The sequence below is a fragment of the Camelina sativa genome, chromosome 9 (genome assembly GCF_030686135.1).
Source record: "Camelina sativa cultivar CO46 ecotype springtype chromosome 9, ASM3068613v1".
Classification (NCBI taxonomy): Eukaryota; Viridiplantae; Streptophyta; class Magnoliopsida; order Brassicales; family Brassicaceae; genus Camelina; species Camelina sativa.
The window spans coordinates 860184-1002169 of record NC_141888.1 but is presented as its reverse complement, the minus strand read 5'-3'; the positions used below and the strand labels follow the sequence as shown (position 1 = coordinate 1002169).

The following is a 141986-nucleotide window of genomic DNA, read 5'->3' as shown; positions in this document are numbered from 1 at the left end:
ATCACCATCGACTTCCGTTATAGTTCATAAGTAAATCATAAAATAAATCAGTCATAACATAAAACAAACTCATACACAAAGCATAACATAACTCAGCCACAAACACATAACTCAGATCTAAAGCACAAAATATCTCAGTCACAACTCATCCGTCCGCAAAATAATACAAACAGTAAATCAGCCATCGAATCGAATAAATCTAACAAATCAGCCATAAACCCTAAAATAACTGAGCCACAACATAAAACAAAAAGTAAATCAGCCATCGAATCGAATAGATCTAACAAATCAGCCGTCATTAACAACGGCGACTCCAGCGGTAAATCATCGAAAAAACCTACATTCAGCCGGAAAACTCGAAACTAAACAGTCGACACATACCGGATAGACGAAGACGAAGAAGACGAAGAGAAAGAGAGAGCGATGACGAAGAAAGAGAGTGCGACGACAAAGATAGAGAGAACGAGTAAAGACGGTGAGAGATGACGGCGAGAGATGACGGCGGGAGATTGACAGCAAGAGAGTAGACAACAACAGAGTATCGCCGGCGACAAGAGACGACGAGAGTTTCGATATTTTTTTTTTTTCGCGGTTTGTGAACAGTTAAAACCTATTCACTTTCCCTCTCTTTGATATAAACAAGAAAACAAAACTGTGGATCTAAAAAAAAACTGCGATCTAAAAAAAATTGCTTAATGACTGTGTTAAATCATATCTGATGTGTATTTTAATTTGCTGATGTGTATTTTTTTTTAATTTTTTACTCAAATTCGAGAAATAAAATCCAAGGGGTAAATTGTAATTACACCCAGGGCACTAAACATTCTAGTAATTTTCAAAAGATTTATAGATATGAGTAATAAACCAACTTTTGGATAACATTTGAGTAATTCTTTCATATCTTTATCTATTTGATGTGATTGAAGTATGTTACTATATCTAAAAAACATAGTATTTTTAAAGCAAATTATCTTAAACTAAAAATAGCTGTAAGAGAGAAAGCATTCCAATATTTATTTTGTCTTTTTATCACATATGCCATATATTCCTAAAATGTATTTCTGTATTTTAATAAACATAATTCAAATGAAATTATTATTAGATATTATCTTATGATATCATTTTAATCAAAGCAGATTCTTCTATTACCTTGTTTTTTGACATAGTTTTTACCTTTACATATTTATTTAACCTGATTTATTTCTCTTTTTTTTATCTTTTCATTTATACAAAATCAACATCAAATATGATGTACACATAAACGTTTAGATTAGAAATTTTGAGCTAGGGATTGCTTGTAGCCCATCATTGGAGGCCATGTGTAACATCCTGACCGTCACCTTGTTTAGTGGGCCCCATGTCCATTGCCGGTCCATGGGCCACCTCGCTTAAATGGACTCCATGTCTTCTCACTAGGCCCGTTAGCCGACTCATATCTTACGGTCGGTTTGCTACGTTTAGGAGATTTTAAATACTTGTTTACCGTCCCTACAAATCACCACATGATATTTCCCTGTGTTTTGCCCACTCGCACAGTTCCGACAATCACTTCCCGGAAGGTCATCCATTCTGAAACTACTCTATTTCAAGCACACTTAACTCTGGAGTTCTCTCAGGACTATTGACCGATTTAGTGATATAGGAGGTCAAATCATTATTTTAAACCTCTCTGCATGTCCCTCAACCCTGGGTGTCACAATAAACCTCCACTAACAGATCGCAACGCCCTTGCTTGATTTCTTGGGTTGGAATCTCTTTTGAGGCACAAATTTACGTGAGGTTGGTGAACTCTGAGCCAGTTCACTTGACACGAAAGTGGTTAGCCTAATTATGTTCCTAATTTTGATTAATGCAGATGCGTTACACTTATATATGTTTTTGGCTATGTAATATGTTTATAACCAAAAAATGAAATATATATTATGCGGAATCAGTATATGATTATTAGAATATGATGTGTCATTGAATTAGATTTTAACGAATTGCAAAAGATGTTGTAAAATGTGGTATCATAAAATTTTCTATAAGTTTATCGTGGAAGGTAGATCGATCCTCAGTTTTTACTTTGTAATAATTTAAACACAACGAGTTAGTCTAAGAAAGCATCTATATAAGTTTTTGTTTTGAATATAACATTGATTAAAATTAAAAGAAAAGTTTATTTCAAAGTTTAAATGACTATATTATTTAATTTATAATAAATTAATATTCTATTGAGTTATTTTTAAGAACAAAGAAATCCAAAAATAGAAGATAAAAACATAAATGTCTATAATTAAATATATATATAGATATATTCTACAACAGCCGCATAGAAAACATTAAAAATACAACTTGTTCTTGATAATATTATGATAGTCTTTAACATGCTTTGGTGCATAAACAACGAAGGAAGGCTCCGCCGCAGTGACCGCTTTCAAATTTCTCGAATTGTCTACAGATGATGGCACAACTGTTATCGCTCAAACACAAACCTGTGAAACGGTCGCTCCGTGTCTTGCATATTTTATCGGCCAAACCCATCTCTATATATATAAAAACACATTTGAGCATATTCGTGTTACTTAGAAATTAATGTCTATAACAAAAAAGTATACTAATTGTGATATAAAAACTTAATTCACATATTGGAATGTATGATAATTTAGATACTATATAATGACATGAGTATTGAACCTGTAGTGGCAGCAAGAAAGATAAAAGAGATCACAAGAAGAGATGAAAGAACACGGTTTGAGAGTTTCATTTTTTTTTTTTGAGAGAGAGAGGGAATGAATATTCACGAGAGATAGTTGGAATTAATTAATTGTTGTGTAGGAACAAGAACTGTTGTTGGTGGCACTATATATATAGGCAACAATGACTTAATATCTTGCATTATATTTTAATTTTTTTGATAACCAACTCATAAAAATGAACCTAAAATATATATATATATATATATATATATATATATATATATATATATATATACCTCTTTTTGACATGTCTTTTCTAAAAATAACTTTTACTATATCTTTATCTATTTGATTTGATTGAAGTATATTACTATATTTAAGAAACATATTATTCTAAAAACAAATTATCTTAAACTAAAAATAGCTGTAAGATAGAAAGCATTCCAATATTTATTTTGTATTTTTATCACATATGCCATATATTCCTAAAATATATATCTGTATTTTAATAAACATAATTCATATAAAATTATTATTTGATATTATCTTATGATATTATTTTAATCAAAGCAGATTCTTTTATTACCTTGTACTTTGAAATAGTTTTTACCTTTACATATTTATTTAACCTGATATATTTCTCTTTTTTTTTTTTTGGTTCTTTTCATTTAAATACAAAATCAATGAACACATAAAAGTTTAGATTAGAAATTTTGAGCTAGGGATTGCTTTCAGCCCATCATTGGAGGCCATATGTAACATTCCGATTGTCACCTTGCTTAGTGGGCCCCACGTCCACTGCCGGTCCATGGGCCACCTCGCTTAAATGGACTCCATGTCTTTTCACTAGGCCCGCTAGCCGATCCATATCTACGGTCAGTTTGCTACGTTTATGAGATTTTAAATACTTGTTTACCGTCCCTACAAATCAGCACATGATCTTTCCATCTGTTTTGCCCTCACTCGCACAGTACCGACAATCACTTCCCGAAAGGTCATCTATTCTAAAACTACTCTATTTCAAGCATGCTTAACTCTGGTTCTCTCAGGACTCTTGACCGATTTGGTGATATAGGTGGTCAAATCATTATTTTAAACCTCTTTGCATGTCCCTCAACCATGGTTGTCACAATTCACCCCCACTAACAGATCGCAACGTCCTTGCTTGATTTCTTGGGTTGGAATCTCTTTTGAGGCACAAATTTAGGCGAGGTTGGTGAAGTCTGAGCCAGTTCACTTGACACGAAAGTGGTTAGCCTAATTATGTTCCTAATTTTGATTAATGCAGATGCGTTACACTTATATATGTTTTTGGCTATGTAATATGTTTATAACCAAAAAATGAAATATATATTATGCGGAATCAGTATATGATTATTAGAATATGATGTGTCATTGAATTAGATTTTAACGAATTGCAAAAGATGTTGTAAAATGTGGTATCATAAAATTTTCTATAAGTTTATCGTGGAAGGTAGATCGATCCTCAGTCTTTACTTTGTAATAATTTAAACACAACGAGTTAGTCTAAGAAAGCATCTATATAAGCTTTTTTGAATATAACATTGATTAAAATTAAAAGAAATGTTTATTTCAAAGTTTAAATGACTATATTATTTAATTTATAGTAAATTAATATTATTTTAAGTTATTTTTAAGAACAAAGAAATCCAAAAATAGAAGATAAAAACATAAATGTCTATAATTAAATATATATATATATATATATATATATAGATATATTCTAAAACAGCCACATAGAAAACATTAAAAATACAACTGGTTCTTGATAATATTATGATAGTCTTTAACATGCTTTGGTGCATAAACAACGAAGGAAGGCTCCGCCGCAGTGACCGCTTTCAAATTTCTCGAATTGTCTACAAATGATGGCACAACTGTTATCGCTCAAACACAAACCTGTGAAACGGTCGCTCCGTGTCTTGCATATTTTATCCGCCAAACCCATCTCTATATATATAAAAACACATTTGAGCATATTCGTGTTACTTAGAAATTAATGTCTATAACAAAAAAGTATACTAATTGTGATATAAAAACTAAATTCACATATTGGAATGTATGATAATTTAGATACTATATAATGACATGAGTATTGAACCTGTAGTGGCAGCAAGAAAGATAAAAGAGATCACGAGAAGAGATGAAAGAACACGGTTTGAGAATTTCATTTTTTTTTTTGAGAGAGAGAGAGGGAATGAATATTCTCGAGAGATAGTTGGAATTAATTAATTGTTGTGTAGGAACAAAAACTGTTGTTGGTGGCACTATATATATAGGCAACAATGACTTAATATCTTGCATAATATTTTAAATTTGTTGATAACCAACTCATAAAAATTAACCTATAATATATATCTATATACCTCTTTTTGACATGTCTTTTCTAAAAATAACTTTTAATATATCTTTATCTATTTGATTTGATTGAAGTATATTACTATATTTAAGAAACATATTATTCTAAAAACAAATTATCTTAAACTAAAAATAGCTGTAAGATAGAAAGCATTCCAATATTTATTTTGTATTTTTATCACATATGCCATATATTCCTAAAATATATTTCTGTATTTTAATAAACATAATTCATATAAAATTATTATTTGATATTATCTTATGATATTATTTTAATCAAAGGAGATTCTTTTATTACCTTGTACTTTTAAATAGTTTTTAGCTTTATTCATTTAACCTGATTTATTTCTCTTCTTTTTTTTTGGTTCTTTTCATTTAAATACTAAATCAATGTATACATAAAAGTTTAGATTAGAAATTTTGAGCTAGGGATTGCTTTCAGCCAATCATTGGAGTCCATGTGTAACATTCCGACTGTCACCTTGCTTAGTGGACCCCATGTCCACTGCCGGTCCATGGGCCACCTCGCTTAAATGGACTCTATGTCTTTTCACTAGGCCCGTTAGCCGATCCATATCTAACGGTCGGTTTGCTACGTTTATGAGATTTTAAAGACTTGTTTACCGTCCCTACAAATCAGCACATGATCTTTCCATCTGTTTTGCCCTCACTCGCACAATACCGACAATCACTTCCCGAAAGGTCATCCATTCTAAAACTACTCTATTTCAAGCACGCTTAACTCTGGTTCTCTCAGGACTCTTGACCGATTTGGTGATATAGGTGGTCAAATTATTATTTTAAACCTCTCTGCATGTCCCTCAACCATGGATGTCACAATTCACCCCCACTAACAGATCGCAACGTCCTTGCTTGATTTCTTGGGTTGGAATCTCTTTTGAGGCACAAATTTAGGCGAGGTTGGTGAAGTCTGAGCTAGTTCACTTGACACAAAAGTGGTTAGCCTAATTATGTTCCTAATTTTGATTAATGCAGATGCGTTACACTTATATGCTCTTGGCTATGTAATATGTTTATAACCAAAAAATGAAATATATATTATGCCGAATCAATATATGATTATTAGAATATGATGTGTCATTGAATTAGATTTTTACGAATTGCAAAAGATGTTGTAAAATGTGGTATTATCAACTTTTCTATATCTTTATCATGGAAAGTAGATCGATCCTCAGTTTTTACTTTGTAATAAATTAACCACAACGAGTTAGTCTAAGAAAGCATTTATATAAGCTTTTGTTTTGAATATAACATTGATTAAAATTAAAGGAAAAGTTTTTTTATTGTTTAAATAACTGTTTAAATTATTTTATGTAATTTTATATTATTTTTAGTTATTTTCAAGAACAACGAAATATGTAAATAGAATATAAAGAACACAAATTTAACTAAGAGTGTTTGTAATCCAAGATATATATGTATATTCTTCAACAACCTCATAGCAATTATTAAAGAGAGAAGTCCAAAATACAACTGGTTTTTGATAATATTATAATGGTATTGAACAGGGTTTAGAGCATAAATTCCGTCGAATTTGCAGTGGCCATTTTCAAATTCCTCAAATAGTTGGCAGTTGATGGCACAATTGAAATTGCTCAAGCACACACCTGTAAAACGTTGGCTCTGTGTCTTGCATATTTTATCCGCAAAACCCATCTCTATATATATAAAAAAAAACACATTTGAGCATATGTGTGTTAGTAATTAGTAATTAATGTCTATAATAAAAATGTATAGTCATTATGATATAACAACTAAATTCACATATTTGTATTTATGATAATTTAGATACTATAACATGATATGAGTATTGAACCTGTAGTGGCAGCAAGTAGGATAGAAGAGATCAGGAGAAGGGATGAAAGAACACGGTTAGAGAGCTTCATTTTTTGGATAGAGAGAAAGAGAGAGTATGAATACAGAGATCGCTGGAAATAATTAAGTGTTGTGTAGGAAGAATAAGTGTTGTTGGTAGCTGTAACATCCGTGTTCCGGGAATAGAGTTTGGGTTATGTTGAGTAAACCAAAAGAGTGGATTTTAATTAATTTTGGTTTAATTAAATCCTAGTTTAATCTAATTAAACCAAAAAGCCCTAATCTCTTTCTCAACTCACGCATGCTCTCATGCTTTTGTGTTTTGGTCGACATTTTCATCTGAGAGAGGGAGAGAAAGACAGTTAAGTGTTGGTTATTTGGTGCAAAGGAGAAAGAGAAGGAGATCAAGCTTTTTCCTTAGTGTTAAGAGCGAAACAGAACTGTCAGGGTTTGGGAGAAGGAGGATTCGACTGGTCAAATCGTTTTGAAAGGTACTGATTTTTGGTAGGACTGTAGCTAAGAGATTTGCGTACACTCTCCTTTTTACAGAAGTGAATTTGAGTTAATATTCTAGGAGATATTGACAGTTTCGTGGGGGCATTTCTTCCAATTCGCGGATTGAAACCAGCGGGTGTTACGGGATCGATTGCGGTTTCATCTGTTATCTGATCGTGCTGAAATTTTTTGAAAATCGTCTGGACGTATTGACCTTGCTTTTAACCGGAGAGATTAGAAAGTTAACGGTTCTTTTTGATTTCGTGGTTTCACTTGTGAGGTTGTTCTTTTCTGATTTTTCTATCAGTTTGTTTTCAATATTTGTTTGTTGTTGTGATTGGTTGTAGGAGCGAGTTTGGTTGTTTTTGGATATTGGAGAGCCTCTCATTTGGTTGTAGTTATTTCATGAATAACTTGTTAAGTTGAGTGTGTGACCATGAGCTTATCTAAGCGATTGGGTTGTATGACTTGTTTTGTGTTATGATGTGTAGGTGTGGTGAAAGTGTTATTGGTTGTTCTGTTTAAATGGTTGGTTTGTTATATTTTATTTGTAGTTGTACTCTTTATTTGCTTGTGCGTATAGCTCGTAGATGGGAGGATCGCCTCACTGAGTATTTCTGGTAATACTCACACGTCTCATTGTGTTTGTGGTGCAGGTAGAGGCAAAGTATGACTGTGGGATCATGGCAATGAAAAGGAGGATGTTCTAGTGGCTCCTTTGGTTTTTTTAGGTTGGTAGAGTTGAGTCCTAGAATGTTGTTTAGGATTGTTGGTTCTATGGTTTATATTGATTGGGTCTCTAGCTTATGATTTTGGAATTATTACGGTTTAATTGATATTGGTTATTGGTTTATTGGTTTTATTATTTCCGCTGTTTGGTGTGATTGTGGTTAGGTGGCTAGTGGGTATGGGACCACTAGCTTAGTTGTTTATTATCATATTATATTAATATATTTATTATTTATTATTTTAGAAAAAAAAACGGGTCGAGTCGTTTCAGTTTGGTATCAGAGCCCTTACGGTTCTAGGTTTAGGTTCACTAGGCTTTGTGTTGTAGATTTTTGGGATTTGCATGTCTTGATTGATTATGTGAGTTAGTCAAATGTGTGTGTGCATGGAGTCCTAGAACATCCTCTTCGAGCCTTCAATGAGATTCCACGGTCTGTTATGTTTCTTTGTGTGGTTTTGATTTGTTTCTAAGCTTGTTAGCCTCTGTTCTTGGAAGAGCAGTTGTTAAAGGTAGTTGGTTGTTGGTCGTGGGCGGGGACGTGGTCGTAGTCATGCTCGGGCGGGTCCCGAGGCCAGAGTTCCACGAGGAGGTATGTCAGAGGGTCGCAAGCGTATCAGAACAAACCAGAGGGGGGTTAGCCGGTGAGCATGCCGGGGGTGCTGGGAACCCAGATGTGGGGTTGCAGCAGGTGTAGCCCAGGGTCGAGATGATCGCTTGGCGGATCTATTGGCGTGCTGTTGGAGCGTTACCGAGTGGGGTACCAGTGCAGGCTCTAGTTGTACCGCATGTGGCAGGGTGCAGCCGAGGGCTGCGGATGTTGAGGACTTTCCTTCTTATATTAGGAGGATGGAGCAGTTGTAGATGCTGGTGCGAGATTCTTCTCGAGAGGTATCGAGCCTTGAGAGGCGGATAGGTAGACATTTGTAGTTGGAGCAGATATTTTCTCTATTTGGTGGGTAATCCAGTTGGATATTAGTAGTTGAGTGGGCAGGTGTAACATTGCAATGTTATACTCGGACCACAAGAAGTACTTTTGGTCGAAAGATGTTTATATTCTTTAAGGATTGTTGCTCCTGAGAGGATTGTGGTTTCCTTGAGGGGATGAGTAGTTCTCCTGATACCGAGATCTTGAGGATTGTGGTCCATGAGTGAGATGGTATAACTCGAAGACGCTGGTCTGAGAGTGAGATCGGTATGGCCCGAAGGTTACGACCCAAGGGTGGAGGAGTTTAGAGAAGGCAATGCCTAGGACGCGAGTATAAATATGATGACGGAATGTGGACCTCGAGAGTTGATGGTTGTTTAATCTTGGATTTTAGTTGTGTGGACGATGTGCTTACTGGTGTTTCTAGAGGTCCAGCGGGTGTTGTGACTGTGGTGACATGTTTTGCTCAGACCGAGATGACCGTATTGCGGATTTACTGACAATGTTGTTGGAGAAGCTTTAATAAGATGATTAGTTCTTATGAAATCTTGATGTGGAATAGGTTAAGGGATTATGTGATCTAAATATGGAAAGTGTTTAGGGAGTTAGAGTTTTGCAATTTAGGGGAAGTGTCGTTGCAAAGGAAGAATATAAAGTTCCAGAAAATGAAAGTTTCCATAAATAGAAAGTTCTATGAATAGTTAGGATTTGTCTATTTTTGGAAGGGGGATGTGAATTGCCGGAGAGGCGAAAAGTTTAATGGATGACCTGAAGAGTTGTCACAGATGAGATGATCAGTTCTCAAGGATCTTTGATTGGTGATTTTCATGTGGCGGCGAGTGATGTTGGCATATTTGATTATTAGTTTAGTAGAGCTGAGGAAGTAACCAGAGGATTTGTTGAGCATGGGATTCTTTCGTCCTATAACTTCACCGTGGGGTGCGTCGGTGTTGTAAGAGTAGAATAAGGACGAGGTATGGGTTTCATGAGTTCCTTGGTTTGGCAGGTTACTACAGGAGATTTGTGCAGGTAGAGCACGCCCGATAACTAAGTTGACAGGGAAAGATATTCCTTTTGTTTGGTCACAGGATTGTGAGGAGGGCTTTGCAAGCTTTAAGGAGATGTCGACTACTATGCCAGTGTTGGCTTTTGCCGGAGCAGGAAGAACCCTATGTGGTTTATACTGATGCATCTAGAGTTGGTTTGGGGGTGTGTGTTGATGCAGCATGGGAAGGTGATTGCCTACACTTCGCGGCAGTTACGGAAGCATGAGGGCAACTATCCAACTCATGATTTGGAGATGGCTGTTGTAGTTTTTGCCCTGAAGATTTGGAGATCTTATCTTTATGGTGCAAAGGTGCAGGTGTTTACAGATCATAAGAGTCTGAAGTATATAATCACTCAGCCCGAGCTGAACTTGAGGCAGAGGCGGTGGATGGAGCTGGTGGCAGACTATGATTTGGAGATAGCCTATCACCCTGGTAAGGCTAACATGGTTGCAGACGCTCTGAGTCGGAAGAGGGTAGCTTCGGCTCAGGAGCAGGAGATGGAGTCTCTGGTTGAAGAGATCAGTGCTTTGAGGTTGTGTGCTGTTTCACAGGAACTGTTGGGTTTGAAGGCGGTTGATAGAGCAGATCTTCTGAGTAGGGTGCGGTTGGATCAGGAGAAGGATTTGGAGCTGGTGAATGCCTCAAAGGAGGTTGATTCAGAGTATCATGTCTCAGATAATAGAACTATCTTGGTGCACGGTCGGGTTTGTGTGCCCAAGGATAAAGAGTTGAGGCAGGAGATCCTGAGAGAGGCTCATGCGAGCAAGTTTTCTATTCATCCAGGAGCGACTAAGCTGTACCGTGATCTCAAGAGGTACTATCACTGGGTCGGGATGAAGAGGGATGTAGCTAGTTGTGTCGTGAGGTGTGATGTCTGTCAGCTAGTGAAGGCTGAGCATCAGGTTCCTGGCGGGTTACTGAAGAGTCTTCCCATTCCTGAGTGGAAGTGGGATATGATCACGATGGATTTCATGGTAGGATTGCCAGTGTCACGGACTTTTGATGCTATTTGGGTCATTGTGGACCGGTTAACTAAGTCAGCACATTTTCTTGCCATTAAGAAGACTCATGGAGCAGCGGTCTTGGCTAAGAAGTATGTGAGAGAGATAGTCAGATTGCATGGGGTGCCAGCGAGTATCGTATCTGATAGGGATTCTAAGTTCACTTCGGTGTTCTGGTAGGCATTTCAGGCAGAGATGGGCACTAAAGTGCATATGAGTACATCTTATCATCCCCAGACAGATAGACAGTCAGAGAGGACGATCCAGACGCTGGAGTATTTGCTGAGGATGTGTGTGTTGGATTGGGGTGGCCATTGGGCAGATCACTTGAACCTGGTAAAGTTTGCTTACAACAACAGCTATCAGGCGAGTATTAAGATGGCTCCTTATGAGGCTTTGTACGGGAGACCATGCCGTACACCGTTATGCTAGACTCAGGTGGGGGAGAGGAGCATGTTTGGGGCAGATTTTATTCAGGAGACCTCAGAGAAGATTCGGGTTCTCAAGCTGAACATGAAGGAGGCTCAGGATAGGTAGAGGAGTTATGCTTATAGGAGGAGGAGAGATCTTGAGTTTCATGTAGGAGACAGAGTGTACCACAAGATGGCCATGTTGCAGGGTCCAAACCGGTCATTGACAGAGACTAAGTTGAGTTCGAGGTTTATGGGTCCATTCAGAGTGATTGAGCGGGTGGGACCGGTGGCATATAGGCTGGAGTTGCCTGTGGTTATGCATGCATTCCATAAGGTTTTCCATGTGTCTATGTTGCGGAAGTGTCTCTGTGAGGGTGAGCAGGTGTTGGCTAAGATTCCTGAGGACCTTCAGCCTAACATGACATTGGAGGCGAGACCAGTGAGGGTTCTCGAGAAGAGGATCAAGGAACTTCGGAAGAAGAAGATTCCTTTGATGAGAGTCATGTGGGATTGTGATGGTGTTGAGGAGCAGACTTGGGAGCTTGAGGCGAAGATGAAGGCAAGATTCAAGAAGTGGTATGAGAAACAAGCGCGACTTGAACTTGTTTAGCCTGGTCCTATCTGTAATCCGTGGTTGGAGCGGGAATGGAGTATTCCAGCCCATCTCTCTTGTTACTCGGTCGCTTGGGGTGGTTGGTTGTGCGACTCAGTAACAAGATGAGGTGGTGCTCGGGGTACAAAGTTTCCAGGCGGGGTTTTTGGAGGAAAGTTTTTCTGAAATAGAAGTTTCCAAAAATGGAAAGTTTCCAAAAATGGAAAGTGCTAAAATATGGAAAGTTTTACAAGAGTTGGAATTTGTCCATTCTAGCGGTGGAGAGCCTTGGAGGGGCTTGTGTGTGGCCTTAGTGGTGGACTTTCGAGTCAGTGTGCCGTGTGTGGCGGTCTTTTTAGACATTGTGTGGCCTTTGTGGCGGGTTGTTTAGCCGTGTGTGGCCTTTGTGGCGGGCTGTTTAGCCGTGTGTGGCCTTTGTGGCGGGCTGTTTAGCCAATTATGTGGCCTTTGTGGCGGGCTGTTTAGCCCGAGTGTCTTTGTGACAGTCCTACGGGACAGATGGTCTTTGTGACGGTCCTTCGGGACGAGTGGCCTTGGTGGCGGTCCTCTTTAGGACATTTGTTTGGCCTTGGTGGTGGTCCTCTTTAGGACATTTGTTTGGCCTTGGTGGCGGTCCTCTTTAGGACATTTGTTTGGCCTTGGTGGCGGTCCTCTTTAGGACATTTTGTTTGGCCTTGGTGGCGGTCCTCTTTAGGACATTTTGTTTGGCCTTGGTGGCGGCCCTTGTGGCATGTATATGATCCTTGTGTGGTCATGAGGTATTCCAGTGAGGGGATATGTGGTTGGTAGGACATTGAGATGTTTTACGCGAGCCACGGGAAGGAAACCTGGATAGGGATAGGACTCAGACGTGTGCAGAATCGTTTGCTCGCGACTCTTGGGGGACTTTGGTTCTCCTAGTACTTCCATATTCAAAGACTTTGTGGCTTGGGAGTATGGTTGGTATATCGACTTTGGATGACGGTCCGGAGGCGCGCTGTAGGGTGACGACCCGAGAGACGAGTTGGATTTTTCCTTATATATTATGGCATGCGGGTTTAGGCCCAATGAGGAGCCAACATTTGGCATGCAGACTTAGGTCTGATGAGGAGCCAATAAAACTCAAGGTTTAGGCCTACGAGTAAAGGAAAGTCCAAAAAGTCGAGAGCAAATGACGCCTGGAGCGTGAGTCTATCGCCTAGACGTGACCTTCTGTAGATTGGTCGCAGAAGTGCGGGCCATGGAGACGGTTGCACGGGAGTCCTTGATTGATGGTTGTTCGAGATTCGAGGACGAATCTATGTTGGTGGGGGAGAATTGTAACATTCGTGTTCTGGGAATAGAGTTTGGGTTATGTTGAGTAAACCAAAAGAGTGGATTTTAATTAATTTTGGTTTAATTAAATCCTGGTTTAATCTAATTAAACCAAAAAGCCCTAATCTCTTTCTCAACTCACGCCTCCTCTCATGCTTTTGTGTTTTGGTTGACATTTTCATCTGAGAGAGGGAGAGAAAGACAGCTAAGTGTTGGTTATTAGGTGCAAAGGAGAAAGAGAAGGAGATCAAGCTTTTTCCTTAGTGTTAAGAGAGAAATAGAACTGTCAGGGTTTGGGAGAAGGAGGATTCGACTGGTCAAATCGTTTTGAAAGGTACTGATTTTTGGTAGGATTGTAGCTAAGCAATTTTCGTACACTCTCCTTTTTACAGAAGTGAATTTGAGTTAATATTTTAGGAGATATTGACAGTTTCGTGGGGGCGTTTCTTCCAATTCGCGGATTGAAACCAGCGGGTGTTACGGGATCGATTGAGGTTTCATTTGTTATCTGATTGTGCTGAAAGTTTTTTGGAAGCTTCTGGACGTATTGACCTTGCTTTTAACTGGAGGGATTAGAAAGTTAACGGTTCGTTTTGATTTCGTGGTTTCACTTGTGAGGTTGTTCTTTTCTGATTTTTCTATCAGTTTGTTTTCAATGTTTGTTTGTTGTTGTGATTGGTTGTAGGAGCGAGTTTGGTTGTTCTTGGATATTGGATAGCCTCTCATTTGGTTGTAGTTATTTTCATGAATAACTTGTTAAGGTGAGTGCGTGACCATGAGCTTATCTAAGCGATTGGGTTGTATGACTTGTTTTGTGTGATGATGTGTAGGTATGGTGAAAGTGTTATTGGTTGTTCTGTTTAAATGGTTGGTTTGTTATATTTTATTTGTAGTTGTACTCTTTATTTGCTTGTGCGTATAGCTCGTAGATGGGAGGATCGACTCACTGAGTATTTCTGGTAATACTCACACGTCTCATTGTGTTTGTGGTGCAGGTAGAGGCAAAGTGTGACTGTGGGGTCATGGCAATGAAGAGGAGGATGTTCTAGTGGCTCGTTTGATTGTTGTTTGGCTTTTGTTAGGTTGCTAGAGTTGAGTCCTAGAATGTTGTTTAGGATTGTTGGTTCCATGGTTTATATTGATTGGACCTTTAGCTTATGATTTTGGAATTATTACGGTTTAATTGATATTGGTTATTGGTTTATTGGTTTTATTATTTCCGCTGTTTGGTGTGATTGTGGTTAGGTGGCTAGTGGGTATGGGACCACTAGCTTAGTTGTTTATTATCATATTATATTAATATATTTATTATTTATTATTTTAGAAAAAAAATGGGTTGGGTCATTTCAGTAGCATACCTCTTTAATTTTTTAATTAAAGGCAACAAAGATTCATTATCTTCCATAATATTTTAATTTTTTGATAACCAACTCTTAAAAATATACTTATGATATGCATACCTCTTTTTGACATGTGTTTTCTAAAACTAACTTTTAATACATCATTATCTATTTCATTTGACTAAAGTATGTTATTATATCTAAGAAACATTTTTTTTTTTAAAGCAAATGATCTTAAACCAAAAATAGTTGGAAGATAGAAAACATTCCATTATTTATATGTTTTTTTTATCACATATGTCATATATTCCTAAAATGTATTTTTATATTCTAATAAACATAATTCACATTAAATTATTATTAGATAATATCTTATGATATTATTCTAGTTAAATTAGATACTTCTTTTACCTTTTGCTTTAAAATAGTGTTCCCTTTACATATTTATTTAACCAGATTTATTTCTCTTTTTTAAAAATTTTTTTCTTTCTTTTCATTTAAATACAAAATTAACATCAAATATGATGTGCAAAATTTTAGATTATAAATTCTAAGCTATGGTTTGCTTGCAACCCCTGACTGGAGATCATGTAATGGCACAAATCTTCCTTAATGTTTCTCTGTATCATTTCGATCTCCATTGAGGTCCTCATTTACTTATCTATCTTTTTCCAGCCAACTTGTACGGCAAAAAATTTCGACCAGTGTGGAGCTTAGTATTTAAGAGAGACATCCAACTTCTGTTCAGAATATGGTTCCAAGAGATTTGGGATATAGTGGAGATAGACAAATTTTTGCTTAGTTTTTTGGGTTGGAATCTCTTTTGCGGTACAGCGGAACTCGCACCATCTGTGAAACGACCACACCTGGATTCCAAATTCTCACACAAAGTGCACGTGAAACGATCTCACTGGAACCCATAGTTCCGACGAGACAACCGGCGTATAAATTGCTCATTACAAAACTCTCACAAATACACCAAACCCCACCTCATCTAATTACTGAGTTGCACAACCAACCATCCCTAGCGACCGAGTAACAAGAGAAGTGAGCTAAAATATTTGATTTCGTCGAACCACGGACAACACTTTCCCACAAATACTTTAATTCACTAATAACTCCTCTAGTATTGAACGACACCTCCACCTAGTGTCAAACGTCACCCATCGCACCACTTGCAAACCAACACACATAGTGTCAAACGTCACCCATCTCATAATACAAGCAAACTTGGCTCACCCTAGAGGCGACCCCCAGAGCCGTCCCCTTATAAAATTAGGGTTCTAGTTTAATTCCACCAAACCAGCAAACTATTCGCAAAATAATCCAAACCCGCAGTCAGAACCAACTTGTGGTGTCGAGCGATACTACACCATGGTGTCGGTCCACAATCCAACTCCGAAGTTGGTTTGCGGGCGTCACAATCTGTGTGCTCCTCTTCCTCTTCCACCATTCTCTCAGCCACTTCTTGGGCGTTTTCAGAAGTCGGCCTCTTCCCATTTGCGATCAAAGTTTTGTTCCACGAATAAGAGGATTGGTCCTCCTCAGTTTTGCCTGATCATGCATCTGAGTCGACCTCCATGGGGCTGGTGATGGTTCTCTCCGACGTAAACAGGTCCCTACGCCTTGGATATTGATGAACAATACCCATAAATGGGCTTGGGGAGCGTATCCGATCATCTACCCGATGTGGTGCTGGAGCAGTGTCTCGGGTGGCGGATCGGATAGCACTTCGGGTAGGGGACTGGAAAGTGGAAACGTTCACTTGATGGCGGGGGATGCGAGGGAACTCTGTGCTACTTGTATTCTCGAGCAGGGATTCTTCCTTCTCTGGTTTGTGCCGCGGTGGAGGTAGAAGTGGAGCCCTTCTTCGTGTAGGTCTTGATTTTGGGAGACATAGATAAACCTTCAGAAGAGATAAAAACACTAAAACTCGAGATTAGGGTTAGTACCCAGAAAATTCAAAAGAACTCGAGTTTGCAAGAAAAGCTTCGGGAAATCGAAAAGTTTAAAAGAGAAGAGTAGAAACTTGTATGATTTTGGTGGTGAGGAAGGGGAACTCTGGTTACTCTTTAAATAGGGAAGGTAAAGCCTAGGGTTTCTAGTGAGAGTGGGAAAAGGGTTTGAATAACCTGGATTTCACTCGCCACCCAAAGATAAACCCAATCAGGCGCGTCGAGTACATCACCAGGTCCCACCTCGGGTTGCACCGAATTTTCCTTTTTTCTTTTAATTTTTTTGAATAGTCTCCTGATGCTACCCATAAGCTCCCTCCTGATTCGTTGTTAAGTATTTGATTCCCATTGGTTGAGAAATTCCTAAAAATCAAAAATACAAAAGGAATACAAAAATCAAATAATAAAAATGTTTTAAACTTGAACAAAAGTTAAAGGATACCTTTGGGACTTCCTCCCAAGTGAGCTTGTTTAAAGTCACTAAGCTTGACTGTTCATGCTTCTCAAGCATTGTATTTGGGATAGAGAGGTTTGGAGACCCTCTCTAGTGCATTAGACTTGTTCAGTGATTTTTTCAGGATTTTCTACTGGTTCTTCAGCAAAGGCAGTGTGCATCTCTTGGCATTGTTTGGTGATCCTTGGAAACACTTGAATGGAGAATACCTGGCCATCGATAATTGGCCTCTTAATTCCATTATTGATGTCGAATCTCATCTTGAAGTGCTTTCAATGCTCAATGTTGATTTGTCCTTTTCACATCGATCACAACACCAACAGTTGCTAAGAATGGCCTTCCCATGATCAATAGATCTTTAGGTTCCTTATCCATTTATAGGACTACAAAATCAGTAGGAATCTCCACCTTTCTAACCCTTAAGAGGCAAATTCTCAAAAACACCGCGGGTTGCCTAATAGTCCTATCAGCTAGTATCAAGTAGAGGCTACTAGGTTTAAAATCACTCAAACCCAGCTTTTTGGCAACAGAAAGAGGCATGACACTAACTGAAGCCCCTAAATCACACAAGCTGTTGGTGAAAATTTGAAGACCCAATGAGCATGGAAGTGTGAAGGAGCCAGGGTAATCCTCAGCTCTGCATCTAAGCATACACCACTCATCAGAATCGCATTCCCGATTTCCTTAACGGCTTCATTTGCTGCTTCCTCCCACTGAACGGTCTGTCGGATTATTTCTTCTTTGAGGGCGTGTGGGGGTAAAAGCTTAGGAGCAGGGGCCTTCCGAGTTGAAATATGCTCTGCAAGTGCTTGTAATTGAAGATCAAGGGCAGCCTTGAATCTTTCTTCCAATTCCCCTTCCTCAGTTGCAAGAGGTTAAGGTTGCCCTGCCATCCTAACATCTACTCGATGGTCCACTTGATCCAGGTGATCGGGTGAGTCTTCGGGTTTAACATCGGGTGGTGTATCAATCTTGAAGACATCTTGTTCTTGTCTTGTTACCCAAGATTGTACTTGATCGTCAACTCGATCCAGGTGATTGGGTGCTTGATCATTGTGTTGATGCTTGAGTAAGATGTCGTGTTGCTCTCGGACCTGCTTCTGATCCACATCCTCTCCATCCTGAACATCACTACCCTCACTGTTACTAACATTTTGGACCCATATGGTATGAGCGGAAGCATAATCCTTTGGGTTCCGAACAGCTTTTCCTGAGAGCTGGTCTGGCTTATGAGCAGGTGGTGCTACAGTTTTCCTTCCAGATACTGCAGCTTGGTGTTCAATGATTCGTACTTAGCATTGAGATCTCTGTACCCAAAGTCGATTTTTTTTGCTCATCTTGGCAAACCGTTTGGCGGTATCCATATACTGAGCGACCTGACCCATTTTTTTGTTTCTTTTTAATATATTATTAATAATAATAATCTAGTGATCCCATACTCACTAACCACGTAACCACAAACCAACCAAACAGCAGAAAAAAAAAATCATTAACCAATAACCAATAAATAATAAAACAATAACCAATAGCAACAATAAATCAACCAACAGAGTCATAACTTCAAACTAGCAACCAAGCAATATCCTACTAACTCATCTCTAACAACCTAACCGAAGCCAGACAACACATGAACGAGCCACTAGAACATCCTCCTCTTCATCACCTTGATTCCACGATCATACTTTACCTTTACCTGCACCACAACACATATGAGATGCGTGAGTATTTTATAAATACTCAGTGAGGCAATCCTCCCATCCACTGGGCTATACACACAACCAATTGAGATATCTCTAACCAACAAACAACAATAACCTAACAAACTAGGACAACTGCATCGACCGACACCAACCAATATATCGACTGACGCAAGCCTACATCTACCGATAAAAGTCTCATTTGCATCTACCGACACTAACACTGCATTGACCAATGCATGCTCGACAGTTCACGAAATTCCTCATTGCATTGACCTACACCTCAGCATGGCATCGACCAATTCTCCTAGGTCGAATCATGCCAACCTCCCATTACATCGACCAATGCACCACTTGTCGAGCATCATCTTGCCCAAAGCTCCTCGCCAGATCTCTGAACCTAAACCACCAAAACATGATCCATTGCCACAAAAAAAAGCCTCACAAAGCCCCAAGTGACACATAAACACTCTAACAAGCCAAGGAATCAACCACATAACACAAAAATGAGAGAAATCTCAAGCTTAGATAAGCCATGGTCACGCACTCACCTTTGCCAGAGAAGATTTTGACTCAAAACCGACAGATCTACACTCCTAGCAAGCTCCTACAACGATCCCAGCTAAAACCTCTAAAAACTCTTAAGAAAATCTTCTCTTTTTATTTCTCTCTTTTCTCTCTAGAAAATGACCAAACTTGGCCAAAGATGACAAAATAACCTTTTATACTCGACCCAAGGGTATTCCTAACCCAAAACGCAGCCAAACACGCATTTAACTTAAGTCGTCTCGTGACAAACCGGCCTTGCATCGACAGATGTACCCTGTGTATCGATCGATGCACCTCCCAGACCGGAATTTCGGTTTGCAGATGTTACCCTCCTGCAGACAAAATGTGACCCAGAAAACCCATCTCCCGCTGCCAGAACTGTTCTCAGATGCATTGCATGCACCTTTGGACTCTTAGAAAAAAATAGGATGTCATCGATGAAAATGATGATAGACACGTCCAGAAACTCCTCAAACACGCTGTTCATCAATCTCATAAACGCTGCTGGTGCGTTAGTCAACCCGAAAGGCATCACCACGAACTCATAATTCCCATACCTCGTCATGAATGCAGTCTTCCTTACATCTTCCTCATCTATCGGAATCTAATGATAAGCCGAAGCTAGATCAATATTGGAGAACCAAGTAGCACCTCTCAACTGAACCAACAACTCATCGATCCTCAGAAAAGGGTATTTGTTCTTCACAATGACCCAGTTCAGACCCCGATAATTAATGCACAAGCGAAAACTCCCGTACTTTTTTTAACGAACAAAGCCGGTGCTCCCCATGGTGACACACTAGGACAGATGAATCCCTTGCCCAAACGATCCTCCAGCTGCTTCTTCAGCTCTGCCATACTGCTGGAGCCATCCTGGAACGCGCCAGGGATAACAGCGTCATCTCCGGTTCCAGCTCAATTGTTAAAGGATCATACCGAGAAGATGGTAACCCCTGCAATGACTAGAACACATCCTCAAATTCTTCAACAACCTGAATACCGCTAACCGTAGACTGCCCCGCTGACTCTGGCATCGATATATTAACCAGATAAGCCTCACGTCCCATCTCGACCATCTTCCCAGCCTGGATGGCCGAGATCACGATAGTTCCAGAAGTCGGTCCCACTCCCTTAAATACAAACTTCTCTTCTGGACACTCAAACTCCACTCTACCCCGATGACAATCAAGGTGAACCATATGACGATGTAACCAATCCATCCCCAGGATAACATCACACTACTCCACCGTGCATATACGCAAATCTGCTGGCCACGACTCCCCTGTGATCTGAACATAAACCCATCTTATCCGTCCAAGGACTCTCAGAAACTTGCCTCATGCAACTCTGACAACTCTCTCTCGCTCCCTGGGATCTCCTCTGATATTAACGCCCTCTGCGCATTCCGGAGTAATGAAGCTATGGGTTGCTCCAGAATCAAACATAACGTGGGACCTAAACCTGCCCACCAATAAGGTCTTTACACAAACGTCATGTGCTGAGAACCTAATACTTTATCACAGGCCAAACATAATAGCTGAACCTACTGAAAATCACAAGTCTGGGTACAAGGAATTATACTTTTGACCGCCCCGGCACTGATTCCACCATTCTCCACAGTTGTGTACACCCGTGGCGCCTACTCAATCTGTTCCACCTGCTGCATTCCCCGCTGCACTCCAAGGTGCACCGCTGCTACCGCCATCTGCTGTAACTTGGGATATTTGTGCTTGATATGCCCAGGCTCCCTACAGTGATAGCAAAAACGAACCACTATGTAAGATGCCGGCGTGGCACTCTTCTGGGGACAGCTAGCTACCTTGTGTTCCATGCTCCCACACCCGTAGCACCCTGCACCACTCGGCCTTTGCATAGCCTCCCACTTCCTCTTGGTTCCTGCGCAGGCTTGCTGCCCTTTCCAGAACCTCCAAGATGTTGAGCCTTCCTAGGCTGAACCGCTGGACTTACCGTCAGTACTTGTGCCCGGATGTCCTCCTTAATGACAGCTGCGATCTCAACCAGATCTACTCTCGAAGCATAACTCCGCTCTCTGTTGTGGACCCTCAAATATCCCGAAGGGCCCTCATGTACCTCCTAACCTGTGCCTCCTCGCTCGGCCCCCATACATCAGAAGCCGACTCAATTCCACGTCCAACTCCCGCACAGTCCGAGTCCCCTGAGATAACTGTTGGAACTGCACCTTTAGTCGGTCTAGTGCCTCAAGGGGAAAGTACTTGCGGTTGAACTCCACCATGAAATCAACCCAATTCAACTCCCTCTGCACTCTCCTGGCATTCATTGACCTCCACCACAAGTGAGCATCATCCGCCAGACAATGGACACCAATATCCACCCAAAACACCTGAGGACATCAGAGAGACTGGATGTTACGTTCCACTCTCGCCCTCCACGCATCTGCAGCAATAGGGTCAGTACCTCCCAAAAACCACTCTGTACCAATGTTTCTCGTCTCCCTCAGCATACTGGCATACCGAGAATGAGCTCCTGCATCCGTAGCCACTGGCTTCTGCACTTCTGCCGCCACTGGCGGTATTTGAGCCTGAGCCGGTACAACTCCAAGCAGACAGTTGTGTCAACAAGCCCGCCAGGTCAACACCTCCTTCAGGGTTCCACCTGCTGGGACTTCCACACCCGGAACGCTTGCATCACCGGACAACCCAGCACCAACACCACCCACACCGACTCTCTCAGCACCTACGTTCCTATCGGTAACTCCACTGGCCACACTCATGGACCTCTCCTGGAAGCTCTACGACTCACCAACACCCTCAGCTGTCACAGTCTGATACATGATATCACTAACCGCTGGGCCTTTGCCCCAACTACGACCACGTCCGCGTCCACGATCACGTCCGCGTCCACAGCCACCAACAGCACCAGTTCTAGCCATCTTCACTACCATAAACAAAATGCTAAGCAAACAATCTAAACTGTACACAAAACATAACTCACCATCGAATCACACTTTAAGCTCGAAGAGGATGTTCTAGGACTCCATGCCACACACAATTGACTAACTCACATAACCAATCAAGCATGCAACTCTTAACATCAACAACAGAAACCTAGTAAACCCAAAACTATAACCGTAAGGGCTCTGATACCAAACTAAAACGACCTGATCCAATTTTTTTCTTTTTAATATATTATTAATAATAATAATCTTGTGATCTCATACTCACTAACCATCTAACCACAAACCAACCAAACAGCGGAAATAACCAAAAGATTCCATTAACCAATAACCAATAAATAATAAAACAATAACCAATAGCAATAATAAAACAACAAACAGAGTCATAACTTCAAACTAGCAACCTAGCAATATCCTACTGACTCATCTCTAGCAACCTAACAAAAGCCAGACAACACATCAACGAGCCACTAAAACATCCTCCTCTTCATCGCATTGATTCCACGATCACACTTTACCTTTGCCTGCACCACAACACATATGAGATGCGTGAGCATTTTATAAACACTCAGTGAGGAAATCCTCCCATCTATTGCACTGTACACACAAGAAATTGAGATATCTCTAACCAACAAAGAACAATCAACAAACAAACCAGGACAACTGCATCAACTGACAACAATCAATGCATTGACCGACACTAATTGTGGTTGAATCGACCGATGCAAGCCTACATCGACAGACGCAAGCCTGCATTGACCAACGCAAGTCTCATCTGCATCGACCAAAACCAACACTGCATCGACCAATGCATGCTTGACATTTCATGAAATCCCTAATAGCATCACGCCATCCTCTTGACATTTGCATCAACACTAGGTCGAATTGCGTTGTCCTTGTGTTGCATCGACTGATGCACATAGTGCATCAATCGACGCATTTGCCAAGCATCATCTTCCCCGAAGCTCCTCGCCAGATCTCCGTTCCAAAACCCCCAAAACACAATCTATTGCCACAAAGATGCCTCAGAAAGCCCCAAGTGACATATAAACACTCTAACAAGCCAAGGAATCAACCACATAAAACATAAAAACGAAAATGAGAGAAAACTCAAGCTTAGATAAGCCATGGTCATGCACTCACCTTTGCCAAAGATGATTCTGACTCAAAACCGACGAATCTACACTCCTAGCAAGCTCCTACAATGATTCCAGCTACAGATCTTCATAGGAACAGCCACAAAACCTCCAAAAACTCTTAAGAAAAGTTTCTCTCTTTCTTTCTCCCTTTTCTCATTAGAAAAAGACCAAACTCGGCCAAAGACGACAAAATAACCTTTTATACTCGACTCAAGGGTTTTCCTAACCCAAAACACAGCCAAACATGCGTTTAACTTAAGTCATCTCGCGACAAATGGACCTTGCATCGACCGATGCACCCTGTGCAGCGATCGATGCACCTCCCAAACCGGGATTCCGATTCATGGATGTTACAATCATCAACATCCTTGGTGAGGAAGTTGCCATTGCTAGCAGTGTCCAGCAACATCCTGATCTTTGGGATGACTCCTACGTATAGGGTTCAGAGTAAAGACGCATTGTTCTATCCATAATGAGGGCACCGACTGGCATAGTCCTTGAAACGTTCCCAGGCTTCACTGAACATCTCATTATTCCTCTGAACAAAGCTAGAGATGTCGTTGCTCAGTCGTTCAGGTTAAGAGTTGGAGAAAAATTTAGCCAAGAAGGCCTTTTTACAGTCCTCCCAACTAGTGATAAACTCCTTAGGCAAAGATTTTTCCCAAACATGCACCTTATCTCCAAGAGAGAAGGAGAATATCCTCAGCTTGAAACCATCTTTACTGACCCCATTGATCTTGGTTAGGCTACAAAGCCTATCAAACTCTTCCAAATGATCCAATGGGGCCTCCATTGGCAGTCCATGAAACTTGTTGCGCTGGATCATCTAAACAAGACTACTCTTGATCTCAAAGTTGTTGTTTTGAACAGCAAGAGGCACAATACCATGCCTCTGAGTATGTTAGTCCTCTCTTGAGGGGCTGGTGGACCATTCTGCTGATTCATTTCTTCCTCAAGGTGTGTCATGGGTTGTTGTACTTGTTGATGTCTGAGTAGCCGAGGTCTATCGATGTTATTGATGAAGAGACTGAGGTGCTGGCTACCTTTGGAGCGTGTTTGCATGCACAAACAAGTGTCCGAGCAAGAAATAGATGGTCAACTCGATCCAGGTGATCAGGTGACTGATCGGGTTGATCCTCGGATTGTACCTGAAATACAAAACAAACAAGCAGAAAAAGTTAACAAGTCAGTACCTTAATAAATAAAACAAAAATAACTTGATCTTGCAAGTTTTGAAGTTCTAAATGTAACAAAGAATTCAACCAAATGGCAACAACGCCAAATTAATAACATAATTTTCATCCAGGGTATCAATTCCCTATGCAGTTGTAGTAGAAATGGGTTATCAATCCAAATGGTTGTATAGAATACAATCAGAACTATGCAAGTCAAGCCAAACAATAAAAGGGGTTTTGTCTAACAAACTAATATGAATAGAAATAAAAGGAATAAAACATAAAACTACTCGACCGAGGTACACGATGAAAGCGGTCGAGTACCAGATCGAGTAGGTGATCAGGTGACAAGAAAATAAGAACAGAATGATGAACCACTCGAAGGCCCACACGATGCAAGTGATCGAGTACTAGATCGGGTGAGAGATCGAGTTAATGCAAAAACTGCAAACAATCAAAATACAAAAGCTCTTATGGATGGGGTAATCGATTCATAAGTATTCCTAATCAACGTAGAATGTTTTACATGCCTCAAGCAATCTATTCCCTAGACAATGAATCTCTAATCCTTGCTAATCCACTTTCGTGGTAGAAACAATCAACCTCAATCACTCCTTTACCCAACTCTCGTTGGAGAAACATGATCAAGCATGCATTAATATACTATTCACTATTGTCAATAAATCTCTTACTCATCTAATCTCTTAGGTTAAGTGAATAAATCTTTGGCATTAGTTAATTCAAGCATTTCATCGAACACCTTTCCATGCAGAAACACCTAGGATCTAATCTCAACCTCTCGGTCTGAAACCAGCATTAAGAACACTAATCAAAAGGGAATCTTTATAAAAACAATCAAGCTAAAACATCATAATTGATCAGGAATACCTAATAGCCTATCCCGTCCCTAGAAACTTTGGTTCACTACTCAGATCTCATCATAATCAAAATAAAAGCATAAATGAATGAGAACTGCATAGAATAAAAGTAGATGATGTATTGAAAAGAAACAAAACATAATACAGTTGCAATATGAAAGAGTTGAAAAACATAATATATATAAGAAATCCTAACAAAACTTGAAAAAGAGTAAAATCGTCTCTCTCTCTCTCTCTCTCTCTCTCTCTCTCTCTCTCTCTCTCTCTCTCTCTCTCTCTCTCTCTCTCTCTCTCTCTCTCTCTCTCTCTCTCTCTCTCTCTTGGCGTCTCTATGTCAAAGAAATAGGAAAGGGTTTATATATGAAACTCTTTGACCTAGCCGCACAGCCATCATCTGAAGTCCTACACGAGGCTAGGGTCGAGCACCTCCTCAGGTTGGACTTTAGGTAGTTCCTTTTGAGCTTAGATCCACTTGATCGGGTTAACGCCTCGGGTTGTTTTTCTTGCAAGATCACACCATCGGGTACATGCTCGGGTTACTCCTCATTCTTGCTCTTTTAATGCTCCAAAGCACCTGTTTTCATCCAAAATGCAACAATGCAACACCCTAAACAACTTAAATGCAAATATCTAAGGTTAAGGACGTAAAAATGCTAATGTTAGACTCTATACAATGAAAAACATGACTAAAAAGATGCCTAAAAATGTATAAAATAGAGAGACATCAACATCTGTCAAAAGATTTCTTTACTTTCTTACTATTGTTGATGATTGCACTCGGTTTGCTTAAATATATTTTCTTCAACTTAAAAGTGATGTCTCAAAAAATTTCCAGCTTTTCTAAAACTAGTTAAAACTCAATTTGGTCTCCAAGTAGAGTATTAGATCTGACAATGCTCCAGAGCTTGAATTTACAGAATTACTTGCAAAACTTGACATTTTTCATTATCATTCATGTGCATATACTCCTCAAAAGAATTCTGTTGTTGAAAGAAAACATCAACATCTTTTAAATGTTGCAAGATTTTAATATTTTCTATCAAACATACCTCTAGTTAACTGGCCAGAATGTGTTTCTACAGCTGTATTCATAATTAATACAACACCAACACCTTTTTTGAAAGATAAAACTCCTTTTGAAATCTTACATAAGAAACTTGCTGATTATTCTTTCCTGCGAGTGTTTGGTTGTTTATATTATGCATCTACACATTCACATGATAAGCATAAGTTTATTGAAAGAGCTAGAGCATGGGCTTTTCTTGGTTATGAACCTGGTTTTAAAGGATATAAAATCTTAGATCTTAAGTCAAATGTTCTTTCTATTACTCGTAATGTTGTTTTTCATGAAACTATTTTCCCTTTTATTAATAAATCAGTTTCACCAGGTCTTACTTTCTTTGATGATGTGATGCATTCAAATCATGAAAATAAAACCATTTTATACATATATGATGATTTCTCTGTTACTATGCCTGAAGTTAATCTTGTCACTGAGTCATCAACTATTCTAGTCCACACACCATCACAACCCTATACTCCATTAAAAACTTCAAATTCTATATCTGATCAAACTCGGGATGACATGGAAAATACTCTCAGGCCACGTAGAGAGACACGTGCTCCTAGCTATCTTTCACAGTACCATTGCTCTCATGTTACAACAGAGCATTCTTTTTCTCCTTCTTTTCATGGTAATGTTCATCCTCTCTCTGCTTCTTTGTCCTATGATAAACTCTCTCATGAGTATCGTCTGTTCTGCTTTGCCATTATTGCTGAAAAAGAACCAAACACTTTCAAAGAGGCAGTCTTGTTCCAACATTAGCTTGATGCGATGAACGTGGGGTTGGATGCTCTTGTGAGTACATCAACTTGGGTGATTTATTCCTTACTTGATGGCAAACATGCCATTGGTTGTAAATGGGTGTATAAAATCAAGTATAAATCTGATCGCTCCATTGAACGTTATAAAGCTAGGTTGGTTGCCAAGGGTTATACACAACAAGAAGGTGTTGACTATCTTGATACTTTTAGTCATGTGGCTAAGCTTACTACTGTCACAAATGCATTTCTTCTTGGTGATTTGGACGAAGAAATTTATACGACTTTGTCACAGAGATTTATTCCATGACAAGGGGAGTCTTTACCAGAGAGACTTGTTTATCGCCTTGTCAAGTCTCTGTATTGTCTAAAACAGGCTTCTCACCAATGGTTTCACAAATTTTCTGGTGTCCTCTTACAACATGACTTCACTCAGTCACCATTTGATCTTATGTTGTTTGTAAAATCAGATTCAGAAGGTTATCTTGCTCTTCGTGTTTATTTGGATGATAGTGAGTAATAAAGATTTAGTAGTATTGGCTGTCAAAACTTTTCTTGCTCAGGAATTCAAGCTAAAATACTTAGGCCAGACAGGGGCGGATCTATGTGGTTCTTAGGTGGGGCACGTGCCCCATGCTAAATTAAAAAATTTCCGATGGACATTGATGTTATGTGTTTTCCTAGCTCATTTTGGCACATGCACCATCTTGTGACGAGTTCGATGCTCTCTATAGTTTTTTTAGTTGTATTCTTATATTCCTTTTTCCATGGCCACATTCCCTTATTAAATGTCTACCATATTTTTAACTATTTTTTTATGATTAGTTCCATAGTCTTTCAGTCTTATTTATTTTTTTCTTACTTGTAATTAATTTTTAACAAAATCTAAATCTTCCTTTTCTACTATTAACTATATTTATATTTAAATTTTAAAATATTTGCAAACTTAGTATACAATATTATAGTTTTTTACTTTATCTAATATATTTAGAGTTTAAATTTGTGTGAACTATAATTATTGTTTTAAATATATCTAATATGCAATTATAGAAATCAAATAAAAATAAAATTTAAATTACTATAAATGGAAAGTCATATTTAATATTTTTATTATTTGAATTTAATAGCAGAGTGTTGACAAAATAGATTTAAAATTATTTAGTAATAAAATATTTGTGCTCCATACAAATATTTTTTCTGGATCCGCCACTGAGACCAGATGCACTATTTCTTGGATTAGAAATCGCTCGCTCAAAAGAAGGCATTTCTATTTCTCAGCGTAAATATGCTCTGGAGTTACTTGAAGAGTTCGGCTATCTTGGTTGCTCTAGAGTTACTTGATGAAACATGAGAGCTACTTCCTGAACCATCTTACTGCAGGAGGTTGATTGGTATACTGGTATATTTAACAGTCACTAGGCCAGATATCTGTTTTGCAATTAACAAACTGATTCAGTATGTCAAGGCTCCAAGAAAGCCTCATTTAGATGTTGTTCAAAGTATACTTGGCTACTTGAAAAATGATCCAGGCCAGGGTTTATTTTATCCTGCAAACTCAACTCTTAACCTTCGTGCATATGCTGACGCTGACTGGGGAAATTGTCCTCAAACAAGCAGATCCATCTATGGGTTCTGTATCTTTCTTGGTGACTCTCTTATCTCCTGATAGTCGAAGAAGCAGGATGTTGTTAGTTGAAGTTCAGTTGAAGCAGAGTATCGCAGCATGGCTAATACTACTTGTGAGTTGCTCTGGATTAATTCTTTATTGAAGATTTGCAGGTTCCATTGGTTGATACTATTGACATATACTGCAACAATCAAGCTGCCTTACACATTGCTCAAAACTCGGTTTTTCACGAACAGACTAAGCATAGTGATCGAGACTGTCATGTGGTTTTCGTAGCTTATGGTTTTATGAAGGCTCTTAACATCGGTACTCAACATCAGCTGGCTGTACTGCTAACCAAACCACTTCCTGAATTAATGTTCACCTATCAATTGTCCAAAATAGGATTACATAATTTGTACTCTCCATCTTGAGGGGAGGGGGAGTATCAGAATGTATAATACCAGTTATATACTCTCGGTTAATTACTATCTCGGTTTACTATTAAGACTTGGTTTAAATGATATTATTTAAGTTGTAATTTTTTTTTATTAACTCTTTAATGAAACATTTTATAAAATAAGAAAAGTTTGTTACAAAAGCTGAAAGACCTATTCGTTGCACACTCTTTTTGGATTTGTGTTCTTCGTAACTGCAAAACTAGACCAAATAAATCCATTCGGAAAAAAAATTAACAAATAAAAATCATGAAAGTATCATTTAATACAAAAATCATTATATACTTGTGCCGATTGGAAAAAAAAAAAAAAAAAAAAAAAGTCAATACATGTCAGATTTGTATAATGCCCATTCTTAATCTATTTTTAAGAATGAAATATTAAGATAACAGAACAAGAAATGCTTTTTGAAAAGTAACAGAACATGACAAAAATAAAAGTTCAAAGCGACAAATAAAATCAATGATAGTTTGCTTCTTTTTTTCAAGACAAAATTTTAAGAGTAATCTCTACCAAATCAACGAACCACGAGAAACATTGTTATAAACAAAAAAAAAAAAAAAAAAAACAAAAAAACAGAAGCCTGAGTTTTTTAGATTTTCATTTTATTATACTGTTCACTAACACATACAAATCACTGAAAACAACCACAATTTTAACTTAAACAGTATTTTTGTGACCTTCCAAATATATATATATATATATATATATATATATATATATCCTTATTGGTTTTTTATTTATCAATATAAATAAAACAAAAGATGTCGGAAACATTAAAGTTTAAACAAGTAAAAGGGGTTGATGTCTCTCTATGACTCAATTTGGTAGTCGCTAGTTCAGAGAGCCTTGAGTTGTAGAAGACCATATCAGAAGAATATATAAACAGAGATTAAAAAGAGAGAGAGTATTAGATGTTTAAGAAATTTATATGGAACCTTTCTGATGTCTGAATGAAGAAAGAGGTGTCTACTGTCTACTATACATATATATAGAGATTATTTCTAACTGTCAGATAAGTTACCGTTCAGGTGAAAAAAAGATGATAGAATAATAAAATGTTACCGTTTGAATTTCAATTAATTATCAAATAAGATGTTACTATTTGGGATTTGGCTAAAGCCGGCCAGTTGTGGATTGACAAAAAAAACAAAAAAAATATTTTACCGTTTGAATTACGTATCAATAAAAAAAAAAAAGGAGTCACTGGTCATTAAGGGATTTACTAATAATTAAGTCTGTTATAATATTGTTTTACAAAGAGTGATACAGTAAAATAATATGACCGTTAGTGATAATTAAATAGAGATTTGATTTTGTGTAAACGTAATATAAAAGCTGTAGTTGTATGCAATATCGAGAATTCCTGAACCAAAAAGCTAAGAGAAAATACAAAACAAAAGAGTGTTTTTTTTTCAGGTAGAACTTCATGCATATGGTAGGAGCCTTACATTATTGTAAACCTAAACCTTTTTCATGTCTATAGGATTATAATCCATGATTAGAATCCATGATTGTATAGGATTATAATCCAAAACCTTTTTCATGTCAATGAAATATTTACATTCTTAGCAAAAAAAAAAATGGTAGGAGCCTTGCACGTTTTGCTGCTACTCTTGGACCCGTTACACTTACATGGAATATCTGCAAACTTCAAGTAGGAATCACAATGTTTTTTCTTTTCTTTTTTTTCTGTTTTACCGCTTGAGTGAGTCTTGATTCATAAATCCCAGAAGAACGTGTGCCCACTGAGCTAAAGAAAGCCATTATGCAGCCGGTGATGATCGAATCGGATCAATCTCTATAATGCTCTTAGGTTTATGTCTCTCTCTTTCTCTTGCTCTGTTTGATTTTAATTATTATGCGTACACCATTCATTTGTGGCAAAACAACTGCAGGATAGAAAGTAAAAACATTATGTCATCGAAATTTACTGTCAGGAGACTTCTGAGATAGAAAGAAGAATCTGTTTTCTGAACAGCTAAAAGGCGCAACCAACTAGTGTTATATATGCTTCAGGTGCATCCTTTGAAAGATTCTTCCTTCATAACAGATGTCATACCTTTTTCCACAAGGAGAGCCTCCTTTCAACTAAGCATGTCGTTCCTTTTATGTCCCCTTTACATATAAGTATGTTCTTCCTTTCATGCGTGTTATCTTTTTCAGGGATAAAGTTGCTGCATTAGGTGGGGAGATGCTGGGACAACCCGATGCAGATATTTCATCTTCAGTCATGTTGTAATGTGTCTTCCTAAACAGAAGTTGCAGTAGGTTAATGTCCTTTTTAGGTTAGTTTTTCCATCTTCTTTAATTAATTTCTCTGCTTTACTTCAAAAGATCACATAATATATTAGTTAAAGTTGTTCAGAGCATCTCAGATAACAGATATAGGAAGGGTGATTAGATAGTTATAACTTTTACGAATCTACTAAAAATCCTAAGCTAAAATATGTAAGGATTACTGATGCAGATAATTTTTTATGCAAAAAATACTCAATTATAGCAAAATCGGTCTATTGCTGCTACGGTTTGAAAAGTTTTCACCATAATGATGGAACGATATACAAAATGGAATCTCCAAACACAAGCTGACTTTTTGCGCAAGCTAGGGCTAGCGGATGCTGAAGTTGCGTTTTTTGGATCTCGAACTATCCGCAGAACACCTGTTACAGAGAAACACGGAGGGCACAGCTTCATCGTCTTCAATGGAATTGCAGAGTGTGTGTTGCCATACCTTGCAAACATCACAGGCCACCATTCTCTCACCATCATCATCTCTAGCTCCGCATTCGCAGGCAACGGTCCAGTCATCAAAACCGCCTTCATACCTTAACTCAGTGCCTGTGTCTAGACCAAACCCTTTCACCAGAAACTCTGTCTTCCCTTGTGATTCTCGACTCAAGTCGTCGTGTAGCTTCTCAAGATACATGTTTCTTATCTCCAACACTTCAAATGTGTCCATTATGCAGTAAGTGTCCCTCAGAGCTTTCTCTGCTGCAGATTTCAGTTCTCTAATGGTTGCGTTTTCAGGGACAACCACCAGTTCACCAGGAGGTAATAGCCGGGTGAAGTCTCTGAGTAGATCTTCATGATTGGGCAGAACTTGGCAGCTCACTGTTAAAGGATTTTGTTCCTGGTAAGCCCATTCTTTTACAAAGCTCTTGCAACTCAAGATAACCTGAGACGCTTCGCTGTATGAGTCTGAATCAGGATAAGCTAACAAGAGATTCTGATACAGATAGAAAATGTCATCGTAAGGACTCAGTCCACGAGTGGTGGATGTCCATTCACTGATTTCCTGCGGTTTCAGTTTTCTCTTCTTTTTCCGTTCTTGCTCTAGAACACGGGAGTTGATTGTCCGGAGGGAGAACTGTAACATTCGGGATTTCGGGTTATTGAACCTCTGCACTATCTGGTCACCTATTAGAACTTTGTCAATGTGTTTGAGCAAGAAATCAATCAATCCTGTATCACCAATGCTACTTCTGACAGCCTCCCTTAGCGCTTGGCGAGTAATGGTGCTGTTTTGCTCTTTAAAAACTTTGAGAACCGCTTGTGCTGCCTCATTCAACCTCCTTCCAGGCCATCTAGAATGTTCTCCCCTGCCCAAATCATCAAACGATTCATACGCAGGGGGTTTTATTCCCGCCATTGTAGTATTATGATCATCAAGGCCGGATTCATAGCCGCTATCATCTGAGTCCTGATCTGGGGATGTGCAGACCTCAGTGTTCTCATCAGCTCCAAGAACAGGACATGAATCAGGATCTACAGACATTGCTATGAGTGCCATTGCAGTCTTCCTCTGAATGGGAGCTTTTGATCTGAAATCGAGCATGAACCGAAGCAAATCAGAGAGAGTGACCAATGGTGTTTCAGTGGATCCTCTGTAGAAACCAATGATTATCTTCATCACTCTCCCTTTGCTTGTTCCAGAAAAGTCTTCCATAATCTTGTCAACTTCAATAGAGCTAAGAGTGAGAATAGCTCGCCAATACTCATCTTTTCTTACCCCAAAGCTTCCATTAGAAAACATATAATCCCATTTCCCAAACCATGGTCGACCATATGCAACACCATGGAGCAGCCTCAGATCCATCGATCCCTTCTTCGATGTATCATCCAGGGAGATCTTCCTGCAGCCAAAAGACATACTCATTTATTTTCAACTTCATAAACACTACTCACTTTATCAACTCGAATTTTTAAATTTGTTTGTGGATTTAAAAAACATTACCTTGGCTTCAATTAAAATACTCAAATTCAATCTTACTTTACCAAAGAAACTCAAAAAGTCAAAATTTATGTGATTCAGTCTCAAAATCACTAAACAAGGTAGTTGATCGTGTCCATTAAATGTCATAGTCTCTTTCCTATAATTAGCAAAAATCTAATCATGCCTCCCAACTTATATACTATTGACTTTGATGAGTTTGTAACATCAATGTCACAATCTATTTTTATAATTGGGGAAGATTTACTATTCGTCGTCCCAACTTTTACTATCGATATGGATTCTTAACATCAACGCCACAAATATTTCTTTCTTAAAATATCAATGTGGAATATCTAACGTCAATCTCCTAAAATTAGTAAAAAGCAAGCAACTTTAAGTGTGATACGGATCGATCCATGTAGAGATAAGTTTTGGTATTGGGTACCTAGTGTGGAGAGTAGTGCAAAGACGATTCCAAAAGTCCATGACTTGATCACCAGAGAGGTCATCATCAGAGTTGATACAGAGCAAATGACCAAAACCATTGCAATGAACCAAACCATGCATCAGATGTGAAGAAAGCTTCAAGCTTTTTGCGGTCAATGGGTCGGTCCACTCATCACGCTTTGGGATTATCATATGATATCTCCTCTTCGATACATAGTGATGACCCCAACCTATACGTAAAACAGAATCATAATCAAAAACACAAACTTTTATTTTTACCCCAAAAGAAAAAAAGAACCCTTGATTTGTTTTGTACCAACGCATCTGCAGGAATCGCAGAGAGGGTTAGGAGAGGAATCAGAGATCAGTTCTTCGAGGATGTAAAGAGGGAAGACGACGCCGGAAGCTTGGCTGGCAAGTAAGATACAAGAGACGGTGTTGCCATCGATGGTGTAATCTTCAATCTCGGCGTTGTCACGGAGGAAGGATCTGATGTTGTCTCGGAAAGTCTCGGAGAGGTTGAGGAGAGGCGGAGGAGAAGGTGAAGGGATGGTGGTGGCGTAATCGTTAAAAAGTAGGAATTTGGGGGTTTTTGTCGTCGCCGTGCAAGCAGCGTCGTATACGGTTATCCCCATGACTGGAAAAGGACTTTTACGAGAAGAAAGAGAGTTTGTTTATGAACATTGGGATCACGTGACATCCGGCTGATTTGTTGTGACATGACTCCTCTCGGATTCTGAATTTACGATTTCACCCTTTTGGCGGCGATCTTGTACTATTTTCTCTTTTATTTATTTAGGGACCCATTTATTTATCGTTTTGTGATCTTTTTGGTTCTTTGGTTTGTTGTTTGTTAAGGAAGAGTGAAACTTCCGGTTTTACTAGATTTTTTTGGCTCGGTTCAATTTATTTTAGTACTTTGTTTTTGGCTCGGTTATGTAATCTATGTAAGTGTGTGTAATCAGGTTTGGTTTTCATTAGTTTACTTTCTATTTTATATTATTTTTATCACTGTTTGGTTTCATTTTTATCTAAGTATATGTAAATAAATTACTAAAATATTGGTCAAAACTCAAAATTGGTATATAAAAAATGACTATAGCATTTTATTTTATTTGCAAATTAAGCTACAAGCCATTTTGCAAAATTGGTATATATAGTAGACATTTGCATGATCCACCAGTGACCGGAACCAGACTCATGATGCTTAAACCGGTTAATGATATCAAGCATAATAGCCGACATATATAAATTAGAACCACAACTCTATTTTCAGCAACAATCTGAGAGCTACAAATCCCTAAAAATTCACAAGTTGATGATAATGTCATATAATTCAGATTTTTCCAATTTTATTTATTTTACATATTGTTTTTAAAAAATAATCTTATTCCAGAAATGAAAACATGATGAACAACCAATATATAGTTCAACACAAAATCATGAACAACCAAATATGAGAAATTTGGGACTAGTTCAAAAAAATTAATCAAATTATAAAACATCATATTAGTTTTGACAAAACGGGAAGAGTTGACAAAAATATGTAAATCATAAGGAGAATCAAAATTAAGCATAACATACAAATTATATAAGAAACAAAAATTCAAATCATAATAAGAAAAATATAGAGTAAGATTGATTCTATACTTTTATGATGTTGATTTTCAATTTTCGTTATCAAGAACTTATGAGACAGTTTGCCAAAAAAAAAAAAAAAAGAACTTATGAGACAATGATCCGCAGTTGGATCCAGTGGTGGTACGTAGATCGCTTTAAGCTTCACACTGATACTTGACTTCCAGGTATGAATTAATTGGGTTGGAATTAAAAGAGAGGGTTCAATAGTCGATACAATTGGGATCATGCATGGAGTGTCGTATTATGCTTAATTGGAGCTTTAATTTTCCTTAGGAAATAGGGTGAACGAAAGTACCGGAATGGTCCTCCCATCGACTTCTTAAGGTACCCGATCGAGGTACATAGTCTACGAGTAGAAAATTACTCACAGAGGATCTAACCACAAGAACAAAGCCCGATGGATACATTTTTATTAAGGAAGATGAAAATTGGGTTAAAAAAATCAAAGTAGAATATGAAAATTTGAAACATGACATTAATATTATTACTACTTTATACTTTTGTATTTTGGTATAAAGTACTAATAATATTAATGTCATGTTTCAAATTTTCATATTCTACTTTGATTTTTTTTTAACCCAATTTTCATCTTTTACTTTGGTTTTTTCAATTTTGACTTGTCTTTCTTTAACATCTTCGATCTTTATTAATTTGAAAGCGATAATACAAATGTATTAAATGGGACTTTGAATGTATAAAATAATCTGATACACAGAAGTGAAAGAAGAAATACATGAAAGGGTGTGAATTGGAGCGTTGCATATGGCTTCATGTAAAATAAGCATTTTCTTTTAATCTCATGCATGCGTTATTCTTTTGCAGACTCTATACAAGATTTGTTGTTTTCTCATAAAACTTTATTCACCCATTAAGATCCTATGAGTTTTCCACACAAGATTGTATAAGACAAGAGGAAATAGTTTTGAGTTTTGAACTTTTTGATCAGAACTTCAGATAAAATTGCGCGTGTTTGCCACATGCTTGTCCACGACATGAAGCCATGTATGCATTTTCTACGTGGAGTCGTGGACACAAGACTTTAGCGGTTAGAGTTGTTCAATTAACTCAACTAGTTATTGAGTAGAAATAGAATCAAGGCCGTTTAGAGAGCAGCAAATAATAGATCTAGGGTGTCATCATCTTAAGATCCTTTGATGTTCAAATCAACATAAACTTGGGAAAAAATGAAATGGTAAATACGTATAAGGTATGCGAATGCTCTTAGATAGATTTGATGTCCTATAACGATGTATTTTCTCTTCATTATACAGTAAAACCTCTATAAATTAATACTCTATAAATTAATAAACATTATAAATTAATACATTTTGCTGATCCCAAGTCGGGCCAGTGTAAAAATTAATAAAATTCGATAAGATAATAAGATAATAATTTTTTTTGAAATCCCCATGTAAAATATGGTCCCAATAATATCATAAATTAATAATTATGTAAATTTACATATATATATATATAGTGATATAGTAATGTATGTTTCTCCTAAAGCTCATTTCTATAGAACAATTGTAATGTTGTATTTTCAAACTATAACTATATCTCTAAAATATTCTATAACATGTCATAAAAATAGTTAAATTTTTAAAGTTTTCAATATTTATATATACATCATTTACAATTTGATAATTTGACAGACTATTAAAATAAGAAAGTTGATACTATTCATAAATTTGAATTTATGTATGTCATGTGTATAAGTCAATATGGCTATAGTATTTATAATTAATTGTCAATAATGTTTTCTAAATATTACAAGTTCAATTCCTAAACCATAAAAGTTACAACATTTGATATCTAATCTTATTTTGCTAAAATTGTCTCAATTAACAATTTTAAAAAATTTAAACAATTAAAACTATATCTATAAATTAATAATTATTATTTTATAGTGTAAATTAATAATTATTAATTTATAGATAAATTAATATCACTATAAATTAATATAATGTCTTGGTCCCAACATTATTAATTTATAGAGGTTTTACTGTACTAGAAAATAGCTTTTAAATATTTTTTAAATAAGAATTGGAATAATATTTATTAGAATTATACACTTCTACTTACAAAACAAAGGTTACCCTTCAAAACTGTGTGTGCATTAATTTGTAAGGGATTTAACACCTTTTTAAGTAGTACTCTTATCTTTTATAGCTTCCTCAAAAATGGTAACAAATCAATAATTAAATTAATAATAAATAAATTATAATATTAAAAGAAAACACATGGGAAAAAATAAAAAGGTAGTTTTAAAACCAAATTACTAAATTAACCGTTTGATGATAGATGTTAAAAAAACAAAAACCGTCTGATGATCTTTCCCCTCGTACTTTGCGTTTATATAATACACATACAGTATCATGTTTCCATACACTTCACAACTTTGAGGAAAAACGAAAAACAGAGAGAGAGAGAAAGAGAGAATCGATTCAGCAATGTCGTCGGAGGAAGATGAGAGTACAAGGATCTCTATCGAACCGGAGAAGCAATCACTTCTTGATCATCACACCGAGAAACACTTCACCGCCGGAGAAATCGTCCGTGACATCATCATCGGTGTCTCCGATGGTTTAACCGTTCCTTTTGCACTCGCCGCCGGTCTCTCTGGTGCCAATGCTTCTTCTTCTATCGTCCTTACTGCCGGAGTCGCCGAAGTCGCTGCCGGCGCTATCTCCATGGGACTCGGCGGGTATTATAATTAAGGATCAGATCAGTTTTATATTTTCCGTTTTGATTGTTTCTTTTGACAATATATATTCCGTTTTGATTGACACGTAAACTCTATATTACTTAATTGTGGTATAATTACTATAAACATTAACTACATATCATATAAGTTGTGGTTTAAAGTTGGTTAAATACTAATTAGTCCCACATCATTTTTGTTGGGTTTAAATTAGTCCTAGACGATCATGCAATGATTTGTTTCTTTGTTTTTTTGGTAAGGAGATCATGCAATGATTTTGTACAATGCATGTATTCATATTTAGTCTTGAGTAACCGTCATATGGTACAAAGAAACGTGATTTAATTTTGCATTTTTACGAACTTAGGTATTTAGCAGCCAAGAGTGAAGAGGATCATTATGCGAGGGAGATGAAACGTGAACAAGAAGAGATCGTGGCCGTTCCTGAGACTGGTAAAACCAAAAACTTTGACTCAATTCTAATTAAGCCTTCCTTAAGAAGATTAAGGTGTACATTACACAGTTAAATTATTCAAACAGAGGCAGCAGAAGTGGCAGAGATACTAGCACAGTATGGAATAGAGCCACATGAATATACACCTGTGGTTAATGCTCTTCGTAAGAATCCTCCAGCATGGCTTGATTTTATGATGAGGTCAGTATATATAACTTCCCACTAATTTCATTACTATATATTATGCTAATTGTATTGTATTTTTCAATTATATTTTTATCTACTACGACTATACACTAGTCTAGTCTTAGTTAGGGATAAAATCGAGGGATACTTTTAGTTTTCTGCAAAAGCTGAGCTTTATACTTTCCAGGTGTAGACAAGATTCTATATGGTCCGACTTCCAAAATTTTAATCTGTTTTTCCTAAACAAACAAATTACGTGAATGAGTTGGCTATATTAAACACTTTAATGAGCATGTTGCATGTACAATGGTTATATAGGTTAGACTTTAATTATTTGTTAAATTGATGATAACTCCCACAGGTTTGAACTGGGATTGGAGAAACCTGATCCGAAAAGAGCGCTACAAAGCGCGTTCACGATTGCAATCGCTTATGTTCTTGGCGGTTTTATACCGTTACTTCCCTACATGTTCATACCGCAAGCCATGGAAGCGGTAGTGGCGTCTGTGATCATAACTCTGTTCGCTCTCTTCGTATTTGGCTATGCAAAAGGGCACTTCACCGGCAGCAAACCGCTAAGGAGTGCGTTTGAAACCGCCTTCATAGGAGCAATTGCCTCAGCGGCTGCTTTTGGTATGGCTAAAGCGGTGCAACGTTAGCATCAGTAACAAAACTTATGTTTGCGTTTAATGTTTTTTTTTTTTAATGGTTTGAAACTTCTTTATTGCATGCGTTGTGGTTCTTATTACGCTCAAACTTATGGCAACCAAACTAAAATCCTTTCTCTTTTATAAAGCACAATTCACTTGACATATAAAAATTTGACACATGGCAATGTAGTTAAATTCAAAAAAAAAAATCAAAGAAAATAAAGTCGAAACAAATATTTTACTGTTTCGTTTTTATTTTATCAAGATAAAACGTAGGCTATTTATTTTATTGTAGGAAAAAAGGAATCCCAAAATTTTCTCTCATCACGATTGCATGATCTCACTACTGTTAAAACTGTTTTCTCTCCCTCTACTAATATAAATGACAATGAATGTATTTAAATACTGTTGAATATTTTGCTATCGAACTACAAAGCTCTACTCCTATTCAAGTTAATTAAAGAACGATTCTTGGTTTCAGTGGTTCACCAGTATTAAAAAAAGCGGTCTACGGCCTAAAATTGCATAATATTATTTAATATATATTCTTAATTTTTAACTATATATTAAAAATTTTAAGTTTCATATTCATATACATAATTATGAACATTCACATATTATTGATCTAAACTAAATAAATGCATTTTTCTACTTTTTGTTTATAAATTTTATTATTTTTTTCTTTTTTCTAACATATATTTTTATTTAATACTAGGTTTTGAACTCACCCTACGCGTGGGTTTATTAGATATATTTTGATGAAAATTATATATGATTGATTACGGTAATAAAATATTATTTTATAAAAAAATTAAATTAGTATTATCATTTTCATTATCAAAATTTGTGGTAATTTTCATTGATACTTTTACCGTCTGGTTCTTCGTTATACTTTTTTCTTTTTTTTACTCGTCAACTTCTTCACATTCTTCCACTGAAAAACCTTTTTTTAGACTACGACACAACTTATTAACCCATCAAACTCCAAGAACAAAATTATTTCTTTTCTCATAAAATTTATGAAATTCATGAAGAGCAGCATAGTTAACACATTCATCCAATTATTGATAATTTTATCCATATACTTATTTTGTTTTAAATCCACACGTTTATAATCTTCTCCAACCAAAATCCTTACTTGGTTTATAATATTTTTAAAAGATAATAAAATATACTAATAATATTTTATTTAATATGAATCATATGATATATAGAAATATGAGTACACTATAAGAACATATTAATTATAATAAATAATATCAACTGTATCATATTCTCAAATAACCGTAACCGTATATAGTTAAACAATATTTCTAAAAACAATTTTTAAACGGTCATAGTTAAGGTTAAACAATATTTTTAACCATAACCGATGGTTAATAAACCATAACCGTGACAACCGTAACTCTGGTCATGCCTATGTATAGCTAATAAAACATGTGTGTTTGTTGTCCATCTTTCTTCTTTAAACTCCAAAACTTGATTCAAACATCAAATCAAGGTCTTGCGACGTCAATTCTTCTTCCTTAGACCCAAAAATAAAAAATTAATGAAAGAATATCAACTCTTCTATAAAATCATACACAAAAATATGTTTTGTAGCTCATAAGAAATAAAAAGCACAAACGTAGATAAATAAGATAATTATGTTTTATATCAATATTTATAATATTTTAAACTTTTAAAAGGTTTCGAAATATAAAATTTGAACCTTTTAAAAAGTTTCAAAATTTATAATATTTTAAAATTTTAAAATTTTAAAATTATAATATTTAAAAAAATTTTAAAAGCTAAGAACTTTTATATTTATAATATTTAAACTTTTAAGAATTTTAAAAATTATAATATTTTTTTGAAATTTTTTAAAGTTTTAATTTGATCAAAAATCCCTGATCAAACCGAATAATTTTTAAACTTGGACGCTTGATAAATCAAGCTTTCCTGCTCATTCGTTGTTGGAAGCATATTAGTCTTATTTATACTGGTTCTGAACCATTGTCTAAACTTTTCTAGCCAATGTGATATATTGTTCATAATTCTTTTATTTCCATAAATTTAAAATTTTCCTTTTTCTAAAAAATTCTGGAAATTTAAAAAAAAAATGTTAATGAAGACATGTTAAATCCTGATAGGTTGTTTTAAAATAATTTTTAATATAGAAAATTATGGAAACTTTAAAAAATGTTAATGAGTGAAATGTCTTATTACAATTGGAGGTTTTAAATCATAGGTGGACAGCCTTAGAACCTTATAGCTTCTACTATTTATTAGTTTAATTATATATATAATGGTTTATGCTCTAAACGTCTAAACCGCCTATTTAGGCGCTAGGCGCTGGGTCACCCCCTCTTAATTAAGGAAATAAATTTTGTATATCAAATAATTTTAAAATTATTAATTGTAAACATTATATTATAGTTTTTAATTATAACATCTAAATCCAAATCACTTTTTTGTAAATCCTAACCGACATAATTTTATTTAATTGTATAATTTAAACCTTAACCACTCTTTTATAAACCGTATTGAAATACAACTTTGTTTAACTGTAAATATAAACCCTAACCACTCTTTTATAAACCCAAACCGACATAATTTTGTTTAATTATAAAATCTTAACCCTAATCATTCTTTTATAAACTCAAACCAACATATATTTTTTTTTTAATTATAAAACTCTAATTCTCTTTTATAAACCTAAACCGATATAATTTCGTTATAAAAAATCTACAGAATTTGTTTTTTTAATTTTCTTAATTTGTTTTGTCTTTTTATTTTACTTTTGATTTATTTTATAAATATGATATGATATACGGTTTGTTTATTTTGTTTCCAAGAATTTTTCTTCTCTTCTCCCTACATTTATTTTATTGCCTCATATCTCTCTCTATAAGTAACTACAATGTGCTCTACATAACTACGTTAGTCAAAACAAATTACAATATTCAATTTAAAATATTTGTTCCATAATTTTAGTCTCGCCGTCCATCGCCATACACTCAAAAGGTACTACTATCATTTAACAGTTCAATATAACAATTATGACATCCTTTAGATCTATGTCATCTCTATTTTTCTCCAATTGTATTCCAAATACACATTAAATTATACTGGAACCTGTTTCTGGAGGGTTTAAAGCTTTAAATGTCGAAGTATTCACAAACACACATAAGACGCAACTAAGTTTTAATGGTTAAAGCAAGCAGCCCCAAAAGCTGTGTTGTTTTGTTTGAAATAACTTTTGTTGAATTATATTTAAAATACAACACATATGTTACCTCTAATTGCTTAAAATATGGTACTGAATACAAGTTTTTTTTGTTTAAAAAAAAAAAAGTTTAATCAATTGTTTTGTGTTGAAAGCATTGACCAATTGGTATTTTGTGTTCAAAAACTACTGAAATCAAAACAATGTTTTTTTTTTTCTGGGAATAAAATACCAGTTAGATAATCGATTTATCATGGTATATATATAGATTTCTCCTTTTTATTTTCCTTTTGCTTTTACCTACATTATGAATGTATAAAAATATTTACGTACGGGGTTTAATACTAGTAAATAAAATATTGCAACAAAATGTGTTGGCGTTTGCGAAATATACATACGATAATAAAAGAAAACAATTCAAAATCTTTAGGATTGGTAAACATGTTGGCTGTTCTGTTAAGGCACTGAGAGTTGTAACTTATTTATAACTTACTAGCGTTCGTGTTTGTGAGAACAATATTTATGTTTACGTTTTAGCGTATGTGTGCGTGTCATACAGTCATGCGTTTATGTTTGTATCAGTGATAGCATTTCAGATATTTGTTTCACCGTGAGCATAGAAGTTACATTTGTGTGTATGTTTCAGTTTAGTGTATGTGTTCGTGTAAGGAGTTTGTATCGGTGTTAGCACTAAAAATGTGGGAACTTAATTAAGGTTCCGTTTCCTAAATCAAATAACCTTGAACGAACCTCATGCGACCTGTCACAAACTTAAAACACATGCAAGTCAAACAAGACTTAAAGTGGAAGCCAAAAGAGAAAGAAATTGAAGCCAACGATTCTAAAATTTTTAAAAGAATACATGCATAGATGTATCAAGTAGATTTAAGGAATCGAATGCATACCTGATACCTACCTGATCTAATCGGAAAGAGGAGTTTGGAAGACGACGTGCACCACAGAAGCTCCAACCATTGTTCTGATAAAAGAATCAAAGAGTAAAGCTGTGTGCTTAAAAATATCAAAGTCCCTGAAACTGAACGAGATGTTTATAGGGTATACCTTTGGTTTCAAAGAAGTGAAAAGGTTTTATTTAGACAATAAATGGATGGCAAAGTCAGAAGTTTAACGTCGCATGGACTTGGAGATATACTAACCAATAGTTCCTTTGTTCCTGCAAGTTCAAAATAAACCTTAAATGAGTATGGTAAGACAAAAAAAAATCACAGAATGTTGAAAATCATAAATTCTGAACTTTGCATCTACATAACATTTATATGAATCACACAACCTTGATTAAGTTATAACAAATTATCTGATCAAAACCTGCGGTTTAATTCTGGTTAAAAGATACTCTATATGTAAAGAAAGACATTCACAATTGCAAATGGTAAGTGAAGATCATACCTTGTTTTAAAAGAGGGAAGACAATTACCTAATCAAAAGAAGGGAAAGATGTAGTCTTCACGTTGGATCTTCTGCAATACCTATACTTCTCTATTAAGAACGAATCACCAAAAGACGTGGTTAGAGCACAATAAGGAAAGTAAAGACTAATTTACTCTTCTAATAAAATAAGATTTATAAGAGATGTACATAAAAGTAAAAAGGAACTTACAAAGTACTGTATAGAAGTTGTGCAGAAATCTCCTTGCTGAGCCATTAAACAAGCCTTATTAAGGACTTTAATTCTCCATTAAATTTGCAGAATACTGAATTATATACTTTCAGCAGAGAATTGAATTTCTTATGACATCATTGTACAAGCCTTAATAGGCTGAACTTAGCAGAGATTGAAGCTATATAGCAGAATATTGAATGTGTTCACATGCTGTCCCAGCTACAGCAGAATATTTTCTCATCGGACATCATTGTACAAGCCATAAAGGCTAAAGCTAGCAGAGATCGAAGCTTTCTCTATAGCAGAATATTGAATGTGTTAACATGCTGTCCCAGCTACAGCAGAACTTTTTTTCCATCGTACACTAGAGCCATCATTATACAAGCCTTAAAGGCTGATCTTGGCAGAGATTAAAGGTTTCTCTAGAGCAGAGTATTAGAATGTAACTTGCTGTCCCAACTACAACAAGATAGCTTTTAATCGAACACTTGAGCTTCCCCTTATTAGAAAGCCACTAAAGAAGCCTTTATATAAGGACTTTTATTCTCCATCAAATTTGCAGATTATTGAATCTTATAGTTTAAGCAGAGAGATTGAATTTTCTCAGGACAACATTGTCCCAGCCTTAAGGAAGGTCTTAGCAGAGATATTGAAGTTTCTGTCAAGCTGTCCCAGCACAGCAAGACATTTTTTAATCGAACAGAACATTCTTTTATTACTTTCCCTTATAAGAACTTTTTATTCTCCATCAAATTAGCAGAGAGATTGAATTTTCTCAGGACAGTGTCCATGCCTTAATAAAGGTCTTTCAGCATAGATATTGAATTTTCTGTCAAGGCTTAGAGATGGCCCGATCAGCTACATGTATCATAGCATCTGACTTGTTGTCTTAGTTCCATCAAGTTACCTTTTAATCAGACAGAGATTTCTATCATAAGAACTTTTTATTCTCCATCAAATTAGCAGAGAGATTGAATTTTCTCAGGACATTGTCCAAGCCTTAATGTAGGTCTTTCAGCACAGATATTGAAATTTCTTTCAAGCTGTCCCAGCACAGCAAGACATCTTTCAATCGGACAGAACATTTCCTTATTACATTCCGTTATAAGAACTTTTTATTCTCCATCAAATTAGCAGAAAGATTGAATTTTCTCAGGACATTGTCCATGCCTTAATAAAGGTCTTAGCAGAGATATTGAAGTTGCTGTCAAGGCTTAGAAATGGCCTGATCAGCTACATGTATCATAGCATCTGACTTGCTGTCTTAGCTCCATCAAGTACCTTTTAATCAGACAGAGATTTCCTTTATAAGAAATTTTTATTCTCCATCAAATTAGCAGAGAGATTGAACTTTCTCAGGACATTGTCCAAGCCTTAAAAAAGGTCCTTTAGCAGAGATATTGAAGTTTCAGTCTTTTTGGGACCATAGCTGACTTGTTGTCTTACTTAGCTCAGTGAGCTTTTGATCGGATAGAGATTTCCCTTTCTAGAACTTTTTATTCTCCATCAAATTAGCAGAGATATTGAATGTGTTACATGCTGTCCCAGCTACATCAGAACTTTTTTTTTCCATCGTACACTAGAGCCATCATTATACAAGCCTTTAAAAGGCTGATCTTGGCAGAGATTGAAGGTTTCTCTAGAGCAGAGTATTAGAATGTAACTTTCTGTCCCAACTACAACAAGATAGCTTTTAATCGAACACTTGAGCTTCCCCTTATTAGAAAGCCACTAAAGAAGCCTTTATATAAGGACTTTTATTCTCCATCAAATTTGCAGATTATTGAATCTTACAGTTTAAGCACAGATATTGAATGTTCTTAGGACAACATTTTCCCAGCCTTAAGGAAGGTCTTAGCACAGATATTGAAGTTTCTTTCAAGCTGTCCCAGCACAGCAAGACATCTTTTAATCGGACAGAACATTGCCTTATTACTTTCCCTTAAAAGAACTTTTTATTCTCCATCAAATTAGCAAAGAGATTGAATTTTCTCAGGACATGGTCCATGCCTTAATAAAGGTCTTAACAGAGATATTGAAGTTTCTGTCAAGCTGTCCCAGCACAACAAGACAGTAGAGATTGAAATCTCTAATATTTTTGGGACCATAGTATCTGATTTGCTGTCTTAGCTCAGTGAGCTTTAAATCGTTTAGAAATTTCCCTTTTTATAAATTTTTATCCTCCATCAAATTAGCAGAGATATTGAACTTTCTCAGGACATTGTCCATGCCTTAATAAAGGTCTTTTAGCAAAGATATTGAATTTTCTGTCAAGCTGTCCCAGCACAAACTTGCTGTCTTAGCTCAGTAAGCTTTTAATCTCGGACCATAGTATCTGACTTGCTGTCTTAGCTCAGTGAGCTTTTAATCTTGGACCATAGTATCTGAGTTGTTGTCTTAGCTCAGTGAGCTTTAAATTGTTTAGAGATTTCCCATTTTAGAACTTTTTATCCTCCATCAAATTAGCAGAGATATTGAACTTTCTCAGGACATTGTCCATGCCTTAATGAAGTCTTTTAGCAGAGATATTGAATTTTTTGTCAAGCTGTCCCAGCACAAACTTGCTGTCTTAGCTCAGTGAGCTTTTAATCTCGGACCATAGTATCTGACTTGTTGTCTTAGATCCGTGAGCTTTTAATCTCGGACCATAGTATCTGACTTGCTGTCTTAGCTCAATGAGCTTTTAATCTCGGACCATAGTATCTAACTTGCTGTCTTAGCTCAATGAGCTTTAAATCGTTTAGAGATTTCCCTTTTTAGAACTTTTTATCCTCCATCTAATTAGCAGAGAGATTGAACTTTCTCAGGACATTGTCCAAGCCTTAAAAAAGGTCTTTTAGCAGAGATATTGAAGTTTCAGTCTTTTTGGGACCATAGCTGACTTGCTGTCTTAGCTTAGCTCAGTGAGCTTTTGATCGGACAGAGATTTCCCTTTTACTGAACTTTTTATCCTTCATCAAATTAGCAGAGATATTGAACTTTCTCAGGGCATTGTCCAAGCCTTAAAAAAGGTCTTTTAGCCGATATATTGAAGTTTCAGTCTTTTTGGGGCCATAGCTGACTTGTTGTCTTACTTAGCTCAGTGAGCTTTTGATCGGACAGAGATTTCCCTTTCTAGAACTTTCTATTCTCCATCAAATTAGCAGAGAGATTGAACTTTCTCAGGACATTGTCCAAACCTTAAAAAAGGTCTTTTAGCAGAGATATTGAAGTTTCAGACTTTTTGGGACCATAGCTGACTTGTTGTCTTACTTAGCTCAGTGAGCTTTTGATCGGACAGAGATTTCCCTTTCTATAACTTTTTATTCTCCATCAAATTAGCAGAGATATTGAACTTTCTCAGGACATTGTCCAAGCCTTAAAAAAGGTCTTTTAGCAGAGATATTGAAGTTTCAGTCTTTTTGGGACCATAGCTGACTTGCTGTCTTACTTAGCTCAGTGAGCTTTTTAATCGGACAGAGATTTCCCTTTTAAGAACTTTTTATCCTCCATCAAATTAGCAGAGATATTGAACTTTCTCAGGACATTGTCCAAGCCTTATTAAAGGTCTTTTAGCGCACAGCAAGGCAATAGAGATTTAAGTCTCTTGGGACCATAGATAGTATTGTGACAAGCCTTTCCCTTACGGACAATTTCCCCAAGTTAGAAACCGGACAGACACAATCATATAATGTGTAGTCCCTTTCTTTTGGGTTTTAAGAAAACAGAAAACTTTAAAACAAAACATAAAAGCAAAGAGAAGAGATTCCACTTTACCAGTAAAAGCTTCATTAGTCTCCTTGAAGTTTCGTAAGTAGCCATCATATATCACCAAGGATGCCGCTTCTGCATATAGTTAAGAATCTCGAAAACATTATTCACCAAACAAATTTCAATCAAAAGTAAAATTAACAAAATCTGAGTACTAACCAGTTCAAGCAAGCTTCCGATAATTCAGCTTGATCATCTCCTCAAGTTGGTTGCATCACAATCAACTTCTACGATCAAATAGTTATCCTTCAAAAAAAAGAAGAAGAGATTCATATTAATAGATCACTCAAAAGAATCAGACATAATCAAATCTTTTTAAAGGAAAAAAAAACTCAAACTTGCAAAAAAAAACATTCGCCCGAGAATAAAAATCAACTTTTGGATCACAACAAGTTTAATGTAACAATCATGAATCCAAAAGAGGGGATTTTGATTTGCAGAAACAAAACAATCAGAAACCCTAATCTAAGATAAATAGCACAGGGAATTAAAGAGGTGTTTTAGATCTGATTGAAGAAAAAATCAATTCAAAGTTTTGATTTTTAGAAAAGAGAGGTTTGAAATCAATTACGAAACACAAAACAAGGGTTAGGTTACGGCGTAATCAAGAAACTCATAATAAATTCATCAGAACAAATTAGAGATATAGAAACCTTACTTGCAGAGAAGAAGAACAAGGACGATGATCGTCGCCTTCGCTAACGGATGTGAAAGAGAACGACAACAAACAAATTGTGAGAGAGAGCGATTTTTTTAGACCTAATGAACAAACGGATCTTTCGCAAACGGATCTCTTTGTATAGGCATTCACAATTTCAGGTAAGTCGGTTTAATTATAATGGGCTTAGGAGCGTCGGCCCATATCTCATTTTAGGTTTTCCTTTTTTCTTTTTTCTTTTTTAAAGTTTGATGCGTTCTCTTTACTTATATTTTTTGATATCTTTAACTTCTTGAATTATTATATTTATGTAATTAGATATTGTAAATATAATTATAAGCTCTCTTTCTCTACATTAATAATATATCTAATTAATGAGAAAGGTGATGTTGCAATAATAAAATATAGTTTCTTGTTGACCAAAAATATATATATATATATATATATAGTTTTTTTTTCAATTGATAAAATATCTAAAATATCAATTGTATAGCTAATGAACTCTCCTCTGAAATGTATATAAACAACTTCACACATGAGCCATATCTGAAATATATAGTTTTTTCTATTTAATATATATAGCTAAAAATATCTTATATTTTAAAACGGAGGGGGTATATCATATATAAGGTATATATTTTCAAAACTACCATATGTTTTTTTATTTTCTAAACTATTTTTTTTTTTGGTGGAAATTTTCTAAACTAACTTTCTATTGTCTAAAAAGACAAGTTCTGTCTTCACTTTTAAATAAAATTACATATTTAATTAAAAACAAAATTATAAATTGTATTTTTTCATGATTTTATATTACCATTTTAAAAACCACATCTAGAAGGAAAAGAACATTAGGGTACTTTTCAAGAAAATATATATTGTTGATAGTTTATCAAACGCAAATCTCCTTGGAGTTGTCTCTAGAGTTTTAATAACTCATATATACATTGTAAAAATTGTTAGAATGAAAATTTTCAGTTTTGGTATTAAAAAGATAGGTAGTCAAATCTAGAGATTAAAACATGGTTATATTCCCATTAAAGCTAGCTAGCAAATACAATACAAGTTCTAAGCTGCAGATACAAGCTTTTCTTCCCATTCTGAAGATTTGAAGGAAAAAGTTTCAGAACAAACACGAGCCTACTCTTCTTATTATGCCCATCAATGTTGTTGCTCAATATCGTTGTCTTGAAGATCTTTCCAAGATCCAAGATTCTTCATTAACATTTGATCCATAACCTTGTCTGATTCTGTGGTCTGTGTTGTTGTTAACATCATCTTTCTGACTGAAATTTGCAGAGGAAGATAGACCATGAACCGCCATCGGATTAGTGACAGAAACAGAACGGTTAGAAGCGGACGACACATCAACCGCAAAGTTTTGAGTTTGTGATCTACCAAGATCATCATTAGGAATCCAAACACCAAAACTAGCAGAGAGATGATTGTCTATTGGTTGACCAACCAATGCAGCTAATGTCTGTGGATGTACTTGTCCTGAGGAAACCAAAGCTTGAATGTTTTCATATCTTTTGATACACTCCGTGTCTTTACTCTGCGAAGCCGCACCACTTATATTACCATTTTAAAAACCACATCTAGAAGGAAAAGAACATTAGGGTACTTTTCAAGAAAATATATATTGTTGATAGTTTATCAAACGCAAATCTCCTTGGAGTTGTCTCTAGAGTTTTAATAACTCATATATACATTGTAAAAATTGTTAGAATGAAAATTTTCAGTTTTGGTATTAAAAAGATAGGTAGTCAAATCTAGAGATTAAAACATGGTTATATTCCCATTAAAGCTAGCTAGCAAATACAATACAAGTTCTAAGCTGCAGATACAAGCTTTTCTTCCCATTCTGAAGATTTGAAGGAAAAAGTTTCAGAACAAACACGAGCCTACTCTTCTTATTATGCCCATCAATGTTGTTGCTCAATATCGTTGTCTTGAAGATCTTTCCAAGATCCAAGATTCTTCATTAACATTTGATCCATAACCTTGTCTGATTCTGTGGTCTGTGTTGTTGTTAACATCATCTTTCTGACTGAAATTTGCAGAGGAAGATAGACCATGAACCGCCATCGGATTAGTGACAGAAACAGAACGGTTAGAAGCGGACGACACATCAACCGCAAAGTTTTGAGTTTGTGATCTACCAAGATCATCATTAGGAATCCAAACACCAAAACTAGCAGAGAGATGATTGTCTATTGGTTGACCAACCAATGCAGCTAATGTCTGTGGATGTACTTGTCCTGAGGAAACCAAAGCTTGAATGTTTTCATATCTTTTGATACACTCCGTGTCTTTACTCTGCGAAGCCGCACCACTTAGTCTCTTCAGATACAATCGGAACTTCTGCAATTATATTGACTCACTCAGTTAGAACCTCTATAGAGAGAGCTATACATGAATTAAGATTCAGTGAACGAAACCTGTAAATGACTAGCCACGTTTTCTCTGTTCAAACCAGGAACATGCATCAACTCTAGAATCCGCTTTGGTACAGCTTCTGAAACAATAAGAGCAATTCTTATAAGCACATCTCAATATAAGTTTATACAAATGTTATATAGTGTTTAGGTATAAGGATCATACTGTCAATTCCAAGTTGGTTTACAGCATTGACGAATTGTTCATGCAATTCAATAGACCAAACAACGCGTGACTTCTTAGAGTTCTAAGGATCAAGAAGATCATCATCTTCGTTATCTTCTCTATCAACACTTCTCTTCTTCTTCTTCTTCGTCCTACGTTTCATCAAACTCTCCTCTGAGCATTCACTAACCGAGAAAACAGTCTCGACGCTGCCACTGTTCTTGTTGTTATCCTCTATAGCTAGGGAACTTCGAAGCTCCTTGTTCATTACACATTTCCTTCTAACAACATGTTGCCAAATGTTCTTAAGCTCTTCAGGACGAATTGGTTTGATTAGATAATCACAAGCTCCATGGTTGATTCCAGTCATGACTGTAGTTGTTCTTCCATCAGCAGACATCACTAGAAAACAGAGTGTAGGAAACATTGATACAAAGACACAATAAAGATTCAATCTTTGGAGACAGACAATAAAGAACAGAGTCTTACTAATGACAGGGAGATCCATTTCGAGACCAACTTGTTGGAGAAGTTTGTAACCATTCATACCAGGCATATGTACATCACTTAGAACCAAATCGAAACAATTTTTTCTCTCTCTTAGAATGGTTAACGCAACATCAGCTTGTGAGCAAATTGTAACTGCAAACAAAAAAGAAGTAACAATGAGAACTTAGATAAACAACAAAATGTGAGATTAAAATCTAAGAAAAGGTGGGAACTTTGAAGTAGACCTTGGTACATGAGACGGAGAAGCATTTTCTTGAGAATGAACAAGCAGGAAGTGTCATCATCTACAACGAGAATTCTTAACCCATTAGGAAACTGATCATTGATCGCCATTTGATTGCAGATCAATGATTTAGCTTTCGTTTGAGTAATGGAAAACCCTAGAGAAGTGATAACAGGATTTGGGGATGAAGAAAGATACAAAAAAATGTGGAGAAGCAAGAAATGATTGAAGTTGGTACAGTGTTGAGTAAGTAGCCAGTGGTTTGAAGAGAGAGGCATCCGAAAGCGACTGTTAAGTTGGTAATAGCTGTAGTGAGTGGCACTCTGACGTAATTTAACTCATTAGTACTACCCTTATTTGTAAAAGTCCTTTCAAAAAATCTTATCTAGACAAAACTAACAAAATCTTTGGTCACGGTCCTCATGCACTACTGTAGCACAATGCTTATCACGCCGGCGAATCCATGCGGTGGCACAGCCGGATTATTCGTTTTCGGACAGAAAGCTCAACTGACTAAGATACCCTCGTTCACAAACTTGAATACCCTTTTCACGGTGCCTCCGGTGGTGGCGTTAGCGGCGGAGAGAAGAGCAGTTTCGAAGGCGTTCCGGTGTTGTGCTCGGAGGAGGGTGAGAGACGACGTCGTAGGAGGAGGTGAAGATGAAGATGAAGCGTACGGGTACAATGAGGAGATGGCGATGCTGGAGGTTTATAGCCAGTCGTGTAGAGAAGAAGCGCTTATAGTGACGGCCATTGTTGATGACGAAGAAGTGGAAGTTATCATCTTTAAAGGAGTGTCGTCGTGCCTGAGCGGAGAAACGGCGGTGGATCCAGCGAGGAGTGTGTTGCCGGAGAGAGCAGTAATCACGAAGATTGATAGAGCGAGAGGTCCTTTTGATCCATCACAGATTCATTACATTCAAAAGGGACTCTCTTTTCAAGCCTTCAAGGAGACCAGACTCAACTCATGAATCACAGTATTCATATTTGACATTTTGTTATGGTCCATGAATGTTGATGAAAATTTCAATATCTCACCTCTATTTCTGAACTAATTTCAGGATTTGCAACAGTCACACTAAGCAAAAGCCAGAATAAGATTTAAATAACACATACATACTTAGGCTGAAAAGGGTAACTAAAACACAAGCCTAACTCTTTATCTATATATATAAGAAAACCAATAAACATCACCAGCACAAAAGTTAGCCATAAAACTGAAATCAGTGTTTCTCTCCCGTGTTTTTTTTTTACCTTGAAATCTTACTATGTTAGAGAAGCACACAAACCTTCCCATATTGGATTTCTACATTTGTATGCTTTTTATCATTCCTTCAATCTATTAACCACTGATTGAGATTCATATTCTTTTGCTCGTGGAATCGACTTCTTTGATCACTGGGTACTCCTCGTCATCCCCATTCGTCCTGAGCCTCTGCTAAGACACCGATTATGCAAACAAAACATTCAACTGTAAAGTTAAAAGAGTAATGTAACTTATAATCATTATATTGGATCATTATAATAAGAAATGTCAAGTACCTTCCAGAAAGCAACTGTGCTGTTGTTGAAGCTCCTTTTGCGTTAGTAGAGGGACGTCTCGTTCTACTATCTGATCCTTTGTTATCCACACGCATAGCGGAAACCTCTTTCTCCATTGCAGCTACTTCTCTCCTCATCTTCTTTGCTTCCACTTCCATCGCCTTTGTTAGTGTTTCAACCTTCTTCGCCAACATCTAAAGCAAACACAAGACAGAGTATTTCAATCAGAGAATATAAATAAATAGAAGCAAATCGTTTCCTGTAAAAGTGTAAAACTAATGACTGACCTCAATAGCTTCGTCTTTATCTCTAAGGCTTTGATCTTTATCGTGAGAAGCTTTCCTTAAAGTTACCACCTCCTTTTGAAGCAAATCATGTAATACTCCTGGGACACTATCGTTATTCGCTGCTGCTTTGTCCGATTCTCCTTGTTTTGTTGAATTAGGTGACTCGTCTCCACTTTTTCCTTCAGAAGACTGGTTCACTGGAAACTTTGATCTGGGTTCGTTTGTTAGTAGTTTACTCCCATCTAAAGATCTGCTGCCTCCGTCAAATGATCTGGATGTTCCTTTAGCATGCTTCAATATTGTACTTGTACTAGCATTCAAAGATCTAAACTGAGAACTCGGTGTTCTCTTTGAGAAAAATCCATTCGATGTCAGTTTTGGAATAATATCAGCTCCGCCAATGGATTGTCTTCGGGACGGCCCGTTGCTAATACTTCTTCCCTCAGGTGTCGACCGGTTTCCACCGCTTGGAGGCCCTCTTAAACTCTCTTCTAAGACTCTAAGCCGCAGTTGAAATTTCTCCTGAAAACGGCAAAAGCAGCAATTCAAATTAAAGCCTTGGACATAAGGAAAACTAAAGATATGGATCCTAAGTCCTAACTAAGGTTCTCTTACCTTCAGCTGAGCTTCAGATTTTGCAGCTCGATCAGCTATGGCAAGTTTGTCACGTAGTTGTTGCATTTCTCCCTGTGGAAAAAAGAACAGGAAAGTGGTCAAAGAATGTACTTACTCAAGTTACGGGTTTCGGTGAATATGAATCACAACTCAAAGCAGCAACAGAAGCCCAAAAAGAAAATTTCAAGAAAAACCTGCAAAAATCTTCGTTCTTCGAGCCATTGCTTAACAGGCATCACTTTGTCGCTACCATCTTTCCACTCATTTGCCACTACAGTTGCAACCCTGCTTGCACTTACTTTGGCACGAGCGAGTTCCCGATCAAGGACTCTCCTCTCTTCCTAAGCACAGGATTAATGGCCATTGCTATGATTAGCACATGAATTGAATTTTTAAGTACAAGGGTAGCAATAGGCTACTGAGGCACTATACGTGTAAGTTAATTATTACATTCATTTCTTGGAACTTCCTCTGGTAATCCCTCACAGCATTTGCAGCTGCACCACCAGCAAGAACAGCTTCTTCAAGCTCTCGCACAGTCTGGGTAAACTTTTCAACTTCTGCCACCTTTTGTCTGTGCATTCTGTCCAAAATTCTGTTCTCTTCCTAATTTAAGCAATTGATAAACAAGTCAGGCTCAAGAAAACGAAGGAGAGAGATCCAGGAATTTAGAGTACTGCTGCTTAAAAGAGGTGAAAGTTATACCTGACAAATTTCTATCTGTTTCATTAACTCTTGGTTTTTATTCTGGAGGTCATCAACCATTGAAGCCTTGGCAAGAGCAGACTGAACGGTTCTTTCAGCATCAAGCAAAGCTGCTTCCTTCGATTTAGTTAGGCGGTCCAATGCTCTGTTATCATCTTGAAGTTTAACGATCTACAATTTAAAAACATGCAAAACCGGATTCCCCATTTTAAAAACGACTCAATAAGCCAAGATATACGATATATATTTGGTTGAACAGAAGAAAAATACTTCATGTCTCGCCAGCTTGAGTTCAGCCTCTAAAGGGGCGAGAATGGCTTCAATAGGAGGCATATCGTCATCCTTTTGAGCAGCATGAACCCTTCGAAGAGTAGCTTCTGCAGCAAATTGAGCTGCCATGGAAGCCCTTTTTTCTTCATTAATTTTCTTGATTTCAAGGTTCTGTGACAACATGTGATAACATCAAATACATAATCCAGAAAGAAGAAAAAAAAATTGAGATAATAAAAAGCAACAGAGGATACATTGCAAACATACTTTACTGTCAAGAAGGTTTTCAGTTAGTTTGAGCTTCTCCGACATCTTTCCCAACTCTTCGGTAAGCTTAAGCAATCAAATTAAACAAGTAGAGCGTCAGCGTATACAAAGATGAATAAAAAAGATGATTTCTGTGACATTGAATATATAAGCTTCATACACACATAATTTTTTGCAAACACGAACAAAATTTTTTCTCACAAAGCATATCAAAATCTAGCTATAACAATATTGAGAGCCAATTCATAACACATCTTCTAGAGACAAGGTTTCAAGAATATGGTGAAAAGGATAGGGAAATGACAAATTAACTGCAGAAACTAATAGACAAATGTAACAGTTTTACTGAAGGCAATCTAGAAACTCAAATTGTGTTTCACATATTTGTCAAGACATAATAATCACAATGTCCTGTAAATGTGGAAAACTAAGTTGATTAGGGAATAGAACTCCAATTCAATGAATTGCTTCATCTTGTCAATCCATATATAATCAAAACTAACCTCTTCAACAGCCTTCTCTCTCTGCCGTTCAGACAACCTCAAAGCTTTGATCTCAGCTTGGGATTCAGATAATTCCCGATCTTTATCTGCACCCCACAAAGTCAAAGTTTCAAAACCAACAAGTGACACTCATGCACGTTAATGACAAAGATTAAAAACCCCCCAAATTTTATCAAATTACAAAAACCAAAAAATGTCAACGGGAAACTTGAAACCAACCAACAGTAAGAAACAGATCGAGTGTGATAGAGTACCTCTGACATCGTTCTCAAGCCTATTAAGCTCAATTTTAACCGGATCTGAGCCATGGAGTAAAGTAATGAACTCATTATCCGCGTCAAAACTGGGCTTCATTGACCTCCGCCGAGATAAACCCCTACTTCCTCCTCCACTTCCTTCGCGGAAAGAAGAAGACATAGTCAATGACGGCGAAGAAGATCTCGCCGTCGTACCAAACTCACTCGCCGTTGGTCGTCCTCCATTGTTAACCTCAAACGCCGCATATCCACCTTCCTCCATTATTTCTTTTTTAATCCCGATCTATAAACCAACTCTACAAATCAAAAATCGCAACCAATGAGTCCCAAAATCCACCAGAGAAGTCAAATCAAGAACACAAAAGGAAACGCAGATACCTAAATCAGCACATTCTCAGATCGAAAAAAAGCAAAATGTAGAAATAAAGAAGCGCAAACAACACTGAATCGTCAAGAAGAATCTGAGGAGGAGGAGAGCAAAAGGGGGTTAGGGTTTGAATTCGGCTTCTTTCACCGGCGCTTAATTGCTTTGAGATACAGGAAGCAAGTGAGAAAATTAGCAACTTCTCTTTTTTGGTTGGGGGAGACAAAAAAACAAAAGGATTTAAAAGAGGTTTTTATGAGTAAAAATAAGGGAAAACGTCCTATTTCTCCCTCGGAACTATCATATCGTATTAGATCCACACCGAACTTTGACCTCGTTCTATAGCTCCTTCGAACTTAAGTCGTCCACCTATTTCTACCCGAATCCATAGTTCTATTGCTATTTTCTCTTCGGATTAAAACTTCTCATCTAATTCTCCATAAATTTGGTTTATACGGTTTATAATTGGTTTAATATTTGCTTAACTAACTAATAAATCCTATTAACCGGATTAAATCTTATTTCAACCCGATTTTAAAATTAAACCCATCAAACCGGATGAAGAAAGCTGAAAATTTAACCACAAAAAAATAAAGCTTAAAAACAATTGAGAAACCTTTGCATAAAACTCATTAATCTCTCGTCAGCCAAGGTAGACTAATCCTTTGGATTTTGAATTGAGGATTTCGATTATGTGGGTTATTAGATAGAAGAAGACTGGGGAAAAACTTTTGGGTCTTGTGGCAAATTGGCAATGATGTGATTTTAGCATAAAGTTTGCTGTTTTGAGAAGAAGATGGGATCTGGGCGGAGCAAATCATGTTGTGGCTCGTCTGTGGTGAGAGGAGATGATGATATCGATGTGGCTTAATCTCCTCTGTCGTCTTCTAGTGGTGGTGAAGCGGAGAAGATCAAAGAGTCTTTGTGTGGTCTTCACTCTTCTTGTCTTCACGACAATGACGATGATAATAATGATGACCAGGTCTGGGTTTTTTTTTAATGTAGTTTCGATTGTTTTATGGAATTAGGTCAAAATCATGAGTCTTGATTTCTTTAGGTGTGTAATGGATGGATAAGGAATGGTCATGGAAGTGATTCACGGCGTAGAATGGAATCAAGGAATCAAAGAGATGATTCAAATTGCTATGAAAATTGACCGATGAACAAAAATCTTAAAATTTGCCCAGAAAAAAAAAATCTGAAAACGAAAGACGTGGGTAACATCGACGACACTAGATTGGTTCATCCTTATCGACAGATTATCAAATCTCAATTGAAATGATTTTTGGTTAATTGCAATGATTTTCCAATGTACTTTTGTAATTTTGAAATCAAAATTCACAAAATAGTAATTTTTTTTTAGTTTCAAAAACCGGGTGAAGAAAAATATGTTAGACATATTGTTTACGGGTCGGGTCAAATTTTTAATGTTGTCTGGTTTGAAAAATTGGTTACATACCAGATTTGTGTCGGTTTGTTAGTAAACCGTTTAAACCAAAAAAATTGGAGAAATAGCAATAGAATTACGAATTCGGGTAGAAATAGGTGGACGACTTAAGCTCGAAGGAGCTATAGAACAAGGTCAAACTTCGGTGTGGATTTAATACGATATGATAGTTCCGAGGGGGAAATAGGACGTTTTCCCTAAAAATAATTAAATATGGTTATAGTCCTGATTTTGTGTGTAAGTAATGAAGTCACAGTCACAGTCAAGCGACGAGAGCGATTCATTAATTTGCGTCACACACAAATCCATTTTTTTAATTCATGCCTACGAGATATATATTAATTCTGTAAGAGATTTTATAACAGTTTTCTTACTAAATATTTTTGGGTCTATAACTAAGTAAAATAAAATAATTAATGAATTTGTGGACAAAATGATATTTTATGAAGATATATGTTTTATATCAATCAACAATAGTCACTATAACAATTTAAAGAAAAGATTCACATTTCCTACTACTGTATGTCTTGTATTTTCTCCAATGGGTCTTCTAGGATATAAAAGGACCATGGACCATGGACCATGTGACTTTATATGCAAGTGTTTAAAACTATAGCTAATTAGCCAAAAAAAAACTATCAGATTTGAAAAGTAAATCTACCAACGGACCATTCTTTAGAATTTTCATTATTAACCATATAATATGTCCTCACTACAAGTCACGTCCTCATGAGTCAAATGCAGGTTATATTTCTAGGCCTGAAGGGGTAAAACAGACATGAAAAAGATGTTAAAGGGGATGGTAATTGCCATTTTTGGACAATAGCTCACCAGATATATGGAGATAATAAATTCTATAAGATAGTTAGAGAAAACGTTGTTGAAGAGGTTAATTACATTTAATTATATTTATTATGAAACTAGATAATATCTCACGCGTCGCGTGGGTTTAAAATAAATATAACAAAATATAATTATATACTTTTAAAGAAGTCTAGTAAATTATTGAAGAAATTGATTATTTAATAGTTTATATTACATAAGTATTTTTTAAAATAAGTATTTTTCAAAATTTGTACAAAAATTATAAATTTTTCCCCTCAATTATGGTTTTATAGCTTTCTTTAGTTTGATGAACAATATAGCTGAGGCTAATTCGTCCAGTTTACTCAATCAACGTATGTTATTACTTAAAACGAATTTAATACAATTCAATCACTAAAAAAGTGTGATTGATTCTTTTGGTTGCTATCTCAAATCTTGAACTTAGGATGTGTTTGTTACCGTTGCAGAGTGGGCTTCAGAGTGAGCTTCAGAATGGGCTTTTACTGATTATCTTCTTTCTTCTATTGGGCTGTGACCTGCTCTGTGTGCAGAAGTCTCTCGCTAAGAAAGAGTATTTTACCGTAACAGTGGCGTTTAGAACCCTATCAACCATGGTCGCTTCTTTAGGGTTTAAGCCTTCTCCGTTGGATTTTTGATTTTAATGTTATCAATCTTTTCAAAGTTGTTACCTTTCGAGTCGTCTGAAGAATCCCATGCCCATGAATGGTCAGAGAAGCTCTTCAATTTATCTCTCGGCTGAGAAAATCTTCAAATTTTCCAGACCCATTCACCTGCAACAAGCATATTCATCAGCTCATCAATTCCAATTGCGGCGTTCTCTCTCTCAAATTTTTAGCTTACTTAGTCTCCAGAGGCTACACTCCTCATCGTTCTTATTTCAATTCGGTCGTATCCTTTGTTTGTAGATTAGGGCAAGTTCAATTCGCTCAAGATATAGTCCACTCGATGCCTCGATACGGGTGTGAACCAGATGTTATATCTTATAACTCTCTCATTGATGGGTATTGTAGAAATGGCGATATCAGAAGTGCTTGTTTGGTATTAGAGAGGTTAAGAGCCTCTCATGGGTTTATCTGCAAGCCTGACGTAGTTAGTTTTAATTCTCTGTTTAATGGGTTTAGCAAGATGAAGATGTTAGATGAGGTTTTTGTGTATATGGGTGTTATGTTCAAGTGTTGTTCACCCAATGTTGTTACTTATAGTACTTGGATTGACACGTTCTGCAAATCCGGGGAGTTAAAGTTGGCTTTGAAGAGTTTTAACTGTATGAAGAGAGATGCTTTGTCTCCAAATGTGGTTACTTTCACTTGTTTGATTGATGGGTACTGTAAAGCTGGTGACTTGGAGGTTGTGGTTTCGTTATACGAAGAAATGAGACGCGTTCGGATGTCTCTGAATGTTGTTACTTATACTGCTTTAATAGATGGTTTCTGCAAGAAAGGGAAAATGCAGAGAGCTGAGGAAATGTATTTGCAGATGCTCGAGGATAGAGTCGAGCCAAACTCTCTTGTATACACTACGGTTATCGATGGGTATTTCCAGAAAGGAGATTCGGATAATGCCATGAAGTTTCTGGCCAAAATGCTCAATCAAGGGATGAGACTTGATATAGCAGCTTATGGCGTAATCATATCAGGCCTTTGCAGTAATGGTAAACTAAAGGAGGCAACTGATATTGTAGAAGGTATGGAGAAAGGTGGTTTTGTTCCTGATATGATGATTTTTACTACAATGATGAATGCATATTTTAAATCCGGGCGCATGAAGGCTGCAGTTGACATGTACCACAAATTAGTTGAGAGAGGCTTTGAGCCAGATGTTGTAGCTCTTTCAACTATGATTGATGGGATTGCAAAGAATGGACAACTACATGAAGCTGTAGCTTATTTCTGTATTGAGAAAGCTAATGATGTTATGTACACGGTGCTTATTGATGCTTTGTGCAAGGAAGGAGACTTTGTAGAAGTTGAGAGATTGTTTTGCAAAATTTCAGAGGCTGGACTTGTTCCGGATAAGTTCATGTACACTTCTTGGATAGCTGGTTTGTGTAAGCAAGGGAATTTGGTGGATGCGTTTAAGTTAAAATCCAAAATGGTTCAAGAAGGTCTCGAGCTTGATTTGTTAACCTATACAACATTGATTTATGGGTTAGCTAGCAAGGGATTGATGGTCGAGGCTAAACAAGTTTTCGATGAAATGTTGAGAATTGGAATATGCCCTGATTTGGCTGTTTTTGATCTACTGATTAGAGGTTATGAAAAGGAGGGAAACATGACCGCTGCTTCGGATTTGCTTCTCGATATGCAGAAAAGAGGGCTTGCAACAGCAGTAAGTGATGTAGATTGCAGCAAACAATGAGACAATGAAGTGAGCTGTTCTTGAACTTATGATTTGAACTATAGGCATCATCAGCAGCTGTTGTATTCTCAAATATGGGCAAATATAGTAAAGGGCATTTGTAAATTGTCATCTTTTACATTTAAAAATGGATGCTTTTAACAAAAGATACATGATTTTGATAGTTATATAAATATATACAGAAGTGTTTTAATTGAGAAAATGGATTCTGTATCCATATGTGCAGAATAATACTCTCTCTTCTTAGTTGGGTTTTGTCTTCAAGATTCGTCAGTCGTTCCTTTAAGAATGTTGTATTTGCAGAGAGGGCATGTTGCTCTCATCTTAAGCCATTTCACAATACAGTTCGAATGAAAATGGTGGTTGCAAGGAAGAGCATGAAGCTCTGCACCATCCTCGTATGAGCTCAGACATATGCAACAGTCCTGTCAAGAAAAATCAAGTAGAAGAAACCTATGAAACTCCAAAAAAGCAAAGTTTGTATGTAACAAAACTGTTGTCATAGTAAATTGGCTTTACCGCATCCTCAGCAAGCAGTGTTCTTTCAGTTGCTAAGCATAGTCCTTTGGTCGGTATAGGAACCATTTTGCCAGGTCCGGCAATGTTCTTCTCGTTGGTATGGAAAGCCTTAAATTTGTAAAGGGGAAGAACACCGAGCTCAGCCTCTGATACTCCTTCCTGTATAAGCCACAAGAAAAGGCGTTTGTAAGTCTTTAAAGTCAACAAAGATTGATGAGAGGCTATCCATGTTCATGTTCATACCGTTCCTGCAACGGCGTAGAGAAGAGCGATGATGCAGGGAAGACAGCAGCAGAGAGCTATCCCAACAAGGCAAGCCAAAACAATACAGAAAATGGCGAAGAAGACGTCAATCGCCAGAAAAGTCACCGACAACCTGCAAAAGCCCGGAAAGATTTGGATCACACTGAAACAATAATTCTTGTAAATTGAATGAGCTTAGAGATTAGGAGAGAATCTGATATACCAGTAAAGATTAGGAGCTTCTCCTAAAAGCTTATCACCACCTCCAACAACCCAGTAGAATCCAATGATCCACCATACGAATGATACCACAGTGTTTATAGACTCACATCTTTTAGCAAAACTGATTAACAACAAATCCATCATCCCAATGGCAAATTCAATCACATAACGACAAAAAAAAACATCAATTTCATCTTCATAAATTCATGAAATTGAGATTAGTCAATCAAACCTGTAAGTTGTTGAATTGTCACTGTCTTCTTCTTCATACTCACTGTGATCTTCATGATCGGCGGCGGCACTATCTCCAGACTCCAAATCCCTAGCTCTACGCGTCGTGTTTCTCCTCCAATACTCAGACCAAACCAAAACCACATGGATCAAACACTGTAACCCATACCCACAGATCCAAACCCTGATCGGCTCGTTAGGTCTTTCTTCGACGGTACCGACAAGCATAACCGCCGACGCAAGCACAAGAGCAACGTTCCAGAGTATATCAGCAGCAACTACAGGTTTCGAGTAACCCCAATCAATTCGTCTCTCCTCCAGAGCACGCGCCGCCGTCTCTCTCACAAGCATCGACGGTGCACGGTGGCCGGTGATCCGTCCCAATAGAACGGCGAGAGCTGTAGGTCTGGCTGATGAAGGAGAAGAGCCTTCGCGACGCGGGCGGAGTAGTGGCGCATGTTGATCACGCGCCGCCGTGGAGTCTGAAGAAGTCGATGACATCAGTTATCTTCTGATACGGAACCAACGAAGAGGATTGAGTTTCTTCTCTCTCTCTAGAAAACGCTTATTAAGCCATGGCGGACAGTTTTAAAAAGATTGTTTTAAAATTAAAACAATTACTGTTGAATCTAATTAAAACAAGATTAATTAATATTTAACATTAACATCATTATTACAATAAATCACCTTTGACCTTACAGGTGTTATCTAGATTTATTAGTTTCATTACACTGATGATTTCCCAGCCAAGCTCTAAATCTGCAACAGACCAGTTACAACACAAGAACACAGCTTCACTACAACTGCTTATCTCTGTTCGATGCATACACTTCTCTTTCAGACACAAAGACCCCTTGAAAGATCCAACCTGCAAACAGTCTTCAGATTCATGGATCTCAGCACCAGACACTGTCTTCAAGATCTTTGCAGACAATTGTTTGATCAGATCAGCATCATTATCTGATTCTCCCTTAGCTTTCACTGGAAAACAATAAGCTAAAGAGACCACATGGTTTTTCTCATGTAACAACTCAGAGACTTCATCTTGGTGAACAATCTTTGCCTTTTTGCTCTTCTCTCTTACCAAAACCCCGTCTGTAGTTCTCTGGTCTGTAACACGGAGCTGAGTAGAGTTTGAGAATTTGAAATTCGGGCTGGAGCAGCTTTTAAGGAACATATCAGAAGCGTTTGCTTTTACAAAAGTGGTTGAAGCTACTGAAACTGTTTCACCATTGGCGGGAACGAAACAGGGGATGTCAAGCTCTGAGGTTATCTTATCCTTAAGAATCATCATGCTGGGTTTTTCGCCGTGCACGAGTACAACGTTCTTTGGGGAAAGAAACTTTGTGAGATCCATTATTCCTTTTGCATCTGTGTGAGGACTGAAGCCAGCACAAAGCATACCAGGTGTTGCAAAGAGAACACATGGCCCAGGCGCATGTATAAGAGACCGATCAAAATCTTTAACTGCAGAATGTTAAGGTAGTAGTTAGACAGCAAGCAGAGTTGCAGAACTAAGGTAGTTGATAAGAAAAAAACAAAGGACGCAAAGGATGGTATTGATCAAGTACAGAACCACTAGTTTGTTATCTTTATTTTTCAAGCACTGTAAAGTTTTGGGTCCATTTGATATAAATATTATCTTCAACGTTCTAAAGTTATTTGCAAATGTTAGATCGCATACCATTCTTAAAATCAAATGGGTTATGTGTATTGTGCTTTTCTTTAACGTTCTGGCTTGTCCAGCTGATGAGCATTTTGTAATACATATTTGCTTGGATGGTCAGACCTGGAAAGATACAAATTGATCTTTAGAGACAGCAATCTTCAGAAGATAGACAGAGATCACTATTTATAAAATAAAATCACGACTTTGTTGAGCTGACTTATCTACAGAATTGATTTCAAATGAGGATTGGTGGTGATTAAACAGACCTGATGAGAAGTAAATTGGAACCTTTATATTCATACGCTCCCAGTAATCATCAAGCAGCATGCAGAGTTCCTGAACAAGAAAACGCAATTGTCAATGAGACATAAGAGAAGCACAGGCAAGTTTAACTAACTGACTGTTTCAAAGCTATCACAGGGAGCCTATTCTGTAAGAAGACAGACCTGAGCCCTTCCAAGAGCAAATGAAGGAATCAGTGCCTTCCCGCCGCCAGCAACACATTTATGAACCTGGAAGAGTTTTCTGAGATATCAGACAATTACCAAACAAAAGTTTAAGCCTTTCCTAAAGGGCTAGTTTAGTATTTTGATCAGGAACAAGCCAAAAGTGATGCCGGAATTATAATCAAAAACCATTTAAAAACAAATTTAGAAACCATGTGTTTATATCTACAAGTAGACATACAGCTTGAAGAAACTCTCTCTCCCGGGGATATTTTGAGCCGCGAATGGTAGTTGCATATGTGGACCTAAAACGCATAGTCAAACATACATCAGGAATACATACTAGTTCTTTGTAAGTTTGCTGAAAAATACCAGCAAACAAGTTTGTATTTGTTTTCCATACTCTGATATGAGAAGATCCAACTGGAGTCTGTCAATTTTAGCTGCTCCTAGATGTCTATCTGTTGTCATATTGTAATCGCCAGTGTACACAATTGCTGCATCTCCCACTTTTGCATAAACCATCACTGCTCCAAGGACCTTATGATCATTACAAAATAAAGCTTTAAGAAATGCAGAAACTCTAAACATAACAAACTTAGAAGGAAGTCCAAAGAAGTTCTCTAAAACCAGAACGAATGTCTTACATGCCCTGCGTAATAGGCACGGATTTGAAGATCTTCATCAACCTGAATTGTTTGCTTCAAATCTATTGCGATTACTACATAAAAAAAAGAAAAAAAGAAAGCCAAGTTATAGAAACTGCATCTGGATTTATGAAGTAAGTCACACATTCATCAACCAGATGAAACAAGTTCATACACAAAGACCTTAAAATGAATTAAATCCAATATTTCAAATACCTTTTTTCATGCAGTTTGTGATATGGGTAGTGGTGAATAGCTCCTCTTCGCCTCTTCTATCCACCATTACTCTTCGGTAGTCCTCAAGCATTAATGGAGACAAAGCCTTTGTGGGATACTACAAAGAGAGACAAGACAATGTAAATTTCTTTACCTTGAGAAAAAAAATTCACTCAAACATTTCATCGAACACCTTGAGGACGATATTACTCACCGACATATAAATTGGCCCATTATACCCACAAACCTCCGTGAAGTAAGGAAGCGCTCCAACATGATCCATATGACTATCAATCACTCAAAAACAAACACAATTAAAACCCATAGGATCCCACAAAAACTAAGAAAACTACTTGAGGGGACACATTCAAGGTTTGAAGAATCAGTACAAATGAGTGATGATGATACATGAGATGGCGTTATCAAAATCACCGGATTTAGAGAGGAGAGAAAAATCTGGGTATCGATTGTGATCATCGCAGCCCATATGCATCCCACAATCAAACATTATCCTTTTACCATTAATCGTCACCACTACGCAGCTCTTTCCAATCTCTTGTCCAGCACCTAACAACACCACAACGATGAGAACACCACTCTTATTCCGATATCGTGAAACATAAAGAAGAAGCAAAACTGAAAGAAGACAATTTAAAATATTACCGAGTACAAAACAATCGATTGCCATGGAAGATGTCACTCAACACAAATTCCGAAATTAGATTTTGGTTTTAAAAAACTCTTCAATAGACAAACTAATTATCGTATTTGTTCGAATCAGAACACTAAAGTCAGGCGACCGGAGAAAATTTAAAAGCGGCGAGAGAAGACACAACAAAGTTAGGTCGACAAACGAATTTGAATGGCGGCAAATTGTTCAGTAACATCGGAACCGCTCGAAACGGTACACGTGTCGGAGATCTAGCCGTTGATGATAATTCTTACGGCCCAATAAAAGTTATAGTGATTTTTCTTACGGCCCATTAATTTTAAATCTCAAAACGACAACGTCTTTATTGTTTGGGTTCTGAGGAAGAAAAGTTCGTAAAGACTAATCCCTAAATCACGAGAGAAGTGAGAGAGACTGAGACTTTGTAGTTGACCGGATCATTCTCACTTCGCCGGACGACGTTTCTTCCGCCGTCGGTATCTGCCTTTACAAATCCCGATCTCTCTGTCTCTGTCTTCAATTGGTCAGTAACTCTCTCTCTCCTCTTCTGATCTTGCAAACCCTATCAATTCGCCATCTCCTCCGAGCTCTTTCGTTGATTGAGTTTTGTTTCTTTGTGCAGTGACGACAATGGCTGCTCGTATCGGGATCTTCGCGGTCGTCGTAGCTGTATTCTTATCTATTTCCGCATTTTCTTCCGCTCAGGATCTCCAGATCGTAAATGCCGAGCGAAGGGTAAGATTCTCCGATCTATCATCTGTAGCAAAATTCATAAATTTTAAAGGATCCGTTTCTTATGGTAATTCAAGTTAATGAAGGTTCCTTTGGGATTACTGTTTCTCCGATCTATGCTTGGTTTATAGAAATACTGTGTGATTTGGTCACTTCACGGTTGATCATCTATAGGCTTCATACTTCATATGGCATGTACATTAACTAAATCATGTGACTCTTTAGGTGTGATTTTTTATAAGATATTCGTTTAGTTTCAGTAATCTGAAAGTTCAGTGATAGAGGCTTCATAGTTCATATGTACATTAACTAAATCATGTGACTCTTTAGGTGTGATTTTTTATCAGATATTCGTTTAGTTTCAGTAATCTGAAAGTTCAGTGATAGAGGCTTCATAGTTCATATGTACATTAACTAAATCATGTGACTCTTTAGGTGTGATTTTTTATAAGATATTCGTTTAGTTTCAGTAATCTGAAAGTTCAGTGATAGAGGCTTCATAGTTCATATGTACATTAACTAAATCATGTGACTCTTTAGGTGTGATTTTTTATAAGATATTCGTTTAGTTTCAGTAATCTGAAAGTTCAGTGATAGAGGCTTCATAGTTCATATATACATTAACTAAATCATGTGACTCTTTAGGTGTGATTTTTTATCAGATATTCGTTTAGTTTCAGTAATCTGAAAGTTCAGTGATAGAGGCTTCATAGTTCATATGTACATTAACTAAATCATGTGACTCTTTAGGTGTGATTTTTTATCAGATATTCGTTTAGTTTCAGTAATCTGAAAGTTCAGTGATAGAGGCTTCATAGTTCATATGTACATTAACTAAATCATGTGACTCTTTAGGTGTGAATTTTCATCAGTTATACGTTTAGTTTCAGTAATCTGAAAGTTTAATGATAGAAGCTTTTGAAACTTAAGTTTTGATTCTGAAATGCTCCTCCTTTGTGTTTTGTTTTTGTCTACAGATTGATTTAAGCTCACATATCGTGAAGGCCTTCTTGACTCTCAAGGTATTTCTAATCAAATTTACAGTTGTTATTCCTATTGAAAATACACTAGAAGGTTCGGAACTGGAACTAGGAATTAAAGCCTTTCTTGATATGTTATATGCTATTTCAGCTTCTTTATTTTTTCTTTCACTCATTGTTAGTTACTTAGTTGAGTGTAGTTAAAATTTTTAGTAAAGGTTGGAACTTAATGGCTTTGATTCGCTGTGACAGTTCACCTGTTATTTTCCCTTTTCTCCTTCATCATCCTTGCGTTTTTTCTGTTAAAAGGTGACGGTTTTTTTTGTTTGGTTTCCTTGTTAGGTCGAAAATATTGGGAAAAATCCTGCTGCAGAAATGCTTCTTGCGTTCTCACCTACTCAGATCAAGAATTTAGCTATGGTCCAAGCCCTGGCAATTACTGGCAAGAAGAAAAAGAAAACCTATTTGCCTTTAGATGTAAAACCAACTGAACAACCTGATGCACCAAATGACACTGGATACTACCGTGTTACGTTTATTAGCCCCTTAGGTCCGGGTGAAACTGTTTCACTTGAGGTGCTATACATATTGACTCATTCGTTGGAACCTTTCCCAGTGGAGATAACCCAGTCAGAATCTCAGTTGGTTTACTACCATGACAGTGCAGTGATTTTGTCACCGTATCATGTTAAACAACAGACAACTTTTGTTAAGACACCTAGTACTAGAGTTGAGTCGTTCACTAGCATTGAACCTGCTAACCGGGCTGGCAAAGAGATAAAATATGGACCATATGAGAATCGTGCTTCATACTCTTACGCACCTGTCATCATTCACTTTGAGAATAACAGTCCGTTTGCCGTTGTTGAGGAGCTTGTGCGTGAAATTGAGATTTCACACTGGGGTAGCCTTCAGATAACAGAACATTATAGGTTGACTCATGGGGGAGCGCGGCATAAAGATGTTTTCTCAAGGTATGTAATGGGCCTAATGACTTATTTTATGCATGAGGTGCCTCTGGAAATTTATGTTTATAGATGAGATGTTGCAGAATTTCTGTTTGTGTTTGAGCTAATTTTTAAGGTGCCATTTTCCATTACTGCAGACAAGTTTTCTCTGTTATTGAAGTAAAATTGTCTTGTTAATGAGCTATTTTCCTTTGTGGTGAAAGAGCTTAATGGAGATGTTGTCCTCGTACATATACTGCGTCCCTGAAATGTTTTCCTTAAATCTTAATTTTGGCAGGGTTGATTATCAATCGAAACGGTCCGTCAGTGGTGCATCCTCTTTCAATGCGCTCCTTGCAGTACTACCTCCCAGAGTGAATTCTGTCTACTACAGGGATGACATAGGAAACATCTCCACTTCACATTTGCGTACAGGGTTTAGAAAGGTATGGTTGGCTTGCCTTCTTTTCGTTATCTGTGGCCATTTAGACACTGATATTTGTTCCCTAAGAAACTCTTCCAAGGCTATAATTTACAACAGTATGTTGCTTAGAGGCGTATACATCAAAAAAGAGTGATCTGATAATGTTCACTTTTAAGTCTCTGAATTCTTATAAAACAAATTTGGTGTTTGCAGTCAGAACTTGAGTTTGAACCCCGCTACCCATTATTTGGAGGGTGGAGAGCAACTTTTATTATCGGCTATCGAGTTCCATTGGAAGACTATCTCTTTGAAGCATCTGATGGCAGACGTTATTTGAACTTTACGTTTGGGTGCCCGCTCGTCGAAACTATTGTTAACAAGTTGACTATCAAAGTGGGTTTAGCATTTTCTACTAATTGTTATTTCTTTCTGTTCTGTTGTAAGCAAATTTCACTTAACAGAGGGAAATTTCTTTTCAGGTCGTGCTTCCTGAAGGATCAAAAGACCCTTCTGCCGTTTTGCCCTTTACAGTCAATCAAGAGTTACAGGTACCTAATCAGCCACGCAGATTGCATTTATAAACTATAGTTAGTACCTAGTACACAACATGTATCTATAATGGTATTTGTCTCAGGTCAAATACTCATACCTTGACATCGTGGGAAGAACCGTGGTTGTGTTGCAAAAGGATAATGTAGTTCCCACTCACAACGTACCTTTCCAGGTAACCATTAAGACCTTCAAACTTACAGCTAGGTTTTAAACAGATTTAGAAATTTAGATATATGATGAGCCAAATTCATTCTTTTTGGTAAAATGCTATAAAACTGCTTGACATATATGGGACTGTTTTCCGCAGGTGTACTATACATTCAAACCAATATACATGCTTGCGGAACCATTCATGCTTGTATCGGCTTTCTTCTTCGTCTTTGTGGCTTCTCTTGCTTATGTACACATTGATCTCAATATCGCCAGGAAGTAGAGTTCTTACAAATTGTCTTTCGCTTGCACTTATAGACTCGTAAAAGGAACTAGACCCGTTTACCTTTACTTATTATAAGAAGAGACTAAATTTTGTAGTTCTTGCCTTTCATAGTTGTATCTTTGACACCTTATGTCGTTACTATTGTGCTCTCAAGTCTGAATTTTGACATCTCTATGTGAACCCATCCACCATGTGAAGTTTACGAGAATGGAAAAGAGTGAATTTTCCAAATTTGCACAATAATAATTTGTTTTCTGAATTAAGAAAGTAGATGAAGGGAAAATAATGAATTCGCAAAATTTACCCAAAAACGAAAATGTTTCAAAGCTAAATTATGATACAAAATGACGAGTAACAACAACAAAACACAGAGAAAAATGGCAAAAATAAAAACAACTGCAAAATAAAAGTTACATTAACTAACAAAGATTACGCTAAAACAACAAACACTGATCCTAATCTTCTTCCTTGCCTGCCTTAGGAGGAAAAAAAAAACTTGCCTTTGAAGAGAGATCAGTGAACCGGATTCTTCTTGGGCCTTCCTCGTCCTCTCTTCTTCGGCGTTCCATCTGAATTAACTCCAACATTGTTGTTACTCCTCATCGCCTCATTATCTCTCTTCCCCGCACCACCTGACCATCCACCAAAGTTAACCTGAGAAGACGAAGGATGAGCAACCGGTGCTGGCGTCGCGTATCCGCCACCATTATTACCATTAGGAGGAGTAGCTGAAACGCCGCCGGATGAGAAGACCGGAGGCATCCAATTAGGGAACTTGGCTGCATCTACTCCGTTAGCAATGGCGGCGGCTTCACCTCCTTTACCACCAATAAATCCCATCGGAAAAAAACCCCAACAACAATAATACTCATCTTTCCCAGGAATCAACGGAGGCAGCTGAGGGATACTCGCGGCGTGAAACGCTCTTTGGCAGTTTTGGCATCTGATACAGTACTCTTGATAAACCCTAGGATACTCATGGAGACTGTAACAGTACGGACACGCCGTCCAAAACGTAGCCATCTTCTCATTGACTGTTGTTTTCTTCTTCCTCCCCTGATTATTGAGATCTACTTTGGTGAAGATGAGATTCAAATCTCGATCGAATTGAGATTTCTTTGAAGGTGTTGACAGGACTTCCCATGCATCGAGCACGAATTTGAAAGCTTGATCGGCGAATGGGAAACGGTTTTTGTCAGGGTGGAGGAGAAGAGCGAGACGGCGGTATTGCTTCTTGATTAGATCGTTGTCCGCTGAAGACTGTTCTGGATCTTCGATCTGGAGGATCTCGTACCAGTTAGGTTGGTTTTTGACGAGATTCTGTGACGCGGATGAGAGCAAGACGTCGACGACGGCGAGTATTTGATCGGTGCCTTCGAGGAGAGGCTCTGTCTCTTGAGCTAAGATTGCAAACTCTTTTGAACCGTTCAGATCTCGTGACTCCAGAAGCTTCTCTGCGATTCCGAGAAGACGTTCGGCTTCTGCTCGGTTACCGTTCATCTTCTTCTTCGATTTCAAAACTTCTCTTTCCCTTTTTTTTTTTTTGGCTATGGCGGAGAAAATGGTGAGCAGATCTATTTTATCGAGAAGACGATGATGAACAAGGCTCTCTCATTGGCTGTGTGTTAAAAAATGTGACAAACAAAATAAAATAAATTAAATTTGCTGATATGAAATTTAAGAGAAACAGTTGACTGTATCTGATGGTAATACTATTTACAATTACGTAAGTTGGAACACGAAAATAAAAAAATTCCAAATAAGGCAAAAATTACAAAATTGATTCAGCTAGGTGAGTTATAAATAAAAATAATAATTATCGGTTATTTGTTTTATATACATCACATATACATAAATAAAATTGATATATAAAAAAAAGTTTAGTTTGTCTAAACAATGAAAATAAAATAAAAATAAAAGTATGATTATGTTTATAAAAATATTATCATTGCTAATTGATTAAAAAAATTATGTTTTTTCAAATATTAGATGTTTTATATAGTTAATTGTATTGGGGAAAAAATCATATTTGATTCAGACATTACAAATAAAACATAATTACTATTCATTTTTCTTATTCCTTACAAAAGCTTAAAAAAAAAACATCGTTTTGTAACTCTCGCAAGATGAGTATGTTTTATTTGTAACCCTCTTCAGTTGAATCTTCTATTTAAAAAAATTCTCACATAGTTCCAATTTTTTCTTGTGTAATCCCTATCCGCCTTAATCTCCCTCCACACAATAAAAAGATAAATAAAGCATGGTTTAAGATAATTTAGATGTTTTTCAAAAGAAAATTTACTATGCATAATTATTTTTTATATTTGAGTAAGCCGGCAAGCGTTATAAATAAAAAATGATCCCCTTTATGATAAAAGAGAAGTACACAATATTGTTTGGTAAACTATATAATTTTAATAAGTTGGTTACAAATACATTATAAATTAATTGGCTACAAGTTAAATAATGAGTGCAACTTTAATTTATTTCCAAAAATCTTAAAGAGAATATTCTAAATAATCATTTGATATCATCTAACTTACCATATTAATTTCCTTTAGTAAATTATTCATCCATATTAAAATATTTTGATATCTAACTTAACGTATTAATTTGTTAATTATCATTATACTTCACCACTCATTTTTATATATGAGTCTATTTTGTGAAACAAATAAATTATCATATAATTTATTATAATTAAAAATATTTTATTTTTGGATATACCATAAGTTGAATTTTTAAAAACAAATATAAATTGTTCAATCTATAAAATATTCAAGCTTTAGTAATATTATTCTTTAAAAATAATATCTATTGAATTAAAAAAATTACTGAGTAACAGGTCAAAATTTGAATATTTAAATTCAATTTCATATTTTTTTGTTGAATTTCATAATTTTATATAATATAATAAACTTTAAATAATTTATTTTGAAATATTTTAAAATATTAAAACTTGATATAAAAGTTAGAAACTATAAACACTCTAAATTGATTTGTTATGGCAATGTCAATATCACTATATTAAAACAAAAAGTGTAATAATATATTAAATCACTCATAATATAATAACTCACTTTTTAAAAACCAAATTTACAAAATTATGTTTCTGTAGAGTATATATTGTTGAAATAACTTCACATACATAAACTTATAAAATATAGTAAAATTTTATTTTAAAACAATAAATATGCAAACTTTTGTATAAAATAAAATTTAACCAGTGTTATAGCACGGGTACTTATATAGAATTATTAACAATATAAAACTTACAAAATAAATGTCTTTTCTCAAGCCATCATATTTAGCATACGATTTTATTACATAATATTTTATCCAAAAATTTTAAGAACAATCACATAAATTATATTTTATATAAAAATTACAATATAAATAAAATGAATTTCAATCCGTGCTATAGCACGGATCCTAATTTAGTTATCGTTTAATTATCTTAACCATAGCATATACTTTACTATATAAATAAACTTAAACAAACATGGTTAGAAATAATATTTGATATTTTAATAAAGAAATTTACTACAACTAACCATATTGGAAATATATCTATACTAGGTAACAACCCGCACTATAAAATATTTATTTAATGTTCTTACTGTAATTTTTATTTACAAAATCTATTATATTTATGGGTAATTGAAATATTTAAAATTCAATTGTGTAGTATATATTTATAAAAAAAATTGTATAATAATTAAATTTATCACGTGAGAGTTATTATAATATCATTTTTATATTATTATATCATATGAACAAATAGTTCTTAAAATTCATTTTAAAGATTTTATGAAAATATAATTTTGGAAAAATACAATGGTAAATAAATGTAAATATTTTTAAAAGCTGATGATAAATAAAGGAAAGAGTACCCTGAGCTCTGTAATGTTGACACCTCAGCTTTTTTGCCAAAATGTTCCTCTATTAATATATAAAAGATATCAATTTTATATTATTATATCATATGAACAAAGGATTCTTAAAATTCATTTTAAAGATTTTATGAAAATATAATTAAAGGATATAATTAAGTTAGAAAGATAATATAAAAATTTAATTTTGGGTGTTAATTGTATTTTTGGAAAAATACAATGGTAAATAAATGTAAATATTTTTAAAAGCTGATGACAAATAAAGGAAAGAGTGTCCTGAGCTATGTGATGCTGACACCTCAGCTTTTTTGCCAAAAATGTTCATCTATTAATATATAGGGGATTTAATTCAGGCCGTGAACGTTATAAATAAAACAAAAGTATTCTTATCATTTTATCTAGAATACATACAATAATAAGGAGGTGTTATCGGTTTGTATTCACATTATGAGAAAACACTGCTAAGTACAAGGTGATTCTTTACTTACTGCTAGCATCTATATCATAATTTCAGTTTATTTCCTAAACCAAAATTTCTCCTCCAGATCATATGGTGGGGGAAAGGAGGTAAACATACAAATAAAGATCCCACCAATGTATGGTGAGATCATGAAAATTCTCCAATACCACACGAACTGCCAACTTCAGACTTTTATGAGATGTTTTGCCATGGAATGAGAGATGAGGGCTTCACTGGGGAAGTAGTCTCGATCAATATTTGTGTGGGGTATACAAGTTTGATCGAAGAAAGTGTCTCTGAGATCCTGACGAAGCATAATAATATTACAATCAACTATGCCCATCAATACAAGAGTAAGTAGCTATATTTTATTGTTAGTTGAATAATATCCCATTAGTTATCCCATGAGTAATGGTAAGTAATTTGTTTTGTTTCAGGGCCACCAGGAACCAAAAAATAATCAAGCAGCGGATGAGCTAATTAGATATTATATAGATGATTGGCTAGCAAGTAAGCCAAAACCTCAGAAGTTTATACATTGAAAGTATTCTAGATAAGGGATACATTGTATAGATGATTGGCTAGCGATAATAATAGCAAGCGATAAAGGATACATTGAAAGTTTATGAGCATTGAAAGAAAATGGATATTTTACAATGGTGTTATATCGTAAAATCAGAAGCCACAAATTTGATTCAGCAGAACTTCGGGGAAATGCAAAATTTGACAGAAAGTGGAGAAGCTTTTTATCCCTTAAGGAAAAGAGTACTTGTAGTAATAAGAGAAGGGCTGAAAAAGGTGTTGCAAGGGTAATAAGGTTTAAGGAGTAGAAGAGATTGAAAAAGAGGCCAATAAGTAATTGGCAGTTTAGGGCAATAGCTCGTCCCACCAGATATATGGTGATGAGGAACTCCATAAGATAATTAGAGAAAATGTTGTTGAAGACGTTAGTTACATTTATTATGAAACTAGATAATGTCTCACGCGTCTTGTGGATTTAAAATTAATATAACAAAATTTAGTTCCTTTTAAAGGAGATTAATAACTTACTGAATAAATTGATTATTTAATAATTTATATTAATTAAATATTCTTTTAAATAAGTATCTTTTAAAATTTGTACAAAAGTTTTTAAAAAAATTCTCTCAATTATGGTTTTATAGCTTTTTTACTTCTTTCAATAGTTTTTCCACTGTCAAACAAATGCAAGAAAACTTACCTATTATTTAGATTTATTATGAAAATAAATATTATTCGAGATGATTAATCGAAAACTAAAGACGCTTTTTCAAGATGATTAATGAAGTCATATATAAAAATTATATAGAAAGTGATTCAATTATACCAGTATAAGAGAGACCAGAACCTAACTTATATATATTTACAATTCACGATAATTTGGTTTTAATAAATTAATATATATATTAATTAACTATATACTGATAAATGGTATATGATAAGAATAATATTAATAAGTGAATTGAAATTGAAAAATAATTACATAATAATTTCATGTGAATTATTTATCTTAAAATGAATAAAAAATAAAAACAAAATAGAACGTACGTGATATATCTTAAAGATGACAAGTAGAATTGAAAATAAAACTATACATCTTTATATTCATAATATAGGAATAATATATATGTAGTACTAATATGATATTAGTTAAATGAGTTAGATGAATAATTGAGTTGACCCACTATAATATAAATTAATTAATATTTAATATAAAATAATTATAATTAATTACAATATAAATTAATTAATATTAAATATAAAATTATAAGATGATGATGATGATGACATCATGCTATTGACTATGATATATATGTTGATATGATGATGGTGATGTTAATATGATTATGGAAGTATGATGATGATGATGATAGTATGACAATGTTGATGATGATGATAGTATGATGATGTTGATATGATGATGGTATGACGATGATGATGTTGGTATTATGATGATGATGATAGTATGATGATGTTGATATGATGATGGTAGAATGATGATGATGATAGTATGATGATGTTGGTATTATGATGATGATGTTGATAATATTAGGTTGATAATGAAGAAATGATGGGTTAGTGGTTGACTCATAAACTCATTATATCCAAAGTCATTTGACTCATGAACTCATTTAATCAACAACTTATTTAACCCATCAACTCATTAGGGTCAAAATTTTGAGTTGAATTGAGTTGGCTCATTAATCTTGACCCAATTTGACACCCCTACTAGTATCCAAAAGAAAATTAAGAATAATTTAGATGATAGAAAAGTTAAATATTTCATCATATTTTAAAACAGAAATATCATATATATATATAGTATCCAAAAGAAAATTAAGAACAATTTAGATGATAGAAAAGTTAAATATTTCATCATATTTTAAAACAGAAATATCTTATATATATATATATATATATCCTATCTTACATATATATATCATACACACATGTTGAACTTCTTATAAACATAATAACATATGTTGAACTCTTACATAATGTATATAAGAATTACATAAATGCAATAATTAAATATTAATATCTTTTATTATTTATTCTATTTTTAATTGTCATTAATCATTGATTAGAATGCTATAAAAACTATGGAGGTGAAAAATAACATAAGCACAAATAAATAATTGCAAAGAATTAAAATTTAGCGCCTTAAAATATGGATATGATTATAAATATGAGAGTTACAAAAATATTTGATAGAATATGTAAGTTAATAAAATATGTGAAAAAATCATAAAAATAAATTTAATGTGAATAAAGAACTGATTTTTTGGTTTGAATATAAAAATTTTAAATTACTATAAGTATAAATATATGACAGGAACTTCAAGCTAATCAAATTGTAATTTTAAATATACATGTTGTTCTCTCTTAAATTGAAATATGTATTCAGCTATTTCTCTATAAATTCTATATACTAAAATATAAATGTAGTCAGTCAACACCATCAATTTCTGTTTCGATCAGTTCGACTTAATTGTCGATTTGGGTCGGTTTGGTTTAAGGAAAACCTTATAACCGGGCTATTTAAGCGGAAAGTGGATGAAAAAGGTTTGGGGAAAAGTTGTTTTGTCGCTGCTTTCAGAGAGAAACAGAGTAAAAAAGAGAGAAAAGAGCGTTCTTGGGAGATTTTGGAGTTTTGGTGCTTTTCCTTGGAGATTATTCTGTTGGAGTGAAGATCCAGGGCTGGAGACATGTTAGGAGGATTGCTTGGGTGTTGGATTCGTCATTTTGGGTCAGAATCTTCCTGTAAAAGAGGTGAGTGCATGACAATGGCTGATCTAAGTCTGAGAGTTCCTTTGTCTTGCTTGTTTGGTGATGTTGTGGTGTTTTTTTATTACTTGTTATGGTTGTTATAGGGTTTCTACGGATTCATATGGCTTTTGGTCAAGTTTTGGACGGAATGGAGATGATGAGAAGCGAGATTCGACTCTCGGCTTCGATTCAGATCGCGTCTGCGGAGTCAGTGTCGATCGACACCAGGAGGGTGGCGGTCAAAACCATGGAGCAGCATCGATCGACACTGTAGGGTGATGGCGATCGACACCAATAGCCAGTGTTGGTCGACACTTGGCTGGTTTGGTCGACACCTCCCTTCCAGCGAAAACGATGCTTGTTTCCCTGGTTTGTATGTCTTGATTGTTGATTGTTTTGGACATTGGTATCTCAGTTGCTTGTGTGTATAGCCCAGTAGATGGGAGGATTGCCACACTGAGTGTTTATCAAATAATCATGCATCTCAATTTGTGTTTGTGGTGCAGGTAAAGGCAAAGTGTGATCGTGGAATCAAGGCAATGAAGAGGAGGATGTTCTAGTGACTCGATTGGTTGTTGTCTAGCCTTTCCTAGGTTTCTAGAGTTGAGTCTTCAGAATGTGGTTTAGGTTGCTGGTTCTTTGAATCATGTTGTTTGGATTATTGGTTTAATTGTTATGAATTAATATTGGTTATTTGAGTATTGGATATTTATTGATTTAATGGTATCGTTTTATGTTATCTGTTGTTGTATGGTTGTGGTTAAGTGGCTAGTGGGTATGGGACCACTAGTTTAGATTATTATTATTATTAGTTATTATTATTATTATTATTATAAATAAAAAAATGGGTCGGTCGTTTCAGTTTGGTATCTGAGCCCTTACAGTTCTAAGTTTGGATTCACTAGGCTTTGTGCTGTAGATTTTGTGAATTTGCATGCTTTGATTGATTATGTGAGTTAGTCAATTGTGTGTGGCATGGAGTCCTAGAACATCCTCTTCGAGCCTACAGTGTGATTCCACGGTGAATTTATGTTTTTGTGTCCTGCTGAGTTTGCTTGCTTAGCCTTCTGTTCATGGTAGTGCAGATGGTTAGAGGTGTTGTTGTTGCAGGTTGGGGACGCGGACGTGGTCGTGGAAGCAGACGTGGTCATGGTAGGGGCAAAGACCCAACGATTAGTGATACTGTAGATCAAAGTATGACAGTTGAGGGTGTCGGTGAGTCGCAGGGCTTGTAGGACGGGTCCATGAGTGTGGCCGGTGGGGGTACTGATAGGACCGTAGGTGCTGAGGGAGTCGGTGTTGGCGGTGTCGATTCCAGGTTTTTCCGGTGATGCTAGGGTTCCAGGTGCGGGAGCCCCTGGAGGAGGCGTTGATCTTGCAAGCTTGTTCACACACCTGTTGGAGCGGATACCGAGAGTGGTACCGACTCAGGCACATGTAGTACCACCAGTGGCGGCAGCGGTGCAGCAGCCAGTGGTTGCGGATGTAAGAGTTCATTATCGTTATGTTAGTATGCTGAGGGAGATGAACTACATCGGTATTGAGCGGTTTCCGGGTGGTACTGATCCTACTGTTGCATAAGCATGGAGGACGGTGGAACATAACTTCCCGTCTCTCAGATGTCCTAAGGAGTTTTGGGTGGACATACGGGTCCACAACCTGATTGGTGATGCTCAGTTGTGGTGGAGATCAGTGGCTGCCAGGAGAGTGCAGAGGGAACGTTTCAATTGTAAACTCTTGTTCGGTTGTATGGTTATATGCTCTGTTTTTATGATCTTGTTTGTGTGAACGCTTGTTGGTGTTGCGACTGCATTTAATAAGATAGACATTCCACATTTCATAAAAGGTAGAACATGATGACCACATGTTCTGAAAAACAAGCAGAATGACAAGGTTTTGAAATCATGATCTCTTTATATTCCAAAAAACATAACATCACTAGTCTCTTACCTACTACCATAATCTTTAATCTTCAGGCTTGTAAAACTCTTCCACCACCTTGAATAACTCCTCCTTCACCACCTTGAGAAAGTCGTCCCCCACCTTGACAAAGTCCTTGAGAAAGTCCTCCACCACCTTGAACAACTTCTCCTCCACAACCTTGAGAAAGTCCTCCACCACCTTGAGAAGTTTGAAAAAAACCGCAATAAAAAATAAGAACATAACCTCCAATTATAACAAATAGAATGAAAACTGATTACTAACCTGTGTTTGATTCTTCTTCTAATGGAACCTACGGTTATGCTGATCTGAACCACAAATTCCACAATGCATTATCCTTTTTCTGTTTTGGTTTCTTCTTGATAGGAGACTCATTAACATCTGGCTTCCTCTTCTTATCCGCCTTAGTTATCTTGTTCCTCCCAGGTTATGGTGGCTCAGGTGGGAAATAAACATTTTCACCTAAAATTGCAGGCCAAAAAAGAGCACCCCTTTGTGGAGTAATGCTATATGTGTAGTTGAGCCTCCAAATAGCAGTTCGGAACCACTGGCACACATAGTTATCAGAACATAACATCCTCTTCAGAATCACTCCATATGCATGCTCACATGGAATCCCACATATTTGGTATTTTTTTGCAGGTACAAGTCATATTTGCAAGGACACTCTGTGTTTGTCTCCATCCAGCGTGACTTCAAAGCACCCATTAGTAGAAGAAGGACTGACATGGCATGCCGAATCTTTCTCATGCTCTTTGCCACATATGGAGTATATAAACTTGAAACATTAAAAACAGAGAACATTGCATTACATATGTAAAAAATTGCATTACATTTTGTAAAAAAAAAAATTACCGTTGTGAGAATGAGAGAGAGCTGAACGTTTGGCAATCTGAACCATAGCCAGTCTTCTATCTGTCTCCAACATTGCCATAAATGGTTTCTCTCTTGCTTTGTCGTTGGTCTTGTTGAAAGATTCTATGAAGTTTTTGTCAACATCTTCACAATAATTCCCCATCTTGTAGAAGGCATGACACCAATTCTTTGATTTTGACTTCACAACATCATCATACACACCAATGTCATAAGCGTGTATGCGTTCCAATCTCTCACCGAACTGTTTTGCATTATAGAAAACTCTCTAGCAGTTCTTAAAAATCTTTCACTTAGAGGGTGTTATTGGATTCTAATTTAAAAAAGAAATGTTGAAGACTTTAACAAAACCATCAAAAATGAATAATTGAAAGATTTTAATTTGTTAAAAATTATAGAAAAATCTCTATCAATCCTTAAAATCTTTCACTTAGAGGGTGTCATTGGATTCTAATTGAGAAAGAATGTTGAAGACTTTAACAAATGGATTCTAATTTGTTAAGATTTTAAATGACTTTTAATAAACACAAACTAATAACACTAAACCAAACCTGCCAATGAGTAACACATTACACACGCCTTGTTTGATTGTCCACCGGCCAGGCAAGTTTGGGCTCTGTCTCCAATATCGACAGCACCAGGGTCTTTCCCTTTGGATTCTTTTTCTGCAAATATGGATCATTTATTTTGGAGACTCCCAAAAGTCTAAACAACGGATTCATACCCATGAATTTTATGGTATATTTGGAAGGGTAGAAATGATAAATTATCAGCAATCTCACTCCCAACCCGCAATTGATTCTTCATTTAGCAGAGGATGAATCTAAGGGGTGGTTTGCGGCTTAGTTGGAGGATACGGTTGAGACTACTAATGATGTCTCATGGTCTGTTTCTGGTCAAAACTGTGGTTCTCTACCTAATAGGCTTATGTTAAGTTACTAGTGTTTTGTAGATGGTTCGTGGAAAACGATGGATCGATATGCAGGCAAAGGGTTGTATTGTTTGTTACCATCGTGAGAAGCTCCAACCATGAGACCAGTCAACTTCGTTGTAGTCTCTCTCCCCTCTATGTCGAGGTCAAAGCTCTGGTTTGAGGTATGCATTGTTTTATTGGGGCAGATAACCAGAATATCGTTTTCCTCACTGACTGTTCTGACTCGGTGAAAATGTTGTTTTTGCTTTTGAATTTCCCCGCCTTCTCGACTTATTTGGAGGATATTTAGCTGGACAAGAAGGAGTTCACCTTTTTTCCTTTAGTCTACATCCCTCGATCGCAAATGGTAAAGTATACAACTTAGCGCGGCATGTTCATTATGAATCATATCAAATCATTTGTATAAACAATGTTCTTTCACATTAGTTCTTTTGAACTGATCTTTTTACTATTGTTGTAAAAAAAAAACAGTCAATTACACCATGAATCATATAAAAAATTATACAAAAATGTCATAATAGTTTAATGATTTTTTGTCCCTTTTAATGAATATTGTGGCGTTTGGCATTAAAAATAGAAATTTATTTATTCTGAACTGTTTATACAATTAAATTGTCAAATCAAAAGAAATGTAAAGTTAATAAATACATCAAAGCTCGAGAAACAGGCTCATGATGTCTCTAATCGCAACAGCTACAAAGGGAAAGCAACATCAGCATTATCCACCGGCTCTTGTTCATCTGATCTAACGATCACTAAATTTTGTTGCTCTTCTTTTTTATTTTTCTCAATCTCCCTCCATTTATCTCTGTCCTCATCCTCTTCTCCCTCACTCCTCCTTGCAGACCCAATAAAAAAAAATCAGCCTTTATTTGCATACTAAGAGACAGGGTCGTGCTAAGGCTAATTGTGGCTTAGAGCATGTAAAAAAATATGGCTTTTATTATTAAAAATATCAAAATTAAAAAAATAAATTTCAAAGAGAACAAGGATAAATGGAAAAGAAATCCTAAATAAATTTTGCTATCTTTTTTTTTTCTTAAAAAATCATTAACCAAACTCACATTATGAAAGTGAAGCAAAAAAAAAGTTATGAAATGAGACAGTGAATTAAGTTTTTAATTGTGAACTTATTTTGAACAATTGTTAAACCTGAAAACTAATCTTGCTTTTAATAAGTTTTTTTTACAAGCGATTGGTTTGTTGAAGAAAGAAAACTCAAAATCAGTGTTTTTTTTCTTCCAATTATCCAATTTTTTAATTAATATGCTGATTATTCCAAAACAGATTTAGTTTATTCTTAATTATATTCCATAAGTATTATTATTATTATATTATAGTTAGAGTATAAAACATATGTAGAAATTTCCTTATAGATATAACATATTGTTTTTTTTTTAATAATGTCTAAGACTTTATAAAACAAAAGACCTATTTTTCATACACATTTATCCTATCAACTTAAATACAGCCTAGATAGAGAAAAAATGTGGCCTAAATTTTTTTTAATTAGGGCAGATGCCCTTTCCTCTTTAACCTAACCTGCGTTTATCTCTTCAAATTCTCATTTCCCTCTTTTTTTTTTTTTTTTTTTGCTCCATTTGACTTTGATTTAATGAAAGTTAGGGTTTTTTTTTGTTTGTTCTTCTAATCGTTTCATGGGTTTTAGTTCTCTGACTTTAGTTTCAGCATGTTGCTTTGTATTATACATTTGTTAGTTAGGTTTTTCTTCACCTTAGCCTTTGGGTTTTTCTTCACTAAAAAAAGCTTTCATTTTTTTATTCATGTGGTCGATTTAGCAACAATGTGCGCATTTTCTGGAGACTTTTTTTTGCTTAGATCTAAGATTCTCTCGTTTCCTCCATTTTCCCCTTTCATTTGATTTCTTTGGGTTTTGTGTGTTCTTTCTATAAATCTCATCTCACATCTATATCTCACATCTATAGAAAGAACACACAAAACCCAAGGAAATCAAATGAAAGAGGAAAATGGAGGAAACCAGAGAATCTTAAATCAATAAAGTGAACAGGAAACTGGAGAAAGAATTGAAACTTAAGAACAAAAAATCGAAGGAGAAGGCTAAGAGAGAGAAAAAAACTGAATAAGAAGAATAGCCAAGACTGTGTGTCGTCTGCAAGATCTTCAAGAAGGCTGAAGGCATGGGAGCTCTTAAAGCAGCTCGTAATATCACCGCACAATCGCCAATTGTTGGAATTCCACCCAATTCAATCACCTACACAAACTTATGATTACGTTGGTTATTGTTATATTATTGACATTGGTCATAGAAAGTTATATAATAATGATTTAGAGGTTTGAAGGGAGTCTTGCCTTTGTCATGAGTATAATTACCAACTCTGCTTCCCACTCTTGTGACCATTTCCTAGGAGTTTTGTTCTTAAAATCCTTCTCCCATGTCCAACCCCAAACATCTGCTATTGTATACATACACGTCAAATACTTTTCTTTCCCTCACTTCTTTGAATGCTTCGAATGGGTCCTCAGGGAACCAGAATGTAGTCGGCATTGACAAACATGCTTAAACTATCATATTCATGAACATGTGACTAATAAATTCATAAACATATACAAACACACACCTCGAGATGCCCTCTTCCCGCGTTTCTTTGTTCTGTTTGCTTCATAAGATTCTTTTAAGAGTTGAACTCCAATCATTTGAAGATGCTTCTTAGCTTCAGCTGCCTTATTCTTAACTAAATCCTCTCCTTCTGCTCGATTCTCAGTTTCTGCAACTACCACTTCTTCCTCTTCATTTTCATCATCATCTTCATCCCCTTCCTGTTCTTCCTCCTCCTCATCATCATCAGCTTCTTTTGCAACATCTTTAATTTTGTTCTCCGAGTCAACTGTAGCTACTGTTCCAGCTGTTTCGTTGGATTCAACTGAAGTTTCAATCAAGCCTTATCCAAGAAACCGACGTTTCCAGAACTCCGTGTCTCCTTCATGTAGCTTGATTCGACATATTAATTCGTCTACTTCTTCAGCTACCTATATTTAAAAATGAAATTTTTATTACAAGAGTCGAGATACATGTTTTCCCAGTTGAAAGAAAGGAACACAAACTTACCTCCTCCTCTTCTTCAATTGGAGGAACTCAAAGAGGTCGACCTCGAGATTTGTTTATTCTCCTTGCTGGTAAAGAACATTCCTTGTTCCATCATTTGGCAAACTCTGAGCTTCAAGTTCTTCCTTTAACTCTGATACAAAAATCTTGCTTGCTGCTTTCGGCTGCAAAAGATTCTGTGCAGGACCTCTTATTATGTTCCGTAATCTCTCCATCACTCTCATGTAATCAGATTCTGATGCATCCTAAAACTGGAAGACCTTCACTCTGTAAGGTTCTCAAGAGCTTCCTATGGTGAATTTTCCAATCTTCAAGGCATCTCTCTTTAAAGGAAGTTCCAATAGGGTTTGAGTATATAAACCCAGAAGCATCCCCTTTTCGAGCCTTCGAGGTACCCAACGCTTGCGTGTACCAGTAAGCCCCCCTTCCTCTATGTACCTGAAAATGTTTACAGAGTGCAAATCTTTTAGTATATCAAGCCAACAACATGTGAAAAAACACCTACTTTCTGTCAGGAAATTAGAACAGAGCATAAGAATATAACTTGTAAAAAGTTGTCAAACCGCGCAGGACTCCAGTATATTTACCTTGCTATGTAATCAATCTCATAGCCAAGTTCAGGTTCTTCTTGCAATGGTTCAATCCATGACCTGACTAGTGTTCTGCTCAAAATCATGGCTCTTGGAGGTATAGATTGGTTATCTTTGCGCATTGCATCTATAAGATCGACAATTCTTCCTGGTCCAAAGGTAGAGAGTATCGTTTCAAGACAGTAAATTTACAAGGGAAGGAAGAAAAAAAAAAGTTGTCACTACTCACTAACGCATGTCCTAAAAATCAACAACGAAGGTAACACATAAAAGTATAGAAAATAGAGAACCATAATCATAAATACTGTAGTTATAGTGATATATTCTCACAATGTCCCAGAAAGTGTTCAACATATGCCTCTGCATATTAGTATTTACACAGGTAGAAGTTTATGCATACCTTCTCGACAGAAAGGCCGGAGATACAAAGAGAGAGGATCCTCAAAGTTCCCTGCATTGTAGAAAACTATTGTTCCTCCTTCAGATTTTTCAGCACACGAAGATGTCTAATTGCTTCTGATGTGACCGCCGGACGCGGTCGTCTACCGAGTCGCACGGACGGACGGTCGCTGCGGACGGACGGAACGAAACTCTCTCGAGCCGAGGAATTTAGATGAGGCTTTCCTCCGACAAGCTCGGAGATTTGAATCCAGTAAGGAAACAAACGGTGGATGCGAGAGATGAGCTGAAACGAACGAGCGGATCAAGAGATCCGGCCTTTGGTCTCGGCTTCGGTCGAGCAGTCTCGGTCGCGGTACGGACGATGCGGAAATTGGTTCCCGGAGTTTGAAGGTAAACTGCAGGAACGGCTCTCGGCAACGCGGCGGTAAGAATCCTTGGTGATGCGGTAAGGATTCTCGGTGATGCGATAAGGAAGGTGGAGTCGAAGCGAAAGTACAACGAGCGGTAGGAACCGGACGTGATACGGTAGAGATGGACGCGAAGGTGGTTTGATGCGACGACACACGGGAGATGGCTCGGCCCGTGATACGGTCAACTAGTCGATGTCGAACCCGGTTCGAGATCGGCTAGGGTTTCTCGGTAGTCAAGTCCCGGACTTGGACTAAGGAGAGAGGTGAGACAAGAACAAGATTCTCTCTTGTGAAATTTAATTCAATACTTCAAGTCTGCCTTTTACAATGAGGGTTTAGGCCTTTATATAGGAAGGCTTACAAATGGGAGACTCTAAAACCCTAGACACGCGGCCAGGATCTCATCCTTACACTTGGCCATAAAGCAAAAGCAAAAGTAAAGCAAAGCAAAGACCAATCTAACGGTCATAGAGGGATCTAGAAGAAATTCAAAAGAAAAGAAGGGAAGGGGATAGGGTGGCCACGTCATTGGCTGGGACGTGGTGAAATAATCTTCACTTCCTTGGCTCCTAGTCTCTCTTTAAATGTTTCAAGATCACGAGCCAAGTGGGAACGAAGTGGAGTTGCACTAGGGTCGCTGCCTCGTTAAAACCTCTTTGGTAAACCCATTGGGACAAACCCAAAGTAGGAAAAAGAGTACAGCTACTTCTAATGGCTTAGGGGTGTCTTCACACTAGTGTGATGGTGAAGACACGCGAATCAAGCTTCCCAAAGCTGGTCAAGACTCAAGGCTCTTCATTGGTGATGCTAGCCATGAGCCATTGGGGGGGGGGGGCTGAGCTTGGGTTGAAATGTCCATTGGTGACTCGTCTTGCTCCGCCTTGATGATCCTGGGGGGGGGGGGTGAGTGATGCCTCCTTGGTCGCCTATGCTAGCTCCTGGTCACCAGTGCAGGTTGTCTGAGAGTTTGAGAGGCGTCCGAGTGGTGGCCGGGTGGCGTCCGAGGGCTGTGAGTGTTCTTGGCCGAAGGACCGATCCCGTGATCACATCATTCCCTCCCTCTTGTAGAAGTTTTGTCCTCAAAACTGTGCTCATTACCTGGATTAACAAGGAAAAACCCAAAAATCAGCAGCATCAAAAGTTCAACGGCGGTTAATTTACCGGGATCAAAAGGAAACAGTAAGACCTTGAGGGAAAAGGATAAGACTTCCCCGGTAAAGCCAGTGGCATTGAGCGCTGCGATCCCTTCATGAACCGTGGTTGCTTGCTGAGACTCTCCTGGATGCCAAACAAAGGTTTGATCCGCACCAAAGTTGAATGGACACGTCGCCATAGGACCATGTGCGGTAACGGCCTTGGCGCTAAGAGTGGAGAAGGATGGCTCGGTATAGGCGACTCCCAGCTGGAGCTTACTACTTGAAGTAGTCATGAACAATACCGAGTGAAAAGATCCATCAAGGGCCATCTCCGGTGGCCTAGCTTGCTTGAAACTCCCCATTACCGAGCAAACTCCGGATAAGAAGTTGGTCGCGTGGGAAGACTCTTCATTGACTTCGCTTAATGCCTTGGTACGCGTATCGGGTGAGGACTCGCGCACAGTGCGATGATCCGAGCATTGCGTCTGAGTGTCGGCTCGGTTTTGATCAGGAACGGTAAAGAACTGATCGTGAACCGCCTGAGACGTCGAACTTGCACCTCCGAGTGTATGAACCTGTTGGTCTGGAGGCTCGGCTGGCTTCTCTATGATCCCTCCCGGACCAATGACTTCCTTAGGACCGATTTGTTGATCGAGTTCCAATCCTAAACTCAGCTCTCGGTAGACTTGCGCCGTTGGTGCAGCGTCCTCGGTCAAGTCGGTGTTCAGCCTGCTCCGCGTCAAAGCATCTGGTTCTGGCCGGTATGGAACTCGTGGGTCCGGCGTTGGTGAAGGCACAAGGGCCGAGTGTTGGTGCCGCAATGACTCTCCTTGCGTGTAAGATGACTCGACTTGGTCCAACAATTCTCCAAGGTGTCGGAGTTGAGCTTGAATACCGGTCAACTCGTCCGTGAAACTTGGTGATCCAGGAGATTGCTTTGGCTTCCTTGAGGCTTGTTCCCTCAACTTAGTCCGTGATTCCACATTGCTCGCCTTGGCTTTGTCTTGACCGCGGCTTAACTTGTGGCCCGGTGTTGCGCGTGGTGTCCAGCTCGGAAGACTTTGGTTCCGAGTGCGGTAGGCGCTTGTCTTGCTCGTCGATGCGTACGGTGACCAGGTGGGCAACCCATGGATGCGACTCGGGTATTTCTCCGGCTGCTCTCGATGATGCCGGGGTGGTGCGTAGTAACTTCCCAAGTCTTCACTGCCGGAATCATCGTAGCGGTTCGACCTTGGCTCGCTATGGCGCACAGCTCGGGACATTGATGGCCAATAGTAGTCCGATGATCCTCGATCATGTTCCATTTGGTCAGGCCCTTCTTCGTAGTCCTCTGCGTACCATGATGCGTTCTCGGTAGCTGCTGGCTCCGGATCGGCTCCATAATGTTCGTCGTACCATGGCTCGTCCTCGGTGACCTTTTGCTCCGGGTCTAAGTCATGATCTTCATCATACCATGATCCCAACTCGGAATCGTTTCCATCAAAGTCCATGCTTGATCAGTGTGGAATCGAGTGTCGCATACTGATCGCGGTCTTGGGACGAAGTATCGTCGATGGTACGGACGGCTGTCGGAGATTGTCGATGGTACGGACGACTGACGGATTTTGTCGATGGTACGGACGACAATCGGTGTTCGGCGTCGGTACGGACGACAATATAGATGGCTGGTACGGACAGTTCGTACGGACGACCAACGATGGTCGGACGTCGGCACGGACGACTGAGACGGACGGCTGGTACGGCAGCTGATGATGTTTGGATAACGGTACGGATAGCCGGCGCGATCGGCTGATACGGATGGCCGATGATGCACGGTCGGCCGACGGGGGTCGGTCGATGATACAGTCGGCTGGTGCGGCAATGGTACGGACGGCCAACGGTTATCGGACGTCGGTACGGATAGCCGGTGTGATCGGCTGATACGGACAGCTGGATCGATGACTCGTCCGGTGGCTCGATAGTGATCAGACGATGATACACAATACGCGATAAGGGCTTGGACGATGATACGCGGGTGATGATACGTGCTCTGGACGTTGATACGCGGATTGCTCGATCGGTGGCTCGGTCGTGACGTGGCGATGGTACCTCGTCAAAGCAAAACGAATATTCGTGAGCAAAAACGCGTCCAAAAGATGATGGATAAGATATTTATCTAGGCAGTCAATGATTGAGGACAGCAACACAAGATGACAAACTATGACTAAGCAAAAAGAAACCTACACGCGCCTAAAAGCAAACTCACGCACAAAAAGCAAAACTTTTTGGGACCACAACACAAACCCAAAAGCAAACGCGCTACTTTATGGATCTAAGGAGTCCTAGACAAGAACAACGACGAACAAAAAGAAGAACATGAAGAACACGAAACAACCTAAGCACACGTCTAAGAACACAACACAACACCAAATTAAAACTAAAGACTAACTCAGCAAGCGGAAACAAGATTAAGCGATCTAGACTAAGACAAAGGCTAAAGATTGAAGCTTTAAACAAAAGAAAGAGTTTCTGGGTTAGAAAGACACAACCTTTGAGTCAGGAGCTTTTAGAGCTCTGATACCAAGCTGATGTGACCGCCGGACGCGGTCGTCTACCGAGTCGCACGGACGGACGGTCGCTGCGGACGGACGGAACGAAACTCTCTCGAGCCGAGGAATTTAGATGAGGCTTTCCTCGGACAAGCTCGGAGATTTGAATCCAGTAAGGAAACAAACGGTGGATGCGAGAGATGAGCTGAAACGAACGAGCGGATCGAGAGATCCGGCCTTTGGTCTCGGCTTCGGTCGAGCAGTCTCGGTCGCGGTACGGACGATGCGGAAATCGGTTCCTGGAGTTTGAAGGTAAACTGCGGGAACGGCTCTCGGCAACGCGGCGGTAAGAATCCTTGGTGATGCGGTAAGGATTCTCGGTGATGCGATAAGGAAGGTGGAGTCGAAGCGAAAGTACAACGAGCGGTAGGAACCGGACGTGATACGGTAGAGATGGACGCGAAGGTGGTTTGATGCGACGACACACGGGAGATGGCTCGGCCCGTGATACGGTCAACTAGTCGATGTCGAACCCGGTTCGAGATCGGCTAGGGTTTCTCGGTAGTCAAGTCCCGAACTTGGACTAAGGAGAGAGGTGAGACAAGAACAAGATTCTCTCTTGTGAAATTTAATTCAATACTTCAAGTCTGCCTTTTACAATGAGGGTTTAGGCCTTTATATAGGAAGGCTTACAAATGGGAGACTCTAAAACCCTAGACACGCGGCCAGGATCTCATCCTTACACTTGGCCATAAAGCAAAAGCAAAAGTAAAGCAAAGCAAAGACCAATCTAACGGTCATAGAGGGATCTAGAAGAAATTCAAAAGAAAAGAAGGGAAGGGGATAGGGTGGCCACGTCATTGGCTGGGACGTGGTGAAATAATCTTCACTTCCTTGGCTCCTAAGTCTCTCTTTAAATGTTTCAAGATCACGAGCCAAGTGGGAACGAAGTGGAGTTGCACTAGGGTCGCTGCCTCGTTAAAACCTCTTTGGTAAACCCATTGGGACAAACCCAAAGTAGGAAAAAGAGTACAGCTACTTCTAATGGCTTAGGGGTGTCTTCACACTAGTGTGATGGTGAAGACACGCGAATCAAGCTTCCCAAAGCTGGTCAAGACTCAAGGCTCTTCATTGGTGATGCTAGCCATGAGCCATTGGGGGGGGGGGGGGTGAGCTTGGGTTGAAATGTCCATTGGTGACTCGTCTTGCTCCGCCTTGATGATCCTGGGGGGGGGGGTGAGTGATGCCTCGTTGGTCGCCTATGCTAGCTCCTGGTCACCAGTGCAGGTTGTCTGAGAGTTTGAGAGGCGTCCGAGTGGTGGCCGGGTGGCGTCCGAGGGCTGTGAGTGTTCTTGGCCGAAGGACCGATCCCGTGATCACATCAGCTTCCTTCACAACACAATATTTTGTAAAGCACTCAACTAAGAGCCTGAAATGGATCATTATACAGATCATACATATTAGGGTTTTTTTTTTACAATAGAACGGGTTGAAATGCAAACTGGGTATAAATGAGTTCAAGACAGTATGAAATTTCTCTTACGCATAAGTCTTCACGTTTGTGGTCCTCAACCATCATTCCAAGTAATTCAGCAACATCCTGAAACCTGTGATTCATGCAACAGGCTACCTAAAACAACTTTGTCCACTTTTAAGATGAATGTGTGCAACTAAACCTCATATGAATTACCTATCATATGACTCAGCTCTTGTATAGGTTTGGATCACCCAGTCATATGTCTCAGTGTCGGGCTTCATAAAATCTATCAAATCAAGCTATGTAAGAAGCCATTACGCAACAACTAGACCAAACATTTGAAGCTGTGAAAAAAAAATACAAACCTTGGCCATACTCCATATTTTCAAATGTCGCATAAGCAACCTCGGGAATCCCACATGTAGCCTACACAATGGAAGCAAAGAAAAACCTATTTGATAACAACAAAAAGGCATTAAACCATCTTCATCATCAGACAAAGAAGAAGCGTGTGTATACAATGAAAAACCTGCACACTAAGAAGACAGTTGAAATGAAATGTTGTCGCCATTCTACCAGCTGTATCCATTATGTAAGAGATGTCTAAGGCATTAGAATGATCTCCAGCTTCTTCAATCATCAGATCATAAAGCTGATCTGTTGCTCTCATCCCACCCTCTAGCACCCTTCAAGAAAACTTTATTTGCATCTTCCAAGTGATTGGATTAAAATTTATATGTTACGTTACGTTGAAACTTTCTTTCATTTCCAAATTGGAACTTTCCAAGTAATCGATGTTCTCAAGATGAAGCAAAAATGCACCTTTGATTTGATGTTTTTGAACCCCGCTAGGAGCAAGATTGTTTTGACAACTCTCCCAGCTTTCATTCCCGTTGCTGTTGCAGACTTAAGTTTATTAAGAACATATCTATACAGATAAATGGCATCAATTAATCCTACTGTCAGAAGGGAGATGAAATAAATACCTTGGTTTTCTAGTAAGAAGTCTGTATTGCGTGTGCAATGGTGTGCTCCTCGTGCCGCTCTACGTAATGAAGATTTTGATAGCATTTCTCATACGCCTGTGTTGCAATTGTTAGAAATGACACCATAAGAACTAACTATCTCCAGATGTAGGAATAATTTTAAGGTATTATAACAGAAAAAGACTGAAATATCACAAGTTTTAAGTTTTATGTTCTTTGACCAGTTTAAGAATCAAAATCGATTTGGAAGTAAAGACATTCATGCACACCAATGCGTAAGAATCTTGTCAACCAATCTAAAACTGAACAGAAGCTTTTCACTGGTAAGTGATTTGCAGAATGGCATCACTATAATTGAATTAAAGACATCTATGCACAAAAGAACAGATAAAACTTCGCACGAATATGCATGCTATGAAATATCGTCCTTACCTAATATATTGTTATTTAAGATTTTCATGCCAATGAAAACGGAATGTTGAGTGGAACTAGAGTACTCATATATTAAATTTCATTTGACTTAAAACTCAAGCTTTATCAACATGTCATGTCCAAAACTCTTAGCAGTACAAACAAATCATATTGGCTTCCCACTGAATCACTTAACTGACTATCTTTGCTACAAACAACATCCTGCCATAAGTCAGAAATGCACAATGTGTCAAGACCTGCAGTGTCCATCTTTTTAGGACACCACAAGTATCTTCCATCATTCCTAGATGAAAAATAATGTGAGATTACCTTCTGCATTGCAGACTGGCCGGTCTCAGCTTTTGCTTTTGCATACCCAATGACACCTTCATAGTTCCCGCAAACCATCAATGCAGTATACCTTTCGACTCTGCCACCCTAAAATACAAGTCTTTCTTTCATAGCCAAGCTATTGAATTTAAAGATACGAAAGAGAGAAATGTTAGACAACTATTACCTTTGTGACCTTAGCAACTTTTTTTACATCTATCACATGCACATCATATCCCTGCAAAATAAGAAATAACCTGTTAAGAAAAGAAAACTGTGGTAATAGATTGAGACAATAGATGTATGGCAATATCCATCATGGTCCAAGAAAAGAAAACTTCACAACATACTAACCAAAATGTATCATGAAGCTTAACTTATAAGCAAAATAATAACTAATGTGGCTATTAGACGACTGGCCTTCTTAAATACTAACATGTCTTTGACAACATCAAAGAATATTGAACCCAAATACTACATAATTTTTGTTATAATCTAAAAGAATGTATGGTTGAACTTTCAAGACAATTAATGAAGCAGAGTGGAGAAATGCAAACATCGTTTAATATAGATATCCCTCATTATACTAGCACAAATAGCATTTTTCAAGCAACACCAAGCATGAACGTTTTGGCTATGCGCTTCTTTAAAGAGATAGCACAGCACTGCAGCTACAGTGATTTTCATTAAATATTTCTTAACTCTATTGCTTAGTGAGCTTGAAAATCATGTGACATGTTGAAACTGCTTTATTTGTATCCCAAATGTGTTAGGAAGCGAATATGTTCAATGTACCTCAAGCATCTTATTTAAAGCTTCAGGACAGTTTTAACTTATGTAAAACAGATCATAACAAACGTATGTCAACTAATTTTACTGTAATGATATGATTTGGTTAATTAGTTTCTACACCAGAAAAAAAAAATTAAGCTTAGAGATAGGAATAATTAGAGAGTGCACTCACTTTTCTGTATAAAGGTTGTCTCTTCTTCTCTGTCAAAGCATTTCTGTCTTCAGCTTCAAGTTTCTTGTCGATTGCATTCAGCTTCTCCAACAGAATATCATCCCTTTCTTTCATGTCATCAAACTCGTCTTCATCATCATCATTGTCATCCTTAGACCCATCAACTACAAGACGCTCTTCTCTTTCTTCACCACCACCTCATTGAACATTATCACGTTCGATAACTCCATAATTTGCGTCAAAAGCCTCTTTCCACTCAACCAACCTCATAGCTCTATTGAGTTTCTGCTGAAGAACAAACTTCTCTTTCCCTTGAGCGACCTTCAAACGGTTCATCAGCTCGCCAATAACTCTGTACTCAGGTCTAAGTTTGAAATGTTTCTCCTCTAATTTGTTCATCCACCTAAACGCCTCATCAAGTGTGTCTCTGCCAAACAATCATACAAAAACTTAGAAGACGGAATGACAAACAATCGTAAAGCCAACCAAAAAAAATAATATATACTATTTCATATACCCGAGTTGGTAAGGGTCTGAAACGTAATCAAAGGTGCATTTTTGCTTCATCTTGAGAAAACATCGATTACTTGGAAAGTTCCAATTTGCTGCATATAAAGTTCCAATCAAGTCATCATCCAAGTGATTGGAAAGTTCCAATTTGGATTAAAAAAAACCATAGCTCAAAGTTCAGTTGTGAGTTTTAAGCTTTTAGCAATGAGGGAGTGACTTGTTAAAGAAATCAGGAAAGTATACATCTCTTTAATTAAGGCTACATGTTCGTTTTATTCTATTACACTAATATAGTGTGACCCTTTCATAATTGCATTTCAACTTGAATTTTCAAATAGATTACATAGTTGTTACAACTTGTAGATAAATAACCGAACTTAATTATTCGGTCTACATAGACCGGGATTTTCAATTGCATAATCTAATAGTTTAATATGTAATAACAAATAACCGACATTTATTTCAGAAATTATTTTATTATGGGACCGTTTTGTCCGCAGTTCATAATTTCAGTTTATTTCCTAGTAATCTTCATCTATATCATAATTTCAATTTATTTCCTAAAGCAAAATTTATTATGTGGTGCAGAATGGATGGTAAACATACAAATAAAGATTCTACCAATATATGGTGGGATCATGAAAATTCTCCAATACCACACTAACTGCTAACTGTAGACTTCTACGAGGTGTCTTGCTAAGGAATGAGAGATGAGGGCATCACTGGAAAAGTAATCTCAATCAATATTTGTGTGGGCTATACAAATTCGATTGAGGAAAGTATCTCTGAGATCCTGACGACTGAACTATCTATATTATTATTTTCACAGCATTTCTCAGAAGAAAGCTTAGAGTTCAGACTTATTTACAGACAATGCTACTGTAATTTAAACATTTAATACAAAAAAAAAATTAAAAAAAAAATCAAATTAGGAAAATCAAGTATGAAAATATATATATTTCCCTAAATATCTGAACAACATCAATTTCTATTTTCCTTTTTAATTACAAGTTTTAAAATGTTTTAATGAAAAAAAACTATAGTATCTTGCCTTATTTAATTTCGATTTTCCATAATTAGTTTGGCATTATACATGTTTTCCATTATACATAAATTTTTTTAATGTTTTCTATGTTAAAATGGATAGATCAATTGATGTCAAAATGGGTAGAAAAAAATATAAAAATAAACTAATAATGTATGATTTTATTATACTATATACAATCAAACCTCTATAAATTAATACTCAGTAAATTAATACTCTCTGTAAATTAATAAATTTCTCCGGTCCCAAGTTGGAACTAGTGTAATTTTGGACATAATTCGATAATATAATAAAAATAAGAATGTGATGGGAATTAGATTAATATTAGTACACTTATATATTTTTGCGGGTTGGTTTAAAAACACCAACAAAATACTTTAAAACTTAATTTTATATGAAAGGAGTTAAAAACCAACACTAACCCGCTACATCATACTCAGATACAAAACTAACTATTTTTTTAATAACTACTTTTTTTATTCACGGGTCCAAATCTAGACTAAAAATAATCATAAGTATGTGGTGGGAATTAGGTTAATATTAATACACTTATATATTTTTGCGGGTTGGTCTAAAAACACAAACAAAATATTTTAAAACTTAATTTAATATGAAAGGAGTTAAAAACCAAAACTAACCCGCTCCATCATACTCATAGACAAAACTAACTAATTTCAAATTGGTGAATAAAATTTAAATCATTTTATACTAACTACAAAGTATTATACATATTAACAGATGTTTATTTTCACAACAACTAATTTTGATTGATTAAATTCCAAAATAAAAGAATTTTGATTAATTAAATTTCAAATGAAAATAATAATTTTTAAATAGATAAAGAAAATAAAATTACAAATATCTCAATATTATTGTAAAAAAAATTTAAACATATATTTGATCCAACATAATGTTTTTTAGTAAGTTGTATAAAATATACAAAAATACATAATCTCTCGGTGTACCGCAGGTTAAAATCTAGTGTCCATTAATACAAGAGTAAGTAACTATATTTTATTGTTAGTTGAATAATATCCTATGAGTAATGGAAAGTAATTTGTTTTGTTTCAGGGCTACTAGGAACAAAAAATAACCAAGCAGCGGATGAGCTAATTAGAACACCATGATAATAGCAAGTGATAAAGGATACACTGAAAGTTTACAAGCATTGGAAGAAAATGGGCATTCTACAATGGTGTTATATCGTAAATTGATTATTTAATAGTTTAGATTACAAAATATTCTTTTAAATAAGTATCTATCAAAACTAGTATAGAAATTATTTAAAAAAAATCCCTCAATTAAGGTTTTATAGCTTTCTTAGTTACTTCGATAGTTTTTCCACTATCAAACAAATGCAAGAAAACTTACCTATTATTTATTATATTATTTAGATTCATTATGGAAATAAATATTATTTGAGATGATTAATCAAAAACTAAAGACGCTTTTTCGAGATGATTGATAAAGCCATATATAAAAATCATATGGAAAATGATTCAATTATACCAGTATAAGTGAGACCATAATCTAATTTATATATATTTACAATTTACAATAATTTGGTTTTAATAAATTAATATAACATATTATGTATATATATGTTAATTAGTTATATACTGATAAATGATATATGATTAGAATAATATTAATAAGTGAATAGAAATTGAAAAATAGTTACATAACAATTCTATGTGAATTATTTATCTTAATATGAATAAAAAATAAAAGCAAAATAGAAAATACGCGACATATCTTATGGATGACAAGTAAAATTGAAAATAAAACTATACATCTTAATGTTCATAATATAGAAATAATATATATGAAGTACTAATATGATACTAGTACTACACATATAAAAAAATTATAAATTAATTATAATTAATTTCAATATAATTTACTTAATATTTAATATAAAATTATAAGATGATGATGATGACACCATGCTGTTGAATATGATATATATATATATATATATATATGTTGATATGATGATGGTGATGTTAATATGATTATGAAAGTATGATGATGATGATGATAGTATGACAATGTTGATGATGATGATAGTTACATGATGGTAGTATGATGATGATGATATTATGATGATGTTGATATGATGATGGTAGGATGATGATGATGATGATGATAGTGTGATGATGTTGGTATTATGATGATGATGATGTTGATATGATGATGGTAGAATGATGATGATGATAGTATGATGATGTTGGTATTATGATGATGATGTTGATAGTATTAGGTTGATAATGAAGAAATTATTAATTGACATATTGATATTTTAAAACTTAACCACTAAGATTTGATTACAACCACTAAGATTTGATAACAAATAAATAATTGCAATTAATTAAAATTTAGTGTCTTAAAATATGGATATGATTATAAATATGTACAAAATATTTGATAGAATATGTAAGTTAATAAAATATGTGAAAAATCATGAAAATAAATTTATTGTGAATAAAGAACTGATTTTTGATTTGAATATAATTTTTTTAATTACTATAAATATAAATATATGTCAGGAACTTCAAGCTAATCAAATTGTAATTTTAAATATACATTTTGTTCTCTCTTAAAATGAAGTATGTATTCAGCTATTTTTCTATAAGTTCTATATATTAAAATATATTTTAGTTTATTATAATTAGAGTGAAATTACAAAACAAATTAATAATCATATTATGTGAATTAGTATCATACTATACTACTAGTTTTTAGTATCATACTATACTAGTACTAGTGATTAGTGAACGATCAAAACAATCATTAATTAATGAGGGGTTTTAATATATACACCTAGTTGATTAGGATTATCATGATGATACTTACGGGAACTCCAACGATGAGAGGCATATCATTATCCATGACAAATTGATAATAAGGTTGACAGAGTCACCATTACGGTGGAGGTTCACCGCGCATCCTCGGCGTTTCTCGCCATGTACGCAAATCCTCCAGCCATTTGAATGACTCCCATGTGATGTGCACTGGCGATATGGATCATCTTCAACGATCAGCACCGTTAGTTTCTTCTTATATATCATCGACAGGTTCTTCCCAATTTGATCTCCTCTCGATTCTTTTTTCTGTGTCATCGATTTTTCTATTGAAACACTTCTCCACTAAATTTTAAAAGAAACACATACAGATATATATATATATATATATATATATATACACGTATATGTATAGACATTATTGTATTTTCTTAGGATAGAAAGCCTGCATAGATCCATGATGAAACGACGTCAACCATTAAGCATCCAAGAGGTGGTTAATGAGAGGGAGGAGAGTTTCCTTGGATAAGGGTTTTGCCAAGCAATGGTTAAGTCCAGCTTCCATAAAAGCCCTACGCTCCTCTTCATGGTCAGCTAGTGAAGTCACGCCAACGATCATTGACGTCACTTTCATTTCTATTTGCATCTTAGTTGCCTAATTAAAACCAACAAAGAACATAAAATAAACTATATCAAACAGGAAGTTGAGTAGTGTAATGATGAGCAAGCCACTTCAATTGTCTATTTGGTAAGCAAGCTAAGATCATTAATTGTACCGAAACACCATCCCTCTCGGGCATTTCGTCGAAATATTCATCTAGACCATACTAAGATTCTATATATATTATATTTTATTAATTTCGTCCATATTGTTTAGGGTAAAGAAAGTAAAGAAGATATGTTATTTGATGTTTTAGATATATATACGTACGAAATGTAATCAAGTTTAGACTTTCATTTTGTTGGGTTAAAGGTTTTGTTGAACGGCTAATAAGATATCACTACCAAATCCATGCACTAACATATAAAGAGAAATATTCGCATAGAGTCTTTTATAAAAGCATAGTCATCCTTAAGCAAATAATAGCATACAAGTTGTTAATCCAGCAAAATCTACTATTCAATGTCAGTCATTCGAATGTATTTATTGACTTTGGTTTGTATCCATCCTGAGTCAAAAGTGTTTCTTTAAAGATTCCTCGCTCCTATTATCCCTTTCAATAGAAGGGAAAAAAGAAGTCACTTTATTCGTACTTGTTTTTATATATCCTGTACACACACATGCAGACCAACTACTCGGTCCTTCACCATATAAATACATCTCATATACCTACTTTCTTCCTAACCTTCTTTCTCACTGTTTATTCTGTTCTATGATTCTATCTAACATCAAACATCGTCCAATTCTCACCTTATCCCTCTTTCAAAATGAATATTGCAATCGAATACAACCCTTCAAGCAGGAACTCATCTGACCTAAGTAAGTATCAAACATGCACATGCTCTGCTCCTATCACGACTAACCACAAAGATTTTCCCCTTTTCAATTCCTCATAATATTGTTAATAACATGATGATTTTTTTCTGACAAATAGATGGTCTTGTCAGCCCGGAAAATATGCATTGGTATTTGAAGAAAGAGAGACATGCTATTTGGTGAAGGGAAAGGTGAAGGTGTGTCCAAAAGGGTCATCTGAGTTTGTAGAGTTTGGTGCAGGAGACCTTGTGACCATCCCCAAGGGACTTAGCGGCACTTGGGATGTATCATTTTTGATCGACAAACACTACAAGTTCGATCCTCCTACTTCTCCATAATTTTTCCTAATCAAAATCTAGTTTTGGGTTAGTCTTTCTCACCATGAAGCCTAAAAGATTATATATTCAGACAATAAATTGTAGAAGAGAAACCAAAAACACAATGCTTAGGATGTATAAAGCCCTGCCTAGATTATGTTGTCAGATGTAACTTCTTTGTTTTTCATAGAAAAAACAATTGGCACATGCTAATATTTGTTTCACTCTGAAACTTATATTTATGGAGACAGCAGTAAATTCGTTTCACATGCAATTGGAACGATTTTTATATGACAACCCGTCCTGCGGAACCCATTAGCCCCCGCTAGCTGCCCCAACGGACCGTCCGTGGACCCTGCTAGCCCCCCCGCTAGCCGTCTCAACGGACCCCAAGCTGGTCCTGCAGGACATCGATCCTAACCCATCACTGTGGATATCCCAATCCACCAGTAGGTTATTGGTGCGCCAGACGTTACTCGAACCCTGGTCCCCATCTTTTAACAATCTTCCCACAGGACAAGCTGTCACCAATTTAACCCGTAAAGTTCCCTACCTAGTTCAAATAGACTAGGGTACTAAGAGTTTGCTGATCATAGATGTAATGGTACTCCTGAGCTTCTGAAACTTAGTTTGAAGTGACGAAAGATATTAATTCTCTTTCAACTCGAATATGCATAATTCAATGAAGGTTAGTGAAATATATATATATAGTGGGTTAACTGTTTACTGTATATTTTCTCATCATAGACTATATGTATTCCTGTTTCGTTCTGAAGAAACTTGCTAACTAAAGGATATCGATTGCCAATAAACTGATAATTGTTCTTTATTCTTAAATAGGTCTTAAAGATTCTTATCATGAGGCCGTTGGTTACTATCACTAAGAAAAAACATAAAAACAACCCTTTAAAAATGTTTAATATAACATGTGAAACAAATATATTTGAAAGCATAGATTATAATTCTAGGAGTAGTGCTTCCTGACTAGATAGAGTAGAAGAGTATGTAATCTTAAATCTCACATACTAAAGAACATTAGCAGCAGCACCTGGTAAGCCATCACCAATTAGTGACTTAGTGTTGCTGATTATATAAAAAATAAGATACTAATTAGGCTGTAGAAAACAATAACAATTACACCTTGGTATTTATAGAAACACTGATCTCTGACAGGCATATATTCTCAACTTACAAAGAATATGCATAGTTATCACAAGTAATCGAACTTCTAAGTTCCAAGATAACTGAAAGCTAACCTTAAGGATTTCAGGAAGACTGAATTCATTTGATTTGACGACCAATCGCGAGAGAAACTCTAGTCCTTTTTCAAACCACGTGAAAACAGTTAATCTCCAAACTATTAAGGACTTAGATAAATCCCTTGTCAAAATAACAATTTGGTCCATGAACCCAAAAAAGGGAAGGCAGCAATAAGCATCCTCAAGAGCAATGGCTTCTCCTTAACTCACATCCTCGTTTGACGGATAGTCATTTCTAATCTCCCTTAGCGTGTCTAGATCATCCCATCCATGCTGTTAGAATCAACATCTCCTACCCATCCATGACTTAGCAGCTTGTATCCTCCCTTATCCACACCACTCCTCATGTTTTCTCCTTGCTTAGTTTTCCTTGTTCTTGAACTACCTACACTCCCAGATCTTGAAAATGTATCTCTTCTGCTTCTTTTCATAGGGCCTACTAAAGCTTGGCCTGCTCCAGACCTTACTAACCACAATGAGAGACAACAGAGACTGTACTAAAGGAACCGCTAAACCCGCGTTGGAAACTGTTCCAAGAAGTAAAGACATGCCAATGGGTGCAAGCATCCAACTCAAAAGTTCTAAATACCTGCAATTACAAACAAACAAAAAAACACAGAATCATGGGCAGAGATCAAAATCGCAGTTCATGGATCAAGTCACAGAAGAAGTCACGAAGCAAATACCTCAAAAAGCATAGTCCAGTCTTCTTCTTCTTCGTTCATCCAATCATCATAATCGTCATCATCATTATCCAACCACCACGGCTTCTTCTTCTTACGGTTTCCGAACTCGAATCGAGCAAACCCTTCGTCGCGGCAATCAAAGGAGCCGCGGCTCACGATACTTGGGCAGAGATCAAAATCGCAGTTCATGGAACAGAATCTGCCTCTGACGACGCAAGAAGAAAGCTGAAGATACGGCAGATTCGCCATATTATTTTACCGTTTACATATTTAGAAGAGCAAAAACTTGAAAACGAAAGGAAAAAATCAAAATTGGGCAAGTGACTTGTGACACAAGATAAAGGATAATAAGAATTTTAAGAAAGATCGGATTTCGTAAGCCCACACCTTTAGAGGCTTTCATTAGTTTGGTGTATATATACAGCAAACCTAAGAAAAACTGATAGCGTTTGTGGTTTCCCTAGTTTAGTAGAGAGGATGCCGCCGAACTTTAAGGCGGCGCCTGAATACGCGACAGCTAAAATAGCGGTGTGGTGGGACATGAAGGACTGTCCGATTCCCGTGGGATATGATGTTCGTCGGGTCCGTCCGAGTATAGAAGGGGCGTTCAAGAATCTAGGCTACTATGGTCCTGTCTCCATCACTGCCTATGGCGACCAAACACAAAACCCTGATCATGTCCTGCGGGGGCTCTCTTCCACTGGAGTCGCTGTTGCACATGCCAGTTCCGGTTAGTCAATATTTTTTTTTTTTTTTTTTTTTTATCGATCTGTGGAATTATGTGTAGGGTTTAAATATTTTTCAATTAGTGAAATGGGTTTCCTTTAAAATCTACTACTGAAACAGAAAGGACATGCGCACTCATGTATTCGGATATGGTGGAATGGCGAGGTCACAATCCTCCTCCGGCTACAATAATGTTCATATCCGATCAGGTATACGATCGGGTGGAGGATGATGGCGTCTCTTTAGATCTGGCCCGGCTACAACAAGAGACGCTATACAACATCTTTCTGACTTATTCGGTTCGTACTAGAATATCAGTGCGATCAGTGCTGCGATTTTCTGAAGAGTGGGGCTGGGATGAATTACTAGGGTCGACCGCCATGGTTAATAAACATGAAGAATTTTCTGAAGAGTTGGGCTGGGATGAATTAATATGGTTGAACGCCATGTTTAATAAACATGAAATTATGATCTCTGCTGCCATGTTCTATTGTAAATCGTGCAATTTCGATAGCCAAAGCCTGAGGAAATTCAGAAACCATCTCTCGAGGAGAAAGCATGTTGAATCGTGCACATCCAATACCCAAAGCCTGAGGAAATTCAGAAACCATGCATCGCAAGTAAGCATCCTCTCTCTCCCTCCACATTAATTGTTTGTTTCATTCATGCTCTAATTAATTATTATTTGAGCAGCAACTAACACCTTAGTTTATCGCAGGAGGTTGAAAACCCTATCAAACGAGAACTTACCTTTGTAACATCTGATTGGGGAAGGAACTACCCGGCCAAGCCTGAATACGCCACAGCTAAAATAGTGGTGTGGTGGGACATGGTGGACTGTCCCATTCCGGAGGGTTTTGATGCTACTCGGGTCCGTCCTAGTTTAGAAGAGGCGTTCAAGAACCTAGGCTACTCTGGTCCTGTTTCCATCACTGCCTATGGCGACCTATCACAAATCCCTTATCATCTCCTGCGAAGTCTCTCTTCCACTGGAGTCTCTCTTGCACATGCCATTGACGGTTAGTCCATTTGTTAATAATCTCTCGTAGCTCGACTTATATATATATATATATATATATATATATATATATATATATATATCAATAGTGCAATGCTTTCCTTTTATTGAAACAGAACTCAGATGCAAGAAAATGTTGTCCGATTTCTTGAAATGGCGAGACCTTAATCCTCCTCCAGCTACATTGATGATCATATCCGATAATCTGGAATACTTCTCAAAATTTGTTGCTTTGAATCAACAAATTAGCAAATACAACATGTTCCTGGCTTATTCATATAGGCCTTACAAAATGTTATCCCTGGTCACCTCTGCCGAGTGGCTCTGGGAAAGCTTACTGGCAGGTGTTTATTTGTTCTCCTCTCATCATCTACTACGTAGTACTGTTGAAATCTAATTACGCTGTTTCTGAAGCTGTTTTTTTTTTCTTCCACAGTTTCTGAGACAAGAAGACACGTTCTTCAGAGGTGCACTAGTCAAAGGGGTGAATCTACCGGAATGTTTGATTGCAAAATGTGCCGTTGTGATTGCAAAAGCTTTGATGATTTCATGACGCATCTCTCAACTAATGAACATGCATGGGAAGTAAGCGTTCTCTCTCAATACATTGTTTCATTTTTCTAAGCAACAATCTGTTTTAACTTTTTCCACTCCTTGTCAAGCAGGAGTCTTGTACTCTTGAGCGTATTCGAGCCAGTCTGCGCATGTACCGCCTAGACCGCCGCCTAGCGAGAATGTACCGAAAGTACCGCCTAGAGCAGGCAAGAGAAAAGGTTGAGATAGAAAGCATGAAATTGGTTTTGCACACTTGCTGGTTTCCACAGTTTTATGTTTTCACGTTTCCAAAATACCTACTCTTTGTTTCTTGTAGGTAGAAGATTTTCCAAAGAGCAAACGTTTGAGGAAAGCATTCCGGACTGGTTTTCGTCCTTTTCAGAATCATTTACATCTTACTAGGAGCTCGACATCTTACTAATCGTGGAAGCTCAAAAATCTTATACCTGAAACTTGGTTGTTTCATACCCGCATCTGGCAGAAACGAGTGTCTACCCAACGGCGACATGATCAGCCGGCAGCTTCGAGAGGGCGATAATGAATTCGGGTTGAGTTTTCTATTGTCCTCGAAGCTCTTATTTTTCGTTTCTGTCTTTGTTTCAAGATACTCTCGTTTGGACTATTTATTTATTTGTCGTTTCGCTATGTTTGTTTGAAACTGTAGTAATTTATTTACTTTTAATTAAGTTAATTCATATTAATTAGTACTAGGTATGGAGCCCCCGCGATATCGCGGGGTACTCATTTTAGTAAAATCTTTATTACAAAAATTCTTTAATTAAATTTATTTATTAAACTATTAAGATTCCTATACCATCTAATAAAAATTTCAAAAACATACAAGTTTTTAAAATATTATTTATATCTTTATTAAAAAAATATTCTTAAAAAAATAATCTTACCTTCACATATGATTAAATAAATAATTATCAATGCTACATACAATAAATTAAACAATTTTTGATTAACTGCCATGAGATAACATTGCAGCCGTGTTATTTCGTTCGCTTTTATTCGTCGTAACCTTTCGTTCGGATCTTTTCAATGTAACTTTTTTTTTTTTTTGTCAACCATTGGACCACAACTGGCCGGCCCATTAGCCAAATTCCTACATTCGTAGGAGCCGGGACTCGATCCCAGGTGTGATGGTGCCTTCTACAAATGGACTTACCTCCTGCCACTGCACTAAGGTCACTTCACCGATTCAATGTAACTTTTTATCTGTGTTTTTTGTCGTAATTTTTCGTAAAATATTTTTTTAATATCTGAAGAATAAAATAAATATAATCTACAGTCGTGTCTTCTCTTCTTAAGCTTACAGTCATATTTTTGTATATTTTATGAACCGTTACAACTTATTCTCTTGTTGTCAAATATGATATGTAAATGATTATATTTTTATATTTTTTTTTTATATTTTTTTAAATGATAAAATTATGAATACATTGTATAAGACACTATAAAATTTTCTTAAATAATCATATAATAAATTACAAATATTAAAAATATTAATTGAGGACCATTCTTAAAATGACATAATGATTTGTTTAAATTCATTTCTATTAATTATTTTAATCCTTTTTAGCATAACTCAAACATATTTCTATTTCCAAAATCAATTTTTACTTCATAAAAAATAAATATAAATATTACTATTCAGTCAATCAGTAAGAAAATTACCAATCCACTCAAATTTGAATATAACTAAACAGAAAATTATCACATATTTTATTTATATGAATCAAAACTCAGTTATATAACCTATAGTCAAAACAACCTATAGTCATTAAACATTCTGGCAATTATAATAGATTATATATATATGGTTAATCCAATATTAAATGTACTTATTACTTATTTTTCTTCGCGTAAGATGCTGGTTAATTATTCCGAGTCACATATAAATAAATAATATAATAAATTTTTTTTTTTTAACATCTTGTTTTACTTTATTAAAATTGAAACAGAGTTTACATAGTCAGTTTATGACATACACATCTAACAAGAAATTATTAAACATTAAGAAGAAGAATATACAAGAACAAATGAATTAAACGCTGCTTTTTCTGGTAAGCCTTACACGCTAATAGATTATTAAACCTATTAAACCTATTTTCTTGTTTGGCTATCGTTCTTTTGACGAAACTCCAATAAACTTTGAAACGATCAATGGTTGCGATCCATCTGTTACATCGCTTCCCAACAACATAGCTCCAGCAACGGGAGATGATATCATTCCTTGTTATAGCTAACGTCCATAAATGCTGACATGATAAGTACCATCTTCTAACTCTCGTTTCATGTTGACATCCCCAAAGGCCCCCATTGAAATTAATAACTAATGGCTGTCCAAATTCTGTGATCCATAATGAAAACCGAACCAAAAATTTGCCAAAGTCTATTTGTAAAACCAAAGATAATGTGCTCTCTCACCACCATATCATTAGGCATTGTCTCGAACCGAGGCTATGAATCGATATCTGCATTAAGCATCTCTTCCATTCGCTTTCGTTGTCAATCCAAGACAATATGATACCAGGATCAAAAATCCAAATCACATCTCCGTACCATTTGGCGGAGGGAAAAGACAACTGCCAAAAATGCCACTTCATTCTTGGGCCAACGATGGCTAATTGGTTACAGAAAGATGAAACATAGTCGGAGACAAAACGCCGACAACCACACAATTGTGGACGCCGGAAAAACATTCTACGAGAGAGATGGATGGCTACAAAGAGCCAACCGAAACACATAATTATGGAAGAGAGAGTTTCAGATCTATCGAGTTCAACAGTCCTTCGACGGGTGTGATGCCAACACTGAGGGATTTGATCCGTCTTCAAGGCCTCTGATGGTGGCTTTGCATCATGACTCTCTGAAAACGAACCCAGATTTATATGAACAGGGGAATAGATTTGAGGCAGACACCATGGATTGAATTGTCGATGAAACACATCTCTTCTCATGGGCAAACTTGAAAACCCTTTCATGAATCAAAGAAGATGCGTATAAAGTTCTCTGGATCTAAATAGAGTTTATGTAAAAAGAAAAAACTGTAAACGAACGATGAAACAGAAATATGGCCGACGCCGAAAGCGACGCCGGCCGGAAAGAAATTAACGAAACGGTGCTTTCAGTATTGCCTTCTTCGTCGCACTCAGAGAGGAGAGAGATAAATAATATAATAAATATTAGAGGGGAAAAATAATAATTAGAACTTATAACAATAACATTTAGGTGTATGATGTAGCATCACAATGTGCGCGTCTAAGGAAGATGGTCGGCCAAGGACGGCCGGGTTCATTGCTCTCACACGCTCCTCTTTTTTTTGGCAGTCAGAATCTAAAACCTTTTCAAAATTTTATAATATTTCATATTCAGTATCTTTTGTTGTTAAGATTTCAATTTGAGTGTATTATGACTAGAACTAAATATAAAAATTCCCTTAACCTATATGAAGTTATAGATAAGTCTTTGTCGTCAAGATAGTTTATTGGACAATCATCTCAACCGTCAAACTTTCTGTTGATCACCGGTTTTTCATCTTCCAATGACTGAATATTCCCAACTGTAGAAAATATAATAGAACGAACTGTGATATTTTATTTTTATTTTTACCTTGATATTTCATAATTAGATATATTTTTTTAAAAAAATAGAAATATAGAAATCCATATTGTTTTCTATAATACAATTAGTTTTCTAATAAAAAAGCATGCAGTAGACGAATATATATATATATATACTTATGACAAAAAAATTAAACAAACATATACGAGCCAATAAGCTCTCATTTTCTGAAAACCCAACTTGAACCACATTTTTTAACAGCTAAAAACAAAAATTTCGGTTTGGATTCATACCAATAGAATGATAACCCTCGATGAATAGATGGTTGTATACCTAGAGACTGAATATAATTAAATATTACAACGATTAACAAAATATATCAAACTGAAATAAATTTCTCACAGTGATGAGATGTCATTTCTAACAAATTCTCTTTTAACTAATACAAATATAAAGAAAATTTGAATACAATGATGAGCAGTTATTTATATATAGATTTCTAAAGATGTAAATATTTGAAAAGCCACAACTGTTTGTAAAAGACACAACTCTATATTCAACAGACGCAACTTTTTAGAGAGATGCAACTGTAAAAAATTTCTGTCAAAAATATAAAATAAAGAAAATTCGAATACAATGATGAGAAGTCACTTATATATAAATTTATAAAGATGTGAACATTTGAATAGACACAACTGTTTGTAAGAGACACGACTCTACATTTAACAGAGGCAACTTTTTAGAGAGATGCAACCGTTAAAAATTTCTATCAAAATATATATATATATATATATATTTTATGAAAAGGTACTACCAAAAATCGCAACTGTTGTTGGCATTTTTTTTAGATTGTTATTATTATATTTGAATACAATGATGAGAAATCATTTATATATAGATTTCTAAAAATGAAAACATTTGAATAGACACAACTGTTTGTAAAAGACACAACTCTATATTCAACGGATGCAATTTTTTAGAGAGACGCAACTGTAAAAAATTTCTATCAAAAATATAAAATAAAGAAAATTTCAATACAATGATGAGAAGTCACATATATATAAATATATAAAGATTTGAATATTTAAATAGACACAATTGTTTGAAAGAGACACAACTCTATATAGAGAGATGCAACAGTTGAAATTTCTGTCAAAGTATATATATATTTATTTATTTTATGAAAAAGTATGACGAAAAATGGCAACTGTTACTTCTTGGTATTTTTTCAGATTGTTATTATTATTTTCTAAAGATGAGAACATTTGAATAGACACAACTGTTTGTAAAAGACACAACTCTATATTCAACAGATGTAACTTTTTAGAGAGACGCAACTGTAAAAAAAAAAAAATAAAGAAAATTTGAATACAATGATGAGAAGTCACTTATATATAAATTTATAAAGATGTGAACATTTGAATAGATACAATTGTTTGTAAGAGACACGACTCTACATTTAACAGAGGCAAATTTTTAGAGAGATGCAACCGTTAAAAATTTCTATCAAAATATATATATATATATATATATTTTATGAAAAGGTACTACCAAAAATCGCAACTGTTGTTGGCATTTTATTTAGATTGTTATTATTATATTTGAATACAATGATGAGAAATCATTTATATATAGATTTCTAAAGATGAAAACATTTGAATAGACACAACTGTTTGTAAAAGACACAACTCTATATTCAACGGATGCAATTTTTTAGAGAGACGCAACTGTAAAAAATTTCTATCAAAAATATAAAATAAAGAAAATTTCAATACAATGATGAGAAGTCAAATATATATAAATATATAAAGATTTGAATATTTGAATAGACACAATTATTTGGAAGAGACACAACTCTACATTTAACAGATGCAACTTTTTAGAGAGATGCAACAGTTGAAATTTTCGGTCAAAGTATATATATATTTATTTATTTTATGAAAAAGTATGACGAAAAATGGCAACTGTTACTTCTTGGTATTTTTTCAGATTGTTATTATTATTTTCTAAAGATGAGAACATTTGAATAGACACAACTGTTTGTAAAAGACACAACTCTATATTCAACAGATGCAACTTTTTAGAGAGACGCAACTGTAAAAAAAAAAAAAATAAAGAAAATTTGAATACAATGATGAGAAGTCACTTATATATAAATTTATAAAGATGTGAACATTTGAATAGATAAAATTGTTTGTAAGAGACACAACTCTACATTTAACAGACGCAACTTTTTAGAGAGATGCAATCGTTGAAATTATCTGTCAAAATATATATATATATATATATATATATATATATATATATATATATATATGTAAGACGAAAAGTCGTAACTGTTGTTGGTATTTTTTCGGATTGTTATTATTATTTTGTAAAAATGAGAACATTTGAATAAACACAACTGTTTGTAAAAGACACAACTCTATATACAACAGATGCAACTTTTTAGAGAGACGCAACTGTAAAAAAATTCTGTTAAAAATATAAAATAAAGAAAATTTGAATACAATGATGAGAAGTCACTTATATATAAGTTTATAAACATGTGAACATTTGAATAGACACAATTGTTTGTAAGAGAAACAACTATACATTTAACAGACGCAACTTTTTAGAGAGATGCAACCATTGAAATTTTCTGTCAAATATATATATATTATGAAAAGGTGTGACAAAAAATCGAAACTGTTGTTGGTATTTTTTCAGATTGTTATTATTATTTTCTAAAGATGAGAACATTTGAATAAACACAACTGTTTGTAAAAGATACAACTCTATATTCAACAAATGCAACTTTTTAGAGAGACGCAACGGTAAAAAATTTCTGTCAAAAAATATAAAATAAAGAAAATTTGAATACTGATGAGAAGTCACTTATATAGAAACTTATAAAGATGTGAACATTTGAATAGATACAATTGTTTTGTAAGAGACACAACTCTACATTTAACAGACGCAACTTTTTAGAGTGATGCAACCGTTGAAATTTTCTGTCAAAATATATATTTATATATATATATATATGTATGACGAAAAGTCGTAACTGTTGTTGGTATTTTTTCAGACTGTTATTATTATTTTCTAAAGATGAGAACATTTGAATAAACACAACTGTTTGTAAAAGAAACAACTGTTTGTAAAAGAAACAACTCTATATTCAACAAATGCAACTTTTTAGAGAGACGCAAATGTAAAAAATTTATGTCAAAAATATAAAATAAAGAGAATTTGAATACAATGATTAGAAGTCAATTATATATAAGTTTATAAAGATGTGAACATTTGAATAGACACAATTGTTTCTAAGAGACACAACTATACATTTAACAGACTCAACTTTTTAGAGAGATGAAACCATTGAAATTTTCTGTCAAATATATATATATATATATTATGAAAAGGTATGAGAAAAAAATCACAACTGTTGTTGGTATTTTTTAAGATTGTTATTATTATTTTCTAAAGATGAGAACATTTGAATAAACACAACTGTTTGTAAAAGACACAACTCTATATTCAACAGATGCAACTTTTTAGATAGACGCAACTGTAAAAAATTTCTGTCAAAAATAGAAAAGAAAGAAAATTTGAATACAATGATGAGAAGTCACTTATATATAAGTTTATAAAATCTGAACATTTGAATAGATACAATTGTTTGTAAGAGACACAACTCTACATTTAACAGACACAACTTTTTAGAGAGATGTAACATTTGAAATTTTCTGTCAAAAAAAAAAAAATATATATATATATATATGTATGACGAAAAGTCGTAACTGTTGTTGGTATTTTTTCAGATTGTTATTATTATTTTCTAAAGATGAGAACATTTGAATAAACACAACTGTTTGTAAAAGACACAACTCTATATTCAATAAATGCAACTTTTTAGAGAGACGCAACTGTAAAAAATTTCTGTCAAAAAATATAAAATAAAGCAAATTTGAATACAATGATGAGAAGTCACTTATCTGTAAATTTATAAAGATGTGAACATTTGAATAGATACAATTATTTGTAAGAGACACAACTCTACATTTAACAGACGCAACTTTTTAGAGTGATGCAACCGTTGAAATTTTCTGTCAAAATATATACTTATATATATATATATGTATGACGAAAAGTCGTAACTGTTGTTGGTATTTTTTCAGACTGTTACTATTATTTTCTAAAGATGAGAACATTTGAATAAACACAACTGTTTGTAAAAGACACAACTCTATATTCAACAGATGCAACTTTTTAGTTAGACGCAACTGTAAAAAATTTCTGTCAAAAATATAAAATAAAGAAAATTTGAATACAATGATGAGAAGTCACTTATAGATAAGTTTATAAAGATGTGAACATTTGAATAGATACAATTGTTTGTAAGAGACACAACTCTACATTTAACAGACGCAACTTTTTAGAGAGATGCAACCGTTGAAATTTTCTGTAAAAATATATATATATATATATATATATATATATATATATATATATATATATATATATATATATATATATGACGAAAAGTCGTAACTTTTGTTGGTATTTTTTCAGATTGTTATTATTATTTTCTAAAGATGAAAACATTTGAATAAACACAACTGTTTGTAAAAGACACAACTCTATATTCAACAGATGTAACTTTTTAGAGAGACGCAACTGTAAAAAATTTCTGTCAAAAATATAAAATAAAGAAAATTTAAATACAATGATGAGAAGTCGCTTATATATAAGTTTATAAAGATGTGAACATTTGAATAGACACAATTGTTTGTAAGAGACACAACTATATATCTAACAGACGCAACTTTTTAGAGAGATGCAACCATTGAAATTTTCTGTCAAATATATATATATATATATTTTATGAAAAGGTATGACGAAAAATCGTAACTGTTGTTGGTGTTTTTTCAGATTGTTATTATTATTTTCTAGAGATGATAACATTTGAATAAACACAACTGTTTGTAAAAGACACAACTCTATTTTCAACAAATGCAAATTTTAAGAGAGACGCAATTGTAAAAAATTTCTGTCAAAAAATATAAAATAAAGAAAATTTGAATACAATGATGAGAAGTCACTTATATATAAATTTATAAAAATGTGAACATTTGAATAGACACAATTGTTTGTAAGAGACACAACTATACATTTAACAGACACAACTCTACATTTAACAGACACAACTTTTTAGAGAGATGCAACCATTAAAATTTTCTATCAAAAAACAAAATATATATATATATATATATATATATATATATTTATTACTAAATGGTACGACAAAAAATCGCAACTGTTGTTGGTATTTTTTCAGATTGTTATTATTATATAGACTAGGTTTTGAACCCACGCGTTGATAAATTTTGATGAAAATTATATATACTCACTCCGTTTCAAAATATAAGAAATGACTACTTTAAAAAAGTTCAACAAATCATAAATAAAAATGCATAATAAAATATATTAAACTAATCTAAAAGTAGCATAGAAACTTGAAAACATCTTATATTATGTAACACAAAAATTTTCTCTAAAACATCTTATATTATGAAATGCAGGGAGTATGTGATTGATAACAGTAATAAAATATTATCTTATAAAAATAAATTATATTAATATTAAATAAAAATTTAAATTTCAGATACACAATTTTTAAAAATATAAAAATGAGTTGTGTTATACATTCAGATCAGATCAAAAAAATTATGAATTTAACTCGACGTCCAGGCAAGGCGAATCAAACTGCTGACCTCACATATCCTAAACCATTTATTTGACCACCAGAAAAGCGAAATAATTTTGTAATCTTGAATTTATCTCGTTTTTTATATTTAATTGATCGCTACCACGTATGTTTTCGTGTTTTGTTATTCAATGTTTTTTTATTTTTCATATTCTTTCTTGTCATTTTCATTGTCAAATTTTATGGTAATTGTCATCGTTACTTTTATCATGTTCTTCGTTGTACTCTTATTCTTTTTCTTCTTTTTTTTCTTCAACTTTTTCACATTCTTTCACTGAAAAACATTTTTTAGACTACCATACAACTTGTTAACCCATCAAACTCCAAGACCAAAATCTTTTATTTTCTCATAAAATTTGTGCAATTCATAAAGTCCAGCATAGTCAACACATGCATCCAATTATTGATAATTTTATCTATATACTTATTCGGTTTAAGATCCACATATATTGAAACTTCTCAAACCAATGCAGAGAAAGTAATATGAACACATGTATAGTTAAAATAATATTTGTGCTTTTCGTCGATCCTTCTTCTTTAAACTCAAATAACATCAACTCAAGGTCTTTAGACGTCAATCCTTCTTTCTTAGACTTAAAAATAAAAATTTTACTGCAATTTCAACTTTTTATTAGTATATATATAATATTTTAAAATTTCTATGGAGGTTAAGTAATTGTAATATTTTCAAACATTCTATGAAGTTTAAATATTTTTAATATTTGAACCTTTTAAAAGTTTCAATATTTATAATATTTTAAACTTTTAAAATTTATAAATTATAATTTTTTAGAAACCTTTTATAAGCTAATAAAGTTTAAAATTTAAAGATCATAATATTTTGAAGTTTTAAAAGGTTTCAAAATATAATATTAAACCTTTTAAAATTTTCAATATTTATAATATTTTAAACTATTTTAAAAACTTTTTAAAAGGTAAGAACTTTAAAAAGTTTCAATATATATAATATTTAAACTTTTAAAAATTTTCAATATTATAATATTATTTTGAAACTTTTTAAAGTTTTAGTTTGATCAAATAAAAAATCGGATCAAACGAATAAAATTTTTTAACTTGGACGCCTTATAAATCAAGCTTTACTGCTCATTCGCTGTTGGAACCATATTAATCTTTATTTATACTGGTTCTGAACCAATGTCTAAAAGATTTCTAGCCAATGTGGGATGTTGTACATAGTTCTTTTATTTCTATAAGTTTTAAAATTTTCCTTTTTCTTAAAATTCTAGAAATTTTAAAAATGTTAATAAATGATATATCAAATACTTATAGGTTGTTTAAAATAATTCTTAATATTGAAAATTCTGAAGATTTTAAAAAATGTTAATGAGTGACATGTCTTATCCCTATTGGTGGTTTAAAATCTTAGGTGGACGCCTTTAGGAGCTTATAGCTCCTACTTTTTATTAGTATAATTTAAGTGTCATTTACTAATTTTATAACAATTCTATATGACAAGTTCTTTTGTTTGATTTTGAAACAGGGAAGTAGGATACAATCCAAAACTTAACTGTGTTCTCTCTCTCTCGACGCATTAATCTGGTAATCAACATTTTTTTGTTTGTGAAATGATATGATCTATGATTATTCCGTGTCTTTCTCTTTATTCAAATCTCTGTTTCTATCAAACTCTGTTGCTGAATTTGATCTATTTGCAATCTCATATAAATGTTAATGATTCTTATAGTGTGATTTGGTTTATGTAGAGCTATTTTCTGATAGGAGATTATGTTGTTTCCCACGGTGACGAGTTGAGATAATGTATATATATATATCAAGCTCTTCAAATAATATTTATAATCAAAAAACGCCGCGTTTTTAATCCAGTGGTTAATCTAACCGTTGGATCATATCAGGAAGGAGAGCAATCGACGGTTAAGATTCGTCAACTCTGTATATAAAAACTCAACTTTACGGTTAAACACTCTCGTCACAAATCATCATTCTCTGTATCTCTCTTCTTTGCTCCATTGATCTTGAAACAACAACGTTGATACGATTATGAAGTTGACTATCGAAACTAAAAGTGGCTCACCGTTCTCCATCTTTGTTGGTTTCTTGGATACAGTGTTAATGGTGAAAAAGAAGATCGAGACGTCTCAAGGTATCCCTGTTCGCAAACAAAACCTTTTCTTCGAAGGCAAGTATCTTCATGACCACTCTGAGATACGATTACGCCATATCGGAGACAACTCTCTTCTCTTTCTCGACGTCTCTCCTGACGAGAAGCCTAATCAGAAGAACAACGATCAAACCAAGCAATCTCCATCAAAGCCAGTTCATGGGTTCGTTAACAAACCATTCCAAAAGATCACGGCGACGAGAATCGACGACGGATCATCACGACCGTCTTATTCACTTGTTGAGTTACTTGCCCCTCAAGATTTGCCCCCTGTGACGGTTGGAACTGGAAGCAACAGAAATCAAGAAACCAAGAAATGTTCATCGTCAGATTGGCCTTTGAGGAAGAAGAGAAAGATCATCCCGTCGATAAAGATGACAGTATTTGTGAAGACAATTGACGAGACCAGGATGATTCCGGTGGAGGTTAACGCAAATGATAAAGTTGAAGAACTGAGGAAAGAGCTGGGTAACTTGCAAGACAAGGGTGAGTTGAATCTGCCTCAGGAAGGGTATTATTTTATACTCAGAGGGCGAACAATGATTGAAACTGAGTCATTCATGTGGAACCTTGTTGCTGAAGGCGATACAATTCAGCTTAAACTCTTTGTAGCCTCCTCTTACTATCTCAGTAATTGATTAAGATCACTCTGCAAAGAGTAAACACTGAGTGTGTATTAAGGTATGAACAAAAAGTTCTTATTAAGATGTTGTATCAAACTGGTGCTGCAGATACTTGACAAGTTCTCATTAGGGTTCAACTCTCTGCAGTCTCCTCTTTCTTAAAGTCTTTTGCTTTGTTCAAAGTGTGCTATCTGTTTCATAGCTTTTGGTCATTGTATGTGTTCTCTCTTAACGCATAAACCCTAACCAATCCCAAAACAAAAAGCATAATTGTGAATGGCTTAAAACGATGTAAATTTAAAAGAGGGGGAAAAAAAATGGTGGTTCAGCTGAGGTCGAACCAGCAGGCCATAGTGGTTCTGGGCGGCGCTGAGCTGTAATCCGTCCACTGCTGTAAGCGGGAAGTAATCGCTGCTCTGTGAAGCCAGCCTCACGCATTGCCCTCCAACTTTAGAACCCGCCTGAGCCAAGCCTTCGCTCAACCCACACGGACTACTCACAGCTTGGACTGGGCAGCTCAGAAACATGCCAACACCAGGACCGACCTGAGGAACCGAACTAGTGTCCCACCATCTTATAGTCCCCACTTGGGTTACAAGCTCTCGTTACTTAGCTCGACGGTATGCACTCCATTTGGTGTCATATATAAACAAACACAAAATGAGTAGAGTGACCGATGTGGGACAAAAGACCTACATTTCGTTTTAATTATATGACTTGTGAGTTAATGTGGGCCAAATCCAGAAAAAAAATTGTGTGTTACTGACTTACATCATGACGAAAAGAGCAATCAATCAAACTTCTTCAGTTCAAGCTCTCTCTCTATTCTCCACAAAGCTTTAATTACAAATAGCATTTGATCCGCGCTACGCGCGGAAGTTTGATGAGGTTTTTTTTTTTAGTTGTTTTGTTAGTTTATTATTTATTTATTTTTTCCCTATTTTCGTATAGTTATGTTGTCCGTGTTTTGTTCTTTGTTCTTTTGTTGTTTTTTTGGTATTTTTTTCAAGTTTGTATTAGATTAAATATTTTTGAAAGTTTTAATTTATTTTAATCATGAAGATATTTCGTTCGATTCAGAAAAAATATATATCTAGAAGTAAAGTTTTGTATAGTTATTGTTTGTTTTTTTTGCTTTAGTCGTTAGTTTTGGTTTATTAATATAATTTCTCATTTTGTCGTTCCATTTTTTTTGGGTTTTATTAGATATGGTTGTAGGTAATGTTCTTTTAATTTTTTTTTAAAAATAATTAACCTGGGGTAGTAGTTTTTTCATGAGTTTGTGGTTTTGTTATGACAAATGTTTTGCCAGTTCAATTACTTACAATTGTGTAATCTTTTATTGTTTTTCGGTCTGTCTGATGTTGGGCCTTATTTTCTTTAATACATAGAATTTTGTTGGGCCGTTATGTTTTTAATGGTTTGTCGTTGATGTGGGAATTGCTTTCTTCCCTGTGAAAATATCATCTCGCGTGAACGGATAGGTGAGAAATAATTTTCCCGATCTATAGTACAGTTAGATTTTTGGAAGTGTTTCCTTCATCCTGCTAATCCTTCTTCATTCATCCCTGTCATGATGCACAATTTATCTCTCTGCGCTTCGCATCCGTACGGGGTAATTCAGTCTTCCCTGCTGGTTTCGTTCCAGTAAAGTGTTTGTAGGTGTTCAAATCTGGCCTTTTATTGATTTTGTTTTTTTTTGTTTCATTTCAGAATTAATTTCTCAATTGTATTTTTGTTTTTTTGTTTTAATTTTGTTTTCTTTCGTCCCTAGAGTTTGGGTTTGGATTGGATGTGAATTGTTTGTTGTTAAATTAAATGTTTGCCTCTATGACGGTTTGTTCATAAAAAATTGTGAGGTTTATTATTATGTTAGCTGGTTTAGTAAGTCAATCAATCTAGGTCTAATGTGTAGATTATCTGAAACTTGAATATTAGCATCTTTTCCTTCAACTAATGGTGTGTGTAGGTCGAAATTTTTTTCCCGGCTTGGTAATGGTTTCCTCAATTTTTGTGGAGTAATGTTAATTTAATTGTTACTTGTGTTTCCCTGAATCTATGTATGTGTTTGTAACTTTTTCAGTTGAGTAGTTTTTTCATTTATTTTAAAGGAGGGTTGTTTTACGAACCAGACATTTAAATGGTATAAGTATTGCTGAATCATAAGACCTCTTTCCATATGTGTATCTCCTGCTGTTCGTAAGTCTTGTAGACCTGTTTTAGAGATAGTTTGTTGGTCCTCTCTTCAATATTTGTTGATCTTGTATGTTGTGTTTTGTTTTCATGGTAACTTGTTGGCTAATTTATGATTTTGTCCCTTTATTTTGTATTTTTGGTTTACTTTCAGTTAATTGAGCTTGTTGTATTGTTTATATTATTATTGAGGCGGAGGTTTTGTTTATAAAGCAGGAAAACAACGACTTTATTATGAATGTTCGAAATTTGTAGAAGATGATAACAATTGTTAGGCTTATTTTTTTGCCTTAAGTTAACAAAAAGACAAATTTGATCATTTGTTTGAAGTAGTAGCAGTGTTTGCATCTAGTCTCCATATCATTGAGGGTGCAGATGATAGTTGGTTGGACTTCTGCCAATGTGATGTAGTAGCACTCTAGTTTTTGTACATTGACTCTGTGTAACGATTTCTTGATATTTTTCTAGCATTGATCACTTTTTGCTTTGTAATACCAAATAATGTAATACCAAATAATGTAAACAGGAAGAAGAAAGCATAAAAGATGGAAATATCTGACAGCACACCATGTTCTGTTTTTTTTTTTTGTTCTAGAGCAATAACCACAATCTAGAAAACAGAGGTATACGAAAACCCACAATCTCATAAATTTTGTTGGTTTAGCTTTTATAAGGCGTGTGGATAACTTAATGAAAAGAACGTTTAGTCTATCCAATATAACTAAATGGGCTTTGAAATTAAAGTACATGGAAGCTCTTTATTAATGGGCCATTAGAAAACGTTTTAACCAATTGATTTTCTGGCAGACCAAAAAAACAGAACACAATTGTAATCAAAATCATACCAAATTTCCAGTTAAGATTACCTAGGTTTAATGATTTGCCTATGGAAATCATAACCGGAAAATTGTGTTTTGTTTTGTTTGTTGTTGTTTTTGGATCGGGTCGATTGGTATATATCCTTAGGGATGTTAATTTGGGTAAACCCACCCCATTTAAACCCATCTCATTTAATCCCACCCCATTTAAGTATAAACCCATTTAAGCTAATATATATTTGAAACCCATTTAACTATACCCACTTAAATATACATGGCCCTATTTAACCTATCGAACCCATTTAACTATACTCTCTTTGAACACATGTTTTACTTGATATTGTCTATGTTTGAAAAGGTATAATCTTTGATAAGCTAAGTAGCAGAATACAAATCTGAAACATATGTTATGTTTTTGAAACAAATGGAAAATGAGAATATTCTATGACAAAAGCTTCAAATAACAAATATTCTATGACAAAAGCTTCAAACTCTCACAAAATCACGATATTAATATTAAGACAAACTTGTCGAACTACATAGTATTCTCCAGTAGATAGGGATCAAAAGAGAGTTTTGTTTCTTGGTTTGTTAACATACCAAAAGCTCAAACGGGTCTAGAGAGTTTTTCTTGGTTTGTCGCAGTGTATCTCCCTCTTGTTCGCCGGATTCTACAACGAAACAAAATGCTTTAGCAATGAATCAAGCTTAAGACCAGATACTTACTTAATCCAAACAACACACTGTTGTACCATTCAAACAAACTCAAACTCCATGACAATAGAGAACTCCAACACTCAAACAGAACTTCAAGTTATCCAAGATAAAAACAACCAACACAATGATCAAAGTTTCACAAACCAAACACCCACAACATTAATCGTATCTATACACAAAACAACAAAACTCTCTTTTTATTAGATATTAATAATCTCAAGTCTCAAGTCTAAAGTTTGAGACATTTACCTTCATAGTCTGAAAAGCCTCTTAACCAATGACGCGTACAAAGCAAAGCCTGAACCTTTTCTGGCAGCAGACGATTTCTGTAAGGAGTCAACACCCTAGCTCCAATGCTGAAAGCTGATTCTGAGGCTACAGTAGTAATGGAGATGCTGAGAACATCACGGGCCATCAAGGCTAAGTCCCCAAGTCAACCTTGGTTACTTTTCCTGTAGCTCAAAACATCTAAATTGGGAAATGCTTTCCACTCTAGCCTCGGCTCAGCCAAATAGATATCTAATTGTGTCTTCGTCTTGTTCACACCAGATTCAATGCATCTTTCAAGCTCAAAGAGATCCTGGTTAAAAAAATTCACATCAAATTAGCAACATTATGATTCTAAATTAGCAACATTATGATTCAAAATTCACATCAAACTGACGATTATCTCAATCAGTCTCAATTTTTTAAAAATCCTCTTACCTAGATCCGTAATCTCGCGACAACCACGAAGCTTGACTCGAGTCAGATTCGAGCAACGAACCAAGATCATAACCAAAGCTTCATCCTCAAGCTAAAAGACCTCCGATCACAGCGAAGAGCGAGCTTCGTCACGGAATCAAACCGATCGAACATACAAAGCAAGAAAGAGAGGATCTCAGCTTTGGCATCGAATTGGGGAAAATTTTGTTTAACCCTAAGGCAAAACGACAACGTTTTGTTTTATGAAACAAAAAAAGAAAACTCAATGGGTACCCGTATGATTATGTAAAAGCCCATTTACTAACTGGGTTTAGCTGGTAAACCCATTTTATTCCATTTAAATTATTTTTGATATATGGGTTTATATGGGTAAAATTTTTTACATATACCCATAAATTAAATGGGGGTTTTACACCCAAATTAACATCCCTATATATCCTAAAGAGAATGGGCTATGGAAAGAATCTGTTAACTCATTACAACTGAAACAATCATAATAGGATGTGCATAAAATTAAAATTCAAAACAAAATCTTCACGGATCGATAAATCTGTTTTTCAGTCATAATCATACTCAAAAACTTTAAAAATTGTAGCAAGAGGAATACGCAGAAACAGTTCCACTATCTCTGATCTTCGTGCTACTTCACCATTGACTAACTCTTGATGGGAGCTAATAGCTTCTTCAACTTCTATACTTCAGGAGAGCTTTTTGTTATCAGAAAGACAATAACTGTTAGGACTGGTGTGGAGAGATGTCAGAGAAGATGTATGAGGCAGAGTACCCGTATCATAGCTTGAAAACGTATCTTGAGAGAAGTTAGTGTTTCCGACCATCTCACCATAAGGGTTGTTCTGGAGATTAGAAGAGAACTCATGTGGAACTGTGTCTGAGAGATAAGGATGTCGCAGAACGTTGTCATGAGAACCATAAAGCTCTTGCTGCTGCATCAAGTGATTCTTCAACCCGAAGTTATTTACTGCAGATGCTTGCACTGGAAGTAACTGTGAGTAGTCTTGTGTTGTTGAGACGTAGGGATGTTGAAAGTTTGTGTTGGTAATCATGTTGTCCATACACATGTTATGACTGTTATAACCATAAGGTTCCTGCTTCATCAAGCGATTTTGGTAATTGGTGAGTTGATTTGAATATGAAGCAGTGAGTGGGAGCTAGGAGAGGGTAACATCTTCACGGTTGTACATATACAGCGAGAACTTGCTAGGATTCAAGGGTTGTTGGTTCATCCGAACCATGTTCGCGTTCCTCTGTTTCTGCGCCTCAACAAAACGAAGCCTTTCTTGCAGTTTAGAGATAGTCCGTTCTAAGGACTGAATCAATTGAGAAAGTTGTTGGGGAGAGTAATGATCAAAGTTTGGACGCTTCACATTATTCCTCTGCTTCTTCTTCAAATCCGTGTTCCCCTTATCCTTGTCCTTGTCCTTCTCGAGGAACTCATGAAGTTTGAGGCTCTTCTTACGTTTTTTGGCCTCTTTAAACCTCAAAGCCATGTCTTTCACTCTCTCTCTCTCTTCTCGACAAATCCATAAGGAGAAAAAACTTGATGCAGCACGTCAACAGTAATTGGATACAGCATGTGATAGATTGTGACTAAGAGAATACAATTCGGCTGTACATAATCCACCATCCCACAGCAAACCACCAGTCAGACAATAGCCGGAAAGAAGATAGAAAGAAAAGATGAAGTGACGGTTAAGAACCACAAGGGAGATGTAAGCTCCTCATTTGACATAAATATAAAACAACATGCTTTGTCATGTAAAATTAATGACGCTAACTGAATGGGGTAACATTTACAAACCTCATCTTCCCGTCTATGAATATTCTGCTCTATAGTTGTCAACTCTTGATGAGAAGAGAACTGGACATATACATTCCTACCTCTAAAATTGCAACGAAAGGTCAGAAAAAAACAAAAGCCAACAACAAAGATAGGAGAAAAGGACTGTGATTGAGTGGTCAGAAAACAAACCTTATAGTTGGCTCCACATTAGTAAAAAACTGAAGGGCACTGGCTGCTGAAGGAACATCTTGCATTTGGAGAAGAGTCTTTCAAAAAAAAAAGTAATCTCGGGTTAAAAACCATAAGTAGAGAGAAAGCACAAGAAAGTAGAGTTTTTAAGTAGAGAAACCTGATTCTTTGCCCTGAGCATGACAAGCTTAGTTATAAGCCCCAAATGGTTGAAAAAGCTGATGCAAATCATTCTGATGAAACAAACAAGTAGAAAACAAATTATTGCTTGGTGACAAATACGAAAAAAGGGTTAAATACAACAATCAAGAGAGGAAGAAGAGGGTTTAAATATCTTTACTTCAGAAATCTCATGACCAACATTGCGAACATGAACGACATTGGAAGATTCAGCCATTTTTCGAAAGACCTGAAAAAACCAACCAAGACAAACCCATCAAACTCCATCCAGAGTAGGATACAATTAATCAATCAATTTTTTCCTGCTCAAGAAATAAAAAATCAATACTTTTCAATTCCAATTTTACAACATAAAGTAGAGAGATAGAGATGAATCGATAAGAATAATCGAATCGAAGCCAAGAAAATACGCAACATTGGAAGGAATCGATGAGAGTAATCGAATCAAAGCCAAGAAAACATGAAAAGAAAAAAAAAGTATATCCAAATCGGCTAAGAGAAACAACACATACTCAGAGAGAGAGAGATGAAAACAGAGAGAGACAGAGGAAGAGAGAGAGAAGTTGGCTCGCCTGAGTGAGAGAGAAATAGAGAGAGAGGAGAGAGAGGGAAAGAGAATCTGAGAGTGTAGATCGAAGGAGGGGGGGGGGGGGGGGGGGGCTCGAGTTTGAGAGAGAAAGAGAGAGTAATGAAATTGTAAGAGGCATGAAATTGGGGAAGAGGATATTATATAGGACTTCACCTTGCACCAATTAAAAAAAAGTAGTCGGCCTTGAATTGAATGAGAGAGCATTGATATGCCTTGAATTACCGTTTCAGAAGAAGATGATTCGATGTAGATAGTGAAAGGGTTTGAAGAATTAGCGAGTAAAGAAAGAATGAAGAAGATTGAAAACGTTTAAGGTGATAGAACGGAATCAAGATGGGGGGACGGTTGAGGTCGGACATTAACGGAAGCGGAGTGGAGAAGATACATGGAAGAAGGTTTTATTCGAAGATCATACATATTACACACACTTGTAATATTGATGGACTCGTAATGGACTTTAAAATATATATTAAGGAAAAAAATAGGATTTGCTTACTACTGGGTTATCGCTTAAAATTGGGCTTCAGAAAGATGGTTTTACTTAACTAATAGTGGTGATGACGTGACAGTACCAGGAGTGAGTAAAAGTACACTTTATATATATATATATATATATATTTACTAATAATGCCTTCAAGATCAAACTTCTGCCGCATCATTGAACTCCAAGTCAAGGAGATATATACATTATGATTTCAAAATTTATTAGTTGCATTTTATTATTTCGTTTTTGCTCTGTTTTACATTACGTGTGAGTTAACACATGTTATCCTCAATCAACGGGCAGATTCGTTACGCACATATATATACAGTATTCGTAAATTAATACGAGCTTAATTATGTGATTAATTTATAACATCTTTTCCTTTCCTCTGCATTTGTATTATCAGACGACAAAAAAAAAACAAGAAATAAAAGGAGACTCCACGTCCATAGTCGTCCATGCATGAATTCGTATGATCTTTTCAATATGCGTTTGTATTAATAAGGTTAAAATGTTACATTTGATTTGATACTTTTTTGTTTTTATTGAATGTTGAATTCGTTAATAAGTGGACAGAAATTTCACCGTAGCTTTTAGTTTTGATGATAAAACTCATATTTTTTTTAGAATTATGCAAATTAGCATATCAAATGGAGTAAAACATAATTGTCGTTTATTCGTCTTATCCACGGCAAAATTAAAGACGAAAAAAACCATAATAAGAGATAACGTTAGAGATTTTGAGAAACAAAAATTGCTAGACCCAAAATTATGGCTATGATAAACATCTAGATTCTAGAATGGTAGTTTTCATAATTATGGTTTATTGGATTAAGTTTATACAGTTTACACACCATAGTGGCTTGCTAATCAAAAACCAATGGAAAATAAAATACAACTCTAGTAAAATGCCGATATTATCCACGTTGGTATGTTCCTCAAATAAGGGTGGATTTGTCATTTAACAAACAGCTGATCATGCACATTTCACTTGTCTTCTTTATTAATTTTTTTTTCTGAAGCTTTTTCTAAATACATCAGTTGTGTTGTGTGTGTTCGTTTTTTTTTACACAAACCAAAAAAAAAAAATCCACTAAGGATTAAGGAAAAAAAATAAAAAATAATAATCAGGAAAATAGTTTTCTCCAGAAATCGAATTCGAGAAACGGGAGTAACAAGTGGTGGTAGCCACAGATGAGTTCATCGTTTTTGTTTTTTTGACCAGATCTGATTTTGATTTCGTCTTTGACGTTCAATAATCCAATCCGCTCTTCTTCTTCTTCTTCTCCGATCGCGATTTCTTGGTTTCGAGAGAGAGAGAGAGATGTCAGACGCTCTTTCTGCGATTCCGGCCGCTGTTCATCGCAATCTCTCCGATAAACTCTATGAGAAGCGCAAAAATGCTGCCCTTGAGGTTTCTCAATCGCTTATCTTCTTTTGCCTCTCTTTTTTTTTTTTTTTTTAGGGTTTTTCCTTACTTTGTCTTTCAATTGTTTTTCTGAGATGATGATAGTTTCTTTTTTGTATCTTCGATTTTGTAGCTTGAGAATATTGTGAAGAATCTAACTTCTTCGGGTGATCATGACAAGATCTCCAAAGTCATTGAGATGTTGATTAAGGAATTTGCCAAATCCCCTCAAGCTAATCATAGAAAGGTCTCCCCCAATTTGCATTTGCGTTTCTCTACTTAGATCCGATTTTTTCCTTTGTGAAATTGCTTTGATCATTGGCTCTTCTTTTTTTTTGGTATAATAATAGGGTGGTCTTATTGGCTTAGCTGCTGTTACTGTTGGTTTGTCTACAGAAGCTGCTCAATATCTCGAGGTATATATATATATATATATATATATGTATGGAGTGTGAATTGTTCAAGCATATGCACTATATATAACACATAGTTAATCTATCATCTGCTCATAGTAAGATTTGAAAAGCTTTCTATGTATAAATCCATCTATGGTATTTGTCTACTTTCTTTCTTGGATTATGAAAACGTTTTCTAATTTTTCTTTTTTCATTCATGGCATGTGAAGCACATAGTGCCACCTGTGATTAATTCCTTTTCTGATCAAGATAGCCGAGTTCGGTACTATGCATGTGAAGCTCTATATAACATTGCAAAGGTAAAGATTTTACTAGTAGTATCCATGTGTTTCACTTCATTCTTCTATGTGATTGATGCACAGTTGCCTTTTTTTTTCTTTCTGGTTTACTACTACAGGTTGTGCGAGGCGATTTCATTATTTTCTTCAATAAGATTTTCGATGCCTTGTGCAAACTCTCAGCAGATTCTGATGCCAATGTCCAAAGTGCTGCTCATCTTTTGGATCGCCTTGTTAAGGTGTGGACAGTTTTTTTTCTTCACACATGATATTTTGATTCTAAACATTACGCTGAATTAGAGTTAAAACCTTGTAAAGCAGGATATTGTGACGGAAAGTGATCAGTTCAGGTTTGTCTAGTTAGCTTTTTTTTGGTCTGTGTATCAAAACTATATCTCTCACTATTAACTTTACTTGACGCTCCATTTCTTTTGGATTTGGATTTTTTGCAGTATTGAGGAATTCATACCTCTTTTAAAAGAGCGCATGAACGTTCTAAACCCTTATGTACGACAATTTCTCGTAGGATGGATCACTGTTCTTGATAGTGTTCCAGACATTGATATGCTTGGGTTTCTGCCTGACTTTCTAGATGGTAATTGCACTGTGCTAACTTCAGCTTGATGTATATTTTGTTATTTGTGTGTCAGCTGACGCAACTTGTCATTGAATTTCAGGGTTATTCAATATGTTGAGCGACTCTAGTCATGAAATACGACAACAAGCTGATTCAGCTCTTTCAGAGTTTCTTCAAGAGATAAAAAATTCACCAGTAAGACTTCTGTTGTGGCCTTATTTTTTGGACTAAGAAAAAAAATCCTGCTAGCAAATTCCTTTTCTCAACTAATTTTCTGGAGGTCTATCTTTTCTTGTTAGCTCGTCTACTTTTTAAAGACAATATTTATGTTTCATTGGTAAATTACTGACTCGAGCGGTGCTACTGTTGAAGTCTGTAGATTATGGTCGCATGGCTGAAATACTGGTGCAGAGGGCTGCTTCTCCTGATGAATTTACTCGATTAACAGCCATCACGTGGGTAAGCAGAAAAAACCATGCTTCTTCTTGGCCTCTTCCAGTTACACATATGGGTACTTTGACTTCTCAGGAGATTCATATACTAAGAATATCTGCTTTTTATTAAATGTCTTTTGTAGATAAACGAGTTTGTAAAACTTGGGGGTGACCAGCTCGTGCGTTATTATGCTGATATTCTTGGGGCTATTTTGCCTTGCATATCTGACAAAGAAGAGAAAATTAGGGTGGTAAGTGTGCTTCTCCTCCTCCCCGGTAATTGATACTGTAGGTTTTGTTTGCAACTTTTCACTTTCTTTGTTTTTTCAATTTTCTTCCCACAAGGTTGCTCGTGAAACCAATGAAGAACTTCGTTCAATTCATGTTGAACCCTCGGATGGTTTTGACGTTGGCGCAATTCTCTCTGTTGCAAGGAGGTTAGTTTTTCTCTATCGTTGTTTTTTTTTCCTTTTGAATGATATAAAATCTCGCCTGTTTTTGTGATTTGTGAGTTTTTCCATCGAGCAGGCAGCTATCAAGTGACTTTGAGGCTACACGAATTGAAGCATTGAATTGGATATCAACACTTTTAAACAAGCATCGTACAGAGGTAAAGAAACTGGTTTTTGTTTGGGCATCATTCTTTTCAAGTTTGCCCTTTTGGTTTGTTGCTATATAACTAAATTGCTAATCTTGTAACAGGTCCTGTGCTTCCTGAATGACATATTTGACACCCTTCTAAAAGCACTATCTGATTCTTCTGACGACGTAAGTTTTATTCCCTGACTGTTTGTTTGATTGGTTGTTGAACTCTGTGATATGTAGGTTTGGTTTTGCCTGGTAATGAACTTATTTGATATTTGAACTATCTGGACTTGAAAATATACTTTAGGTGGTGCTCTTGGTTCTGGAGGTTCATGCTGGTGTAGCAAAAGATCCTCAACACTTTCGCCAGCTCATTGTATTTCTAGTCCACAATTTCCGAGCTGATAATTCTCTTTTGGAAAGGTTAGTTGCATCTAATAATCTGCCTTTTAAGTTGCTGGAAAGAACATATTTATTTAGTTGGCCAAAACATTTCTCTATACAGGCGTGGTGCCCTTATCGTCCGAAGAATGTGTGTACTTTTGGATGCCGAAAGAGTCTACCGAGAGCTCTCAACAATTCTTGAGGGAGAAGATAATCTTGACTTTGCCTCTACCATGGTTCAGGTATTATCTCCTTTTCCTAGATATCTTCAATTAAGGAATGTTTTTAAGGTCAGTACAGTGAGTTGATTGTTTTTGTCTGCGTGGTTTATATTAGCCCTTTGAGAGTTGACTGGGTTTTTCTCACTTTGAGTTATTAATCACTAGACTGCCTTTTTGTTTTATGTTTCAGGCATTGAATTTGATTTTGCTTACTTCCCCGGAGTTATCGAAACTACGAGATCTATTAAAAGGTTCACTCGTCAATCGCGAAGGGAAAGAACTTTTTGTTGCCTTGTATACTTCATGGTGCCATTCACCCATGGCAATTATAAGCCTCTGCTTATTAGCTCAGGTAAAAAAACAACAAGAAACGTAAAGTTAACACGATATGATTCTTTTGACTATCTGTATTGAATATCGAGAAAAACGGAATTATTAACAGGCTTACCAGCATGCGAGTGTCGTGATTCAATCTTTGGTAGAAGAAGACATCAATGTCAAATTTCTAGTACAGCTTGATAAATTGATCCGGCTTCTCGAAACTCCAATCTTTACTTACCTTAGGTTGCAGGTTTGCTTGAATTATCTCAAACTATCCGTTTCCTTTTATGGATTCTTTCGTTGCTACCAAAACCTTTTTTTCTTCTGCAGCTTCTTGAACCAGGAAGGTACACATGGTTGCTGAAAACACTTTATGGTCTTCTAATGTTACTTCCCCAGGTAAAACGAAAAGAAAAGAAGAAACAGACTTATTTGGTTTGTTGGAAACTTGCTGTGTTCTTTAAAAAAAGTTGTTAACTCCTGGTTTTGTTTATGTATACAGCAAAGCGCGGCATTCAAGATACTTAGAACAAGACTCAAAACTGTGCCAACGTACTCATTCAGTACTGGAAACCAAATAGGAAGAGCAACTTCAGGAGTTCCTTTCTCTCAGTATATGAATCAAAACGAGGACGGTGACTTAGAAGAAGATAATAGCAACAGTTCTCACCAAGGAATAAATTTTTCTGCGCGGCTACAACAGTTTGAGAACGTACAGAATCTGCATCGTGGCCAGGCAAGGACTAGAGTGAACTACTCATATCACACTTCCTCTTCTTCTACATCAAAGGTACACAGAACGCAGCACATTTATCTTAAGGCTTGGAGTGTTGAATGTTATTAGACATAGATAGGCTCATGGTGCTTTTTATTGATCTGTTAGGAGGTGAGGAGATCTGAAGAACAACAACAACAACAACAGCAGCAGCAGCAACAACAACAACGACCACCACCTTCCTCGACATCATCATCAGTTGCAGACAACAATCGACCTCCATCAAGATCTTCAAGAAAAGGCCCTGGTCAATTACAGCTTTAACCAACCTGGTAATCATAAATAATAAATAATATCCATCCCCGACAATCATCATCATCATCTTCTTCTTTGTGTGGACACCACCGATCCCTTTTGTCTCCTGTAAAATTGTATATCTCTTTTTTAGTAACCCTTCAAGTTTCCTCGGAACTTGGGGAAAAGCTGCGGTCGTGTGTCCATCCCTCTCTTTCTATCTCTATCTCGATCTCTCTGTCGGGTTTTTTTTTTTTTTTTTTACGAGAGATTCTTCTTCAGTCCACCTTATATTTTTTTTTGGGGTTCGTTTCATGAATTTGTTTCATTGTTTGGAGTCTTTATATCTTACCTTTTGTGGATGTAAGAAAAAGAAGTGATCATGTGGTTTTGTGTTGTTTTTTTATAACTGGAAAACCACATGAGGTTTGTAGAGGTGACTTATTGGATATTTATGTTGAATGATGCTCCCTTTTCCACAGATTTATACAATGTTTGCTCATAAGCTGATTGATTAAACATTTGAAGCGTGCATATGATAGTGCTCATCGTCGAATTATTAAAATTTACTAGTTCCTAACGCATGATTCACTATTACTTGAATGAACTAGATTCAGACGGAATTGATTTCAAAAGTTAAGGTTATTTATCAGGTTTGTAAACATATCATACCAGTACAATATTCTATGTGTTTTGTCAAAAAGAAGAATCAGATCTGTTAGAATATTGTAGAATTAAATTTGATTTCCTTATATTACTTATATTTATAATTATCTCTCCAAAATTTTATTGAATATTATTGATTTTTATCATTTTGGTAGGCAATTCTAGCCATATGTTTTATTTTGTTTGATTGCCCCAATTTAAAATAGCATCCAAATAAAATGAAAACAAACTAAAATGTGAATTTACAATTCAAGTTTTTTATGAAAATATATTAATAAAATTTGACTTTTTAAAACCAAACATATATATACACGTATACATATATATGTGTGGATGGATAAACAAATCTGATATATAATTACATATTCTTCATGATTAAAGTCCTTTGATAATTAATTTTTCATATTTTCTCTTTCACACCATATGTAGTTACAACATTTGTTCTTTTTACCGCCTGCAAACATATATAAACATGTAAATATTATTAATTTATGTATGACAAAAAGATATATTAAAATCATTTAAAATGAAGAATATCAATTGAATAGTATCTATACTATTAAATGGAGAGTACACTTAGGGATAAAAAAAAACAAAAAAATGACATATATCCATGTTGCCAAACAGACCAACTTACATACATAATTAAAAAAAAAAAATTAAACTTCCCTAAACCAATGGTAACAATTATAAAAGAATGAATGATTAACTCTTTCATAAGTAAACTTCCCTAAAAAAATGGTAACAATTACTAAAGAAATAAATGATTAACTCTTCCAATATTTTAGGAAACTATATTAACTATAAAAGATACATTCCTATATTTTATGAAATTATATTAATTACAAATAATAAATTTAAATATTTGACATACCGTCACTATAAAAAAATTACAGCCAATAAGATTACAAAATGAAAATTTTAAATATTATAATAAAAACAAAATTATTTCTATTAACAATTCCTTGAATTTTATAGTTATTAGAATTTTATAAAATAATAAGATAGTTTTGCAATTAATAAAACTTATCATTTAACAAGATTTCCATAACGAATGTATCTAATTAATTTCTAATAGTAATATGAAAATAATTTAACTTTAATTTAAACAGATGATTTATTTTAAGAAATCTTGAAATAAATCAGTAATTAGTTTACCAAATATCTAAAATTTAGGGATTATTTCTAAAACTAACCTTATATATATACTCTCATCGGTTTACTAGGACTTGCAAAATCTAGACAATTTATTCATTATCCAAATCTAATCATCCATATAGATTCAAACATATTGTATATGCATTAACTAAAAAATAAATAAGATTTTAAAAAATTTTATATAGATTTTTGTTGTTTTAAACGTAAAAATAAAAAAATGTTTAGCCTGACTCTTTCCAGTCTATAAATAGAGAAATCGATTTTTTTATAGATTTTTCTTATTTTTTCAAATATATGATGTGAACAGTCTTTATTAAAATGACACTATAAGCATTATCCAGTCTATAAATAGAGAAATCGATTTTTTATAGATTTTTCTTATTTTTTCAAATATATGATGTGAACAGTCTTTATTAAAATGACACTATAAGCATTATGTATATGGAAAAGAAAACAAACAATACGTAAAATTTTATAACATGAGTATCTTGAAATTTGTTTTTAAGTCATCATTATCTTTAAAAAGTCTATAAAATTTAGAAACAGGACTACCCCGAAAAATACCACATGAGATTAGAAAATTTAGATAGCAACATTAAAATTTTAAATTCTTAATAATTTTGGTAAGAGTTAATTTAAGAACATATATTTTGTAGAATTAAGCTATTTTTGGATAATAAAAAAACAGATAATGTTTTTAAAAAAATATAAAGAAAGTTTGTATAATTTCCATTAATTTTGTAGTAATTTTGTAAAAATTAAATAATCAAATGGAAAACATGGATATCCCGTTAGAAGCTTTTTTTTTTTGACAATTAAATACGGATATTCTTTTCCTAATCTCTTATTCGTTGGACTAATATAAATATTTTTCAAACGAATAATAATTAAAAAAAAATATTATATAACAAAAATTTACATTCGATGGACACGGGATGTCCAAAATATACATGCCTATGTTCCTCATTTATAACTTATCTTTAAGAATGAACCATATAATATATAATAAGAATAAAGAAGTCAATTAATTTTGTAAAATTTTTATTATAACATATGATATAAATATACTATTAATTATATTTATATTTATGTTTGTTCTATACGAGAGTTTGAGAATGTATGTTTTTGATCGAAAATACAAATTGGTCCCATATTGAGAATGTTTTCTTTTATGCAACGGAAATTTGAGAACGGGTGTAGGACATGATGGAACATGATAAAACGGAAAGAGAATTACGTCCACCCCTAAATATTTGTATTGGTCTCAAACGGGTTTTCATCGTTGTTAGCGGTTATATATTTGATTTGATAGCTCACTAATTTAATAGAATCTAACCAGTCATTTGTCTGATTTAGTTTGTTATCAGTCCAACCATTATGTTGTTCCGAATTTTAAAATATTGGTGAAACTATTATTATTTTAAATTTTCAAACATTAATAAACTAAACCAAAAAAAGTCAAACTAAAATCTAAATTAGTATGAGTTTGATTATGACTACTAAAATAAATTAGTTTATAAGCATAACCCCGCACGTACGTGCGGGTCCGAACCTAGTTAGATCTTAAATGAAAGATATTACAATATTTTCATTACAATTTTTCACAGCTACGATAATCTTAAGATATAATTTCAGAAAGGTAAACAAAACATTTAATTGTTAAATAGTTAGTATTTCATTAACCATGATGTAAAATTCTAAAAACATTAAAAAAATTAGAGTAATTCAAAATCAAACAAAAAGGGCTCACATATATTTTCTAGAGTTACGCATGAATTTTCCAACCCTGTAAAAATACATTTAAACATAAATTAGCTTCATAATTAATAAAAGACTTTTACAAATAAAAAGTACTAAATTTCAAAAAGAACATGGTTCATTAAACCTAAGAGAAGGAACCACTGAATTATTTATATTTTTACTTTAAACCTTGATCAGATGCTTAAGCCAGCCATGTCAGAACCTTATAACACTGCAAAATTTATTATGATTTGGAAATATATCGAAGAAATCACTCACACTAATATGATTATTATCAATAGGCGACGTGTAACAATATAATCATGAAGTAAAACTACACTTTTATAGCTAATGTATATATGTACTATAACATAAAGAAAAACCGTAACTATACAATAAGAATCATAAGATAAATTTGATTATAATAACTTGATTGTGTCACAGCAACCATATTTTAGAAGTTTTACAGTCTGGACTTTTATGTTTCAAATGTTCTTGAAGAGTTTCAAATCTGAAAGACTAAAAGATATTGAAATATAAAATTCAGAAAACTCAAAACTCAAACTATTGATGCTCAAAAAAAAATTTGTGAATGAATGAAACAAAATACTTCGACACGTTTTATACAGAGATTAGATTAGCTCAATGTAACATTAAAATCGATAATCAATGTTTCCGAAAATATCTCAAAATATATAACCAAATTGAATATATTTACTTATATAAAATTTTAGATTTATACTCGTTTTTGTAAGTAGCTAAGATAACTACAAATTTTGGTAAGTAGCTAGAATTTCGTATATGTGATAAATTTCAATCTTTCAAACTAAATCAAGAAAAGATATGAAACATGTAGAGTTTTGTATCACATTAATTTACTAAATAAAAACTATTTTGCAACTTACTGAAATTGTGGTCGTATTTAACTTGTTAATTAGCAACCACTTAATGTTGATTAGATATTTGATTTGATATCATTTGATAAGGTAACATTCGAGATATCAACTTAATGATTCATTTTTAATTGGAATTTAAATATGGATAGCTTTCTATATTGAATTATATGTTATTTAAGATTATGTGATTAATGCTCCATAATATTATTATTAGCTATGGAAGTTACTAATTATCACCGATACTGATTTGTTTTTAGTTCCCTAAAATATATATTTTTTTGTTTGACTTTTATTGTATATAATTGTGGTCGATTTTGTTTGGATCCTAGACATTTTATTCTTGATCCGCTTTGTAAAATACGATCCGAATTAACAAAACCCGGGTAATAAACAGATCTGCCTGTTTTCATATTTAAAATTATTTTATTGTCCTTCTTTTATTGTATGCTTTGAAATATATTCAAGGTCATTTTATGTCATATATTCCCAAGTTTCACTTTGCCTTGTAAATAATGCTTCCCTTTTAATAGTATAGATTTCATTAGTTATTTTTTTTTTAATTATTCTTTTATTTCCATAAAATATATTAAGTTTTAGAACAAATTTGAATATCTAACGTTATCTATTTCCATTTTTAATAAACCAATATTTGTTTCCTTAAATTAACCACATAATTTATGATAACAAATTAGATTTGACCAATTTTTTACCCAATCAAATAGTTATCATTATATTAAAAATAAATTTTTGTTTCCAAAAGTATTTCAAAATATATTATGAAATTAAATATGTTTACATATATATATTTTCGAATTGAAGAGTCTGATTTCTATGGTAACAAATTTAAATGATTGTATATGTTTGGATACGGGTTTACAACTCATCTGCTTAGTCACATTAATCACGATCCGAATAGAAATATACCGGGTCAACCCGAGATCCAATGGTATTTCATGTAATAATATTTTAATTTATGTCTACTTCTTTAAAATGTTTCCCTTTTAATAGTATCGATACTTGAATCCGGTAGTACAAAAAAAACAATAAAGATATCAGATATGGTATGGTGGCCACTTTTTTGCTGCTATATACTGTATGATACAGACAGATACTACAAGAAGATTATTACTTTCATTTATTCCAAGAGTACACAACAAAAGTAGGGAGGTTCTATACAAAGACGCTTCAACAGCAGCAACTAAGTGTTGAGATTCAAAGAGAAATAATCTTCTCGAAATCTGATTCATCTTCAAAATCAGAAACATGATGAGAGTAAGACCATGAAAACGACTTGCTACTCCCTCTCCTAATCCTTCTCTGCGAATCACTACCGCTCCTAAACCGCTGCCCAAACACGAAGTAACACATACTCGCCAATGTCCCTACCAAGATGGGTGCTCCAAGCAACGTCACCGTTTCGTAAGAGATGTCTAAGGCATTAGAATGATCTCCAGCTTTGCAATCTTCTTCAATCATCTGATCATAAAGCTGATCTGTTGCCCTCATCCCAGTATCCCACCCTTTAGCACCCTTGAAGAAAACATTAATTATTTCCATCTTCCAAGTGATTGGTTCTCATGAACTCCTCCATAAAAAAAAAAAAAAAAACTTTACAAACGATTACTCAATAACTCCAACCATGGCAGACACACTGTTTGTACCGGGGATTCCACAACACTAAGTAAATAAAAAAATTTTGGGGAAAGAGTGAAGCTGGTTCTTTTATTAACGATAAAAACGTGAGGTCGTCACTAACACGAGTCAAGATTGAGCTCATCAGTTCACAGGAGAACTAACAAGTGAATAATGACGAGCTCGGAAGCTGAAAAGAATTACACAAAAGACGATAATAGTTTTAGACGCAAAATATTGCTCTCTAGGTATTTCCCGAGGGTCCGGCCCTCCTTTCCAATAGATCTCTCTAGCTATTTATAAGCGAATGAAGAGTTAGGGCACACTAGGATTTTCTGCGTGAAATCCCGAGAAATCCCGAGATTGTCCTCCGAGGTTGGCCCATTTCCTGCTATCTCTGGTGAGTCTTTGTTGGGCCGAGTTGGCATATGGGGCAAAGCCCATATCCAACAATAGTCCCCCCCCTTAGTCCGGCGAGCGAGGTATTTCTGTGATCGGCGGGCGTACTTTGAGTCTTAACATATGCCTGCTCGGCGTTAGGCGTTCCAGACTACAAGATCTTGCTCGGAGCTCGTTCTGATGTTGTATGCATTGAGTGTGTTGTTCTGGAGCGCGGAGCTTGTATGAATGTTGTGTGTCTTGAGCACGTCTTTGCGGAGCGTGGCGCCTGGCGCGTGGAGCGTTGAGCGTGGATCTCATCTAGATGTTATGCGCCTTGAGCACGTTTTTACAGAGTGTAGTGCTTGATAATGGATCTGCAATGGTTGAGGACGGAGTTGCCACACATATTTGGTAACTAAGGGTCAGAGAAATTGAGCCAGACCAGCAGGCGAAGATTGAGGTTGACGAGATTGAGATCGAGGTTGACGAGATTGAGATTGAGGTCGGCGAGCGAGAGTGAGTGAGATTGAGGTCGCCACCGAGAGTGAGATTGAGGTCGGCGAGATTGAGATTGAGGTCGGCAAGTGAGGTGGAGGTCACCACCGAGAGTGAGTTTGAGGTCGCCACCGAGAGTGAGATTGAGGTCGGCGAGATTGAGATTGAGGTCGGCAAGTGAGGTGGAGGTCACCACCGAGAGTGAGTTTGAGGTCGCCACCGAGAGTGAGATTGAGGTCGCCACCGAGAGTGAGATTGAGGTCGGCGAGATTGAGATTGAGGTCGGCGAGTAAGTTTGAGGTCGCCACCGAGAGTGAGATTGAGGTCAGCGAGTAAGTTTGAGGTCGCCACCGAGAGTGAGGATGAGATCGGCGGATGAGATTGGCGAATTGAGTTTGGATCTCACGCGATCGAGAATGATTCTGAGGTCAGTTCTACGTGTGAGGAAGGATGAGATCGGCGGATGAGATCGGTATATGAGATCGGCGGATAAGGTCGGCGAATTGAGTTCGGATCTCACGCGATCAAGAATGATTTCAAGGTTGGTTCTACGTGTGAGGAAGGAGATCAGAGAGTTGAGTTTCGGTTACGCAATCAAGAGTGATCTCGAGGTTGGTCTTGCGAGCAAGGAAAGAGATCGGCAAGAAAATGTTGATCTTGCGAGTGAGAGGAGAGATCAGCGAACGAAGATCGGTAATTGTGCGCTAGATGGAAATTTTCAGATCGACGAGATGAGATTGGTGTTCATGTTGTGCGCTTGCGTCCCACGTCTTCTCATGGGAGCGACAAGGAGAGATTTGATCGTCAACTTGAGGATGGCACTTGTGAGAGCGCGGGAGAAGGTTGTGAGGTCGGCATCGAAAATGAGAGTAGAGATCGGCCATGAGAAGGAGAGTAGAGGTCTTCATCGAGAATGAAAGTGGAGATAGGCACCAAGCTTGAGAACGGAGGTAGGCGCCAAGTTTGAGGTAGGCGCCAAGCTAGAGGTCGGCACCAAGCTTGAGATAGGCGCCAAGATGGAGGTCTGCACCAAACTGGAGGTAGGCGCCAAGCTTGAAGTCGGCACCAAACTTGAGGCCGGCACCAAGCTTGAGGTAGGAGCCAAGCTGTAGGTAGGCACCAAGCTTGAGATAGGTGCCAAGCTGGAGGTAGGCGCCAAACTAGAGGTCGGCACCAAACTGGAGTTAGGCGCGAAGCTATAGGTAGGCGCCAAACTGGAGGTCGGCACCAAACTGGAGTTAGGCGCCAAGCTATAGGTAGGCACCAAGCTTGAGGTAGGCGTCAAACTATAGGGGCAGATAGTGCAAGCACGTCGAGCATGAGAGTGTGAGCGTCGAGCGTGGGAGCGTGAAGGCGTGAGAGCATCAAGCTTCGAGCATGAGGGTGGCGTCCGCTAGAGCGTCGATTGTGAGGGCCGCAAGCGCGAAAGAGTCGAGCGTAAGGGCGGCAAGTGCGAGAGCATCGAGCATGAGGACGGCGAGAGCGTCGAGCATGAGCGCGGCGAGCGCAAAAGCGTAGTGCGTGAGGGCAACAAGCGTGAGCTAGACGAGCGAAAGAGCATCTGTGAGGGTGGCTAACTAGAGTGCGGCAAGCGTGAGGTTGGCGAGCGCAAGAGCATAGTGTTAGGGCGGCGAACACGAGAGTGCAAATCGCAAGCGTAAGGTTGGCGAGCGAGAGATCATCGAGTGTGAGGGCGTGTCGAGCGCGAGGACATCGAGCGCGAATGGGAGTGTCGTCAAGCGTGAGAGCATCATCGAGCGTGAAGGGAAGCGTCATCAGGTGTGAGAGCGTCGTCGAGCGCGAGCGTAAGGGTATTTTCGAGCGTGAGAGCGTTGAGTGCGAGATTGTCAAGTGTTAGGTCCTCGAGCGTGAGGAATACGAGCGTATAGTGGTAGGCGAGACGTACTCACCGTACCTTTAGGTGCGGCTTTCGTGTCCAGATTACCCTGTGGATGTTTGGGGTTGGCAAGAACATGCAAGCCGGAGCATGGCTTATTAGTTCAGGCACTTTCAAGATGCTGCGAAACATGCTCGGCTTTTTGCTTGGTTTCGAGATGTATTTTACGGGGCAAGACGTCTCTCGGCTTATCCTGTTATGTGTTTCGAATACCAAGTTTTTGGATGGTAGTTGAGATGAGCTCGTCGTACCTTTTAGGTGCGACCTTGGTGTCCGGCTTACCCTGTGGGTGCCCCGAGGTCGGCAAGAATGTGCAAGTATGAACTTGGCTTATTCAAACTTAACCGCCTGCTAGCTGAATGCGAGACTGGGCCCGGCTTTTTTGTGCGGATTATTTCACCGCTGCATCCATGTGGAACGCGTTTTAAATCGTACACCTGGCCAGGGTGACGATGTAAAGCTGGACACTCGTTAAGACGGACTCATTTGAGAGAGCTTATTTGACTAAGTATACTCTTGCGAGTGTAACCTTTTTGTTGTCGTAAATGTCTTATTTTGAAGAACAGATGAGCTCGGTATATCAAGCGTTATTTTTTTTATTTTTTTTTTAGCTAATGATATTATGATGTTTAACTTACCGTTAATCTTCTAAACATGCAAGACAAGTAGGTATTGAGTTGCGAGTCGGTCGTTGATGTCAAGCTGCGAGCTGATCGAATTGCGAGGCCATCGTTTGTGTTGGGTTTGTGGACAGACCGTTGTGTCGATGTCGTTGGTTGGATGATTGGCTTGCAGGTAGCAGAGACGAGTTCCAAAGGCTAACGTCAGTGACGAGCTCGGTAGTAGAGACGAGCTTGGAAGGTTGACAACATAGATAAGTTTGAAAGGTCAATCGTTTGCCAGGTCGCCAAGTATGAATGTTGGGAATATCAGAGCTAGTGAGGTCGTTTCTCGCGATATTAGAGATATCAGAGGGTAGCGTAGTGGTTTAGGCAAGGTCGCCATTGAGAAGGAACAAGAGATGATGGGTTTGCGCGTAACTAGTAGTGTCGCCGCTATTGAAAGAGACTTGTTGAGAGGTCGGCAGGCTAGGCTTAGTTGCCGCGAGCTTGGCTAGACTTCCCACGAGGTCGCCCGTGCTGGTGTTAGACGAGCTGGAGGGCGGCGTGACCGAGACTTTGTAGATCTGGGTCATTTATCTACGTGAAGGCGGCAAAAGCGAGGGAGGCACGACCGAGGGTGTCGCCGTCACAGGTCGTCGGATCGGAGGCGATGCACATATGGTTGGTAAATCATTAGTTGAGGTCGGCAAATCGCCTATTCTTGATCGGCACATGTCCGGTACTGTGTTGTGTGGCGATGACGAAAATGCAGATTGGCTGACAATTGAGGTCGACACCTCTAGGGTTGGAGGGCGGCGCGAGTTGGGGTCTCGCGCAATCAAGATTGAGATCAGTCTTCGAGCAAGGAGGGAGGATTGACTGGTGAGGGTCAGCGTTTGTGCATCAGAGTTGGCAAAATCGGCACTATGGGTGAATGGGTCGGCCAATAGAGGTTGGTGGGACGTTTTACGGTGCCATAGAGGTCGTCCCTGTGTGGGCGGCATATCTCCAATCCATGTCGGCATTTGTCTAACCGTTGGGGTGAACTCCGAGGTCGGCTCATAATTGGAGGTGGCGAGGTTGGCTATACAAATATATTGGAGGTAGATTGGGCGATATGAGCGAGAGAGGTCAAAGGTTCCACCCCTCTCTTTATTCCAGAGCGAGAGAGGTCAAAGGTCTCAAGGTTCGTTGGGTGGAGATGGCTCATAAAAGCGAGAGTGGAGGTCGGCATATTGAGTGTGATTCTCGCTTGGTTGAGAAGCGAGGTAAAGGTCGGCTTTGCGACCAGGAGGTGAGATAGGCAAAGGGATGGTGAGGTCGAGAGTGAAAGCATGAACGCTGGTTTTGGTCATCGCGAGATCGGCACCTCTCGTGAGATTGGTACGTTTCGTGAGATTAGTATCTCTTGCGAGGCTGCTCGTGGTGATGCTTTTTTAATCGGAGAGTGGAGCGACCGAGAATCTGCCGATCTGGATCCGGCTAGCTTTGAGATCGATCAAGGGGATGTGGAGCTGAGCGTTGATGTCGGGTTTGGTTGACGCGAGCTTGGCGACACCTCTCATGAGGTCGGCACTTCTCACGGTGATGCTTTCGACGATATCGATAGATATTGTGGAAGAGTGGAGGTTTTGGTTTCATCATCGAGGGTTTGACCGACGATCGTGATTTTGACGACATTCTTGAGTTTGGTGAAAAGTGGTGGTTTCATGGATCTTTCTTTGGAAAGTCGATGGTGTGTCGGTGCTTGTTCCTCAGTTGTTGGAGTCAGTTGATTTGATTATGGTAAGCTTTTTTTATGTTGTAGCGAGTGTGTCAAGTTGCTCGGTTGTTCGCCTGTCCTGGCTAACGAGTATGTCCATGATAGTCTGCATCAGATCGTCGAGTTTGTTTCTGTGTCTACCAAGCAAGGGAGCTGGGAGGGCAGCACCGTTAGTGAAAACTAGAGCCACGGTTTGGAGATGTTGGGTATGTGTGGCAACAAGAGGTTCTGATGGCGTATCGGGCGCTGGTGTAGGGGTTGTACTTGGTAGGGAGCCTTCGGTTGTGCTCGGCGGGGGGACAATTCGTGTTCTCGTTCGCTCCCATCGCTGCTCCGTTGCTTCGTTGAGGTCTTCGCTGGGGTTCGTCATGAGTCTTGAAACTTCGAGGAAGTGAGGACCGTTGGTCTTGATTCGTCAAAAGAAGCGCTCTACTCTTGCCCCACGGTGGGCGCCAATTGTTTGTACCGGGGATTGCACAACACTAAGTAAATAAAGATTTTTTGGGGAAAGAGTGAAGCTGGTTCTTTTATTAACGATAAAAACGTGAAGTCGTCACTAACACGAGTCAAGATTGAGCTCG

At 36.0% G+C, this 141986-nt stretch overlaps 12 protein-coding genes, 3 long non-coding RNA genes, 2 other non-coding genes and 6 pseudogenes across 27 annotated transcripts; 9 read left to right on the top strand and 14 right to left on the bottom strand.

Moving 5' to 3' along the window:
* Positions 1–2157: 2157 nt before the first annotated feature.
* On the bottom strand, positions 2158–2881 carry LOC147937545 (defensin-like protein 8). The gene is made up of 2 exons (XM_087467590.1): positions 2677–2881; positions 2158–2525 (listed from the first exon to the last, which is right to left on the bottom strand). Exons 1-2 carry the CDS (start codon positions 2744–2746, stop codon positions 2362–2364), a joined length of 234 nt encoding a protein of 77 aa, XP_087323716.1. The 5' UTR covers positions 2747–2881; the 3' UTR covers positions 2158–2361.
* A 1410-nt stretch (positions 2882–4291) lies between these two features.
* Positions 4292–5000, bottom strand: LOC109126600 (defensin-like protein 8). Its single transcript, XM_019230297.2, has 2 exons — positions 4801–5000; positions 4292–4649 (listed from the first exon to the last, which is right to left on the bottom strand). The coding sequence occupies exons 1-2, from the start codon at positions 4868–4870 to the stop codon at positions 4486–4488; spliced, it is 234 nt and encodes a 77-aa protein (XP_019085842.1). The 5' UTR covers positions 4871–5000; the 3' UTR covers positions 4292–4485.
* Positions 5001–13593: 8593 nt separating this feature from the next.
* Positions 13594–14646, top strand: LOC147937544 (uncharacterized). The gene is made up of 4 exons (XR_015565682.1): positions 13594–13746; positions 13843–13998; positions 14098–14173; positions 14408–14646. It is a non-coding gene; the product is annotated as an uncharacterized LOC147937544 (long non-coding RNA).
* Positions 14647–23945: 9299 nt separating this feature from the next.
* LOC147937543 (small nucleolar RNA R71) lies at positions 23946–24052 on the top strand. Its single transcript, XR_015567615.1, has one exon. It is a non-coding gene; the product is annotated as a small nucleolar RNA R71 (small nucleolar RNA).
* A 7864-nt stretch (positions 24053–31916) lies between these two features.
* LOC104710110 (PHD finger protein At2g01810-like) lies at positions 31917–34754 on the bottom strand. Its single transcript, XM_087467587.1, has 3 exons — positions 34399–34754; positions 34081–34312; positions 31917–33555 (listed from the first exon to the last, which is right to left on the bottom strand). Exons 1-3 carry the CDS (start codon positions 34715–34717, stop codon positions 32031–32033), a joined length of 2076 nt encoding a protein of 691 aa, XP_087323713.1. The 5' UTR covers positions 34718–34754; the 3' UTR covers positions 31917–32030.
* Positions 34755–37916: 3162 nt separating this feature from the next.
* On the top strand, positions 37917–39884 carry LOC104710109 (vacuolar iron transporter 1). Its single transcript, XM_010426649.3, has 4 exons — positions 37917–38427; positions 38792–38877; positions 38965–39079; positions 39426–39884. The coding sequence occupies exons 1-4, from the start codon at positions 38174–38176 to the stop codon at positions 39721–39723; spliced, it is 753 nt and encodes a 250-aa protein (XP_010424951.1). The 5' UTR covers positions 37917–38173; the 3' UTR covers positions 39724–39884.
* Positions 39885–40931: 1047 nt separating this feature from the next.
* LOC104710108 (uncharacterized) lies at positions 40932–49085 on the bottom strand. Of its 4 annotated transcripts, none has more exons than XR_015565472.1 (8): positions 48952–49085; positions 48453–48539; positions 48300–48368; positions 44541–48164; positions 44358–44419; positions 43985–44096; positions 43839–43901; positions 40932–41239 (listed from the first exon to the last, which is right to left on the bottom strand). It is a non-coding gene; the product is annotated as an uncharacterized LOC104710108 (long non-coding RNA). The 4 variants fall into 4 exon arrangements; XR_015565473.1 differs by having other exon boundaries at positions 44541–44576; XR_015565471.1 differs by lacking the exon at positions 40932–41239 and having other exon boundaries at positions 43199–43901.
* Positions 49086–50723: 1638 nt separating this feature from the next.
* On the bottom strand, positions 50724–52528 carry LOC104710106 (two-component response regulator ARR14-like; annotated as a pseudogene). Its single transcript, XR_015565470.1, has 5 exons — positions 52287–52528; positions 52042–52194; positions 51553–51954; positions 51390–51466; positions 50724–51312 (listed from the first exon to the last, which is right to left on the bottom strand). The product of XR_015565470.1 is annotated as a two-component response regulator ARR14-like (transcript).
* Positions 52529–52563: 35 nt separating this feature from the next.
* Positions 52564–53340, top strand: LOC104710107 (uncharacterized). Its single transcript, XM_010426648.3, has one exon. The coding sequence runs from the start codon at positions 52708–52710 to the stop codon at positions 53254–53256; it is 549 nt and encodes a 182-aa protein (XP_010424950.1). The 5' UTR covers positions 52564–52707; the 3' UTR covers positions 53257–53340.
* Positions 53341–53364: 24 nt separating this feature from the next.
* On the bottom strand, positions 53365–57512 carry LOC104710104 (microtubule-associated protein 70-3). 2 transcript variants are annotated; one of them, XM_010426645.2, is made up of 12 exons: positions 57110–57512; positions 56729–57027; positions 56475–56560; positions 55972–56037; positions 55705–55875; positions 55435–55605; positions 55180–55335; positions 54924–55070; positions 54730–54801; positions 54115–54636; positions 53828–54021; positions 53365–53723 (listed from the first exon to the last, which is right to left on the bottom strand). In XM_010426645.2, the coding sequence occupies exons 2-12, from the start codon at positions 56991–56993 to the stop codon at positions 53681–53683; spliced, it is 1893 nt and encodes a 630-aa protein (XP_010424947.1). In that variant the 5' UTR covers positions 56994–57027; positions 57110–57512; the 3' UTR covers positions 53365–53680. The 2 variants fall into 2 exon arrangements, with proteins under 2 accessions (XP_010424947.1, XP_010424948.1); XM_010426646.2 differs by having other exon boundaries at positions 53365–53720.
* A 2578-nt stretch (positions 57513–60090) lies between these two features.
* On the top strand, positions 60091–61948 carry LOC104710103 (pentatricopeptide repeat-containing protein At2g01740 pseudogene; annotated as a pseudogene). The gene has a single exon (XR_015566728.1). The product of XR_015566728.1 is annotated as a pentatricopeptide repeat-containing protein At2g01740 pseudogene (transcript).
* Positions 61844–63604, bottom strand: LOC147937542 (E3 ubiquitin protein ligase RIE1-like). Its single transcript, XM_087466895.1, has 5 exons — positions 62963–63604; positions 62732–62851; positions 62509–62641; positions 62266–62424; positions 61844–62171 (listed from the first exon to the last, which is right to left on the bottom strand). The coding sequence occupies exons 1-5, from the start codon at positions 63460–63462 to the stop codon at positions 62007–62009; spliced, it is 1077 nt and encodes a 358-aa protein (XP_087323021.1). The 5' UTR covers positions 63463–63604; the 3' UTR covers positions 61844–62006.
* Positions 63592–66775, bottom strand: LOC104714881 (cleavage and polyadenylation specificity factor subunit 3-II). The gene is made up of 11 exons (XM_019229826.2): positions 66603–66775; positions 66329–66506; positions 66154–66226; positions 65940–66057; positions 65724–65797; positions 65480–65616; positions 65318–65381; positions 65077–65142; positions 64897–64966; positions 64646–64750; positions 63592–64428 (listed from the first exon to the last, which is right to left on the bottom strand). Exons 1-11 carry the CDS (start codon positions 66625–66627, stop codon positions 63635–63637), a joined length of 1704 nt encoding a protein of 567 aa, XP_019085371.2. The 5' UTR covers positions 66628–66775; the 3' UTR covers positions 63592–63634.
* Positions 66776–66930: 155 nt separating this feature from the next.
* Positions 66931–70911, top strand: LOC104710102 (dolichyl-diphosphooligosaccharide--protein glycosyltransferase subunit 1B). The gene is made up of 9 exons (XM_010426643.3): positions 66931–67132; positions 67232–67344; positions 68319–68363; positions 68664–69295; positions 69567–69714; positions 69906–70085; positions 70172–70240; positions 70327–70416; positions 70552–70911. Exons 2-9 carry the CDS (start codon positions 67240–67242, stop codon positions 70675–70677), a joined length of 1395 nt encoding a protein of 464 aa, XP_010424945.2. The 5' UTR covers positions 66931–67132; positions 67232–67239; the 3' UTR covers positions 70678–70911.
* Positions 70912–70979: 68 nt separating this feature from the next.
* Positions 70980–72362, bottom strand: LOC104710101 (uncharacterized). The gene has a single exon (XM_010426642.3). It carries the CDS (start codon positions 72178–72180, stop codon positions 71194–71196), a length of 987 nt encoding a protein of 328 aa, XP_010424944.1. The 5' UTR covers positions 72181–72362; the 3' UTR covers positions 70980–71193.
* Positions 72363–92692: 20330 nt separating this feature from the next.
* LOC104714880 (uncharacterized) lies at positions 92693–99065 on the bottom strand (annotated as a pseudogene). The gene is made up of 5 exons (XR_015565589.1): positions 98800–99065; positions 94389–94815; positions 93612–93662; positions 93425–93532; positions 92693–92779 (listed from the first exon to the last, which is right to left on the bottom strand). The product of XR_015565589.1 is annotated as an uncharacterized LOC104714880 (transcript).
* A 2843-nt stretch (positions 99066–101908) lies between these two features.
* Positions 101909–102735, bottom strand: LOC104710100 (uncharacterized; annotated as a pseudogene).
* A 201-nt stretch (positions 102736–102936) lies between these two features.
* Positions 102937–105486, top strand: LOC104714879 (uncharacterized). The gene is made up of 7 exons (XM_087466689.1): positions 102937–103216; positions 103333–103832; positions 103931–104231; positions 104347–104574; positions 104667–104815; positions 104896–105003; positions 105102–105486. The coding sequence occupies exons 1-7, from the start codon at positions 102964–102966 to the stop codon at positions 105204–105206; spliced, it is 1644 nt and encodes a 547-aa protein (XP_087322815.1). The 5' UTR covers positions 102937–102963; the 3' UTR covers positions 105207–105486.
* A 1311-nt stretch (positions 105487–106797) lies between these two features.
* Positions 106798–107775, bottom strand: LOC104714878 (uncharacterized; annotated as a pseudogene).
* An 8348-nt stretch (positions 107776–116123) lies between these two features.
* On the top strand, positions 116124–116902 carry LOC104714877 (ubiquitin domain-containing protein 7SL RNA2 pseudogene; annotated as a pseudogene).
* Positions 116903–117180: 278 nt separating this feature from the next.
* Positions 117181–117486, bottom strand: LOC147937541 (signal recognition particle RNA). The gene has a single exon (XR_015567585.1).
* Positions 117487–120225: 2739 nt separating this feature from the next.
* Positions 120226–124500, bottom strand: LOC104710099 (polypyrimidine tract-binding protein homolog 3). Of its 3 annotated transcripts, XR_754918.3 has the most exons (8): positions 124213–124500; positions 123631–123699; positions 123451–123523; positions 123291–123367; positions 123120–123201; positions 121301–122927; positions 120845–121175; positions 120226–120549 (listed from the first exon to the last, which is right to left on the bottom strand). It is a non-coding gene; the product is annotated as a polypyrimidine tract-binding protein homolog 3 (long non-coding RNA). The 3 variants fall into 3 exon arrangements; XR_015566630.1 differs by lacking the exons at positions 120226–120549; positions 120845–121175 and having other exon boundaries at positions 121754–122927; positions 123983–124497; XR_015566629.1 differs by lacking the exons at positions 120226–120549; positions 120845–121175 and having other exon boundaries at positions 121754–122927; positions 124282–124497.
* A 1017-nt stretch (positions 124501–125517) lies between these two features.
* LOC104710098 (protein VAC14 homolog) lies at positions 125518–130659 on the top strand. Of its 2 annotated transcripts, none has more exons than XM_010426641.2 (20): positions 125518–125957; positions 126085–126198; positions 126302–126367; positions 126577–126666; positions 126765–126884; positions 126967–126995; positions 127098–127240; positions 127323–127417; positions 127595–127681; positions 127800–127907; positions 128002–128093; positions 128185–128266; positions 128359–128424; positions 128549–128664; positions 128747–128867; positions 129037–129198; positions 129289–129417; positions 129498–129566; positions 129670–129957; positions 130051–130659. In XM_010426641.2, exons 1-20 carry the CDS (start codon positions 125868–125870, stop codon positions 130204–130206), a joined length of 2223 nt encoding a protein of 740 aa, XP_010424943.1. In that variant the 5' UTR covers positions 125518–125867; the 3' UTR covers positions 130207–130659. The 2 variants fall into 2 exon arrangements, with proteins under 2 accessions (XP_010424943.1, XP_019085920.1); XM_019230375.2 differs by having other exon boundaries at positions 125574–125957; positions 126964–126995.
* The last annotated feature ends 11327 nt before the right edge of the window (positions 130660–141986 follow it).

Bases quoted from the DNA above. Each gene is read 5' to 3' on its own strand.
- LOC147937545 (XM_087467590.1), bottom strand. From the start codon at position 2,746: ATGAAACTCTCAAACCGTGTTCTTTCATCTCTTCTTGTGATCTCTTTT. The intron at 2,526-2,676 runs GTTCAATACTCA...TTATATATATAG, and splicing joins CTTTCTTGCTGCCACTACAG to AGATGGGTTTGGCCGATAAA.
- LOC109126600 (XM_019230297.2), bottom strand. From the start codon at position 4,870: ATGAAATTCTCAAACCGTGTTCTTTCATCTCTTCTCGTGATCTCTTTT. The intron at 4,650-4,800 runs GTTCAATACTCA...TTATATATATAG, and splicing joins CTTTCTTGCTGCCACTACAG to AGATGGGTTTGGCGGATAAA.
- LOC104710110 (XM_087467587.1), bottom strand. From the start codon at position 34,717: ATGGGGATAACCGTATACGACGCTGCTTGCACGGCGACGACAAAAACC. The intron at 34,313-34,398 runs GTACAAAACAAA...TTTTACGTATAG, and splicing joins CGATTCCTGCAGATGCGTTG to GTTGGGGTCATCACTATGTA. The intron at 33,556-34,080 runs GTACCCAATACC...TTTTGGCTGCAG, and splicing joins TGCACTACTCTCCACACTAG to GAAGATCTCCCTGGATGATA.
- LOC104710109 (XM_010426649.3), top strand. From the start codon at position 38,174: ATGTCGTCGGAGGAAGATGAGAGTACAAGGATCTCTATCGAACCGGAG. The intron at 38,878-38,964 runs GTAAAACCAAAA...TTATTCAAACAG, and splicing joins CGTGGCCGTTCCTGAGACTG to AGGCAGCAGAAGTGGCAGAG. The intron at 39,080-39,425 runs GTCAGTATATAT...TAACTCCCACAG, and splicing joins TGGCTTGATTTTATGATGAG to GTTTGAACTGGGATTGGAGA.
- LOC104710107 (XM_010426648.3), top strand. From the start codon at position 52,708: ATGCACTACTGTAGCACAATGCTTATCACGCCGGCGAATCCATGCGGT.
- LOC104710104 (XM_010426645.2), bottom strand. From the start codon at position 56,993: ATGGAGGAAGGTGGATATGCGGCGTTTGAGGTTAACAATGGAGGACGA. The intron at 56,038-56,474 runs GTTAGTTTTGAT...TGATTGCTTAAG, and splicing joins GAGAGAAGGCTGTTGAAGAG to CTTACCGAAGAGTTGGGAAA. The intron at 54,022-54,114 runs GTCAGTCATTAG...TGTTTGCTTTAG, and splicing joins ATAAAGACGAAGCTATTGAG to ATGTTGGCGAAGAAGGTTGA.
- LOC147937542 (XM_087466895.1), bottom strand. From the start codon at position 63,462: ATGTCATCGACTTCTTCAGACTCCACGGCGGCGCGTGATCAACATGCG. The intron at 62,852-62,962 runs GTTTGATTGACT...GTTGTTAATCAG, and splicing joins GACAATTCAACAACTTACAG to TTTTGCTAAAAGATGTGAGT. The intron at 62,172-62,265 runs GTAAAGCCAATT...TTTTCTTGACAG, and splicing joins CACTGCTTGCTGAGGATGCG to GACTGTTGCATATGTCTGAG.
- LOC104714881 (XM_019229826.2), bottom strand. From the start codon at position 66,627: ATGGCAATCGATTGTTTTGTACTCG. The intron at 65,382-65,479 runs GTATGGAAAACA...TATGCGTTTTAG, and splicing joins TTGGATCTTCTCATATCAGA to GTCCACATATGCAACTACCA. The intron at 64,967-65,076 runs GTCTGTCTTCTT...TTTCTTGTTCAG, and splicing joins TTGCTCTTGGAAGGGCTCAG to GAACTCTGCATGCTGCTTGA.
- LOC104710102 (XM_010426643.3), top strand. From the start codon at position 67,240: ATGGCTGCTCGTATCGGGATCTTCGCGGTCGTCGTAGCTGTATTCTTA. The intron at 69,715-69,905 runs GTATGGTTGGCT...TGGTGTTTGCAG, and splicing joins TGCGTACAGGGTTTAGAAAG to TCAGAACTTGAGTTTGAACC. The intron at 70,417-70,551 runs GTAACCATTAAG...TGTTTTCCGCAG, and splicing joins CTCACAACGTACCTTTCCAG to GTGTACTATACATTCAAACC.
- LOC104710101 (XM_010426642.3), bottom strand. From the start codon at position 72,180: ATGAACGGTAACCGAGCAGAAGCCGAACGTCTTCTCGGAATCGCAGAG.
- LOC104714879 (XM_087466689.1), top strand. From the start codon at position 102,964: ATGCCGCCGAACTTTAAGGCGGCGCCTGAATACGCGACAGCTAAAATA. The intron at 103,217-103,332 runs GTTAGTCAATAT...CTACTGAAACAG, and splicing joins TGTTGCACATGCCAGTTCCG to AAAGGACATGCGCACTCATG. The intron at 104,232-104,346 runs GTTAGTCCATTT...TTATTGAAACAG, and splicing joins TCTTGCACATGCCATTGACG to AACTCAGATGCAAGAAAATG.
- LOC104710098 (XM_019230375.2), top strand. From the start codon at position 125,868: ATGTCAGACGCTCTTTCTGCGATTCCGGCCGCTGTTCATCGCAATCTC. The intron at 127,418-127,594 runs GTAAGACTTCTG...CTACTGTTGAAG, and splicing joins AAGAGATAAAAAATTCACCA to TCTGTAGATTATGGTCGCAT. The intron at 129,199-129,288 runs GTAAAAAAACAA...AATTATTAACAG, and splicing joins GCCTCTGCTTATTAGCTCAG to GCTTACCAGCATGCGAGTGT.